At 27.2% G+C, this 144179-nt stretch overlaps 3 protein-coding genes across 5 annotated transcripts; 1 reads left to right on the top strand and 2 right to left on the bottom strand.

Moving 5' to 3' along the window:
* Positions 1–26638: 26638 nt before the first annotated feature.
* Positions 26639–35885, bottom strand: LOC135924583 (uncharacterized). The gene is made up of 3 exons (XM_065459660.1): positions 35856–35885; positions 32295–32365; positions 26639–28362 (listed from the first exon to the last, which is right to left on the bottom strand). Exons 1-3 carry the CDS (start codon positions 35883–35885, stop codon positions 26718–26720), a joined length of 1746 nt encoding a protein of 581 aa, XP_065315732.1. The 3' UTR covers positions 26639–26717.
* A 53662-nt stretch (positions 35886–89547) lies between these two features.
* LOC135924573 (sodium- and chloride-dependent glycine transporter 2-like) lies at positions 89548–121070 on the bottom strand. The gene is made up of 10 exons (XM_065459649.1): positions 120947–121070; positions 120639–120837; positions 118347–118478; positions 117848–118082; positions 112433–112565; positions 108605–108725; positions 90782–90888; positions 90356–90526; positions 89610–89702; positions 89548–89556 (listed from the first exon to the last, which is right to left on the bottom strand). The coding sequence occupies exons 2-10, from the start codon at positions 120835–120837 to the stop codon at positions 89548–89550; spliced, it is 1200 nt and encodes a 399-aa protein (XP_065315721.1). The 5' UTR covers positions 120947–121070.
* Positions 121071–121462: 392 nt separating this feature from the next.
* On the top strand, positions 121463–133570 carry LOC135931285 (uncharacterized). Of its 3 annotated transcripts, none has more exons than XR_010572998.1 (6): positions 121463–121566; positions 127826–127994; positions 128371–128491; positions 132940–133071; positions 133112–133400; positions 133444–133570. XR_010572998.1 is itself a non-coding variant. In XM_065468282.1 (4 exons), the coding sequence occupies exons 1-3, from the start codon at positions 132876–132878 to the stop codon at positions 133350–133352; spliced, it is 393 nt and encodes a 130-aa protein (XP_065324354.1). In that variant the 5' UTR covers positions 132715–132875; the 3' UTR covers positions 133353–133400; positions 133444–133570. The 3 variants fall into 3 exon arrangements, 1 of the variants encoding a protein (XP_065324354.1); XR_010572997.1 differs by lacking the exon at positions 121463–121566 and adding an exon at positions 121941–123034; XM_065468282.1 differs by lacking the exons at positions 121463–121566; positions 127826–127994; positions 128371–128491 and adding an exon at positions 132715–132895.
* The last annotated feature ends 10609 nt before the right edge of the window (positions 133571–144179 follow it).

Raw genomic sequence — 144179 nt, 5'->3', positions numbered from 1 at the left:
AATGGTTATAAATATATTAGCAACTCTTCCCATTAAAAAACTAATGTGAGAACATTCTCTTTTTAAGAAGAATAACAGAGCCCTGCAGAGGTACCAATTGCAGGGCACGGCCCGGATTTCATTTTCAAAATTTTTTTCGACCCTGTTCGGGTTTTTTTTTTAAATTTTCAGGCCCGGCCCGGGTTTTTGGCTTCAATCCCAGCCCGAATTTTCTAAAATATATTATATTTATTTTTGATTTTTATAGCTAATAATGGCGATTTCAAATATTCGGTTTTAAAATATATAGCCCAGCCTGGATATTTTTTAATAAAAAAAATTTCAGGCCCAGCTGGGTGTTTTTTTGAAAAAAATTTTGGGCTCGGCCCGGGTATACTTAAAAAAATTAAAATACGGTCAGTCCCGGGGGCCGGGCCAGCAAGTCTCTGAAAAACATACCTATGAAGTAAAACTTCTGAAATTAGATTGAATAGTTTTGATCTTTTGAATATTCATAGGCATTTAACGCCAAGCAAGGATGAGATGATTGAAAAATTAGCTCAAAACATACAAAATATAATTATTCCTAAGAAACATTTTGTGTATTAATTTATATTTCCAATAATTATTTTTTATACTTTATATATAAATTTTAAAGGCTCAAAAAATTCAAATTTCTTTTGGGTCATTTAAGTGATTCATATGGTGGTTATATACACTTTATATTTTATAATTCACATTTATTTTATAGTTTTTCAATGCCGCCATTTATATCTGTTTAATATTTTTTAATTCATATTTATTTTATAGTTTTTATATGCCGGTTTATATATATAATTTTTTTATAATTCACATTAATTTAAAATTGTGTATTAGAAAAGTTATTAGTCCTAATAAATTTATGCTCAATGATATTTCTTAAAAAATTTTATAATCCCCCCCCCCCCCCCCAGACCAAATTCCAGCTTACGCGCCTGCTCCAATCATATTTAATTATAAAAGAAAATATGTAAGTTATATTGATCAAAAAGTTTAAATTTAACTCTTGGTGTGAAAAAAAATTATGGACAGTGAGATATATTTAACTTCCATTTTAAAAACCTAAATGAAATTTTTAATATATCTTACTGCTCATTATATGAGTTAGATTATATTCATTATATTTTAAAAAGAGCTTTACCTCTTTTGAAATTAATTAGTCACACGTTTTTATCTTAGTTAAAATAGTTAAAAAATTCATAATGCTCAACAGTGTTGCTAAAGTAGAGCGCTACTTTTTTAATAACGCTACCTTAAAAAAATAGCATGTGCGGTTAGCTAATTTAGAAAGTAGCTACTTTTTTATATAAAATACATAAAATTGTTAAAAAAAATTTATAATTAAATCCAAAATCATAATCTTTTTATTTAATTAATTTATATTTAAAAATTTGTATTATAAATCTAATTTATAAAATAATTAAAATGTCAACAATAGAGATTGATGTTAAAGATAATTTTTGTACAAATTTGACAAAATAATTTCCCCGAAAAATAAGAAATAATAATTTTGAGAGACAGTATTTGATTATTTTTATATTTTTAAAATAAATTTTAAATATTTATTAGAAAAATATGTCTAGTTCTTTTATTTTATTTTTCCGCTCTAAAATATATTTTTTATAAAATTCTCCAATTCTCCATTCGACATTTTCAAAATTTTCGTGTTAGAAAGAATAGAAGTTAGAACAGTATGTATAATTATTATAAATATATTTTAAATTACTTAATATATTTTATATCGTTATCTAGAATTGCAGTGCTCCACTAGTTTCACATTTAGGAAATCTACTTCATGTAGTTAATATTCAGTTGCAATCAGAAGATTCTTTATTGATAAAGATTCACAAAATCATGCTACAGCTCTGTTCATCTCTACAGTTAAAAATAGATAATAAATTGGCGCTATTGCTAAAAATATCATATTAAAATGTTCAAATATTACTATAATTAACGTATTTTTAAATGAAGCAAATATTTTTATTAAGACAATTTTGGAATATTTACAATCAAGATTTGATTTTAATAACTCTATTTACAAGTGTATAAATATTATGACCTTGGAACAGAAACCATCATTTGATGGTTTTTGTAATTTAATAAATATATTAAAATTACCGATAGACATTGAAGCCTTGTTTGAAGAGATTGTAATTTTTTCCATTTTTTATGATTCGCCAGAATACTTAAAGAGATGGTCTAAAAGCAGAGGAGAAATGGGTGGAATTTTTTCGTAATAACGATAAATCCCCATGCTTGGAAAAAATTTGCTAGTATGTTTTCTCCTTACCTCATTCTAATGCCTCATCGGAGCGCATTTTTAGCCTGATGAGGACTGCCTGGAGAAAGGAGAGAAATCGAATTGCTTTAACAACATTAGAGGCCGAGTTAATGGTTAAACAAAATTATAAAATGTCATGCCAGGAATTTTATAAATATCTTAATAACAACGGTAAACGTTTAGTTCCATTATTTAAATCTCAAATAAAATATAATTAACTATAACTATTTGACTTTATATATTTTATAAAATCTTATTTATACATTTGCATAAAATCAAATAAATTTATTTTTTACATTGTAAAATTAATATTTTGAATATTTTGGCAAATCATAAAAATAAAGAAGCATTACAATCTCCTCAAACATGACATCATATTAAATCTTATTAATAATTATCCGATAATAGTAATAATATTCTTATTCTGGTATTTCTGCAGCATAATTTAGTGAACCTTTATTAAATTATATTCTTCTGATTGCAACTGCATATTAACAGCATATAGTAGATTTCCTATATATAAAATTCCTAAATATACTTCTGCCATTTATTTTTGAAAATTTTTTTCAAAATATTAGGACAGCTTTTATAATCTATTAATTTTTTAAAGGTTTGTAAAATTTTAAAATTCTACGATGGCGCGTATTAGGAGGAACCTGTCAACCAACATTATGCTGACTCAATTCTGGAAATACACTCTGGTTTTTGCCAAATTCACTGAGGAATTATCAGATCAGAAAGCTGCCATGCAATTCATTGGTAATGCCAATTGACCTTCTGGATTTATATCCTAAAACATTGATGATAGCCTTGCTCATTTGTGTTCTACAAAGTATACTTTTCATTTATATTAGTCGTTAAATATTATGGGGAAAGATTCTACCAACATTGTGATGTTAAGTAGCTCTCTCAGCGTCTACGTAAGCGGGGGGGGGGGGGGGTAGGAACAGTTTGCATCCTAATATCTATAAAGGGGTAGGGGATAGGTGGTAGGGGGTAGGCATTTTGGGGGGGGTAGGCTATAATAATCTAGAAAATTTTCCATTACATTTTTAAATTATCTGTGGATAACATTTTGGTATATTAGGGGGGTAGATATATATTTTTGAGGGGGGTTTGCATCCAGTGAATATATACTGTCATGTAGACGCTGAGCTCTCTGAATGTTGTACTGCATGATAGGTATTTACCATTTCCGCAACTGTAGTTGCATCTGTATTATTTCTTATTTTTGAAGAATATTTTTGTTTTGCAATAGATGTTGATAGACTGCTCTGTACTGATTTATGCTTTGAAGATTTTTGATGCCTCAAAATATCATATTCCCTTCCCCCATTGTATTAACTAAATACTGTATAACAACTTCCCCGCACTGATTATAATTATTTTTTACATTGTAAATTTAAAATTGTTTGTTTTTTTATAAAATCTTATTTATACATTAGCATAAAATATATTTTTTTACTTTGTAAAATTACAATTTTTTTATAAAATTTTATCTTGTTTACTTTCTTTTGTATTTAAAAAAGATCGTTGGTTATTATTTTTAAACAAAATTAATATATTATAATAAATCAATATGTTATTTTAATAATAAAGATAGTATTTAAGAAATTTTGTGCCGTACTATAATTACCTATTTTGAAAAATAGTTGCGTATTTTATTTTGGAAAATAGTTACCTATTTTATTTTGAAAAATAGTTGGCTATATTATAAATAGTTGGCTATTTTATTTTGAAAAATAATTACCTATTTTATTTTGGAAAATAGATTCGATTTTATATTTATAAAAAATAATAAGCGGATAACTAAGTCAATTCTAAATTCCGACAAAATTTTTTTTTTTAGCAATTTTCATATTTCTCCCACAATTTTTATATTACTCCCACAAAATACCGAATTTCTCCCACAATTTGAAAATTTTGACCTGGCAACCCTGCTCTCAACCCTTTCCTCTCAAAAATATAACTTAACAATCCAAAACGATGCTTTTAATAATATTAAATAAATATAATAAACATTACTACAAGTCCACTTTATTTGTCAAATATGCACATATATTTTTTCAACAGCTACAACAGTTATAATAATATATTCTTTATTTATTATTGCCTAAAGCGTTAATTTCAATTTGACTTTACATGTCTATTTATATGTTTTTTTTGAGGCGTCAATTTAAAATATTAACGATTAATGTAATTGACCAAGTATATATATGACTGTATTTATGTAAATATACATTATTGAAGAAAAAAGAAAATATTACCCTAAATTTTATATTATCGACGATACTTATTTTGATTAAAAAATGATACAAACAAATAAAATCTTTGTCTTAAAAACATTAATTTTAATTTATATAAAAGAACAATAAAATATATATTCTCAATCAATACTATTGCTTACCAAGTTCTTATATTAACAATCACTACTACCGACTACTAGACATCTCATCAGTAATATATCAAACAAATTTAATATCAAAGTGTAGAATCTTTATTCTTTAAAATAAAAATTGAATCCAAACTGTATCTTTAATAGTTTTTGAGCTAGATGAGTTGATGAGAAAGTTGATTTTCTGGCCTAATCTAAACATGGTAAGTTTGAACTGGGCATAAATTATTATTTAAGAATTATATAATAAATTAAAAATTACAATTTTCATTTTATCATCATCTATTTAATGATAATATTTTATAAATTATTATCTGGATGTTAAAAATGCTTAAAATTATCCACTCATCTATTTATATATTTATAAATTTTATTAAATAGTTTAATCCTTTATCATTTCAACCATTTTTTGAGAAAAATTGGTTAATTTAGTTCAATTTTTTGATAATAAAAATAATTTATAAAGAGTATTTCTTGAGCAACGAACAATGTGTAATTTTTTTAAATAACGAGTAACTAACAAAAAAAGGTAAGTATTTTTTTGTCAAAGTTCCTGCACTGAAGTTGCTAAATTATTATTTGGCATCAGGGTGTGTAATTTTCAAATAAATAATAAATTACCTTATAATAGATTATATTTAAAATTTTTTGAGTTTTATTAAAAAAAATTCAAAACAAAGAGATATAAAAACAATTAATGATTATAAAAATATAGCGCATGTATATATAAAAAAACAAGATATTTACTTTATATACATCTTTATTTTTTAAAATTTTATTTGTTTATTTTGTACATGTTAGCGGCTTTCCAATTTTAAATCATTTTATTAAGCGCGTTTTGAATTTAAAATTTTTATTTTATCGGAAATGTATTCCAGAACAGTGTTAGTGACAAGTGGGATAAAAATTATGTTAAATATGTCAGAATATTTTTTTATTTCCAAGATTTCGCCCTAACTAATTGCTGAGGCATTTTTATAGATAGTGCCTAAATATCTATATATGTATAATCACCAGCTACTCAGAATACGCCTTGTATAAAAAGGTCCTAATTTGCAGTTGGAAGATTTAAAATAGAGGATTAGGATAATAGAATTTGTGGGAGAAAATTCCGATTTTGACATGTCAAGAGATAAACCTTTAGTCTGCATAAGATTATTAAAAATGTCCGGAATGGTGCTCATTAAAGATATGTCATAGGCTATGAAATCATCATCTAAATACCAGGTATTTAAAACATAGTAATTTATAAAGTATATCATTTTTGGTACGAAAAATTTAGAATTATTTGAATTGATTTGAAAATATTTCTTATTTTTTAAAAAAAAATCGTATAAAAAGATGTAGCGGACAGGGTCAGACCAAATTCATTTCCCAGGCAAAACTAAATATAAAAATAATAGACCGATACCAAAGACTATTTATTTAATTTATTTGTTTTAAATCAGGCATCATAAAGTAAATTATGTTGATATAATATATATAAGCGAATTACTTGAAATAAATTTTTGAATATTATAAAGTATTCTAAAATAAATGAAGTAATGATAAGAGTTTTCTAAATATAAAAATGAAACCATAAAGTTTTCTAATATAAAGATTGTTTATTTTATTTTAAATTAATAATTTAATTTTTATACAATATATTTTAAAATTTTACATTTTTCTACTAAAAAAAATCTGCTTTATATAACAATTTTCATATTAATATATCAAAATTTATATAAAAAAATCAATCTATCAATTTATAAAAAAATCAATTTATATCAACATAAAAAAAAAACAATTTAAAGGTTAGTATTAATCGGTCATATTAACATTCCACCCTATAAAAAATAATCTCCACTCAGGTTTTTCTTGCATGTGAATCTTATCGTGCAGTCAACGTTTCTTAATAAATGATATTTATTTTGGTTGTTCATATGATTGTTCAAGTCGTTCATAAGTCATTGTAGTCGTTGGCTTGATTCTATCACGTTGGTTTGTAAATATCGTTCTGAGTACGCTGGCTCGTCGTTAAGCTCCGTCGTGAACATTGTCAATTTTACAAAATTGTTATTATTACCAATTGTAAAATTATCATTAATAAATAGGATTTCGGAATATATGAATAATTAGAGAATCGATCAAATTTGGATGTTAGAATAATAAAAGGATGATAAATCAACAAGATTGTTAAATAATATTTTTAGCGTTTTTTTTTTACTTTTTATATATGTTTTTTAATAAAAGATGATAAGATGATATGTACGTCTGTACATCCATCTCTCTCTTCAGAAATTTAAACTTTATGCCCTTATTTTTTAATTTAAAATGTATTTTGAAATAATAATTATTTATAAGATTGTTTTTATTAAAAAATAATTTTTTGAACCTTAAATTTATAGAAAAAGATCTCTTCATCACATCCTTGAGTATTATTTTAGAATGAAGACGTTTAGCTTTTATATGACTTCTCTTAGTGATACTTTTAATTGTCTTCAAATTTATAACTTTCAATTTTTTTTTATCGCATTTAGTTATAGTTTTTTTTATTTCATTATTTTCTTTAATGATTATTTCCTTATTTTCTTTAAAGTTTATTTCCTTATTTTCTTTAAAGTTTATTTTCTTATTTCTTATAATCACAAATGTTTTAAATTTTATTATATAATTTATTTCTTTTAGTATATAAGAAGGTTTTAATTTAATATTTTTTAATTTTTTTATACTAAAAGATTTACAATTATAATGATATTTTCTTTTATAATAATGTGTTTCTTTATCCAATTTTCTATTTTTATAATTCTCATTATTAGATTTACTAAAATTTTTATTAGAACAATTTTCTTTTATTTCTGTAGCCGATTTATAATTACATAAGCACTTTAATGTATATAATGTTTTATCATAACTCGAATTCATCTGGTAAATTACCTTTTAAGCTTAGAGTATTCTCACTATCATAAAATTTTAAATAATCTTCTAACTTGTCAATGGACTTTGTATTATTATAATTATCCCATATTGGTCTATTCATAATTTAGAGAAAATTTTTTTTTTAAAATTATTCTTCACTTTTTTAAATTAATCATATCTTACATGTTTTTAGAATAATATAAATATTACATTCCAGAACTTTATTTATCTAGTTGTCTATATTATAGTAGCTAAAATCATATTGTCTGTGGATTTCAGAATATTTTGTAAGTCATTATAGCCCAATTTTATTTAGTTCGTCTAATTTGATATATACCTCATCTGGTAGTCTTCTAGTAAAAGAACCTGCTTTTTCAATGTCCGAGATCTGAGTGTCCTTAAAGATGTCTTCAAATCTACTCAAAAAAAGATCGCCATTGCGATTTCCTCGAATATGTGGCGGAGCTGCCACCATAAAGTATTCTAAAATAAATGAAGTAATGATACGAGTTTTCTAAATATAAAAATGAAACCATAAAGTTTTCTAATATAAAGATTGTTTATTTTATTTTAAATTAATAATTTAATTTTTATACAATATATTTTAAAATTTTACATTTTTCTTTAAACTAAAAAAAATCTGCTTTATATAACAATTTTCATATTAATATATCAAAATTTATATAAAAAAATCAATCTATCAATTTATAAAAAAAACAATTTATATCAACATAAAAAAAACAATTTAAAGGTTAGTATTAATCGGTCATATTAACAATTAGAATATTAATTCATTAAATAATAGTATTTAACTGATTGGACATCCTCTCTACTAATGCCCTTTATTAACGATTAGAATTGCAAGATTTCAACGGTTGTCATTAATTGATCTAACGAGTCATCTTGTGAGCAATAACCCATAAATTGTCTCGCTGTCTCTCTTTCTTCTCTTATGCTCTTTCCGTGAACAAATATGTTTCCCTCAGTGATTGACGTTTCAGCGGTAACCATTTTAAATGTCGTCGTTTTTCTTAAAATATTATTTTTTCCATTCTTGGTTTTAGAGATAAAACAATACTATAATTAAATGAGTTTTAATTTAAAGTTCAGGTTCAGTGGGATTCCTTTATAAATTATCTATCTCCTTTAGCTCAATTAATAAACTTTCTGGTAGATACGGATAATAGGGTATATAAGATGAGAAAAGTGCATTAAATTGTAAATGATAATTTCGGAGGGGTAGTATAAAATACCAGTTTCCCATCCAGTGCTTGCGTATTTTATTCACTTTAATGCAGAAAAAAAGTAGTAAAATTTGGGACAAGGCTGTTATTATTCAACTATTGTCACTGTTAGAGGCGGTCCTAAAAGGAATAGATTCAACTTTTTTCATGTAGAAAGGCATTAACATGAAATATGGCATCCAACCTAATTTATTGCCAATCATTGATTTTAAAATATGAGAAATCTTAGTCCAGGAAAAATAAAATACCAAGAATGAGAAATATAATTCTAAATATTCATTGCTTCTCTATTAAATTAGTCTAATAGTAGATTTATACTCTACAATTAGTAGAATTTTAATTGACTAAAAATATGTTAATTAATACATATAATAATTTATTTAACAATCTCTGTTAACGCCCAACAACCCCAAACACTTCCCATTTTCAGCAACAAATGCCACCTTATGTATAGCCAAAACGTTGTTATCGTAAACTTTGGTTACATTTCGAATAATCAAGAGTGTTTTTAGGGAATCACATTTATCCACCTTTATCCTCTCCTGCGCTACCTTCTCCTCTTCTGTTTCATCGTTTGTTGTTATTCCCTTAGGAAATATTTTAATATTTTCTTTATTGTCAATAAGCTGAGACATTTTGTCTTTCGCATCAATATTGATCGGTATAGGAGTTGCTGATTGCAAATTGTTCAAAAATTTTCTCTCCTTCTTTGACTTGATGGGGATCCATAAGTACTTATTGAAAACACCATATTCCAGCAAAACGGTAAGACCGAAGTTTTCAAAGCCCAGAATAACAAAACTCACCAGGTTTCGTATAATATGATTCCACTCAAACTGGGATATCAGCTGAGGGGAACCTTTAGATCTTATGTAAAACATGTAGAAAAGGAAATTTAGTAAATAAGAAAATTTATAGTTAATAGAATTTAATAATTGAATTAAAATCGCCTTGATTTGGTTTCCAGTACCTGTTAATCTTTAACCGGACCAAACCATATAATTTTTTAAAAATTAATTTTTTATATTGAAAAATATTTGCTATATAATAAAACTATAAACCTATCAGCCATGTCTTTTATGATGTTATTAAGAGCTATGTTCAGCAGACCTCGGCATAAACTGTATTGAGGAAAGATCAAAAAAACGTTTTTCAGTATGTTGTTAACTCAATTCCATCAATTTCAGTCACTTCTAAGACTGACGTTCAGCGTCTACATGAGCGGGGAGAGGGGGGTAGGAACAGTTTGCATCTTAATATCTAAAAGGGGGTAGGGGGTAAGTATAAGTTGAGGGGTAGGATAAAATTATCTAGAATATTATCTATTACATTTTTAATTTATATATGGTTAAAATTTGCTATAATAATTTATAATACAATTATAGTCATATTATAATATTAATAGATTGTTAAATATCAACCAATACAATCTTAATATATTGTACTCAATTATTTTTGAATTTCCCGTCAAATTTTTTACAGTATTTTACAACATTTTTTATAACATTATATTTTATAATTTGTTTAACATCAAGTTTGAGACACAAACCACCTATCACTTGTCTGTCCACTCAAGTGAATTTGTTTTTTGCTAGTTTTAAATAAATACTTCAAATTTTAAATAAATGAATTTTTATTGGTTATCTCTAAAATAAAAAAACTCAACATTTACTCGAACAGTACTACATCATATCATTATTTGCCACAATATCACTCATACAAAAATCACCAAAATTATATACATACAAAATATTCCATACTTATATCTATTACACCCTCAAATATTATACCAAATAATGTCGACTGTCTATATATACAATTGCCAAAGAAACTTTTCACATAGATTCCTTTGACTCAATCAAGAAAATATTTCTTTCAATTAATAGTTATATAGTTTTAGAAAAGAACAATAGATACACTTATCACTATGATCAAAATTTAAAATTATTGCATGTTTTTAATGGAAGAAAGTGATAGTACTGTATTTGTACTGGTATTTATTTTATTTAATCATGTTTATTTCTAGGTTTGCTCACATTCTAATTAATGGTAAAATTAGTATAGCCAATATATCCCTCCCATAATCAAATTTTTTATTTAATCGGGCATGGGCTTTTTACCTCTCTTTTTATTTTCCCATGGGCGTTTAAGTAAGGGGCTTTGCCTCTTACGCGCACATGTAACTGCGGCCTGCCCAAAAAACGTGGATGGTCCTCTTATTTATTTAATTATTTCCCATTCTTTTATACCAGTTAGATGGGCTCTTATGAGAGAACCAAGCGTTGCTCTGTTATATATATATCTTTGATATATATGACATTTTAGGGCTAGTGCGGGGTGTAACTAAACTGAGAATTGAGAGGTAAACTGCGAATGGACAGGTATAAATTAATTAATGGCCTATTAATTATATTTTAAAAATATAAATAATGTATTTGTATTATGTAAATCAAATTTATTTTCATAATTAAAATTATCTAATTAAATTATATAGAATGGAAGAAAGAGTAGTTCATAAATTATAAATATGTATAGAACAGATACGTTACAAAAATATCCATAATAAATTTAAAAAATCATAAATATATTTCCGTAGATGGCGTAATAGACTATAAATTTAGTTTTTAATAAAATAAAATATGAATTATAGGAGTAAGTTTCCGTCATTATTATTTAAGTTATGATGTCAATTCTCAGTTTAGACAAAAATATTTAGATTTTTGGGATTTTAAAAATGTTTTATTTTTTTGACTCATTTTGTGTAAACTTACTCATATAAACATAAAATGAAATAAAATTTAAGTTTCCGTCATTATTTTTTGAGTTATGATGTCAATTCTCAGTTTAGTCAAAAATATTTACATTTTTGGGATTTTAAAAATGTTTTATTTTTTTGACTCATTTTGTGTAAACTTACTCATATAAACATAAATTGAAAAAAAATTTAAGTTTCCGTCATTGTTATTTGAGTTATGATGTCAATTCTCAATTTAGTCAAAATATTTAGATTTTTGGGATTTTAAAAATGTTTTATTTTTTTGACTCATGTTGTGTAAACTTACTCATATAAACATAAAATGGAAAAAAATTAAAGTTTCCATATGAGAAATATCTCGTTTTCGCCATTTACCCCTTATCAGGGTAAAATGGCTAAGCACCAGGGTTAAGGTACTAAAATAAAGAGCACACCTTTTTTTGTTATATTGAACAAAATGTAATAAATTGACATTTATAAATAACTTTGAAATATAAACTAATCAATAGAATAAAGGAATATAAATAAATTATCAAAAATAGCACATTTTGAGTGTGCGCATTTTAGGCAGATAGTATATTTCAATATATATATATAAAATCATTTTTATAACAAATTTAAGGTTATTTTGCTCAAAAATTAAAAGGTCATTCGCTTTAACATTGTTACCTCGACAATCGCTTCACTACATATATTGGAATACATTTATCAGACTTTTCAAATTTAAAAATTTACCCTAATGAATGAGAGAAAATTGAGAGATTTCGAACATATCCATAATTAAAAAAAATATATTTCTATTTTATTTCTGAAGACTTATATTCTAACATTTTTTTGTGAGATTTAATTTCCAGTTTTCTCTTATATACCTAAGTTTTTGTTCTTCAGATTTTTGGTCGAGTTTTTTCCTCAGATTTTTGGTCTTTTCCCACAGACTTTTTTTTAGGGATTTACAAAACATGGAAACTTTTACAATTAAAAATAGGATTTTTTTTTATTATGGAGTGTATTCGGTTGCGAGTGCTATAATTATATTGATTATAGCATCGTCGGATCTTATCCCAATTCATTCCATTTTTAAATTTTCAAAAGAAAAATAACAAAAATAGATTTTTTTTACTTTATATTTAACCATTGGCTTAAAGGCATACTGTTCTTTTTGAAAGTGAGAATTGAAATCAAAAATGTTTAAATTTTATATTACAACAAAACTCATACCTTGTACAAGATGGTAATGTGATTTTATCGGGTGATTTATAACTAGAATGCCATAGTCGTCAATGTTGTAATTTCCATTCATCAACATATTTATTAAATATTGTGATGAAACCAATTTTTATTATAAATTTAACATCTTTTTACCTTTTGTACCGCAGTATATATATATATTTTACAAAACAAACAATTAATCGTCGTACACAATTAATAATATATATATTTTAAATTCATCATATATTTAATTGCCTTTGAGGCTAATTGTTTCTATTACAAATATAACAAAATATATCATTTTATATAAATTCAAGGTAACAAAAAAACCCATACAGATATTTAAGACATCTTTCCATAACTGGTAAATGATTCATTAACTTATGGTTGAAATTTTGTTATATTTTTATGAAAATTTAAATTATATCAAATTCAAATTCTATGAAAACTTAAATTATAAGAAAACTCAAATTATATTAAAAAAAGAGTATATATACGGTTTTTATAAAAAATAATTAAATATAAAAATTAAAAATATTTATTATAATCCTAAATTTACTTTTACAACTCTGAAGAAAAGATATTAAATAATTGAATTTAATTGTGCATAATACTACATTTTTAGCTACGATTTTCCTTCCAGATAAATTGAGATAGAAATTTATTTGGACAATAATAAAACATGCTTTTATGAAAGTATCTTGTACCTTAATAATATAAATTTTCAGAGTATTTTGCTAAATAGAAATTAATTGGATTGTAAAGACCAAATCTAGTCATTGAAACGATTTTAAAGACCGAGGAAAAAACATAAGAAAAATTATGCGGAAAATCTCCATTATCTAAAAGAAAATATAATAAAAATGCATTAAAAATATAATCTTTTGATTAAAGTGGAATGGACATTATTATGACTGATAAAATAATATTTAAAAAATTTATTTAAACGATAGCATTTTTTGTTTCATGTTTAGTTATATTTTCGTTTTAACAATAGAAATTTTTTCCCAAAGTTTCTATTTATAAGATTATTTTCTACAAATTTTTATGTTGTTTTTGCCCTTAAGTTTAATTGATTTTTTTCTGAGGCTTTTATTTCTATGTTTTATTTTCCGTTAAGTTAATTTCTCTATTTTTTTATGTTGAGTTTTTATTCCACAAACTTTTTTCAGGGATTTAATATTACCCTCCAGGAACATACTTCTTCTAATTTTTATTACTAAATATAATTTTTTTTTACATTTTAGTTATTTTCTTACATAGTAGTTTGTTTTAATGTTTTTTAAAATATAATTATTCTCTATAGATATTTTAAACTTTTATAATTAAAAAATTATGTACCTAATAATGCTAAATAATAAGTTTGATTGTCTACTAAAAATATTGTAATCTAAATTAATATATTTCTGTTTTAACCTTTAAATCTAGTAATTAATTTTTGATTTATTTTTCCATAATTATTCTTGTCCTGTCCTATTCTCAATTATTAATGATTAGAATTTAATATGGATGTTACTTTATTAAGTACAATAACCTATAAATATATTTGGACACTAATAAAGTAAATACATAACTTATTAGGTTAAGATGGCAAATATACTCACCATAGGAGAAATAGGAGCTCTAGACTTTTTACTTTGGTTAATTTTTTCCGATATCCGAAATTTAAGATAGGCGTTATTAAATAGCGAGAGAAAGGATGGCATGCTAGGCATGACCCTGTTGTCATACCATATTTTCATATAGTCCCTAGGTTGTCCCTCTAAAAATGGAGCCAGTAACCTATATTTCTCGCTGTGCCTTGTTTTTAACCCATTTGGTAAGTTATTAAAGATAGCTTTGAGACTGTTGACCAAAAAACTGAGGAGAGGCCTTATACGTGTATAATTTGGATTAATAACATTTTAGTCGGTACCAGCATCATCTTTAGTTGCGTTGGTATAATTATCATTAGAAGCCAACATATCCTTATAAGTCACACGCTCAAACTCTCCTACGCGAAACAGGTTAAACCCGAAAGTCGTCTTGACCATGTAAGATGATATATTTTTTATTCCTGTATAATTGAGTAATGAGAAAGGTCCTTTAGTGAGGATGATGGGTAGAAGCTTTCCCGCTGCGCCTTGGGCACAGTGATAATTGGTTGGATTCTTACGTGTGGGCAGTGACATTCCTCATTTTCTACTTGACGTTTATTTCTCATCAGATAGAATTTGTCCACAATATTTGTCATTTAATACCAAAGATTTATCATTATTTATCCATCCCATTTGACTTGTCTCAAATCTCTCTTGGAAAACACTGCTTATTTTTTTAATTTTTTCTTTGTTAGCGTCTTTACTATAAGATCCTGAAATTTTTCCACGTTTTTTACTTGTCCATACTTTTATAACTCGTTCACTATTTATATTCTCAATTGACTTTTCCTCGTTTTTGTTTCGCACATTTCTCGCTTTCTTTGTATTAGTTAGATTTTTACCGAATAACTCTACATCCAAAGTATCTTTCAAATCAAGTTTTTTATTATTTCCTACTCCTATAACTAAACTAGCTAGTACAGTATCAACTATATTAATTCTTGATTAAGGTGCAAAGAGGTATAGCTCTTCTCAAATGAATATAGATGTTTACCCTACTTATTGGATTCTATTCTGGCTAAAAAAAATTCTTCTTTTTATTCTTTCAAATCTCTTTTTCCTTCTATTGTAGTAATCGCTGTGTAATTTTAACACCATATTAGAATAATATTTGGGACCCGCTTCGTAAAATATCCCCGGAGTGCACAATCTTTTCTCCATATCTGCCCCAAAGATTGTAAATCATATGAGATCCAGCTTCGTGGGGTATATATTTTGAAAATTCAAAAAGGGATTTATTAGAACCAGATAATACAGGAGAGTTGACGTAGGTTAAAGTTTTTGGACTTTTCGGGTCTACTAAAAATATGCAGATGGGTTGAGCACTCACATTTAACCGAATGTATTGCGTGGCGTTATCATGTTGAAGAGACGATAACGTTGAGTCGAAAATAAATTTGTTTTGGGTTAAAATAGGATGAGAACTTTTATTTGTAGATTCTCTTAACGCATATATTGTTTAATATAGTTTTATATTAAAATCTGCCTACTTGCATAAAATATTGGTGTTGTTAAACGGCTCGATTTGAGCCGATTTTTAATACGTCTAACTCAATAATTTTTCCAGAAAAATATTGCCTTCTTAAATTTTGCTAATTGATATTCAAACCTTTTTGTCATCTATGAGTTTGAACAAATCTTCAGGCTTGCGTAATATTTTTCTGGATAATATACTGAGTTCGCCGTTTAATATCGGCTAAAATCATACTGTTTAACAACACTAAAGCATAGCCTAGATATTAAAAGTAAAAATTTATGCAAATAAAAATGGTTTTTAATAGATACCCATAATTTTATACTAAGTGGGCACTATCATAATTTATTATATTCTCTAATTTTGCTAAAAGACTTTACCATGTGAGCTTCCTATATATTTGACTCTTCATTTTTTTATAATACCAGCAAAATAACAAAAGATGAAATTTAAATTAAAAAATATATCTTATGAGGATGCATTATAGAGCTTTAAGTATCATGGTTTAACAAGCTCCACCACTAACTAGCTCTACTTTATTGTAAAAATAATATCTAGACACCATAAATGTTTGTAAAACATTCTCTAATCAAAACAAGGTTGGAGCTTTCCTATAAAAGTTGAGAAATTATTTTAAATTTAATATAAATTTATTTCTGTCTTGTAAAAAATTTTCTAATATTTAATTTATTTCATAAAATTTTTGATAGTTCATTATTTGAAAAAAATTTAAAATTTTTTTGATCTGATCCTGAGAGATATGCGTAAAAATTACAAAGGATTTACTTTTAAGGATTTTTTTAAAGAGATTTTAGCATTATTAATAAAATTTGATCAAGAATCTGTTAAAAAAAATATTTAAATATATATTTGCTCAAAAATTATTTTGAATATTTTTTTTCAAACTCTGGCAAAATATTTTTTAGTGTTGTTAAACGGCCCGATTTTTAAAAAGCGATGATAAAGATTTTAGACAAAATAATATATCAAACATAGAGATTTTGCTCATAGATAGCAGAAAGGTTACCTTTATTTGCCAAATCTCGAGTCTTACATAAGATTATTTTGGCTAAAATTTTAAAACATTTTTGTATTTACGGATGTATGAAAAAATCATAAAATATATTGTTTCTTTAAAAAAAATGTAATATTGCTAGTATTAGGCAGGTATACGCAGTAATTCAATATGGGGAGGGGAGTGAGATAATTTAAAAAAAATTATTATTTTAAGAGTTATTTAAGAATATCTTAAGTTTCAGAAATTTATTAGGAATACCGATTATATAATTATGACAATTTCTAATACACAAATTTAAATATAAATTAATGATAAAATATTTAATGTATATGTCGTATTGGGATATGGAATCTCTTGGGATTCGGAATCCCAACGTGGGGATTCGAGATCTTGAATCCCCACGTTTTTTTAGAATCTTTTTTTAAATTAAAAAAAATATTTAAATATTCCGAATCCCCAGAATATTTTTTTTAAAAATTATTAAATTATATTTCATTTTAGCTTTATATAAAAATTTTAATATTTGGAGAATTTCTTAAGAATTTAATAAAATCTTTCCTTTCTTTCTTTCTTATTACTTTAAGTGATCTTTCTTTCTTTCTTTCATTACTTTCCTAAAATTTTTTATTTTAATATTTGGAGAATTTCTTATGAATTTAATAATAATCTGATACATTTTAATACAATATTTCAATTTAATGAATAAAATTGACTCGTTTATTACTATATTTCGATATTTTTATTTTGTATAAATTTCAATAATATATTTATTTCGAATTAACCCTTATCCCAACAAAGGTTAAAAAAATCTAAAGATGGGTATTTAAGAATTTAGAAAAAAAAGTATATTTAAGAATTTAGAAAAACAGAGTATATTTAAGAATTTAATAAAAATAGGTATACTAAATAATTAATCAATTTATTTGAATAAACATAACATATATACAATGTTAAATTTAAAAATTGGTTGAGGATTCTATTTTGGGTCTAAAAGCATTGGAGAAATAAAGAATAGGGTTTAATTGATTAGGCATTAGTCGAAAATAATCTTTTGTGACTATGTTATAGCTTTTCTTTATGATGTCGTATGGGGATTCGGAATCTCTTGAAAAAATTTAAAAATCGGATTTAACGGGAAATGTATTCCAGCATGTGTAGAGTTATTACTATAAATATCAGCCAAATATATATTGTAAACATGTTAAATTAAATTTTTAATGAAGATGACCCATAAAAAAATGACAATTGTCATAATTGTTATTTTTGAACTTTTTCGAATTTTTTTAAAGCAAATTTGTAAAAATATATGTTGTAAATCTGTTAAATTAAAATTTCAGTGAAGATGTACCATATAAAAATGACAATTGTCATAATCGTTATTTTTGAACCTCTTTGAATTTTTTCAAAGCAAATATGTAAAAATATATATTGTAAACATGTTAAATTATATTTTCAGTGAAGATGACCCATAGAAATGTGACAAATTGTCATAATCTTATACTTTTTGAATTTAATTATGCTAATAGGTAAAAATATATACTTTAAACATGTTATTTATAATATTTTATAATTTATATAGATGAAGTAGATTGAGAGTCAAGTGATGACTATTTATATGACAGCATTCACAATTCGGAAAAAGAGAAGGATAATATAGATAGTGATGAGTGTGAAGATAACTATAAATATTATTACAGTAAAATATGCTAGCTTTTAATAAGTTTTATAAAATGTTGCGTTATTCTAATTTCTTAATCTTATTATATATTTTTATAATCTAATTTTTTGTTATAATCTAATTTTATTTTATAAACGGCGTAACCTTACTTTTTTATATATTATTTTACTTTTTTGTATTTCGTTTTATATTCTAATTTATATTTTAGAAAATGTATATATACCTTTAGAAAAGAAAAAGAAAAGAGTTAATAAAATATATTTTTATTTAATAAAGTTAATATAACATATTTATTATTCACCGGCACATATTCATGTTATTCTACATGATGCCTCCAGTTTTGGCAAAAGAAACTCGCCTTATGGAAATTTTTTTTTAAAAATAAAATTTTTTTTTCCCTTTGTAAATATGGTTAATAAAAAAAATTATAAAATGGTACAAATAATTCTATATAAGATGGATAAAAAAAAGGGTAAGTCATTTCAAAATTATTTTCATCAATTATGTTCGCCTTCAAACTACTTAATGTACCCCATCAAATCTCCATATACGATATTTTATTTGATTTAACCTATAATTGCGATGTCAACTTTTCTAGGATAAACGGTACGGAGGATGTGCTGTTTGAATTTATGAATTTAAGAGACATGATAAATTGCTTTGAATTATTAAACGGGAAACACTATATTTACGGCGATAGTGATTTCATTGAATTAATTTGTATATTCGTTAAATCATAAATAGTTATACCAAAACTTGAATTAATAAAATAATAAATGTTATAATTGCTTATTTATGTGTCTTATTAATTAAATATGGAAATTAAACAAGAATTTACAAATAAGATCCCAAAGTTAGTGGGTCCTCTTACTGAAATTTATTTAGACAGAATATTAAATTACTTTTCGACCAGTACATTATCGGACTCTATTAAAATTAATACTTTGCTTAATAATTTATCAGACGAAGTTTTTGACGACATTAAGGCAATTTGTTCTGATACCGATATTTTAGATCTTAAAATTGTGATTAAAAAGTTAACCTATCTTTTACCAGCGCTAAATTTAAATACTTTAATTAATAAATTTAATCTTCTTCAACAAAACTCATCAGAGAGTTTTATGCTGTGGTACATTAGAGTATCGAAACTTCATAAGAAATGTAATTTTTTGGACGATAGTAGATTAAAAGAGAAATTACGGACATCTACTTTAAACGATAAAATTAAATACAAATTCTCCAAAAATTTTGACCTTACATTGAATCAGATGGTGGAATTAGGGGTGAAACTGGACTCTAGTAATATTAAGTCTGAGGATAATGATATAAGTTATATAAATAATGACAAAAAGTCCGATAAAGATAAAAATTTTTGCAGTAGAAATGATAATAATTTTAGAAATAATTTTAGAAATAATTATGATAATAGATATAGAAATGGGAATTACAATAATAATTTTAGATACAATTATGGTAATAATAATTCGCGATACCACGATAATTATAACAATTATAACTATAACAATTATCGCTATAATAATAATAATCAATCGAATAGAAATAATACATGGTATGATAATAATCAAAGAAAACAAATACAATACGGTGACGGAAATCGTAACAATTACCAATCTTATTACAACAACTCAAATAATTATAGAGGTAATGATAATAATCAGAGAAAGCATATACAATATAACAACAACTCAAATAATTATAGAGGTAATGATAATAATCAGAGAAAGCAAATACAATATAATAACAACTCAAATAATTATAGAAGTGGCGACGAAAATAATAGAAAGCAAACACAATACAATAATGATTACAACATGAATATTGAGGAAATTATTGAAGAGAAAGTTGATTCTACAAAGAACAAAGATGATAATGATTTTAATGTCAACAATTTATCTGGTGACGTGATTAATGACAAAGATAACGCATTTATAACTACTGTAAAAGTGAACGATGTTGTTACTTGTATGCAAGTGGACACTGGATCCAAATACACTATTATACCTCATGGTCTGGCTAAAAAAATTGGTATTAGAGATCTTAAGAAATCTGAGCTACAACTCACTGCTTATGACGGGAATTTAATCAAAATCATAGGAACTACTCAAGTTAAAGTGACTTATGATGGTATTTCCAAACATTTACAAGCGGTAGTGGTTGAATCAAGTAAAAATGCCTTGTTGGGACGTACGTGGATCAATGCTTTCAAAAATATTTTAAATAAATTTATAGCAAATATTGACACTAATTACGAAGATGAAATAAAAAAATTGATTAAAGAGTGTGAATCGAAATTAACTAATGGGCCAATCAAAAAAGCAAGTGTCAAGTTACATTTAAGAAGTGATGCCCAACCTAAAATTATACCGCCTAGACGTATTCCTTATTCAAAAATTAATCTTGTTAGTAATGAACTTAAAAAATGGATACATGATAAAATTATTGAGCCGGTGAATGAAGTCCGATGGGCAAGTCCTGTTACCGCTGTCTACAAAGATGATGGGAGCATTAGGCTTTGCGCTGATTTTAAGGATACTGTAAACCCAGCTCTAGAAGACTTTAGATACCCTCTACCACGAATTAATGATCTAATTGCTAAACTTTCGGAAGGAAAGAAATTTACGAAAATTGACTTTAAAAATGCTTTCTTACAGATTCCAATTGATAAAAGTTGCAGAAATATTTTAACCATATCTACGCATAAGGGATATTACCAATTTACTAGACTTCCTTTTGGGTTTAAGACCTCATCTGCAATTTTTCAACAGATCATGGATCAAATCTTCGGTGACATGGATGACGTTATATTTTATATTGATGATTTACTTATAACTGGAAAAAACGATGAAGCCCACCTAAACAACATAAAAAAAGTATTTGATAGGATATCATCGTATGGGCTAATACCTAACTTTAATAAAAGTGTGTTCTTTAAAAACAAAGTGAGGTTCCTGTGTCATGATATTGACGCTAAGGGGATTCATGCTAATCACGACAAAATTGAAGCAATAATTAATATGCCAGAACCAAAATCAGCTGCTGAATTATCAACATTTCTGGGAATGGCTGGCTACTATAGAAAATTTTTGAACAATTTTGCGGAAATTGCCGATCCTCTTTATAAGATTGTCAACAAAGAAAAATGGGCTTGGAACCTAGAACACTCTAAAAGTTTTAATGATCTAAAGAAGTTAATTAGTCTTCCACCTGCTTTGACATATTTTAACCCTGAATTACCTATAGGGATAGCCACTGACGCATCAAAATGTGGTTTAGGAGCTGTACTATTTCATATTGAAAAAGATGGTAAAGAAAAACCTATAGCTTTCGCGTCGAGAACTTTATTAAAATCTGAAATGAATTATACCAATATTGAGCGTGAGGCTCTCGCTATAATGTTTGCCATAAAGAGATTTCAGGAATATTTAATCGGCACAAAATTTACAATTATTACTGACCATAAGCCTCTAGTTCACATCTTCACCAAGGGTCTTAATAATAGCACCATGTCGTTAAGACTCCAGAAGTGGAATATTACATTAGGAGGATATGATTTTAATATAAAGTATAAAGCCGGTAAATATAATGTTGTTCCTGATTGCCTTTCAAGATTACCACAAGAATGTCGTGATGAAACTATTGAAAATGTAACCATTATAAATGAATATGAGGATTTACCTATTAACTTTGATCAAATTCGTGATGAAACTTTGAAAGATACGGAATTAAAACAAGTCATAAATGATATTAATAACAACAGACCTATAATGAATAATATTTATAAAAACATTGAATTGGAATTAAGTATAATTAAAGATTGTCTTTACAAAAGCAATAAAATCATAATTCCGTCTAATATGAGAAAAACTATACTACAGTCATTACATGAAGGTCACTTGGAAGCAGGAAAAATCAAATCCTTAGCCAAAGATTACATGTGGTGGCCTGGTATAAATAATGATATCATTATGGAAGTGAAAAGTTGTGACGATTGTAATATATATCACGATAATCCTATAAAGATACAAAAACCATGGGTTTCGGCAACCAAACCGTTTGAAAGGATACATATAGATTATGCGGGTCCGTTTTTTTACAAAAAATTGGTTGATAATAGTCGATGCCTACAGCAAATTTCCAATTATTATTCCTGTTAAAAATATTACGACTGATGTTACTTTAAAAGAAATCTTTAAAACTATTTCGCTATACGGAATACCTGAAACTATAGTTACTGATAACGGCACTAACTTTACGAGTAACGATTTTGAAAAATTTTGCAACAATTTTGGTATTAAACATGTGCTTACATCTGCTTATCACCAGCAATCCAATGGCCAGGTTGAACGCATGGTTAGAACGTTCAAAACACATATGAAAAGGAATATTAAAATAGACCCAGATATCGCACTTAGCAAATTTTTACTTAATTATAGAAATACGCGTAATGATACTACAGGAGTTACACCATCACAGAGAATGTTTAATCGAGATATTAGAATTAAATGGGACTTATTAAAACCGATGGAGGAGAAGGAGAATAAAATAAACGTTACTTTACCACGAAATAGAACTTTTTATGTAGGAGATTTTGTTTGGTATAAAATACAAGGGGATGATAAATGGTGCAAAGGTATTATCACACATAAAGAAAGTGATATGATGTTCCAAATTAAGACTGAGAAAGGTATTTTGAGGAGACATTTAGATCAAATAAGAATTAGAAACTGTTTTAACACAATTATTAACTATGACTCTAAGGATTCTTTTAAGGAGGGAAGTATGGATAAAAATATAAAAATTACTGATAATAACGATATAACACCTATCTCTAGACCTGTGCGAATAAAAAAAAAACCTGCTTATTTAAAAGACTATGTAACTTAAAATATAAAATAAATGTTTAATTGCATAAACTAAATTAAATATTAAAACGCTTACATTAAAACGCAAAAAATTAAAACGCTAAAAATATAACAATCTTATTGATTTATCATTCTTCATTTATTCTTATGATGAACTATTATTTCTTATTCGCAACTTATTTATGATAATAACAATTTCGGAAAAATGATAATTAACAATTGAGTACTATCAAACAAGCTATGATTAATGGAGACAATTTACGATATGGATATCAAGCTTGTGATTAAACAAACCAACGTGCAAAATCGAATTGATCAAACCAACGATTGGGACAAGCCAACGTTATGATGATTTATGATACAACTTGATTACCAAAATGGTTAACCACTTGGACAACAAACTCTCTGTGTCTTCTCTGATGAAATTATCAGAAGAGGGAGAATGTTGCGTTATTCTAATTTCTTAATCTTATTATATATTTTTATAATCTAATTTTTTGTTATTTGTTATAATCTAATTTTATTTTATAAACGGCGTAACCTTACTTTTTTATATATTATTTTACTTTTTTGTATTTCGTTTTATATTCTAATTTATATTTTAGAAAATGTATATATACCTTTAGAAAAGAAAAAGAAAAGAGTTAATAAAATATATTTTTATTTAATAAAGTTAATATAACATATTTATTATTCACCGGCACATATTCATGTTATTCTACATAAAAATATTAAGGTAAAGATGGCAAAAATAGTTTTTGAGATATAAGCAATTTAAAAATTTTACACATTCCAAAGTGGCTCACCAGATATTTTTTTTTAAAAAAATTTACCGGCCCGGCCCGAATTTATTTAAATATAGAAATTAATTTTTATAATTACCCAAAATAAAAGACATATGTTATATGTCGTTTAGTTTTAATAAATAAAATCATATTTTTATTTTACATAAAAAATTTAATATAAAATTGAGAAATTTAGATATATTTAGAAAAAATTCCAAGGTCCTGCCCCACCCGGCCCGAATTTTCTTAAAAAATATTAGGCCCGGCCCGGACTTAATTATTTTAAATAGAATTAAGCCCATTCTGGCCGGGCCGGGTACGGGGGGCCTGGCCTAACTTTGCAAATCTCTAGTTTGAATAATATTTCAAAAAAAAGGAATCATTCTTTTTTTCTTTTTAATTTTATCAAAATTAAATACATGCTAAGGCCTGGTCTAATCGGTTAGTTTATATTTGATATTAAATTAGATTGGCTCTAATAAATTATTATTTTGCTTAATTTTACTATGGGTTGGTTACTCATCGCATCAGTATAATTAATCAGATATGCTGCTTTTTGCGGTAATAATTCATGTGTTAATGTGCACTATAAATTTATCATTAAATAAAAATAATTATTCACATAGTCTCGAAGTTATCAAGGCATATTTTTAAATCGAACTGTTTATTTTTTAAATTAGTTTGGGATACAATATGAGGTTACTGAAAAAAGACAAAAATATCGGCCATATGCTAAGGATTTAAATTTTTGTTTTATTCAAATTAAAATTTTTTATATATGTCGTATTGGGATATGAAATCGATGTGGATTTCGAATCTCAACTTTATATCATTTATTGAGAGCAATTTTAAATTTGGAAAGTCTGATTTGGCCAGAAATATTCCAGCATATATGTAGAGTACATGTGAATTTTTGCCATTAAATTCAGTGTATTTTTCAATAGTTATTAAAAGATGCTTTTCAAATGGATGGTCTAAAAATGGATTCATAATCGTCTAAAAACTCATGCAGTTTTTATTATACTTATGTAAGATGTACATCATATTACATAATTTATGATTCTATTGTTAAGACTCAAATTTTGGAGTAAGCTAAAAAATTTATTAAGCTGATATCACATCCATATATATGCAATTAAAATAATGATTCTTATATTTTAATAATTATTAAACAAAATTTATAATTAAATGATTATAAACAATTGTTAGATTTTATTAATAAAATATTCTCAAATTTTTATCATTAAACATTATTAGATCATACTTAACTCTTTATAGTGGTACATGATGGCAGAGTGGTTGTTATATTTAATGGATAACAACTTTATACTGGTGTAATCATTTAATATATTAAAATTCCAACACTCATTTTTAAAAAATTAACCAAAATTTGTAGTTTCAAAACATTAATATTTATTTCATCTAAGGGGTGCCCCAAAAATCTAATATTAAATTTTGATTTCTTTTCAGAGATTGTCCAGAAATATTGATTTAAAAATTATGAAATATATTTTAAATTTATATAAATAAAATAAATTATAGGATAGAATTTACCACTGCCATCCATTGTGTAAAATAAAATTTGCTAGGTTTGTTTTTGTAATAAAATAAATTCGGAGATATTTTTATAAATTTAGCGTGTTCAAGAGTTAACGGTAAAATTGTCTGAAATTCAGAGTGTTGGACCCTATACGTGCTAGAAACATTTACGGTTGAATCAAATGTTTAAAATTTAAAAATTTCCTTCAGTAAATGATTTAAAATTGAAAGATTCTGAATCCCCAATAATTCCATACGACATATATTATATCAGCCCTGCTATCGGACATATTTTTTTCACATCTATCCCCAATAAAAAAATTAAGATTTTTTTGTCTCCAATAAAATCCGATTATAGACTATTAAAATAAATAATGTAAACGAAAGCAGAAAAATTATAAGTGCTGAACGAAAATGAAATTCTTAAAAAAATATTTATAAAAACATTCAAATTTAAAATTTTATTAAGGTCCCGACCTGAATTAAAAGGATAAAATTAGGGTTCAACGACAAGAGAATGTCTGCTCAAGTCCAACCTACCCGAGGTTTGGTTCGATATGACTCATCCATCCGTGAAAGGCTAAACAATATGCAAAATATAAGTCTTAGTGGTGTGAGCCTGGGGAGAAGTTCCGGTAACTGATAAATCCTTCTAGAATTTTTATTTTTTTTTAAAAAAAATAACCCCCCCCCCCTCTTCCTCCGATTAAAGGCTTAGCTATGCTATTGGTTTATATATTATAACATGACCTAAACAATTTCATAATTATGGTGTAAAATATATTTTAGAATTCTTCAAAATAAATTTAAGAAAACATGGCTACTAAAATCAACAATTTGGATCAATCAAACATGAATGAATGCAAATATTACAATAAATATGACATATGTTAAAGTGAAATATTAGCTTATCACAATTTTCCATTCTTTATCGTCATTTCCAGCAAATATTTCGTGAAATCTAAATAACATATTGGGCTCCTGACGTGGCAGCAGGAAAGCAATGAATGTTGGAATTTCTTTGAATATCACCCTATTTGTAAAATGGGTCGAAGAGTTTATCTTAAGGTTTTTTGACGATGTATTTTTGAGCAAGCCATTTATTACATTGTTAAAACTATTGAATGTGGACGATTTTAACTTCCAATTACCTTCAGTAAACTGTTTCCATATAAATGCGCTCCAATCTATAATGGACGGGTTCAATTTCCTTACTAAGGTACCTGTGATATGAACGTCGTCTATCCAAAAGTAAGAAAAATTTCTTGATATATTCAATAGTTTTTCAGCCAACGGTAAAGTATATATGATGAATGTTCCTAAACAGTAAGGCGGATAATAAGTGTCATTGTATTCACGTGAATTTACGAACCACTTACTTCTCACATCTCTCATGACTAATGAAGCTGGATATTTGTGGCATATTAACATGGATGGTAGCTGGGCTTTATCATTGAATAAGGACAACGCTTGCGGGTAATTTGTTACGTTTTTTAAGTTGTTTAAATAGTTCTGAGGAAAGGGGTAAGCAAATTTTGGAGAATTCAGGAGTAGGTATAAAAGATTTATCAAGTCTCCAGTGTTCACATATATATCATCATCAGTTTTGATAATGAAATCAACTTCCCTACAATACTCAGTAACCCACAATAAGCCCATAACGTGCTTGTAGGTCAAATTACGATATGAATCAAAAAAATTACCTATCAACAAATCTCCGTATTTATTGCTTTCGTGGCATATTTCTTGATTAAATTTTGATCTTTCCTTCATCTTCAAACGGGTCTCATCCGATGTCTTCCAATGATTAAAAATATATTGGAAATCAAATATACTGCTATTTTGATTGGCTCTACGTTCATTAAAGAGCTGAATTTCTGGTCGCGTACCCAACAGAAATAGAAGTTTTACTTTAGCCCACGAATGATTTGAATCGAATTTACCCCATGTTTGCCTTATAGCTTCTCGCCACGCTAAATTGTTGGGATCGGATGCAATTAATATGAGAATGTACACCTCTTCTTGTAAAAATAAGGGATCAGAATCCCAGGGAATTTTTTGGTTAGTTGCCCTGTATGCGCAAGGGATGGGCAAGGTTATAAATTTAAAATCTTTTATATCTATCAAGGTATATTTCTTGGTTGCTGCCTTATTGGATTCGCCAAATATTTTTCCCCTTTGGTTAACATTATAGTATAGATTCTCATGATATTCACAACGGTTTCTATTATAGCCATGATTCCGAAAATCAAGGGTTGAAAATATCGAGGACTTGAACCATCGGTGCCCCTTTATGGAGTAAACAATGACGCATACCTCGATGCATGACACAAGAAGTATGAAGAAGGTGAATTTGAGAAATGAATATTTCCTAAATGGATTATAGGCTATTTTATAGATTAGACTTTGCAAAAACCGCGTATGCTTAGGCGGAGTGTTTTTATTCTCATAATAGATCAATGAACGGGATTTTTTACGAGATTTCGTCAGTTTGATTAATCTTAAACCTCTTCCTCCGCTGATCAAGCAACCATGTTTATTTTTTAAATATTATTTTATTTTATATTTTTTTTAAGTTCGTGGATAATTCCATTTAAGAATTGATACTTTCACTGTATTTATGACTCCTTCTAAAGAAATAAATATTTGAATTTTAGCAAATAGACGACTCAACAATTATTTTAATTTGTGGTAATAATTAATATTTTATAGAATATCATGAGAAAGTAAGTTTATAAAATTTATTAATCGTTTTATATAATATTTAATTTTTTAAAATCCAAACTAGCAATTTTGTGAAATTAGGCAATAAATTTTTATAAAAAAATTTCGTTGAATGTCAGGTATAGCAAAAAATATATATCCATAAATGGTAATCATTTATAATATATTCTATAAGTGATATTTATTTATTTTTTTTATTTGTAATAAATATTAACTTAAAGTCAAAAAAATCGATAATCATTTCTCGTCTCAAAAAACCAATAATTATTTTATCAATCATTAAAAATTTCCAGGAAAATACAAATAACATATCTTAATCTTTTACCTTGCCTCCAGTCGAAAAGATTAAAATAGGAACTCTGTATTAAAAATATATGGGGGTGGGGGGTAACCTACTTAGTGTTTCGAAAATTTACGCCGAATAAAATTCCCTTAATCTTAAAAAAATGCTACTAATGCGATTACTAACTATTTATCAATCAGCTATGGATAGAGTTCGTAGCTGGTAACAAAAATATGACGAAATATTTTTAATAAACATTTTGTAATGTATTTATTATAGCCTTGTTGAATATCCAAATCCTATCTTTTTATTTTTTAGATGGGCACATTCATAAGACATGCAGCGAAGGCGGACCGTTATTAGGATTATTTTATAGGACGGATGAAACGTATCGGACTTCATTCCAAAGAAGGACGAGTGCTAAAACACATTTTAAATAATAAATGATAGGAAAAATAACAAATATTATTTAAATGTAATATAAACACAAACAAATAAAAATGTACGATATAAACACAAACAAATAAAAATGTACGATATAAAAAAAATGAAATATGTTATTATATATATTATAAAAAATAAAAATAAATCTTTGATTCAATCAATTGTGATCTATCAGCAAATTTAAGCCATATACTGGAAAGAACTTAGCTTTTGACCTTAAATTAAAAAGTTATTCTTTTGTTTGACTGTGACTATATATAAAATTAAAAAATTATATATTTAAAAAATATTTGCTACTTAATAGATGAAGTTTTTTTTGGAAATTTAAGCCTTCAATTTGGCGTATGGTTGATTTAAATATTTGCTACTTAATAGATGAATTTTTTTTTGGAAGTTTAAGCCTACACTTGCGTGTGGTTGATATGTCTTTTTTTATAACATATTTAAAATCGAATTTATTATTTTCTTCTAGTTTTTCTATCTGCCTTTTTATGTTCATTTTCTAATTCTACAATATCTCTCTCTTCTCAGTAGCGTAGCCAGGATTTTATCATGGGAGGGGGGGGGGGTTAAATTTTTTTTTGGGGGGGGGGGGCTTCGCCTCCCAAACCTCTTATTTTTTGAACACGCCCCCCAAACCTCTCATTTTTTTTGAACACTTAATTGCTTATATTTTTGGATTTGTTAAAATTGTTTTATATTTTCATATAACAGAAAGGGTATTTTATTATATATTTTACATTCCTTTATTTAATCATGTATATATTTTTATCAGAGACCTGCAGACCCGGCCCTAAACCCGGCCGTATTTTAAATTTTTTAAATATACCCGGGCCGGGCCTAAAAAAATTTTTTTAAAATATATCCGGGTCGGGCCGGGCCGGGCCTAAGATTGTTAAACCCGGGCCGGGCCTTAATATTTTTTATAAAAATTTTTACATTATGAGTTAATGGTTATAAGATTATATTATATTATAGTTATGATTAATATAATATTGGGTGATGGTTAACACTATCTAACACCTACAGATCGATCTAATTATTAATTTCCTGCAAATGTATTCAAAGTATTAATATATTTTTTTATAAATCATATCTAAATTTTTAGAATATATTTTACCAAAACAATCAAATAAAGGAATATCACTTCTTGAAGTTTGTAATACCTTTCAAAGCGAAAAAGGAGAAATAAAATTGATTTTACTTAATATAAAGCATTTTTTAATTGAAAAATTTGTTTTACACAAGTATCATTTTATATCTCTTTTTCTCTGTCCCAAATTCAAGCAATTACGTATGTAGTCAGGGACAGATCGCAAAATGACGGAAAACTATATAAAAGATTATATTAAATTACAAGAGGCTCAGGAAGTAAATGAAATACCATCGACCAGTCAAATTACGACTGTTGTTAAACAAACTGAATCGTTTTATGACAAATGGGGTGATGGTAATTCTGGTAATATGTCAATACCCGATGATTAATATTATAATTACATAAATAATAGATAAAACATTTAAGGTGGATAATTTGTTAGAGTTGTGGGCGGCTCATCAAAGCGAATTTCCAATTTTAGCAAAATTGGCAATTCCTGCTTTAAGTGCAAGCTGTGAGCGGAATTTTTCCACTACTGGGAGAATTCTTGAAGAAAGAAGAAGTAATCTTCAACCTGAAAAGGTAGATATGCTTCTCTTTCTTCATGATAATTTGTGAATTTTTAATATCTTTCTTGAGTATAGGGTTTCGTCAATCATGCTGGTTTTTTACTTTGCAAACTGTCAAATATTTATTGCATTTATTATATTTACCTTGAGTCACGAAAGTTTTTAATCCAACATTTTTCATTATTTTTTTTTACAATATTATATAATACAATTATCTTCTTTTGTTAAAAATTTATATTATAAAATAAATTATATTAATATTGTGCAATTAGATTATATTTTCAAAATACTATTTATTATACATGCATTTTTTTAAATAGCGATTTATTTTTATTTTATAAATTAAATAGTAAATTAAATACAATATATTATATTCTCAAAATATTTTCCATTTTTATAAGTTAAATATTAGTTTTATTATTTTTAAATGCAATATAAAATATAGTATATGCTCAAAATATCCATTTTTATAAATAACAGTTTTATAATTTTTATAAATTCAATATAATATTCTCAAAATATTAGCTTTTTACATGTATTTTTTAAATAATAAGCGATAATACTCGCTGAAAAATATGGTAAAATACCTCATAGGTGAATTTTTGTATATACCAGGTTGAATATAATTTTAAAAAATTCCGAGCCGGGCCTGAATTTTTTTTTTAAAAAATATCCGGGCCGGGCCTAAAAAATTTAAAACCGGGCCGGGCCGTGCAAATGGTACCTCTGCAGGTCTCTGATTTTTATTAATTAAAATATTTGCAAAATGTTGATATTTTATATAATACAGATTTTAATATTAAAAATTATAATGTATAAAGACTCTATTTAAAAAAAAGTAATTTTTTACAATTATATAAAATATGTGTAATTCTTATGCAATAATGGTATTTTAAAAAATATGATGATATTATCTTATAAATAATACTTTTTTTACAAAAAAAAATTGTTTATATATTAAAACTAATAAAATTTTATTGCTATTTTTTGATTTGAATTTAAAAAGAGAGATCTACTTTTCTCTGAGATTTTGCTAATTCATCTAGAATCAAATTTTTATCAAAAATAATCTCCTTATAAATATTCAATAGGGCTAATCCATTTAAACGTTTTTCACCGGTTGTGTTTCTTAAATAGGTTTTTAACCTTTTTAAAGTTGAAAAAGACCTTTCATTAGTGCAGGTACTAATTGGCAAGGTAGCTAAAATAATTAATAATGTTTTGATATTAGGCAGGGAATCTAAAATGCGATTACACATGGAAAGGGTCTGCAGAGCATTTTTTGGTCTCAAAGAATACCCTATTCTGTCAAGATTTTTATACCAAAATTCGACATCACAAAGTAACTTATCATATGAACCTACTAAATCATCAGCATAAAATCCGAGATTTTTTTAATATCCTCTCGTGTTTCAAGTGTAATCAACAGTTTAGACTCAACCGGCAAAAGAAAATAAAAGCTTTTTAAAATATAATTATGAAGGGGAATAAAAATGTTTATTTTATAAAAATCCTCAATCGTAGATGCATCAATATTTGATCGATTGGATTGTCTAGAGATTACTCTAGGTTTAAAAATTTCAATTCCAAACATATTAGCAATCTCCTTTACTTTTCCATATATTTCATGAAATTTTTCATCCTCATTCTCTCTGATATTTGTTAATATTTCAACAATATCCTTTGCTCTATTCTTTTTCATATATTTCATGAAATTTTTCATCCACATTCTCTCTGATATTTGTTAATATTTCAACAATATCCTTTGCTCTATTCATAATCTCCCTTAAATCCAAATCAATTTTTTGTAGCATTTTGCTAAAATCTTATGTATAATTAAATAAAAAATAAACACATTGAATCGAAATAAAAAACTGTGGCTTAATAATAGCCTGCAAAAGATTTTCGGCATCTGCTGAATCTTTTTCTTGATATATAAAACTAGTGCTGCAAAGACAACATCATATAGTTCAATAAAGAGTTTCACCGACTCTTGTCTTTCGATGAATCTGGTCGGAAAAAATCTTTTTAGTTTTTTTTTTTTGATTTTTTGAGTCAATATCATGATACGTTTGAATAAATAACTCCCTTTTTTTGGGTGGTGTGAAATTCATATTGAAAATGAGAAATATATATTTTTATAAAATGGAATATGATAAACTAGACAACTTTTATGAAATGCAAAATAATATAAAATTTATTTAATAAATATAAAAATAATCAAATGTGTATATCTATTATTATTTATAATAAATTTAAAACATAAAAATCAAGCGTTTATTAAGAATTTATTAAATTAAAATTAAAAAAAAATTTTTTTTTTCCATTTTTCACAACCCCCCCCCCCATGCCTACGCCACTGTCTCTTCTCGAAAATATCTTTAAAATATGAACAAGTTAAAAACCTGGGTCAAGAGAAGTTCTGGTACCAAAGGGTGTCGCAAATAGGGAAACCAAACATTTGCCGAAGCTTAAAATAATTTCTTTTTACTTATAATCCTATCATCAAACCAGTTTTTTATGCCCAATTTATTTTTATTTCAGCCTAGAATCATCCGAATATTTTTTTCCTGCAGCAATATCAAATTACAATTTACAAAATAAAATAAAACAAGCACCCCGGACTGAAGCCCAAAAGATATTTTTTTATATTTTTCATTCTCGCTAATTGAATATCAGGATTAAAAAAAATTAATTAGACAAAAACAGTTTTTAATAATCAGAAGATGGAGATGTATAGCAAGAGGGAGCCGAAAAATATTCGCCGCCATATACTTATTTGTTAGGTAAATAAAAACTCTGTTTATAAATATAAAAAAGATTTTAAATGTAAAACTTATAGTTTTTTTTCTATATGATATTGGTTAAATAATTTTAATTAAATATTTTACAATTAATTATTTATCTTAGCCACCAAAACAATGATTTGGCTAAGGGTTTCAAACCGAACCGAACCGTTATAAAGAAAATATAAAAAAAGCAAACCGAACCCTTGGTTTAAACCGATTCAAAACGGTTTTAGAAAATAATTAATTTAAATTGTTAACCTAAATCTGAAATTTTAATTATCCTTGGGGGAAATTTTTAAATTCATGATTTCTTTTTAAATTAAATTTTTTTTTTATATTATCTACATATCAATCAATACCAAGTTTATTGTTTTTTACTTTAAATACTCAATTTATCAGTTAATTAGATAAAATATAATCTTAACCACACAAACTATTCTTGGCTAAATTAACAAGTTTATTCTTATATGTATATATTAGTTGTTAATTAGCTTTTATAATAATACTTGCTAATAGTTTAGGGAAGATCATATAATTCTACCATTAATAACTAACATCTAATAAAAATCAAGTACCGATTTTTAACATTTGAAGAAAAAGCAATGGCCAAAAAACTTCTTTTTAAAACTTGGAACTTGATACAAAATTTAAATAATCAGAATATTTGAATTCTAGATACTATGATGACGTGTTCACATTCGAAAGATAATTAAGATGATGATTTTGAAGATTTATTAAAGTCGCTTGAAAGCCTTAACAAGAATAATTCTCAGGGAGAAAATTATAATAAATGTATAGAAATAGAATATATAATTCGGTCATTCGATAATATAGAGAGAGATTAGAAAAAGATAGTAATCTTTTAAATTATTGTAAAAATGTAAAGTCTAGTATGCCAGAACTTTTTGTTAGCTATATTTGCGCTAGGAGTTCCAGCTACACAGGTATCCGTAGAAAGAGCATTTTCTAACCTGTTTATACTCTCTTGGCAGAGAACTAAATTAAATAGTGAAATATTAGAAAAAAATTTTAGTTGTGCGTTCTAATTCTCTTTTTAAACTTAAATAGTAAATTCCATTATATTTATGCGTTATTTTATTCCTCGTTGTATTTGCGTATGTTTGTTTTTATTTTATTTATGAAATAAAAAAAAGTAATTTGTCTAATTTATATTTACTAAGTTTAATAAAAATATCTATTCGATTATCATGGTTAAATTAAATAAGAAATTATAAAAATATAAATTAAAAGGATTTTTCTCTAAGATTAATATGTATGGTTTATGATTAATTTTTTTTTAAAATCAAATTTATAAAAACCGGAACCAACCGAAAAGAACCGTTTTAAATTATAAACCGAAATGAACTGATATGAATATTTCCAAAAACTTCCTTCCTTCCTTCCTTGCGAAATGGAACAAAACATTTATAAAATTTTTAACTAAAAATAGAAACGAACCGAACCGCTATACTTAACGGTTCGAAACCCTGATTTGAATTCAAGACTCAAATTCAGACATATAGTTGTAAAAAATGAATCGACTAATAGACTAAAATCTCGACTTGAGTCTCAGTTAAAAGGACTCGGTTGAGTTGTCGCAACACTATCGATTCTAGCTTTGCAGATCTCTACCAAATATACATCTTTAAATTAGAAGAAATTTTTTTATAGAAAAAATAAATAAATTATATACATAAGATTTAAAAGATAGCTGAGTGGATTTATGTTTTATAAAAAAAATATATTAATTTTTAGTTAAGAATGATTAAATTTATATTTAATATTATTAGGTTTAAAAATATCCTATAAATATAGATTAATTAACTATGAAATATATTATTCATATAAAATTAATTTTAAAGTTTCAATAATTTGTTAAAAATAAAACAATAGTTATATCTTTTTTCACCAATCTTGATCAGGATAATTAGCTGTATTCTTTTCTTGAGGATACACACAATTTACGCCCAATCAACTAATAAAATTTCAAGCCGAAAATTATCTATTTCTGCATTATATGATTGGACAAGGATTAGCAGCTTACTTTTCTGAAGATTTGTCATTATCCATCTCTATTGATATAAATTTTAACAACGCTCTTTCCCCCCTACGAAATTTCTAGGAGAGCAGGTTTACCAGGTGAACTTCGAAATTCAGGATATCCATGTGGAAAAAAAACCTATAGCTTGGGTGGGACGCTCCATATGAGTCGATTTAACTGAATCGCTAAGCTGGCTTGTTGAGAGTAAACATATTGATTTTTTCAAAGAACATACCTATCCTTAGTTAGGTATATTTAATTCTAATCTTGATTATAAGGAGCTTAGAAATAAAAATTTACAATATTTTGCATGCCATTTTGCTCAGATAAATGATTTTTTTTAAAAAATTATTTCTTTTATGTAAGAGTCTGGCCTAATTCACTTTTCCCGCTTTGTTATGAGCTCAAATCAATGACATATAATAATACCTAGACTGACGATTCATTCATTAAAATGCATTTTTAAGCGTCGAATCAGCTGGACCCGCCATTTTGGTAACCTTTATAATAATTATTTTCATGTTAAAAACTAATATTAAATTGATAACTTACTTTCTTATTATCTCGATGATCAGGCAATTCTTTAATAAAGTTTGCATCAGATATAATATAAAATTAGGCTCTCGTTTAAAATTTTAATATTTATTACAGTAACCAAGATGGCGTCTCTAGCTGATTTGTATTGATGTACACTTTTAATGAATGAATCGTCAGTCTAGGTAATATTATATGTCATTGGCTCAAATATTTTATAGTTTCAGGTTCGATAAATTTTTTATATTCTATTTATAATTATTTTTTAATCATTAAAAGTAATTGAAATTTTTTTAAGGATTTTATGAGGTTTTAGATCGATCACAATGTTAGTGGTTAGAAAGGAAACATAAGAAGATCACTCAAGGAATGATTTTTTCAGTGGAAAGGCTAATATACATTTAAATATCTTTCCTATATATAACAATAGTTTTTGATCCCAAGATTTTATCTTATACCTCCAAATTTAATATTAAAATATTATAATAAGATAAATTTTTGATTATAAATATTAACATACCATATCTATATAGATGGATTAAATTATAATATAATATATATTATAATAATTGCATATTATATTTATATAATTGCAGATTTCACACCTTATATATACTTTATTAATACCTTTTATCATTGTTCTCGGTGTATCTCTCCCTGTAAAATTTATTCTTTTATAAAATATTATTAAAAAATATAAATACAAGCAAAATTTTACACAGCATTTATTTTTATTATAAGGAAAATGTTTTCAATTGTAGTTAATTTAGATATTTTTATTATTTTTATATATTCCGGCTTTGATTTTATAAAGGCGACATAATGATTTTAATAAACATAAGCCTATTTTGATAGAAATAAAGATTGATAATTTTTCCCCTATTTAATTTCGTGTATTTTGATACTCATTAATGAAAGCCCCGGTTTCTCAGTGGTGTGGCCCCGGCAGCGCCTGCAAATAATTGAATGATATCTAAGATTGAAAGCCATGGGTTACTCCTAGGTGTGGACCAGGCCATGCCATGAAAATAACCCCTGGTATCCCCCTCTAATTTTAGTTGGTATTCTTTGAATCTATCTAGACCATGGTTAAAGCACCACCATTAATACGGCTTCTAAGGCCTCATCCCTAAAAATTCCTATGGTTTGATCTTGATTGAACCCTCTCCCAACCCATCTTTTGGGGTCCTGTTATTCGTTCCGAACACTTCAGTAGCCCATTGTGAAAATCTTACAGGAGTTATAATGTCCTCCTTGTGCCATTGTTTGAGAATAGTGTCTAATTCTTCTTCCCATTTAAATGGTACTCTCCTGACCTTTAAAATTTAGGCCTATAATTATCCTTTAATAAAATGTTAATAATCAAATTTTTAACTCTTCCTATTTTATCAGTAAAAATAATACCAAAATTATTTAATTAAATTATTTTTATTTTCTTCATATTCAGTGAAATATTCCTTAGTATAAATTGAAACAATCAAATGTCTATATTTTGAGGGATTGGCTCATAAGCTAAGCTATAATATTTTATGTAGTGAAAATGTTTTTAGTATAAATGATCAAGAGCAAAATGTATATATAATCTATTAATATGGTAACCTGAAAATAGATTTTGTTTTGGAATCATATAATATCTTCAACTTGATTAATATTTAATGCATAAATCACATTCTTCGGATTCTTTAACTAATTAATGGTTAATGTATAAATCACATTCTTATTATTTTAAATCACATTCTTAATATTTTAAATGACATTTTTATATCAAATCCGGGCTGCAGCCAGGAATTTCCAGCTGGAGGGAGGGGGCAGCTGTTTACTTAAGGGGGCCACTATTTTTTTTAAAATAAAGCAAATAATTAAGCATTCATAGAAATTTTTGCTCTTTTTATTAAAAATTTGTAAATGTTATGAATACAAAATAATACTATAATATGAATATACAAAATATTACTATAGTATAATACGACGATTTTTATTTTTAAATTTTAACATAAGTGAATTAAAAATAAATTCTGTGTTATTCTTTTTTCATAAGCCATTAATACTAAATTTTGTTTACGTTGATCTTCCATCGATTCTCTAGTGCTCGATAGAACTCTCTTTAGTGTAGAGAATGAGGCCTCACAAGAAGCGTTGATCAATGATGATGGCTGCTGAATAGCATTTTTTTTATACATAATATTTAGGATATTTTCAAAATTATGTGTTTCTTTAACTTCTGCAGCTAATAACCCTTTTGCTTCTTTTCATGATGTATGTTTCCACATTTAAGTTTAATAATGATTCTAATGGAGTCATTTTATCTGATATAAAATAATCAGGTTCAAGAGGGGGAGAATATATTACATGATAGAAAATTATAATCATCTTGCGCAAATCTATCTAAAAAACGATCAATAAAGTAATCAATATTTCAAAATAATTCTTTTTTAAAGAACTCCAATTGGAGACTTTTTCACAATCAAATTGTAATTTGGTCTAGACTAAAAATCTTGAAAATTTATAAGTGTTTTACGTATCCTTGATAATTTTTGGGGGGTGAAATTAAATTTTGCTAAAGGATTTTCAGCCTAAATACTAATCAAATCAAAAGAATTATAGTTTTTTTATTTTAATATATTGATCGATGAATCAATACAATTTCAGCATCTATAAATACTTATTTAGTGAATCTATTATTATTATATCTCATAAATTATAATGGCTAATATAAGGTAATTTATATTAATTAAGATAGAAGACCAGAGACTTCAACTGAATCATGAGTGGAACCTCTGAATTAAGAGTTATATTAGAAAAATGGCCTCAAAATTCTCATAAATGATGCGAGATGTCAAATGACCAGTCCACCTCTTGACTAAAAGTCTCTTAAGAGTATGACCTGTATATTTACAAGATTAAAACGCCTAAAAATATCATACAATGCATTGGATAAATTAAAAAAATTAGAAATGATAACAATATTATTATACCAATTTTGAACCACAAGATGCAACTTGTGGTTTCAGCATTGTATAAAAGGAACTTTTTTATTAATTTTTTTTGAAGTAGGGTTTGCACTTCTCCATTTGGCCAGTCAGGACGTTTGCACCATCATATGCCTGGCTTATTATATTCGTTAAATTAATATTTAACTCATTAAAATGCTTTAAAATGGGATCAGTAATGCTTTCAGCAGGAAGACATTTTAAATTAATAATTCCTATTTCTTGGATTTCCAGAGTAAATATAGCGAATAATTATGCTCAGGTTTTCACAACCTGATGCATCTTTTGTCTCATTAGCCTTAAGACAAAAAAAAAGGCATCTCACTTTTATTATATTTATCTGAGATATATTCAAGCATCATATCTGCCATAATAGATATTACTTCGTTTTGAATCTGGGGTGATATATATTGGGCATTTTTGCATTAATATCATAATTTTATTTAATTCAGGATCTTTTTGGACGATGTATAAATACATTGCTATAAACAGGTCCAGAAGAATAAATTATGTCTTTTGCAGCATCCGTAATGTTTGTTAAACCAGCCCCACGGAAAGGTAGCTCCTGTATGCTAAGAAATAGCATCAAATTAAATAATTGATCAATATTAACTTAAAAACTTTAACAAACGTACTTCTTCCTCCAAGTCCAGTACTATCAGTCACTGACTTACCATATTCAAGACGAGGAATAAAAAATATACTTGCTTTTATTTCATGAAACGAGTGAATGGCTATTTTATAACCAATATTTTTAGTATGTTCTTGTTTATTTATTAAATTTTATAAATAAATAAATAATATTTTTCTAAAAAATGTGTGTATTTTCATTAAGATTTAATTGTTAATGGTAACTAAAATCAAATCACTAATAGTTTTTTTTTTAAATTTGAGGAGCCGTTGGAGCCATTTTGAGTTTACAAATTAAAATTAGAATATAATATTAAAAAGGTTAAGATATAAAATAAAATTATAACTAAAATAAAAATATAATTTGAATAAATTGAATTGTAATAACAGTACAAATTTGAATATATAACATTCTTCTTCTCCAAAAGCCTTCACATAGGTTTAATTATGTTATCGTAGTTAGTTTGTTCATCAAGTTGTTTCACAAATCATCATATCGTTGGCTTGTCCTAATCGTTGGTTTGTTTTAGGGATGTTATGTAACTAGTTACATTTTGGCTAAAAAATAACTAACTAGTTATATTTTTAAAATTGTAACTAGTAACTGTAACTAGTTATAATTTTTGAAATGTAACTGCCAAAAGTAACTAGTTACTTTTAAAGATATATTCAAATAATTAATTTTATTTTTAATATGTTGTGATAAATTAATTTTAAATTTAAAATTTTGTGAAAATGTCTGATTGTTATAATTTCCCGTTCAAATTGATTTTCTTTTCTTAAATTGTTATATTGCTGTTGGGCTTCATAATTTTGTAAGCAAATTCAAGTAATTTAATAAATTTAAATATTATATTTATTTACAAATGTAGCACAATATATTTTTTTCCGTCAAGTAACAAGCATTGGAACTTCATATCATACGTAATAAAAAAAATTTTAAATTTAGTATAAGGAAAAACAAAGACAGATTATTTTAGAATTTAATATTAAATTATTAATCATTACTTAGAAGAACCAAGTCTAACAAAAATATCATGTTATAGGTTTAATAATCTTTATGATAATGACAACATCATTGCTGCAATTCTTCACCCTTTATTTAAAACTGACTGGCCTTGGATTAGGCAAGAAAGGAATAAAGCAAAAAAGGAGGAAATTTTAAATTTAATAAATACCTTAATACCTCAAAGTGAATCCCAGACGAATGAATCATGCTCAAAAACAACATTGATATAGTTGGATTTTTTGACCTAAAGCGCCAAAATATTCTGGATAATGAACTTATAGAAAACTTTATCAAATCTAATAACAACACTTTTTCTTTATATAACGATTTTCCAAAGTTAAAATTACTCTTTATTAAATATAATGTTGTTCTAACATCAAGTTCTCCCGTAGAGCGCTTGTTCAGTCTAGGTAAGCTCATTTTTGGAGATAAACGAGCACGTCTCCTAGATAATAACTTTGAAATTAATTTGTTGTTAAAAGCAAATAAACATTTATTAGATTCTAATTTTTATGAAAAATAAATGTTTTTTTTTAATGCAAATATATATATTTATATTCGATGTAAATATTCAATTTTGCGATTTTTTTTTATATAAATAAATTGTATATTATTTTAAATAACTGATTATACTTTGTTTATCCTAATTTTTTTTATATTAAATAAATTCATTCAATAAATAAATAATGCGCATATTAATGATGTATAAAGTAAGTAACTAGTTACATTTGAAAATAACTGTAACTAATAACTAGTTACTTTTGTAAAAATGCAACTAGTAACTGTAACTAGTTATGTTTCAAAAGTAACTTTTAACATCACTAGTTTGTTTAAATCGATTTTGCATGTTGGTTTGTTTAAATCATAAGCTTGATATCCTAATCGTAAGTTTTCCTTATAAATCGTGACTTTGTAATGCTCAGTTGTTATTATTATCATTTTTCAAAATTATTATTATCAACAGTAAGTTGTGATTAATGAGAAATAATAGTTCATCCAATTGGATATAAGAATAAATGAAGAATGATAAATCAATAAGATTGTTATATATTTACAGCGTTTTGATTTTTTGCGTTTTAGTGTGAGTGTTTTAATATTTAATTTACTTTATGCATTTTAATATTGATTTTATATTTTAAGTTATGTAGTCTTTTAAGTAAACAGGATTTTGTTTAATTCGCACAGGTCTAGAAGGTGTTATATCGTTATTATCAGAAATTTTTATATTTTTTTCGACACTTTCCCCTTAAAAGAATCCTTAGAGTCATAATTAATAAGTGTGTTAAAACAGTTTCTAATTCTTATTTGGTCTAAATGTCTCCTCTAAATACCTTTCTCTGTCTTAATTTGGTACATCATGTCATTTTCTTTATGTGTGACCATGCCTTTGCACCATTTGTCATCAGCTTGTACTTTGTACCAAACAAAATCTCCTACGTTAAAGGTTCTATTTCGTGGTAAAGTAACGTTTATTTTATTCTCATTCTCCTCCAACGGTTTTAATAAGTCCCATTTAATACTAATATCTCGATTAAACACTCTCAAAGATTGTGTAACTCCTGTAGTATCATTACGCGTATTTCTGTAATTAAATAAAAACTTGTTAAGTGCGATGTCTAAATCAATTTTAATATTCCTTTTCATATGTGTTTTGAACGTTCTCACCATGCGTTCAACCTGGCCATTGGATTGCTGGTGATAAGCAAATGTGAGCACATGTTTGATACCATAATTGTTGCAAAATTTTTTAAAATCGTTACTCGTAAAGTTAGTGCCGTTATCAGTAACTATAGTTTCAGGTATTCCATATAGCGAAATAGTTTTAAAATTTTCTTTTAAAGTAACATCAGTCGTAATATTTTTAACAGGAATAATAATTGGAAATTTGCTGTAGGCATCGACTATTATCAACCATTTTTTTTGAAAAACGGACCCGCATAATCTATGTGTATCCTTTCAAACGGTTTGGTTGCCGAAACCTATGCTTTTTGTATCTTTATAGGATTATCATGATATATGTTACAATCGTCACAACTTTTCACTTCCATTACTATGTCATTGTTTATACCAGGCAAAAACATGTAATCTTTGGCTAAGGATTTGATTTTTCCTGCTCCCAAGTGACCTTCATGTAATGACTGTAGTATATTTTTTCTCATACAAGACGGAATTATGATTCTGTTGCTTTTGTAAAGACAATCCTTAATTATACTTAATTTCAAATCAATGTTTTTATAAATATTATTCATTATAGGCCTATTGTTCTTAATATCATTTATGACTTGTTTTAATTGAATATCTTTCAAAGTTTCATCACGAATTTGATTAAAATTAATAGGTAAATCCCCATATTCATTTATTATAGTGATATTTTCAACAGCTTCATCATGACATTCTTGTCATAATTTCGAGGGACAATCAGGAACAACATTATATTTAACGGCTTTATACTTTATATTAAAATCATATCTTCCTAATGTTATATTCCACTTCTGGAGTCTTAAGGACATAGTGCTATTATCCTTAAGACCCTTGGTAAAAATGTGAACTAGAGGTTTATGGTCAGTAATAATTGAATTTTGTGCCGATTAAGTATTCCTGGAACCTCCTTATAGCGAACATAATAGCGAGAGCCTCACGCTCAATATTGGTATAATTCATTTCGGATTTTAATAAAGTTCTTGACGCGAAAGCTATAGTTTTTTCTTTACCGTCTTTTTCAGTATGAAATCATACAGCTCCTAAACCACATTTCGATGCGTCAGTGGCTATCCCTATAAGTAATTCAGGGTTTAAATATGTCAAAGCAGGTGGAAGACTAATCATCTTCTTAAGATCATTAAAACCTTTAGAGTGTTCTAAGTTCCAAGCCCATTTTTCTTTGTTGTCGATTTTATGTAGAGGATCGGCTATTTCTGCAAAATTGTTCAAAAATTTTCTATAGTAGCCAGCCATTCCCAGAAGTGTTGATAATTCAGCAGCTGATTTTGTTTCTGGCATATTAATCATTGCTTCAATTTTGTCATGATTAGCATGAATCCCCTTGGCGTCAATATCATGACCCAGGAACCTCACTTTGTTTTTGAAGAACACACTTTTGTTGAACTATAGTATTAGCCCAAACGATGTTATTCTTTCAAACACTTTTTTTATGTTATTAAGGTGGGCTTCATCGTCATATAAAATATGACGTCATCCATGTCACCGAAGATTTGATCCAATGTTGGAAGATTGCAGATGAGGTCTTAAGCTCAAAAGGAAGTCTAGTAAATTGGTAATATCTCTTGTGCGTAGATATAGTTAAAATATTTCTGCAACATTTATCAATCGGGACCTGTAAGAAAGCATTTTTAAAGTCAATCTTCGTAAATTTCTTTCCTTCTGAAAGTTTAGCTATTAGATTATTGATTCGTGGTAGAGGGTATCTGAAATCTTCTAGAGCTGGGTTTACAGTGTCCTTAAAATCAGCACAAAGCCTAATGCTCCCATAATCTTTATAGACAGCGGTAACAGGACTTGCCCATCGGACATCATTCACCGGCTAAATAATTTTATCATGTATCCATTTTTTAAGTTCATTGCTCACAAGATCAATTTTTGAATAAGGAATACGTCTAGGCGGTATAATTTTAGGTTGGGAATCTCTTTTTAAATGTAACTTGACACTTGTTTTGTTGATTGGCCCATTAGTCAATTTGAATTCACACTTTTTGATCAATTTTTTTATTTCATCTTCATAATTAGTGTCAACATTTGCTATAAATATATTTAAAATATTTTTGAAAGCGTTGATCCATGTACGTCCCAATAAGGCATTTTTTCTTGATTCAACGACTACCGCTTGTAAATATTTTAGGATACCTTAATAAGTCACTTTAACTTGAGTAATGCCGATGATCTTGATTAAAATTTCGTCATAAGCGGTAAGTTGTAACTTGGATTTCTTAACATCTCTAATACCAAGTTTTTTAGCCAGACCATGAGGTATGATAGTATGTTTGGAGCCTGTGTCGACTTGCATACACGTAACAATATCGTTCACCTTTAAAGTAGTCATAAATGCATTATCTTTGTCATTAAGCATGTCCCCAGATAAGTTGTTAACATTGAAATCGTTATCATCTTTGTTCTTTGTAGTGTCGACTTTCTCTTCAATAATTTCTTCAATATTCATATTGTAATCGTTGTTGTTGTATTGTATTTGCTATCTATTATTGTTGTCGCTACCTCTATAATTATTTGAGTTGTTGTTATATTGTATTTGCTTTCTCTGATTATTGTCGCTACCTCTATAATTATTTGGATTGTTGTTATAAAATTATAAATGTTACGATTTCCGTCACCGTATTGGATCTGTTTTCTTTGATTAATATCATGCCATGTATTATTTCTACCATAATTAGAATGATTATTATTGTTGTAGCGATAGTTGTTGTAGTTATAGTTGTTATAATTATCTTGGTATCTCGAATTATTATTACCGTAATTCTTATCATAGTATCTAAAATTATTGTTGTAATTCCTATCTCTATCTCTATTATCATAATTATTTCTAAAATTATTATCAGGTCTAAAATAATTATTAATGTCATTTCTATTTCTATTGATAAAGTTTTTATCTTTATCAGACTTTTTATCGTTATTCATATAACTTATATTATCAATATCTTATTTATCATTAATACTATCTAATCTAATTCCTAACTGCACCATTTCATTTAAAGTTAAATTAATATTTTTACAAAATTTATATTTTATTTTGTCATTTAAGGTAGACGTACGTAATTTTTCTTTTAATCTATAGTCGTCTAAAAAGTTACATTTTTTATGCAGTTTTGATACTCTTATGTACCACTGCATTAAGTTCTCACTCGAATTCTGCTGTAATAAGTTGAATTTGTTTATTAAAATATTTTTATCTTGTACAGGTAAAAGGTAAGTTAATTTCTTAATCACTATCTTAAGATCTAATATATCGGTACCAGAGAGATTGATTTAATATTATCAAACACATCATCAGATAAATTATTAAGAAAAGTATTTATTTTAATGGAGTCCGGTAATGCGCTGGTCGAAAAATAACTTACTATTCTGTCTAAGTAGATCTCAGTGAGTGGTCCAACCAGTTTTGGAATTTTGTATATTAGTTCTGGTTTAGTGTCCATTATTTATTAAGGATTTTTATAATATTTCATATAAGTATTTGAAAATAATAATGACACTCTATATTTTTATAAATATACACCGGAGTTGAATAAACTCCGAATCGTTATAAACGTAAAATTATCCATTAAGTTGTTCAAAATATTTAATCATTTCCTTGAGACTAAAAAAATTTAAAAATAACATCATCACTATCGGGTTCTCTTGAATACTGTATGTCACAATCGTAAGTCAATTCATAAAGTATATCTTAAATTGATATATCCCAAGGTATATTAATAAGTTTGAAAGAAAACATAGTGAAAATAATTTTAAAATGATTTTTACCTTTTTATTCCTTCTTTTATAGAATTTATTTGTTTCGTTTTTTTTTTATTATTCATATATTTACATATATCTTACCATAAAAATATATGTAAGAGAAGAAAAAATTAAAAAAAAATTGCATGGTGGCGTCTTTTTTGCCAACCTCACACGGAGGCAACATGTAGAGAACACGAAAAATATATTTTTATTATCTATTTTACTATACTTTTTACAACGTATTTATATCATTTTTACAAAAGTAATATTTGAATATATAAATCTAAAATGAAAATATAATCTTAAAATAAACTAAAATATAAATTACGACTAAAATAAAGGTTACAATTTGTAAAACTAAAATAAAGGTTACAATTTGTAAAACTAAAATTATACTATTCAACAAACATATATTATCATATATTATCATATCTTCTATTATATTATATTAATTAATTAATAATATTTTTTAGGTTAGAAATGAAGAGAAAACAGGAGATCACGTCAAAATCTAAATCAAGCCAAGTAAGCCAAGTATTATTTTTTATTATTCAATTTTATTAAATAGAAGCAACGTAACAATCAGAATTCTCATCTTTAAAACCAAGTAAAATAATTAGTTTTTTTAGTTCCAGAGCTCCCATTAGTCATTGCTGTGCCTGCTTATTTATTTAAGATATTTTTTTAAATTAATTGCCTAATTATAACTATTTTACCTTTATTTAATGATAATGTTATATAACAGAGCTCGCATTAGTCAGCATTGCTGTGCCTGCTAATTATTTAAAAGCCTGTCCATGCTATAAACACTGGGTTGGTGAGTGAGAGGTTTAAAAATATTTTTAGAACAATGGGCAGATGAATATGAAATATATTTCAGGCAAAATGACCAACTGATTGCTAAGTAAAAAACATTAAAAATGATGGGGAATCAGAATTTTCATCTTTAAAACCAAGTAAAATAATTATTTTTTTTAGTTCCCGAGCTCCCATTAGTCAGCATTGCTGTGCCTGCTTATTTATTTAAGATATTTTTCTAAATTGCCTAATTATAACTATTTTACCTTTATTTAATGATAATGTTATATATCAGAGCTCGCATTAGTCAGAATTGCTGTGCCTGCTCATTTAAAATTTTTTGCCTATTTTAAACTTGCCCATTCTTTGATATACTGAAAGATACTGGGTTGGTGAGTTACAGGGTTAAAAATATTTTTAAAACAAGGGGCAGGTGAATTTGAAATATATTTCATGCAAAATGAGAAACTGATTTCTATTTAGTTTAAATTTATAGTTAAAATAAATCACATCTGATTCATTTTGATTTTAGCTAAATTATTTGAATTTTTTATAGGTATTAATTAAATTTTCCTAGGTTTTAAAATATTTATGACTTCAACTTATAATAATATTTATATTCATAAAAACAAACAAAATGAAAAATTTTAATTTATGTTAACAAATATTTTAATTTTTTTTTAAAATTAGATTCCACAACTGATACTATCAAAGCCTACCATTCCAACAAATCTTAATCTACCCAAATACTAAAAACTAACCAAGTTTAAGTTTTAATTTATGTTAACAAATATTTTATTTTTTTTAAATTAGATTCCACAACTGATACTATCAAAACCTACCATTCAGACAAATATTAATCTACCCAAATACTAAAAACAAACCAAGTTTAAATTTTAATTTATGTTAACAAATATTTTAATTTTTTTAAATTAGATTCCACAACTGATACTTCCAAAACCTACCATTCAGACAGATCTTAATCTACCCAAATCAATAAAAACATATCAGGTTAAAAATTTTAATTTATGTTAACATTTCTCATTTTGCCGGTCAAAATGATATATATAATTAGTAAGTGCTACATAATCGTAATTGCCAAGTAGGGATATTTAAAAAAATATATTATAATCTGGGCATATGTTTATACATAGTTGTGACTGTAGGTCTCTGAGCTGTTTTAATTACAAAAATATTATTTTAATATGTATAATTTTTAGCAGGCCTCAGATATTATTATAATTACAATTTATATTATATATTTTAGATAGATATTTCTGCACAACAATCATTAGTACAAGAACATTATTGTGGCTTGCTCAACACTAAGTACGAATATTGTGATTCTCTAATTTTATTTGGAAAAACCCTCAGATGGCAGATTCAAGAATTGCTGTCATAAGGTTAAAGTTAAGATACCATCAATTTGATATATTCCTTTTTTACAAGACCTTTTATCAAATCCTAACAATAAATTTTATTCAAACTTTATGAAACATATTCGTTCTTATAATAGTTCTCTTGCGTTTGCATCGATGGGTGCCGAGATTTCTAATAGTTTGAACCCGGGCCCATATTGTTTTAGAGTTCATGGGCAAATTTATCACAGGAAATCTTATTTATATCCTTTCACTGGGATGCCTCCAAAGTTTGCACAACTATATGTCCTTGAGACTACACAGGCTGTTAATAACAGATTACATATGAAAGAAAATTCAGGATGCAATTAATAAGGCAGAACAACCCATTTTCTATAGTTTTAAAACTTTGGGAGAAATTGAGAAAGAAGAAAAAAATAGAGCCTTTCGAGAAAATCGTCCTATTCAAAAAATCAATATGATATTTTGTGCAGATCGCTCAAGTGACAAGCGAAGATACAACTTCCCTAATATAGATGAAGTTGCGATGATGGTGAACCCCCATTTAAACGGGATATCAAAGTCTATTCTCGAGTTGATGGGAGTGATCTCATAAATATAAATATATTAAGTCCTAATCTTGATCCAATGGTATATCCTTTATTATTTCCTTTTGGTAACCCTGGTTGGAAACCAGATTTGAAAGGTGAAGGTACAGGGCGACAAGGGAAAATATCTCACTATTACAATTAAAATATTTAGATTAGCAATTCGTGAAAATGAATTCAACCCAATCTTTTTGCTGAGAAATTATCACAACAATATATTGTTGATTCTTATTTACAGGTCGATGCAAATAATTTAAATTTTATTAGACAGAATCAGCCAAAATTACGAGTAGATGAATATTCTGGATTAATGGACTACTTGGAGGTCAAATAATATAATTCCCGATATAGCAGTAATACTACTATCATATTTTCAAGGTTCTCAAAGAAATATGCGAGAACGCAATCACGATGCAATGGTCATTGTGCTCAAATTTGGTAAACCTGATTTGTTTATTACTTTAACATGCATCCTAATCGGCGCGAATTAAGGACAGTCATTCCATGGCTTTTATATATATAATCGAGTTCCAAAAAAGAGGTCTGCCTCATGTCCATATTCTTATTATTTTAAACGATGATAGTAAAATTGAAACATCTCAAGCTATAGATAAATTTGTTTGTGCCGAAATGCCAGACAAAATTCTCGAACTTAAACTTTTTCAGATTGTTACCCATTTTATGATACACGGTCCTTGCGGGATATTTAACCCCAAATCGCCTTGCATGGAAAATGGCATATGTACCAAAAAATTTCCTAAGGATTTTCAATTAGAAACAAGACCTAATATTGCTGGGCATCCATATTATAAAAGGCGAGATAATGGTATTACAATTCTTTCCGGTAAACCTACGGATAATCGTTGTGTTATTCCATATAATCGATATCTAATGTTAAAATATAATGCTCATATAAACGTATAAATTTGTACGTCTATTAAATCAGTAAAATATATCTTTAAGTATATTTATAAGGGCTATGACTCTACTATTGGTGATATTAATGTTACTTCAAATATAAATATTCATAACGAAATTAAGTCATATTTAAATGCGCGATATGTGAGTGCATGCGAATCAATGTGCAGATTATTAGAAAATAATATGCATGACCGCTCGCACGCTGTTATTCACTTAGGAATTCATTTACTTTACAACAGCCAGTATATTTCTCGGCTGGACATGAAAGAGATGCTTTAGTGAGATCACAAAATAAAAATACTACTTTAACGGTATGGTTTGAGTTAAATTAGACAGATCTAAATGCTAGACAATATCTTTACGGGGAAATTCCTTATCATTTTGTGTTTACAAATTACCAATGGAAACCAAGAAAAAACGGTTAAATATGATTTCGAGAATGTATTCAGTTTATCCTAATTCTGGTGAACGATTTTTTCTTCGATTATTATTACTTCATGTTTGCGGGGCTACGATTGATAATTTAAAAATTAATGGAATTTTAATGAGTACTTTTAAATAAGCAAATATTAAAAGAAATTTGTTATCAGATGATAAAGAGTGGGAATCATGCTTAGAAGAGGGATAAGTCCCGTTAGTAAATCTATCAAATGTTTAAATAGAAATCGGGGATTTTCAATTATAAGTTGGTAATTTTTAAGATTATACACTCTACTTTGAAAAAAATAAAAAACAAAAATATGCCTAACCTAGTAAGGTTATAAATACACAAATTAATAATTTCTCTAGAAAGCATAAACATCATACAGACCCGTTTAATGAATAGCCCTGAAAAAGAGGTTAAAATGCCTTAGATAAATGTTTATAAATATTTATTTTTAAAATATGAAAGATTCGGGGCCATATTGGCAGGCTCCCCGAGCTATGGAATGGGGAAATGTTTGATTACGCTCATACCACAGGAATTTTTAAGGGCTAGTACTTGGGAACCCGGCTTTAGTGATATCGCTTTAAACATAGTCTAGGATAATTATATTTCCACTATATAAGTTTGCATCAAATTTTGTGTTAAAAATAGAATATCAATATCACTCACTATATATTAATTTAGTATTAACAATTGAAACTTAATTGACTATTTATTTAAATTATTATATAACCCTAATTAAATAAATTTAATCATTTATTAATTGAAAACTAAAAAATTTAATATTGTAATTAGCCGAGTTCAAAATGACTTATCAACTGTATATTTATTTTTAAATTTTATTATCATACCTATTCCTAAAGATATTTTCAAGGTCCAAATAAGTATAAGAGATTTCTTTATAAAAAGTAAGTAATTAGGCATATAGTTTATAATCCTCTATTATATACAGTTGTTTATAAAATATTTGATAAAATGCCACTTTTATAGACTTATATGTCAGTTATATAATATATTACAGTTAATATTATAATGAATTTTACTAATATATGCTTTTAATAATAAATATAGTAACAATTTGCATTTAAGTATTTAACGCCATCTTTTTAGTTATAAATAATTTCAAAAATTTAACATTTTATTATTCATCTTACAATAGATGTAATAAATTTGATATATTTTCTTCTCTTTTTTTACGTGTTTTTAGGAAAGCTATTTTTTCTTTTATTTTTAATACAAGTATATTTTTGATATTATTACAAACTATTGTTATTTTATGATACAATATACCAACTATGGTGCGACAATATATAAAATCTTAATTGTTTCATCATATCATTCCTTATTTTATAGTTCGAAAATATTTCATTTCTAATATGGCATCCTTGCCGTGTAAATAACTCCAGGCTTCAATATATTTGCATAATTATTTCGATTTTTAATGTTTTTATTTTATCAATTTATCCAACATAATAAATAATGATATTAGTTTACATCGTAAGTGTCATGGCTATTACTGCAAATTAACCAGCATCTATTATTTGTGTTGCTATGTAATTCAAGATTATTACTACAGCTGCTGAGAGCATATGATAACATATTTTAGATAAACAATAATGGTCAATGTGTAGTAGTTTATATATCATTTAAAATGGAAGATAATCTTTTAGAAATTTAATATCTCACAATAATTATCTCGATTACTTATCTAGCTTCCATCATGTCATCTAAAAGAAAGCTCTAACCACCATACAGTTTTATGATTTGGATTGGTCATTTATACTCTCTTCTTCAAGAATTGTTGATTAGGCCTATGAATTTTTCCTTATTAGTCCATTCTATAAAACATTGTTTAAAATGGTAACAGAGAATTATATTAGTTTGATAACCTTTTGTCAATGTAAGTTGCTAAGAATTATATTATTGCATTATGTGGTTTTTGTTATATATTCAAATTTGTACTGTTATTTCATTTTTGCTTTTTGACTTACAATTCAACCTTTTACGATTTAACCTTTTACAATTCAACTTTTTACAATTCAATTTTATATAATTTAATTTTTATAACTTTACCTATTATTACTTTTGTTTTTCGTTTTGATTATATGTATTCTAATTTATATTTTTAGATAATATATATAGTATGAACATTTTTAATATAACAATAATAAATAAAATATATTTTTTGGCAAAAAAGACTAGCCACCATGCAATTTTTTAAATTTTTTTAAAAAATTGTAAAAATATGAATAATAAAAAATAAAACGAAACAAATAAATTTTATATAAGAAGGAAAAAAAAAAGGTAAAAATCATTTTAAAGTTATTCTTATTATGTTTTCATTTAAACTTATTAATATTCCTTGGAAAATATCTATTTACGATATACTTTTTGAGTTGACCTACAATTGTGACGTACATTATTTAAGAGTACCAGGCAGTGACGATGTCGTTTTTGAATTTGTTAGTCTTAAGGAAATGGTAAACTATTTTGAACAACTCAATGGAAAGTTTTATGTTTATGAAGACTCGGAGTTTATTCAACTCCGGTGTATTTTTGTAAAAATATAAAGTATTATTATGATTTCCAAATATGTCTATGAAATATTATTGTAATCATTAATAAAATATGGACACTAAACCAGAATTAATATACAAAATTCCAAAATTGGTTGGACCAACTCACTGAGATTTACTTAGAGAGAATATTAAGTTATTTTTCGACCAGCACATTACGGGACTCTATTAAAATAAATACTTTACTTAATAGTTTATCTGATGATGTGTTTGATAATATTAAATCAATTTGCTCTGATACCGACATATTAGATCTTAAAATAGTGATTAAAAGGTTAACTTATCTTTTACCTGTACAAAATAAAAACATTTTAATAAACAAATTTAACTTATTACAGCAGAACTCGAGTGAGAATTTCATGCAAAGATACCTAAGAGTATCAAAACTGTATAAAAATGTAATTTTTCGGACGACAGTAGATTAAAAGAAAAATTACGTACGTCTACCTTAAATGACAAAATAAAATATAAATTTTGTAAAAATATTAATTTATCCTTAAATAAAATGGTAGAGCTAGGAATTAGATAGTATTAATGATAAATCAGATATTGATAATATAAGTTATATGAATAACGATAAAAAGTCTGAGAAATAAAAACTTTAACAATAGAAATAGAATTCACAAATAATTATTTTAGACCTGATAATAATTTTAGAAATAAATATGATAATAGAGATAGAGATAGGAATTACAACAATAATTTTAGAAACTATGATAGGAATTACGGTAATAATAATTCAACCAAGATAATTATAACAACTATAACTACAACAACTATCGCTACAACAATAATAATCAATTAATTATGGTAGAAATAATACATGGCATGATATTAATCAAAGAAAACAGATCCAATACGGTGATGGAAATCACAATATTTACCAATATTATAACAACAATTCAAATAATTATAGAGGTAGTGACAACAATCAGAGAAAGCAAATACAATATAACAACAACTCAAATAATTATAGAGGTAGCGACATCAATAATAGAAAGCAAATACAATACAACAACAACGATTACAATATGAATATTGAAGAAATTATTGAAGAGAAAGTCGACTCTACAAAGAACAAAGATACGATTTCAATGTTAACAACTTATCTGAGGACATGCTTAAGACAAAGATAATGCATTTATGACTACTTTAAAAGTGAACGATACTGTTACGTGTATGCAAGTCGACACAGGCTCCAAACATACTATCATACCTCATCGTCTGGCTAAATGGTATTAGAGATGTTAAGAAATTCGAGTTACAACTTACCGTTTATGACGGAAATTTAATCAAGATCATCGGCATTACTCAAGTTAAAGTGACTTATTAAGGTATCCTAAAATATTTACAAGCGGTAGTCGTTGAATCAAGAAAAAATGCCTTGTTGGGACGTACATGGATCAACGCTTTCAAAAATATTTTAAATATATTTATAGCAAATGTTGACACTAATTATGAAGATGAAATAAAAAAATTGATCAAAAAGTGTGAATTCAAATTGACTAATGGGCCAATCAACAAAACAAGTGTCAAGTTACATTTAAAAAGAGATTCCCAACCTAAAATTATACCGCCTAGACGTATTCCTTATTCAAAAATTGATCTTGTGAGCAATGAACTTAAAAAATGGATACATGATAAAATTATTTAGCCGGTAAATGATGTCCGATGGGCAAGTCCTGTTACCGCTGTCTATAAAGATTATGGGAGCATTAGGCTTTGTGCTGATTTTAAGGACACTGTAAACCCAGCTCTAGAAGATTTCAGATACCCTCTACCACGAATCAATAATCTAATAGCTAAACTTTCAGAAGGAAAGAAATTTACGAAGATTGACTTTAAAAATGCTTTCTTACAGGTCCCGATTGATAAATGTTGCAGAAATATTTTAACTATATCTACGCACAAGAGATATTACCAATTTACTAGACTTCCTTTTGAGCTTAAGACCTCATCTGCAATCTTCCAACATTGGATCAAATCTTCGGTGACATGGATGACGTCATATTTTATATGACGATGAAGCCCACCTTAATAACATAAAAAAAGTGTTTGAAAGAATAACATCGTTTGGGCTAATACTATAGTTCAACAAAAGTGTGTTCTTCAAAAACAAAGTGAGGTTCCTGGGTCATGATATTGACGCCAAGGGGATTCATGCTAATCATGACAAAATTGAAGCAATGATTAATATGCCAGAAACAAAATCAGCTGCTGAATTATCAACACTTCTGGGAATGGCTGGCTACTATAGAAAATTTTTGAACAATTTTGCAGAAATAGCCGATCCTCTACATAAAATCGACAACAAAGAAAAATGGGCTTGGAACTTAGAACACTCTAAAGGTTTTAATGATCTTAAGAAGATGATTAGTCTTCCACCTGCTTTGACATATTTAAACCCTGAATTACTTATAGGGATAGCCACTGACGCATCGAAATGTGGTTTAGGAGCTGTATGATTTCATACTGAAAAAGACGGTAAAGAAAAAACTATAGCTTTCGCGTCAAGAACTTTATTAAAATCCGAAATGAATTATACCAATATTGAGCGTGAGGCTCTCGCTATTATGTTCGCTATAAAGAGGTTCCAGGAATATTTAATCGGCACAAAATTTACAATTATTACTGACCATAAATCTCTAGTTCACATCTTTAAAAAGGGTAAATAGTACCATGTCCTTAAGACTCCAGTAATGGAATATAACATTAGGAGAATATGATTTTAATATAAAGTATAAAGCCGGTAAATATAATGTTGTTCCTGTTTGTCTCTCGAGATTACCACAAGAATATCATGATGAAGCTGTTGAAAATATCACTATAATAAATGAATATGGGGATTTACCAATTTATTTTAATCAAATTCGTGATGAAAATTTGAAAGATATTGAATTAAAAAAGTTATAAATGGTATTAAGAACAACAGACCTATAATGAATAATAATTATAAAAACATTGATTTGGAATTAAGTATAATTAAGGATTGTCTTTACAAAAGCAACAGAATCATAATTCCGTCTTCTATGAGAAAAAATGTACTACAGTTATTACATGAATGTCACTTGGGAGGAAGAAAAATCAAATCCTTAGCCAAAGATTACATGTGGTGGTCTGGTATCAATAATGACATAGAAATGGAAGTGAAAAGTTGTGACGATTGTAACGTATTTCATGACAATCCTAAAAATATACAAAAACCATGGGTTTCGACAACCAAAACTTTTGAAAAGATACACATAGATTATTTAGGTCCGTTCTTCGCAAGAAATTGGTTGATAATAGTCGATGCCTACAGCAAATTTCCAATTATTATTCCTCTTAAAATATTACGACTGATTAATTTTTAAAATTATTTCGCTATATGGAATACCTGAAACTATAGTTACTGATAACGGCACCAACTTTACGAGTAACGATTTTGAAAAATTTTGAAAAAATTATGTTATCAAACATCTGCTCAGATCTGCCTATCACCAGCAATCCAATGACCAGGTAGAACGCATGGTTAGAACGTTCAAATCACATATGAAAAGGAATATAAAAATTGACTTAGACATTGCATTTGACAAATTTTTAATTACAGAAATACGCGTAATGATACTATAGGAGTTGCACCATCTCAGAGAATGTTCACTCAAAATATTAGAATTAAATGGGACTTATTAAAACCGTTAGAGGAGAAGGAGAACAAAATAAACGTTACTTTACCACGAAATAGAACATTTAACGTAGGATATTTTGTTTGGTACAAAGTACAAGGTGATGACAAATGGTGCAAAGGTCACACACAAAGAAAGTGACATGATGTTCCAAGTTAAGACAGATAAAGGTATTTTGAAGAGACATTTAGATCAATTAAGAATTATAAACTGTTTTAACACACTTATTAATTATGACTCTAAAAATTCTTTTAAGGAGGGGTGTGGACAAAAATATAAAAATTACTGATAAAAATGATATAACACCGATTTCTAGGCCTATGCGAATTAAACAAAAACCTGCTGATTTAAAAGACTGCATAACTTAAAAAATAAAATAAATATTAAAACTCACAAAGTAAATTAAATATTATAACGTTTATACTAAAATGCAAAATATGAAAACGCTGAAAATATTATATAACAATCTTATTGATTTATCATTCTTCATTTATTCTTATATCCAATTTGATGAACTATTATTTCTCATTATTGGCAACTTACTGATGATAATAACAATTTTGAAAATTGATAATAATAAAGACTGAATATGAAAAGCAAGCTATATGACATATTCAATATTTATAAGGACAACTTACGATAAAGATATCAAGCTTACGATTTAAACAAACCAACGTACAAACACAAACTATTTGGACAAGCCAACGATATGATGACTTATGAAACAACTTGATGGTCAAAACGATAAACCACTTGGACAACAAACTAATTACGATAATATAATTAAACTTATGTGAAGGTTTTAGACAGGAGGCTCGAGCCCCTGCGCCTCCCCCTAGTGACCTTACTGGAATGGGTACTTATTAACAAGGAGCATACTAAGCCGCACCACTAAGAAGCCCATGTCTTTCTATTGAAATAGAAGTGTAATCGCATGCGCGAAAATTAATTGGCTGTGGGGGCAAAGCATTTCTTTTTAATTAGCCAAGTAAATTACTTTTTATTAAGCTAATTTTTCTTTATTACATTTATTTAAAAAATTTCGTATTCTTAACACATAAATAAGATATGAATTAAGTAAAATAAAAAACATTGGCGGTAAAATAAAGAAAAGATAATGAAGCGCACATTATCCTTGTATATACACCCATTCTCTAAAGGTCACTTCTCGTGAGAAAAATAATATATAGTGTATTATAAAACCTTTTACATGATAATTGTTGTTAGAAAAAAATGTAACCATACAGACAGTGTATTTTATAAAGGTTATATATAAAAAAGATATCGGAAATACAACTCAAAAGAAGTGATGAATAAGATCTCAAAACATAACAAATAATGTAATAAAGAAATTATTCCTATTCTTAATATAAAAAGTTCGTTCTTATAATATATTTTTTTATATATATATTGTAACCCCCTCTCCCCCCCCCACATGTTGGTAAATATCATATACAATGAATTATTTTAGCACATATTATTTATTATTTTTAAAAAATTATAGCTGAATTATTACAATTAAATGTCAGAAAGCATCTATCAACTATTTTTTATTACAAATATACCAGCGATGGATCGCGATTTTATTATTATTAATCATCCATGTATTATAAATAATATAGAAAATTGTTTTAAGACATTAGGTGGTTTCGAAAAAATTGCCTTAGTAAATTTATTAAATATATTTGAAATTAATTTTAATTAAAGTCTGTGTCCAAAGCTCAACCCGAAAAATTAGCATTAAGACTAAGAGCTGAAGATAATTTCCATAATCCTATACTTAGTACTCCACAGGTTTGCTGTCAATATTTACTTCAAATCAAAAGACTTAAAAAAACTAACCAATTGACAGATCTCAAGGAATACAAATATACATTTAAAATAATAGGAAAGATTCAATTGATGTATGAGTTTACAAGTTTGATATAAAATGTAAATATATATTATATTTTTAATTAAGATTTATGTGATTTTCAATTTTTGCCAATTCAAAAAAATGAAAATAATATGCCTAAACTGATTATGAACAATGTTATTCCTAAAGAATTTTTAAATGATGACTCTTTAAATGAATATTTTACAAATCTATCAAATAATAGTTCACAGACAAATTTTTTAGAATCAAATTTTGAATTATTTAAACCAATATTTTTTGTTCCATCAAACTTTTCATATGTTAAAGAGCCAATTCAAAAATTATTTATTGAAAATATCGATGATGTTTATGAAACAAAAGCTAATTTAAATCAGTGCCCTATACCAAATAAATTAAATCAAAATAATATGAACCATAAAGATTGCATGAATTCTCTTCCATGGTGTTCAATAACCTTTGATGATTCAATTCCTATTTTAGGCACTGAATATTTATCAATAAAACCATATTTAAAGACTGATATTTTAAAAAAACTTGATGAAGTATATTAATTTTATTTATGCCTATTTATTTATCATTTTATATAGTAGGAAACTCATTTTAAAATTTAAAAAAAAAATCATTTATTTTTACTGGAAAAGATATAATATTTATTTAATCTACAAACTTAAAATAATTTAAAATATGGTCCTAGTTTAAATATTTAGTCAGACTAAACAGAAATAAAGTTCAAAAATAAGGCAAACTAGAACATGGTTTTAGGCTTCATTATAGTAAGCACACTGGATATAGTTTAAAAGCAATCCAATTATAGGTAAAATTTATGTGCTATGTGATTAGATGAATTGCATTATTAAATTATAAATTTTACATATAATTTGCCTTCCTTTGAAAAATATACAGCAATGCATGCTTACTATAAATTGTTATAATTCCGAACTTAACTCAGGGTGTTTAATCAGTAGTGGGAGAGCAATTAAGAATCCAAAGTTTGTTAAATCTTTCTTTATTAAAATAAAAGTTTAATTCTAATAATAATGATGTTTAATTACTTACCCTTGAGTACCTAAAATATATAATAATAATTCTAATTTATCAAATTGTATATTTACCTTTTCTTTATTAACTCTTTCCTTTTTTATTAATTTTATTTTCAAAATATCATCAATTAAAAAATAATAACATAATTTTCGAAGAATCAAAATTGTCCAAAAACTAAACTTCGAAGAATTAAAAATATATATATATATATAAAAAATTAAACAATTTTCGAAGAATCAACTATATCAAAATTAAAATCCTGGTTATTCAAATATGTAAATCTTAAATCTAGTACAAATATTACCAATTTTCGAAGAATAAACATATAAATATTAAACTATTATTATTCAAATATAAAAATCTTAAATTTCGTACAATGTTAAATATACATAATTACAAAATTATAAAAATGTTAAATTTCGTACCATCTTAAATTTACATAATACTACATCTCCCCCCTTTAATTCTCCCTTAACTCCATTGAGTTTGCCGCGGTTACCATGTTCCTCCCTGGTGCATTCGCATTACTATTCGTTGTCAACTTTATACTTGGGCAAAACCTAAGTTTGTGTTCACCCCCGCACGCCCAGCATTCCACTCTCCTTCTTGTGGTATACGGCGCTATTCTGCGACCCCCTCTCGTTGGCTTTTCTTGTATCCAATCTCCGTATCTTTGTTTCGCTTCGTTCCTAGCGGCTTCTACCCATCTGTTGGATTCTTCTGAACCATCAACCTCTCTTATCTCTATCTTCATTACCTTGTTACCCACTCTAACATAGGAGGCCATCTAAATAAAATACTTTATACACATATATATATATTCTTCGACTCTTATTTCTCTATACTAGGTTAGATTTTCTTCTCTAACTCTTTATAAAATATAACTCTCCTAATTAAGTCTAACATCCCTTTTATTTCCTACAACGTATGATTCTCCTACTATGTCTATCATCACGTTATTCCTTTCCAAATTATGATTCTCCTACTGTGTCTATCATCACGTTATTCCTTTCCAAATTATGATTCTCCTACTATGTCTATCATCAATTTATTCCTTTCTAAATTATGATTCTCCTACTATGTCTATCATCAATTTATTCTTTTCTAATTCTTCGTATAATTCTCATTTCTCTCTAAGGCCTTAAGCTTCTACACCTTACTTGCTTCAGGTGCCTTGTAAAGGTTCCTTCTTGTCCTTCAATCTTTACTTCTACTTTTTTCCTTCCTATATTTTTGCTTATTACACCCTTCCCCCATTTAATAGGCCCATCAAACAACAATACCCACACCAAACTTCCTACTGGAAATCTTTCACTATCTGCTTGTTCTCTCCTTATCACTTTTTCCTTTAAAAAATCTAATTCTGATCTCGTCTTTCTTCCTAAAAATATTTCAGCTGGTGACTTTCCTTTTGCTGTTTCCGTACTGTTGTATGCTAACAATGATAACCACCATTGACCTTCTCCATATTTTGCCTTTTTCAACCAACTCTTTACTAAAGCTACCATTCGTTCAGCTTGTCCATTGCTTCTTGGGTAATAAGGTGGTGATAATAAATGTCTAATATTCCACCTATCACAAAATTTATCAAATGCTCTACCTTTAAACGCTGGACCTCCATCTGATACTATCGTCTTCATCAAACCATATTTGCCTACAAAATCCTTTATCTTGTCTAAAGCTACTCTTGTTGATAAACCTGAAACTTGCTGACAATCTATCCATTTTGAACCTGCATCTACCATGATAAAAAATCTTTTCTTCTCATATTCTAAAAAATCTACATGTATTCTTTCGCATGGAATGTCTGTCTTTGGCCATTTATCTTCCTTATTCTTTGCTGGAACATTAGCCCACATGTTACAGGTTTCACAGCTCCTTGCTAACTCTTCTATTTCCTTATTCATCTTAGGCCACCACATATATTCTCTTGCTTTATTTTTCATTCTTTCTATGCCTTGATGACCTGAATGTATTACATTTAAGGTTTCCTTTCTTAATTCATTCGGTATCACTAATCTATATCCTCTCAATAAACAATTGTCTTCTATATTTAATTCACTCTTAACTTTTTTAAACGCTTTATCTTCATTTTTCCATTCTATATCTCCTTTTAAACATGCTTTAATTCTTATTAATTCTTCATCTTTTTGGGATATCTTATCTACTATATCAAATGTTATAGGTTTTTCTCTTGTATCTATTCTCACCGCTCTTATAATATTACCATTTACATTTTCTTCTTCTTCTATATATTCTAAATTATTGATTACTGGTTCTTTGTCTTCAATGTCTTTATTAAACAATCTTGATAAAATGTCCGGTAAGCAATTTTGTTTACCTTCTCTGAATTTTATTTCAAAATCGAAATTACCAACTAAAATTAGCCATTTTTGCAACCTGGGTGAAATCATAAGTTCCTTATTCTCTTTTTTAAATAAATCTACCAACGGCTTATGGTCCGTATACAATAAAAACCTTTTTCCTATCAGATATTCCTTACATTTCGTAAGCCCGAATTTCACTGCTAGAGCCTCTCTTTCTATCGTTGAGTAATTTTTCTCAGTGCTATTAAATCGTCTCGATAAAAATAAAACAGGTTTCTCCACATTATCTATCATCTGCAACAAAACTCCTCCTATACCTTCATTAGAAGCATCTACTGCTAAAATAATATTTAATTTCTCATTAAAACAACTTAAAATCGGCTTCTCTACCATCTTTATTTTCAACTTTTCGAAACTTTTCTCCTGTGCTTCTCCCCATTCAAACTTTTTATTTTTCTTTAATAAATCATACAACGGTGTAGCAATTTCTGCAAAATTTTGAACAAACCGATGATAATAATTTGTTGCTCCTAAAAACGCTTGTACCTCCGCTTTATTATTCGGGGCTCTCATATTCATGATCTTATCTATATTCTTTCCAATTGGCGTAATCTCATTTCCCTTTATAACATGTCCTAAATACTTTATTTCTTTTACTCCAAAAACGCTCTTCTTCAAATTAGCTTTTAAACCATTTTCTAATATAATATCTAACACTTTAACTAATCTCGAATTGTGTTCTTCTTCTGTTCTACCAGATATCAAAACATCATCTAAATAATACATTATTCCTTTTATTCCTTGAAATAACGCCGTCATCGTTCTTTGAAATATTGGCGCTGATATTTTCAACCCAAAAGGTAATCGGCAGAATGCAAACAAACCTCTATGAGTTGTAATCGTTAGTATCTTACTTGTCTTTTCACTCACCTTAATTTGCAAATAAGCATTCGAAAAATCAATCTTTGAAAACAGGGTGTCTCCTCTTAAATTCGCTAGCAATTGTTCTATTCTAGGTAGTGGATACTTTTCATTTATTACGCACTTATTAACTGTTACTCTATAGTCTATACACAATCTTGTTATCTGGTTTTCTTATGGGCACTAAAGGTGTTGCCCATTCACTATGCACTATTGGTTTTATTATTCCGTCTTTTAACCATTTATCTAATTCTTTATCTATCTCTTCTATCCAGGAAAACGGTAATCTTCTTATGCCGCAAAACTTAGGCCTATAATTTTCTTCTAATCGTATATCTACTTCAAAATTTTTCAGAGTACCTAATTCTTCTTTAAAGACTTCATTATACCTATTCAAAATAATCTTTATTTCTTTGTCAACAATATCTTCAACAACATTCTGGTCTACCATATTATTAATTTCTTGTTTAATTTCGACTGAATTTACCTCTATTGTCTTTGTATCTCTTGTTTTCTTATTTTCTTCTAAGTTGCTTCTATATTTAATCAAAAATTCTGATGTTCGATTTCTAAGTTTATCGAGAACTAATTCTTGTTTATCCTCTATAATAGGTAACTTAAATCTATCGAAATCTATCCTTTCACTATTTTCATCATTACTTACAGGGATAGTATCGAAAAATTTCCACCAATTATAAACTGGACCTAACGTTCTTATATCATCCCATCCTAAAATCGGTTCAATTTTCAACGTCGTTATCCACAAATTTATACTTTTATTAACTCTTGGTAACCTTACCCTATAATACCCTAAAATTTTCACCATGCTACCATCCAATTGTTTGGCTCTTATCTTTTTAGTAACAAACTCTTTCTCTGGCCAAAATCTCATAAAATCCTTTATACTTATTAAACTAATTTCTGCTCCTGTATCTAATAAAAAACAAATTTCTGCTTCCTCCATGTTTATCTTTACTCTAGGGCATCTATTTTTCATTAAAAAATTCTCTAATTCCATCTTTAGTACGTATACCCTAGTTGCCTTTTTAATTCTATATATTTCAAAATCTCTACTTTTTATCTTTATATCACTTCTATTAATATCGCTTGAATTATAATTATCAACGTTAAAGCACTTTTTATCATCGCAAAATTTCTCGTTCTTATTACCATAATTATTCTTACTTGCACTAGCATTATCAACATTATCCAAATTATCATTATTAAAATTAAAATCTTTATTCTTATTTTCTACTAAATTATCAACGTTAAACAAATTATTATCATTACCAAATTTATCATTATAATTAAAATATTTATTCTTACCTGAACTAGAATTATCAACCTTAGAAAAATTATTATCATTACAAAATTTATCATTAAAATTAAAATATTTATTCTTACCTGAATTAAAACTATTAACATTAGAAAAATTATTATCATTACAAAATTTATCATTAAAATTAAAATATTTATTCTTACCTGAATTAAAATTATCAACCTTAGAAAAATTATTATCATTACAAAATTTATCATTAAAATTAAAATATTTATTCTTACCTGAATTAAAATTATCATCCTTAGAAAAATTATTATCATTACAAAATTTATCATTAAAATTAAAATATTTCTCTCTTAGTCATTTATTGCAATTTTCTTGTGTGTGTCCTTCTTGGGCACAATTATCGTACCTTACCATTGAATTGTTTACTCTGCAACTTATAGCCACATGGCCATTCTTGCCACACTTCGCGCATATTAGATTCTTCGTTATCTCACACTGGCGCGACATGTGGCCCGGCTGACCACAACTATAGCAAATTATCTGTCTGTAATTATCCGTTCGTATGAAGTTGTTTATATTTCTTTTCTTATCTTCCTCTCTTAATATATTCTTAATATTTTCTAACTCTTTAATCTCTATCTTAACGTAAGTCGTATTTCTTCCTATAATTAAACCTAACGTGAAACTTAAAATTAGCACCAAAAATATAATTATACTTATATTTTCAAGTATTAAACTTAATAAATTTATTTGCGTAATATACATTAAAGTGTACTCAATAACCACTTGATTAAAATAATTTTAAATAATTTAAAAAAATTGTATAAATATAAAATTACTACTATAATAAATAAAAGTAATAATAATTTACATAACATAAAATAGATTTGTTTTTACCTTTGAATTCCTACGTGAATATCTAACAGGCCCTGATTTACTTCGGTCCAAATTGTTATAAATCCGAACTTAACTCAGGGTGTTTAATCAGTAGTGGGAGAGCAATTAAGAATCCAAAGTTTGTTAAATCTTTCCTTGAGTACCTTTTCTTTATTAACTCTTTCCTTTTTTATTAATTTTATTTCCAAAATATCATCAATCAACAAATAATAAAATAATTTTCGAAGAATCCAAATTATCCAAAAACTGAACTTCGAAGAATTAAAAATATATATATATATATAAAAAATTAAACAATTTTCGAAGAATCAACTATATCAAAATTAAAATCCTGGTTATTCAAATATGTAAATCTTAAATCTAGTACAAATATTACCAATTTTCGAAGAATAAACATATAAATATTAAACTATTATTATTCAAATATAAAAATCTTAAATTTCGTACAATGTTAAATATACATAATAACAAAATTATAAAAATGTTAAATTTCGTACCATCTTAAATTTACATAATACTACATAAATGAGGTCTAAATCAACAATGTTAATATTTATTCATTAGTGAACATATATAAAATAATAAAAAAAAATTAATTGATCAACACTTATGAAGATACAGAATCGTTCTTCAAAAAAAAACACTTTGTTGTAAATGTTAATAAAATCCAAATTTTAGAGTACCAGCTCAACCAGATCTAAAGATGTACATCTTCAAAGTCGAAAATTGCGTAATCTGTAAATTCATTAAATCTTATTTTTTTTAGAAAATACTTAAGATAGAGTTACAAATAATATATCATTTTATAACCCTTAAATTTTTACAGAAAATATCGAAAATTCCAAGTGTTTTTAAAATTATTGTTAGGAAGGATTTTTTTTGGGTGTTGATATTCTCTAAAAATGTTTATCACTTTTATATTAAACTATTTAATAAAAGCCATTTGTTTTTTTAAAATTTTATTAAAATGTTTAATAATAAAAAAAGATAATATATATGGTGGTATATTAAAAAAATTTTTATAATATAATATATTTAATAAAAATTTATATAATAATTTTATTGAAATTTAAAAAATTGATTGAGTATAAAAAATAAGATGTCCTGTGGCAATAAGTAAAGAAACACCATGCGGTTAAGGTTATTAGGATGCTATATTTTTTAAATAAACATATTTTAAAATTAGGGGTGTACCGATACCACTTTTTGGAGGCCGATCCGATCTAATATTCCCTAATTAAATTAATATCGGCCGATTACCGATCCGATATCATATCTAATTTTGTATTCTGTAAAGATAACAATGGTTTTAATTATAATATACTTTTTATTAGCATAACATTTATAATTTAACTATACCATAGCATATGTCATTTATATATGGTGGTATATTAAAAAATTTTTTATAATATAATATATTTAATAAAAATTTATATAATAATTTTATTGAAATTTAAAAAATTGATTGAGTATAAAAAATAAGATGTCCTGTGGCAATAAGTAAAGAAACACCATGCGGTTAAGGTTATTAGGATGCTATATTTTTTAAATAAACATATTTTAAAATTAGGGGTGTACCGATACCACTTTTTGGAGGCCGATCCGATCTAATATTCCCTAATTAAATTAATATCGGCCGATTACCGATCCGATATCATATCTAATTTTGTATTCTGTAAAGATAACAATGGTTTTAATTATAATATACTTTTTATTAGCATAACATTTATAATTTAACTATACCATAGCATATGTCATTTAAATATATTATAATGATTGTTATATTTTAATATCTTATATATTTTAAAGGTTACGTTATTTGAATATTATTATAACTTTCCTACTTTAATATTATATTATGGAGGTCAATGTAATTGCATAATATTAGAAGTTAAATTACATAATTATATAATACTGTATATAGAAAACAATTTAAAATAAAGTTACCGATTGTTTTGACTATAAAAAATGGCGACGAGGTAAAAAAAAAGTCTCGCGGTTTTCGGTCAAGTTAAATATTATATAGAATTATAAAAAAAAATTCTGTTTATAAAAAATAATAGATCTGTTTATAATAGATAAAATAATATTACAGGAATTTAAAAAAGATGAATGTTCCATTGACGATTATATTGACTATATAAAATACATACTGAATGCTAAAAATATTCCTCAAACTGATGCCACTTTGGAAAAATTATTTATAGCTTATGGAGGAATAAATATTATAACTGATATAAAAAAATGGTAGCTCACTGAATCACTGGGAAATTTTTAATATTATTTATTTTATTTTTTTAATATTTTTTTTTATTTATTTATATTATAAAAAATAATAAATATAAGATCGTTTGAATATTTTTTTGGGATGATTCTTCCAGGGATTTGAACCGAACCTGAACCCGGAGGAGTAAACCCGAGTTTTTGATAAAAAAAACTGAACCCGAACCGAACCTGAACCCCATTTAAAAAAAACCCCGAACCGAACCTGAACCCCATTTAAAAAAAACCCCGAACCGAACCCAGGAATTTTTATGAACCCGGGTTCAAGCGGGTTCAGTGTATTGTTTAAAATCATATATTAATATATTTGTATAATTGTAAATACAAATATTAATAATTTAATTGAGATTTTATAATATTATCATAATACCTTTTAAGTGAAGTGATAATAAATTTTAAACAACTTAATTCATTTACGCCATTTTTTTTAAAATTTATTTTCAAAGATACCTATTAGAGTGTTAAATAAATTTAAAGCAATTAAATACATTCACGCCATTTATTTTTAATTTTTAACTTAGTCTCAAAGATTACTAATTAAAGGAATGAACAAGTCAAAGTAAAAATTATTATATTGATTTATTTTTTGTTCAGATTAATTTTTAATATATATTAATGAAGTGTATATTATAATTGAAATTAAATTTATATATCTGTTTTTTAATTCTATGAAATCATTGCTATTTAAAATTTATCCTCTTTAACTCTTTTATTTCAAGGTTTAATAAAAGTTCCTCGTTATTATATAGATTTAAGATAAAAGATAAAGTCATATTTGAGAAGCATTTTACTCTTGATACAATAGAAAATAAATCAGTATGCTCATATTGCAAATTAAAAATGTCTGGTAATCATTTGTCTAATTTAGAAAGACATCTGGAAAGAAATCACAATAAAGAATATCTAAATTATATGAATGAAAAATCAAAATATCAAGAAATACTATCAACAAAAAAACCCAAAATTAATATAGAAACTAGATCATTTTCACATTTGAAATTCATTCTCTCACCACATAGATCGAGGATTAGTGAACAACTCCTGGAAGATATTATGCTAATCCGCCTTAATAAAATTTTTAAAATTGATATATGACTGTTTTGTATTTTTAAATGTATTTTGCCTATAAATAAAATAAAAAATTTATTTTTATACCAAATTTATGTCTAGTTTTTTAATATCAATTCAAAAATTCTTAAACCCGAGCTGAACCCGCCAAACCCGGGTTCAAAAATATTTCCATAAACAGAACCCACCTTTTATTTTTTACTTAAACCAAACCCGAACCGAACCCGGGGCTAAAATTCCGGGTTCGAATCCCTGGCTTACTACCAAATGAATGTATGGAAATATTCTAAATACCAACCTAATTTGCTAAATACCGACCAAAATTTATTAAAATGTAATAAGACCCTTATTATTTAATATATTATAACGGAATCACGTGGTCGAGTCCGGCCTCCTATATATCATCCCCCCAAGGATGGAACCACCAAGTTAGATTAAGAAAAAAAACATGACCATTCCCAGGATTCGAACCCGTGACCATGGGATCAGTAAGTGAAGCTCTTGCCTATTAGGCCATAGAGGCTTTCCAAAAATCGCGATTTTTCAAATATATATTATAAATATATTTGGTAGTGCCTATTAGTGATCTGCATCGGGCCTATTTTTTCAAGCCCGGCCCGGCCCGAAATTTTTTTAGAAGAGTTTTGCCGGCCCGAACCCGAAATTTTTTTAAAAAGTTATGCCGGCCCGAACCCGAAATTTTTTAAAAAAAAATTTACCGGCCCGAATTTAAATAAATATAAAAATTAATCTTTATAATTACTCAAAATAAAAGACATATGTTATATGTCGTTTAGTTTCAATAAATAAAATCAAATATTTTTATTTTACATAAAAAATTCAATATAAAATTGATAAATTTAGATATATTTAAAAAAGTTTGCAAGGTCCGACCCGGCCCGAATTTTTTTAAAATATTAGGCCCAGCCCGGTTTGTACCCGATTATTTTAAATAGAATTAGGCCCGTTTCGGGCCGGGTACCAGCCGAGCCTAACTTTGCAGATCTCTAGTGCCTATCCAAATGAAAAATAAACAAAATTCAAATTTGATAGGTAGTACCTATAGGTAGTAAGCTTCATTAACCTATTTTATTTGTGAAAATTTTCATAATTCTTACAATTTACTATTAAATCAAATACTAGTTAAATAAGCAATTTATTTGAATAAACAATATATATATATATAGATATATATTTTTAAGGAAAAACAATAATAGTTCTATATAAATTTATATCATTTAAAAATTTAATTTATTTATTTATATTAGACATATTTTTAATATTACGAAAATAGGAATATTCACATATATATAAATGAGAGGAAGATTTTCTTCCATTTCTGGGGATGCTTGCCTTAAGATCCCTCCATAAACGCTCAATACGTTGAGTGTGGGTTGATATATCATTAGGGAGGTTTTTGCTATGATTGACAGAGTAATGATCATTTCCATTTTCATTTAGATTGTTATAACTTGGAAAAATATTTAATTTTAAGATTTATCAATATTTAATTTACCCCTTTCATCAAAAAATTTCTACCAAAATCCAGACGATCATTTATTTATTATTTTTTAATAAAAAAAATAACCTAAAATTACGCCAATTGAACCAAAAAGGTATGCATAATTCTTAAGACTTTTGAGTAATGAAATTTATAATTATTATTACATCAAAAAATTTATACCAAAATCCAGAAGATCTTATTATATTTATTATTTTTTTATAAAAAAAAAATAAAAAAAATATATTAAAAATAAATAATATTAAAAATTTCCCCGTGATTCAGTGAGTTACCAAAAAAATTACTCTTTCCAAGAAAAATTGATGATGTAGGCAGATATATACAAAATTGCAAAACAACTTTATAAAGATGAAAGAACTGTTCTGGCATCTAGAGTTAATTTCATTAGATTAAGTCGCAGACCTACAGAAACCGTTTTGAGTTATTTAAAAACTATAAAGGAGCTAGCCCGCAGATGCTAATTTGAAGATAATTTAGAACTAAGAATTCGCGATCAATTAATCGCCGGACTAAAGATATCACAACTAGATCAAGAACTACTTTTAAGACCCAGATACTAAAGACGAAGACCAACCGTTAAGCTTAAACAAAGTTGTAGAAATGGCTTTAAAATAAATAATACTAATAAAAATGGTTTATAAAATCAAAGAGACGACCAAATATAATGATAATAAAATCAAAATGATAAAAATAATCGACAGTATAATGATAATGATAATCGACACTATCAAAATGAAAGTAAAACATACGTAAAAAGAGTAGTGTTAAACGGCTCGTTTTGAGCCGAATTTTAAAAACGGCTAACTCAATATTCCATCCAGAATACTATCACGCAAGCTAGAAGATTTTGTTTGCAGAAGAAACAAAGGTTTTGGACATCTATTAGAGAAATCTCGAGGCTTAGGCAATATTTTTCTGGCTAAAATATTGAGTTAGCCGTTTTTAAAAAACGGCTCAAAACAAGCCGTTTAACAACACTAAAAAAGAGAACCATTCTAAGGTCATAATAACTACTACACAAATAATAATAATACAAGAAAATCTTCCTATTTTTGTAGTGTTGTTAAATAGTCAAGTTCTACCGACTTCGACTCCCGATTCGAAGTTGCAATAACTCGACTCATTTTTACAACTCGAGTTCTGAACTTGAGTCGTGAGCTCAAGTCACGACTAGAGTTCTGAACTTGAGTCGTTAACTCAAGTCGCAATTCGAGTTATGAACTTAAGTTAAGTCGTTAACTCAAGTCCGACTCGACTAATGAATTTGAGTCGTGAACTCAGGTTAACTTAAATTTTATGAAACTCGATTACTTATATTAGTGTTGTTAATTGTTGGTTGTTTAATACCCAGACCTGGCACTTGGCTCTAAAATCGACTAAATCAGATATGGCATGTATCCCGAGCACAGACACATATATTTTAATATTTCCTATTGAATTTATTAAAGTATATAAATATATGGTTATTAGAGGTATCAATCGATAGATAATTTAAAAAACCTATTAAGTCGTTATACGAGTTATATACCTTAGTCGACTAGAAGACGAATAGTTGAGTTTTTTTTTCGACTCAGACTCAAACATCGGGTCGTTTTTTACAACTTCAACCCAAAGTTGTAGTCATTTTATTCTATCCGATCTAAAATATGGGTCGTTTTTGGGTTGCTTTTTTTCATCTGACCCAATATTCAGATCATTTTTTCGATCAAAAGGCTTTTAGGGTTGACTCATGTACCATTTTTCCGCGCTTTAAACGGCGATATCTTAGCGGTTAAACAGTGTTGGAAGGTAAAATTTCATTTTTTTCTTAGTTATAGTATATACTACCAGTATACAAAATTTAAGAAAAATTGAAGGGATATGGAATTCACCATATTTACATTTCATAAGTGCAGAAATTTTATTTTCTGTGCAATTTTAATAATTTTATCTGTAATTGATTTTATATATTGATATTGAGTATGTATTCTTTTATATTTAACAAAATTATATTGTACTTATAAAAAAAATTTTCTTTAAAAGAAATAATGGTAAAAAAAACAAAATTTTTTAAACTTTTTATAACTTTTTAAAATAGCATAGCCCAATATTTAAAAAAGATAGATTTATTTGGGAGAAAGAAATAAGGAGAGCATTGGCGTACGCAGCGGGGGGAGGCAGGGGGACAAATCCCCCCCCCCCCCCCCCCCCCCCCCCACCCAAAGCCAAAAAATGCAGATGCCGAATATATTTTTCAAAAATATTATTGTTTATTATTTATTCGTATCTCATATTAAATATATATTTAATTATATTTATTATCACATTTATCTACTAAGTTATTTTATCTATTAATTTCTATTTCAAGTTTTCCGGTGTAATATTTACTTATTATTTTCAAATTTTTAGTGGCGTAATATTTATCTACCATTTTCAAATTTTTAGTGGCGTAATATTTATCTACTATTTTCAAATTTATAGTCAAATAATAATTATTTCTGAAACTTCTTGTCCAATAGGGAAAAAGAAATTGCAACCCTGTCCAACGAGATAGAGTCTCTGCCATCAAGCAGTAACAGCTTTTAAGGAGTTAGAATAGCCAATTATTTGCTATTACTGAAATATCACAATGGCCTGAAAGAAATATTTCCTCAGAAGCAAGAAAATTATTGGATTCAATGCTTATTCCAAATTTTATTTCTCATTAGAATGTATTATTTAATTATACAATATTTTAAGTATTACTTTTCAAAAACATGGATTTGATTAAGAAGATGAGAATAGCGGAGAACATTTTATCAGAACTCAAGGAAATAAGGGCTGTTGATGAAGAATTTTATATTTTATTGTTGAGTCAAAGCAGAGCTATACGTGTTTAATATTTGTCTCCCTCGACTTGTAGCAAGGCAAGCTCATCGTTAAAACATTAATATAGGATCAGTAGAAGAGTATATCTTAAATACAGATACAATTATAACCCAAATAAATGAATTTTTAATTCATCATGCAGCACTTACTAATCTGCAAATATTACTTCCACAAAAGCCTTCCCAACCTTTTTCAGATGGTGATAGAAAAAAAAATATTTGTTAGATTTTTATTATGAAGATGTTAAAGTATCTTATGATACCTTACTAGCTGAAAAACTATGTTTATAAGATTAACTATGGTTGATATAGTCCCAAAAAATGCTATGAATGCTCTGCATTATTTCAAACACATTTTAGATTAAATTCCCAATGTATTAAAAGGGTTTATAATCTTTCCATTAGTAAATTAATGACAATGAGAGAACATTCTTTTTTTTAAGAAAAATAACAGAGGTCTGCAGAAGTACCATTTGCGGGGCACGGCCCGGATTTTTTTAAAAGATTTTTTACGGTCCTGGCCTAGGTTTTTTTAAAAAAAATTTCAGGTCCGGCCCGGCTTTTTTTAAAATAAAATTTTCAGGCCAGGCCCAGATTTTTTTAAAATAAATTATATTTATTTTTGATTTTTATAGCTAATAACGATTTCAAATATAGGCTGTTTTAAAAAATACAGTCCGGATTGGGTGTTTTTTTAAAAAATTTCGGGCCCGGCCCGGGTATATTTAAAAAGGATCTTTTGAATATTCATAGGCATTTGACGACAAGCAAGGGAGATAATTGATAAATTAGCTCAATCACAACGAAGATTGGATTTTACATTGTAAATATATAACATACAAATTAGTCCTAATAAATTTATTAAAAAATTTTATTAACCCCCCCCCCCCCCAGACCAAATTCCTGCGTAAGCGCCTGAAGGGGAGAGTTTCTGGTTAATGTTAGGAATCCTTTATTTCCAAACGAAGTATATTAATTTTTGGAATTTCGATTAAGTTCATGTTAACAAAATTTCCGTTAAATAGAGTTTAAAATTCCTGAACCCGAATTAAACCCTAATTTGGCAATCTAGCAGATATTTTTCTCTTAATAGTGTACAAAAGTTAAAAAAAAATGTTAAGATCTAAACATGCCCAGTAAGAGAAATACGATGGTCAAAAATTTTATACGAGTAACCATATTTATTTTTTACCCCCCTCCCAAGTCAAACTTATATACACCATATTTAGGTAGATTACTTGATACCAATCCATCATATCAATATTTGGTGCCGATAATAATCCTAACCTACGCAGTAATTGCCACAGAGAGGTGGCGCTTGGTTTGCTAATTATTCAATAGTTCTAATTAGCTATCGATTGATACCTCTAATAATCATATATTTATATACCTTAATAAGGTCAAGAAAAAACAACTTAAAATATATTGGTTGTGCTTTTGGTTTGTGCTTATCGCTAGTTTAGTCGATTTTTAGACTTAAGCCATGGATCTGGGTTTTACACTATTAACCAATTATAATCAATTGAGTTTCATAAAATTTAATAAACTATTTATTGAGTTCACGACTCAAGTTCATAACTCGAGTCGCGACTTGAGTTCACGCAAGTTCACAACTCGAGTCGCGACTTGAGTTCACGAATCAAGTTCATAACTCGAGTCGTAAAAGAGTCGACTTTTTGACTAAAAACTTAACTCGAGTCGTAAAAGAGTCGACTTTTTGACTAAAAACTTAACTTGAGTCGTAGTTAAGCCGACTCGGCTGAGTCCTTTAACAATACTATATTTTTGTAATCCTTTTCATGCTATTCGAAATTGTCCAGCATATGGAAAAACGTGCAACAAATGTAAGAAACCAAACCACTTTGCCGTGTGTTGTAAAACCAGAGCAAAAATTTACGGTACAAATTACAATAATAATGACGATCATTCAGATTTCTCAATAAGAAAAATCTACAAATATGGACACCACCCAACAATTACGGTATTAATAAACAATCACGAAATTAAAATGGAATATGATACAGGTTCGGCAGTAACCATCATTAATGCAATAATATGGAATAAAATTGGGAGGCCAAAACTTAGAATGGCTAGAGCTCCAACAACATATGGAAATATTAGAATAAAATTATGGGCGAAGCTTATGTAAAAGTGCAATTAGATGATAAAATAAAATGGTTTCCGTTATTAGTTATAAAAACAAATTATGCAGCACTATTTGGATTTCCATGGACTATAGAATTTGATCTATCGTTACCAACAAATATAAAAATCAATATGATCAACAATAAATATAATAATAATGATAACGTGAATATTGACAAATTATATAAAGAATTCGCTCCAGTGTTTTATAATGAATTAGGATTAATATAAAATGTCGAACCAGTAAAACTACAATTGGAAGAAAATACAAAACCAATTGCACTGCCAGCTAGAAGAATACAGTTGCCTTTAAAAGTAGAAATTGAAAATGAACTGAAACGTTTGGAAGAAAATAACATAATAAATAAAATAGATCCATCAACAACATGATTAACCCGCAGTACTCCAATGGTAGTGGTACGTAAAACTTCAGGTGAACTACGATTATGTAGTGATTTCAAAGTAACATTGAATAAATTTTTACTAAAAGACTATCATATTCTACCAACGTTTGAAGAATTAATCGCAAAGATCGCTAACGGAAATAAATATACAACATTAGATCTCAAAGACGCATATCTACAAATGACCATTGACGAAGAATCGCAAGAATTATTAACAATGGTAACATCAAATGTAATACTATCGCTATTTACGATTACCTTTTGGTATAGCTACAGCACCAATAGTATCTCATCGATATATGGACGATTTACTGGCTGACTGTAAAAATACAGCAGTTTATTTAGACGATGTTATAATCACAGTAAAAAATGATACAGAACATGTAGAGAATATAAAACAGGTCCTCAAAAAATTACAAAATACGGGATTAAAAGTCAAAACAAGCAAAATAAATTTTATGAAAGAAAAAATATCATATTTAGGATACATAATAGATCAAAATGGAATATACCCACATAAAAATAAAATAATAGCTATACAAAAATATCCAACTCCAACAAATAGACATGACATAAAATCATTTTTAAGTATATTAAACTATTATACACGGTTCATACCAAACTTACATGGAATCATCGCCGAATTACATAATAAAACTAGTAAAAATGTTAAATGGAATTGGACTAAAAAAGATGATACATTATTTGAAAAAGCAAAAGGTATAGTAACAGAACAAAATACTATACAATTTTATAAACTGGACCTCGAGTTAATATTAGAAACAGATGCATCTTTGGAGCTGTACTCATGCAAAAATATGATAATGGTAACAAATTTCCAATAGCTTATACCTCAAGAACTTTACAAAACGCTGAAAAGAATTATTCTACAATAGACAAAGAAGCAAAAGCAATAATAAATGGCGTAGAAAAATATCATAACTATTTGTATGGACGAAAATATAAAATACGAACGGACTACAAACCTTTAATAAAGATATATGGTAATAACAGAGATTTAAGCTCAATGACAAACCAAAGATTATTACGTTAGGCTTATAAATTATCTGCATATGATTATGATATAATGTACAAGAATGACGCTAATAATATAATTGCAGATGCTTTATCGCGAAGCCCAATAGAGAAAAATGATGATAAAATAACAAGCGAAAATAAAATATATAAGAAATCTTACTTATGACACATAAACTCTATCAAGATGAAACTGCGAAAGATCCAATTTTAAGAAAAGTAAAAATATTAATAAATGGTACAAATATACATAATCAAGCACCAGAATTACAAGCTTTTAGAACAAGAATAGGTGAAATAGAAAATGATGACGGTATTTTATTTTAAAATGGTAGATTAATCATTCCGTACTCACTATAAAAAAGGAGTTTTACACATATTGCATACGGGACATCCGGGTATTTCGTCAATGAAATCCATTACGAGACATTATATATAGTGGGAACAATTAGATAAAGATGTCGAAAGTTAACAGCTGTAGTGAATGTCAATCGCTGATATAGAGTTGCCGTATACCAGGGGAATCCGCCATCACAATCCTGGAAAAGGGAAGAAGAAAAAGAAAAAACACCATATTAAAACATCCCGACCAACTACGAATAAGGGAAGAACCAGTTGAAACCAAATCAATAAAAACAAATGACATTATAAAGTTAGGAGATGATAAAACAGTAGAAATTAATAGATGAACTTGAACTTGGTAAATAAAAAGATTGGTAGACGATCTTAACTTGGTGGGAAAGAAGATGTTATATTTTAATATCTTATATATTTTAAAGGTTACGTTATATATTTTAAAGGTTACGTTATTTGAATATTATATTATTATAACTTTCCTACATTTAATATTATATTATGGAGGTCAATGTAATTGCATAATATTAGAAGTTAAATTACATAATTATAAAATACTATATATAGAAAACAATTTAAAATAAAGTTACCGATTGTTTTGACTATAAAAATCATCAGTGATAGTTTATATTCAATTCAATTGCAATTCTAAAAGTATATAAAATATTTTTATTGATAAATCTATAATAAGTAATAACATTAATCTATTTACATATTATCGACAATTTGAAATAAATATTTAAAATTAATATATCGAAGATTTCTTTTTAGAAATACCAAAATTAAGAGATTATTGCATACTTTTATAAACAGAATGCGAAAAAGAATAAAAATATGGCAGAATGTTTATTAACTAATTATTACTATTAAAAAAATTAAACATAAAAATGAATTTCAATTTTATTTATAAAAATAGTTTTTTAGATATAACTTTTTTTTAAAATATTTTATTTTTGTTAAAAACGCCATTTTGTATCGGATCGGATCGGAAAATTTTATAATATTTATCGATAACCGATATTTTAAAATGGGTGAAATATCGGCACATCTCTATTTAAAATTTTATATACATAAAATTATAAAAAAAATACCTCTTAATTCAACCTTATCCCTTGCTCTTATTAATAGAATTTCCTGAGGTGATAATTTGTAGGTAAGTCGATCTACTAACGTTATTATTTGAGTAATGGGCAACCATATCTTTTCCTCAATTGTGGGGTAAAAGAAGGATGGTGGTCCCTGGGGATGTAAAAAGGAAATATATATTTCCTCAGTAATATCATTCTTTTTTAGTACTGTGGCTAACCACCAAAAATCGTCATAAACACATGTTACGAATCCTTTAATATAGGCAAAAGTCACATGATTGGCATTTGAAATATTGTTAATATGAAAGTCCTCTGCATATGAATATATTTTTGATTTAAGCTTACAACTCAAAGGAAATACAGCATGTATTTCCCGAGTTCCTAGAATGGGGCTAGCTAAATTGAATCTTTCTCGTTGTTTAATCTCTTCTAAATTGTACTATTCTTTTGACTTAATATTGGTACATGTATAGCTTTTAAGTGGCATGCAAGTTGTTAATCCAGGACGATTAGCGTGTTTTTGCAATCTATTTTGTTTATTATGCTAACCCCAGCTCCATTAATTCCATTCTGTTATCGTTGTCATTATTTTGATATCTACCCAAAATTCTGGATTATATTTATTTGTTTTATTATTTACTGATTCTTTTCTACAGACCTGAGAGATTTTGTTCATTTATAACAATTTTGAAGGGGCAATTTTCCCTTCTATGCTTTCCGCTATAGGAATGACAGGGATTTGGTACGTTACAGGATAAGCTCATATTTCGATAATTTTAGGTAAGGCTTTGAGGTCAATCTACCCGTCGTTAGACGTTTATATGGGCATTTTTTTAACCGAGAGTATTATGTTGTTCATAGCAACAATGAAATTACTGGAAATAGTTTAGTGGAAAAACGATTGTTCTTGACTTCAACTGTCTATGGGGCTAACTAAATGGTAGTCTGGTTCGAAGTCTTGTATATTTTGGCTGGTGATAATACCGATAAAAAATATTAGACGAGAACTTTATACTATAATGATATATAAAACCCCAAAATACTATATTTTAATATGGATAATACCTTCCATTTAAAAAAAGGAGAGTTTTATGTAACTTATATCTTACGTAGTGCCTAATATTCTATTCGCATGAAAATTATAATAATTTAATTTTGCTTACGGAAATTTTCAAAAATTGCGAATTTAATGGCTACACTATTATAATATAAAATATATTTCTCAGTTTTTTTAATGTTTTTGATTAGTGTTGTTAAATGGCTTGATTTATCCGATTTTAAATTAATATTTTAGCCAAAATAATATTACGCAAGCTTCATCTGCCATCTATGAGTAAAATCTTCAAATTTGCTAATATTTTTTGGCTAAAATTTTGGGTTAGCCATTTGTAAAAATGGGCCGTTTAACAATACTATTTTTGATTACTAATGTTACATTAAACGTTCTAAGATTTAATTTTTGTTATTTTTTTTTTGAAAACATTGTTTTATCATACGTATATTATATTCTATTAATAATATAAAAAATAAATACCATTTGATTTTTTTAGGATTTCAATTTTAATATCAACCATAATTGTATACTTAAATTTATGAATTTATTTTTTACTTTACAGATGTTCGAATTGACCCCGGTGTGGTCCAAAAAATTCCTATTGCTCCATACCAATATTAACATTCACATGTTCCGTGCCTATCTTTCCATGGTGGCCTACCATTTTATGAACGGACCCTGGAAAAACATGTGGGTTAAATTAGGGTATGACCCTAGAATCCATCCACAAAGCCGCAAATATCAGTACATTGTTTTGACCAATCTAATTTCTAATAGTAAATTTTATACCAATATTTTATATTTGTATCAAATTAAATTATTTTAAATTTAATTTATAAAAAAATGTAAGTGCAAATTTTAGAATTTCTATCGAATCCATTAATAATGAGCACATATATTCGTGGTGAATTTAGTAATTTAATTACCATTGTTGTAATGGAGCATCTTTAATATTTACTGGTATTTTAAGATTATGTTCATTTTAATCATAGATGGATGTAAATTTAAACCGTCATTTTCGTTATAAAACGATCTGATTTTGGGGTTTATAGGTATATTTTTAGTATAAATTTAATTTTTTAATACAATTTATTTGGTTGGCGTATTATAATTTCAACTATAAATAACCCTTTATAAATAATAAATTGAATACAATCTTTAAAAAAAACTTAAAACAGATATATCAAACAAAGACTTCAACCTTTCGACGTGCAAGGTAAGGGAAAATATTAAATTTGAATTCATTATATAAATATTACTAAAATGAATTATCACAATTGATACTCAGATTTTTATAGCTGTGGATTTTTCTTCAGAATGGAAATTTATTGATTTTTTGTCGTTTTCATCATTTTCTACTTAAATATATATACAGCATATCACTTGTATTCACCCCAGTTTGTCCACCGCCAAATTTTCAAATGTTTAAAATTGAAAGATTTTTTTTATCTTAAATATCATTTTTATTTTCAAAATTAATTAAAATAGAATATATTTAATATTAAATATAAGGTTGTTAAAAGGATCGTGATCCTAATTTGAGCAAATTCTCTGGATTGTCCACTCTTAAATATGATGGAGGATCGAGATCCTTTTATTACTGATCGATTTTTCTATCCTTTTAAAAATGTATTTTTTTTTACATAAGAGATTAAATAATAAATATTATTTTTAATTAAATATCAAATAAAGTTTGGAATCTGGATTAAAGTTCTGAATATTTTTAAAAATATGGTTTCGGTTTATAAAAGTTTAAATATATCGGTTCTCATTTAAGTTGATAGATTTGACGCGTTTCCTATGGTTTCAGAATCTTGTTCCTGTTTCAAATTCTGTTATTCAAGATTATCTTTAAAATCTGTTCGAACTTTTTCGTATATAAACATTTTAGAATTATATTTAGAGAAGCAAATTTTTTCTAATTTTATCTTTAAAACATAAACTTAAAGCGATTAACGTTTAATTTAATATTAATGCACAAACAAATATAATCATACAATTAAAATATTTTCAAGATTGTCTTCTATATATGTATAAGGAGAAAAATTTTTTTTATAGTTGAGAACAGATACGCTAACTTCTGTAGATTGCACTTTCATGGAGTGGAATAAAAAATATCGAAATACTGGCCAATCAAAATTATGACAATTTTAAAACAGTTGAAATATCAGTAGGTTCAACAGACCTTTTTAGAGATACAGGTGATAAAAAATTTGGCCGTTCAGGTTCGGTTTGGATCTTTGATTCAACCAGACCCTCGCATGCACTTGGGGCATCCATATTACAAATAGTCCTATCTAGGCTCAGCGTTATTTGCGTTATATACTTTCAATAAGATTTTGAACGTCCTGGATTATCAGCACGATGGTGGTACGAACCATCGCCAATCCAGGTAAAAGATGCTAATAAAGCAATAATCCCGATTGGAGCGCAATTTGTCAATAGTGACGGTCCAACAATTGGAAGACCCTAAGGCGGAAGGACTTGAGTAGTAGGTTTATAAACAGGAACGTTATTCTTAGATGTTGCTATACATGTGCGGCCCAGAATCATTTGCAGTTAGAATACCAAAAAGGATGAGAAGGGTCGGGGCTTAATCATAAAATACACAAGGGACGTGGGCGGCCAATTCTGCATGTGACAGAACTGTTGCGATAAATGGAGTCCAAAGTTCAATGGAATGGGGTGTAACTTGGTCATGGAATTAGATGACTTGTTTAATGAAATAAGGGTGAATATCACTCGAAAGTAATTTCAGATGATTGACATTCAGTTTTATCATTATGAATTATTATTGATTATTTATACGTATGCTATATTAAAAATCCATTTAAAAAAAATCATATTATATTTGAAAGTTTAACTAACAAAGTTAACATATCGTTGATCTCCTGCTTAATTGATTTTCTTAATACACTTACATCCGATTACAATTATTAAACGTATTAAACTTTTTTTGCTGGGCACATTTAGATCAGGATTCATTAATTATAGCATTAGCTCATTAGTTAAAATTGGGACCTGAGTTAAGAAACAATAAAATAAAACAAATATAGGACAAGGAAAAGAAAATTAATGTAAGCAAGTGTTGTTCAATATTATTTTTATAAATATAATACGAAACAATGACCATACAATATAATAGTAAATTCATAATAACACAAACACATATTATAATTTATATACTGGAAGGTAATATAACAATCTTTTTTCGGGCCACGGCTTTACAGGACTCGAATTAAAATAATTTATTTTATAGCTGGCCTCACACATTCTGAGTAAATTTTTATTTTAAAAAATTGCCATTCTTTACGGGCAATCTTAAATTATATTTCTATATTCGACAGAACATTGGTTTGGAAATTTGCCCTTATTAAATCACGTTTCTATGTAGCATATTATCCATCGTTTATAATATTTTGAGTCTTTTATTTTAGTCTTTTTTAAAATATATTTTTTTTTCTGTTTTAATTAATGCTTATATATTGTTATGTTCATATAAATTTTGGGTAATTATATATAGCGTATTAAAATCCACTTATTTTTAATATTACATTAACGGAATCACGCGATCGCTTCCGAAATCCTTTATACCATATAGGATAAGTGATACACCAATTCAACCGACTAGACCATAGGTGCTATTCAAAAGCGATAATTTTTTTATATATAAGGATATAATTACGACAATATCTAATATTTTAATAAAACACATAATAAAATCAATAATTCAACGCTATACATCATTACCAAAAATGAAATCATAAATTTAAAATGGGTTTCTTTTCTGACTCCTATAAACTTTCAAAGGATCCTGTTATATGGATTTATACCTCTTCCGTTTTTGAGGGTTCCAAAGTTCTATTTCCCGTTACGCACACTGATAAATTTTATATTATAATTAATTTTTTGATAAAAATGATATTTAAATAATATATTTTTTAAATTACAATTTTAAACATTTTCAATCTTAAAATATGGATGTATCTACAACTTAGGCGCACGGGGTGCAGTATATCACGATACATCGAAATGATATATCTCTTAAATCGTATAAATAATTAACCCCTATTTCTCAGCCTGAAAACCTGGAGTTCCCATGCCGAAATTTTCCTTCGGCTAAACCACCATTCTCCACCATGAACTACCGCTTTTGCGACATAGTAGACGAAGAGATTCAATCACTCATCGACGCTCAACCAATTCCGGCCTACCCCACTTTAAAAAATGGCTGGTTCCAGGTGGAGGATATAAGGGCCAATATAACCCGTGCCCTCCATTCTAAGTATCCGAAATGCTTCACATACCTCAGCACTACTTTCTACAACAAAGAAATGAATCGTATAAATTTTTACGGCGAGCAGGCTTGATAAAATAAAAGGTTGCTGGGATTTTCCTTAAAGTTTATTTATTTTTGATTTTCCCGAAAATTAAATTCAAAAAATTTTTCCACAAAATAAATCTCCATTTTCTTAAATGCTAAAAAACTATATAAATTGATAAAAATTTCAAAATTTTGAATAATCAAAAAATTAATTTTACTTAAGTAAATTTTATAGTGATAATGATGTAATACGAAAATATTTCTTAGAAAGATCAGCACAATATTCAATATATTATAATTGACGGGCTAGAATAAATATGGTTTAGAAATAATTTATAATAATAGGCCTGCCTGATTTTACCGAAACTGGGAATGAGATAAGACTTGACAGTTAACTTAGGGAGTATTATTTGAGAAATATAGTTTGGGGCTCGTTTATAATAATCGTTTTATTCATTCCATCGAAATTAGGGAGGAGAAAGCTTGGCAGGTAATTTAGAGTTAATGTTACACAGATATCGGTTTTTCTAAAAAAATTTCCTATCTAATGGTTTTCAATTTTTTTAAAGATCTAAAAAAAATTGGAAATTTTTTATCTGGTTTTAAATGTTTGCTTGGAAAGCTTTTTCGAAAAATTATTTTCCTGTTTATGAGGGAAAAATATTCAATGAACATAATTTTTTTTCCCGCTATTTTGCTAGAATCCTATTTTATTTAGAGTCTTTTAAAATATTTCTTTATATTGATCTTCATATTTTTCTTATCAAACTTTTTATGTAGTTGCAACTCTTAATGTCTTATATTTAAATGGTAAAAAAGTCTTTTTTAAAAAAAATATGGAAAGCCCGAGGTAAAAGATTAGTGGGCCGGAAAACTTGTGAAAAATGCTTTATGAGTCGGGTCTGCGAACACTTATAAAAGCTTAAAATTAAATAAATATATGTCGTTTTCCTTCATAAGAAATTAACAGTTTGGCCGGACAACTTGTACAAAATTATTTTTCGATACTAGTCGAGCCAAAAAATCTTTTCTAAAATTTCTGCCACGGGCCACGTTGATTTCTAATAAGCACTTTAAAAAAATCCATCTTGCGGATTTTTTTAAGAAATATCTAACCTTGATTTAATGTTTTAAATACCCCCCCCCCCCCCCCATTCTCAATACCACTATCAAATGATTCAAATACTCATAATATTTTTGCTATATTTTTACCTTTAAAATGTTTAATTAAGGGAGAGAAGACATTTTAATCTTTGTTCCCAGGCCAAATATTGATGTTCCATTCCACCATCGTGATGTGTTAAAAAGAGGCAGAATATCAACAAAATTTTTACGTGTTTATATTGTTATTATTTTTAATTGTTAAATTTCCAGAAAGAATTTATTTTAATTTTTCTTGTCTAAAAGTTGTATTTTTTTTTAAAATATCAATCTTTTCATAAAATTCTTTTATTAAATAAGTATCAACAGTATTGCGAGGATTATTTCATCCAAATATAAAATATGTTTAGGCAATTGATTTGTGAATTATTTGATTACCAATCATGGTATAACAAAATTAATTTAAAAAAAACCCAAAAATGCCATTTAAATATTCATTTATCATTTTTAGGAATTTGCTATACATTTTGATTTTGAAGGGTTTCACTGTCGAAAAATAAACAGTTGATATTCTTTTTAAATTGGATGATGAAAATCTTGAAATAGAAATTTCTATTGGGGCACATTTTTGCATCTTGTAATTATAGAATACCATTATATTATTTATATGAATAAAAACCATAAAGCAATCAGAATGTCTTTGAAGTTATTACAAATTTTATAAAGAGCCAAATCCAAATAAGCTTAGGCTAGAGGACCTTAAGCTAATTTATTATCTTTCGAAACAATTATTAACCTTTCTATTTTTTAAAATATTTATTGAATTTCATTGATGGAGTGTAAATTACTCTTCATAAATAAATAGCCGACCTGAGTTTTGCAATTTGCCCTAATAAAATCCTTGAATCATTTAATGAGATACGAAGTGATGCACTTTTCCTAATTATAAGACCAAGTTGTTATATTTTCATCTCAATTTAATAGCCTAATATGTTCAAATAATTGTAAAAAAATATCTTTGAAACATATTTATTTTTTTGATTTAAATGATATTTATAATTCCAATATCGTTATAAAACGAAGGCATTTTATGATAATAGAAATTTTGTAAGGTGATATATACAAGCATTAGACGGATTTAATCCCATATCACATATTTTTATGCTTGATAAAAATATGTTTCCATTAATAGACCATTATAAATTTTTTCCTCTTAAACTGAATTATTAATGGCAAAAATATTTGTATTAAATTAGGGAAAAATTCTCAAAAACAATGTATTTCTATGTATTCTCTTCTTGAAACTCTAAAATTAATGTTTTTTAATTTACATAACATGCAATATAATTATCTATTCCTAATACATTTTGATGAACTATCATTTTCATTGCTCCTAAACGTATTAGAATGAATGTTCTATCGATAATGGGATAAAAATGGTTAAGTTTACTGGTCATGAGCAACGAGAATTCTTATAATATTTCAATTTTTATATATATTTAGACATGTGGGCCGTCAAAACTCTCGGTGGCCGGCGCATAGTTTTGAAAATCTAATCGGCAGCTTGCGGCTCGCATTTTTTATATGTCAACATAGGCTGCGTAAATCGGCGCATGACATAAATTTTTTATAATATATAATTTTTAAATTGACAATTGAGTTTTTTTAAGAAAAGCTAAATTAAATTTAAACAAAAAAGTAAACTAAAGAATATCGGTATATTTAACATCTTTATTAAAAAGAACACTAATTATTATAAATTCAAACTCAATTTTGTAATTTTATAGCATTTATAAAGATAATTTAAATTTGCCGAAGATTATCTTTATATTTTCTTAAATTCAAAGTCAATCCAGCAGTAGAGAAAACTCGTGCCAGTGCCGGAACACAAAGATTTTCTCTAAAAATTTAGAACATCACTTGTGTATGGCATCCTTGTTCTAAATCACTTAAAGTGGAATCACATTTTGTGCTTGTAGAATGTTTATTTATGACTTATAACTAACAACTAAGTTGAGTTTGTTTGTAACTCATTTTTAAAAACGGTTAACCCAATTTTATATCCAAAAATATAACGCAAGCCTCGGTATTACGTTAATAGATGTTGCAAACCTTTCTGCCTTTGCCTTATATGAGCGAAATCTTTAGGCCTGCTTAATATTTTTTTTGCTTAAATATTGGGTTAGCCGTTTTTAAAAATTGAGCCGTTCAAACACTATTTATCACCTTGTCAAATAATTTTATTTGATAATTTATTTTAATTTTCAATCTCTATATTTAGTAATTTAATATAATTATATTTCTTAAGTTTAAGATGTTTAATAATAAATTTTGACGATGTGTAATATTGCTCAATTATAATTATAATTTCTAATTTTGAGGTCTTGCTTAGAAGAGAAGCCAGCACCTAGTTTTAAAATAAAAAGTAAATTAAAATATTGCAATAGAAAATTGTAAAGTAAGTTTTTTTTAACATATTTTCTTTAAGTGAAATAATCCGAGTTATTCCGATAATATCATATTAAATGCGCTTCTCTTTCACTTCTAAAAAGTAATGCCAAATTCAATACTGGTCCTTTTTCTAAAAAAAAATTCAACTTTTTCTTTATACTCGGAAAGAAAAATTAATAGTTTCTATGATATCCGATTCATAGTTTCAAAGTTTGCTACAATGTTTCCCAATTCTTTTCAAAAAATTATTAATTCAGATATTTATTAGTTTCAGATATGATTTAGAGCACAATAATATGCTATGCGTTCTGGTTAGGACATTTAATTTTAATGTTTTCATTTGAATGGCATTATTCATATTTATCATTATTGGGATCACCAATTTTTTCTAAAATAAATAACCATTTGCGTCATATGAAAACATTAAAAAGAAATAGGTTCATTGATATAAAAAAATGTAAATCACATGTGCATAATTAGTTGGAACTACTCAAATACAAAGATAAACAATAATAATTTAACATTAAATGAAGTTATTGATTAATATTTTTTCCCTCTTTAAAATCTATGGATATATCAGTTCAAGATTGCGAAGGAAATTTTATCTCATGTAAAGCAATATATAAATCCTTGCTTACCACCATTAATTTTTTTTTATATGAGTATATATTAATTGTTAAGCTATAAGTTAATTATTTAAGACTATTTCTTAAATTATTTTATATTATAATTTTGTGCATGTTATATGATTCGGTACTAAAAATTCATTATATTAATAAAACGTATTTTCTATTATATTATCTAACTAATAAAAAAACTAACTAACAATGAGGTATATATATATTACAAAAGCAATTTAAACAAAAACAAGGTTACAGGCTAAAATAATCGAAATAGGTTATTGTCAAATAATACCAATTAAAGTTATATAAAATATCAATACAAATTTAAATATATATAAAAAAATCAATCTCAATTAAAAGTGCAATACCATTGATTCACAAAATTATTTTAAGCAATAAATTTATTTAGAATTTTTTAATATTTGTTGTTGAACCAAAATAAACAACTATTTATAATCTTGGGGAGTAGTTAAATTAAAAACACTATATATTATGGATTACTTCTATGAAATATTAGAATTCAATAAATTTATATACAAAAAAAAAATTGCAGACCATTTATGTGAATATACCTTTTCAATATATCGATTTCATAATATCTGAAAATATATTTATGTGCACAATTTAAAAATATTATTAAATGCATTTTTATATATTTGTAATTTATGACCTATAAGTTTAATTTTGCTAGACGAGGGTTTTGTAAGGCCATACATATGTTTTTTAATCAAAAAAATTTTTTTAAATATAATTTGGCATCGTCACTACTATTCCTTATTTCAATTTTATATAAATTAATATTTTCAAGGCTTTTTCCCAAAATAAATATTTCTTCAAAATGGACAATAAGGTATGCATAACTCTCATCTAGCAATAATAAATTTTTTAGATCATAAATTCAAATAAAAGGTAAAAAAAATGAAGGCGAATCGGACATAAAGATAAATTTTTTTTTAGATATTATGAAATTGCTACATCAACATGAGCTAGGTCACCTGTTTCATTCCCCTTAACATTGTTGGAAAAAAGGAATATATGAAATACTATAAAAAAATTCCTGACAATTTATAAATACTGATTATACATTTAGAGATGAGAAATTCAGATCTAGGGGATTTGGCAATAAAAAATTTATATGGAGATATGCCAATGTAGCTACAAATGGGTTGAAAATTTATAACCAAGTCTGCTTATTATATAATTTTTAGAATTCTTCCTTCATATCTTTGCTTTTCTATTTTTTATTTCTTCCTTCTTTTTCCCTTTCTTTGCTCTCCTAAAATCCATCTCCCACTTTCACGCTATGATGAGCGAACAGCGATGCTGACTAATGGGAGCTCTGGTTTCAGGATGATGTGAGTGGTAATAATGAGTCATTATGCATAATATAAAAATGTCTCAAGCGGAATGTCACGACTAAATTTTTGCATAGTATGGCCTAATATTATAGTTTTTAGACATAAAAATAGTAATTTATATTCTATTATAGTAATATGCAGGTTTTGAAGAACATTAATAAATAGTCAGTAAAGTATGCAATAAAAAATAAAGTAGGCAAAATCAATATTAAATTTTTTCGGAAAGAGGTAAAAAATTGTAGATAAAAGTTAAATTTCTGATTTATCTATCATCATATGAAGGAAAATGTCTGATTCACCGGTCATTCTTGACGGGTTAGCAGCTATTATAATTCAATAGAATTAAATAAACTTTATTCTTCGTGTCAGTTTTTTTTGAAATAATTATGAATACTTTTATCATTCCCTATTTCTTTCTAACATGATAAATAGCTACCAGAAAAAGACAAGTTACGCCACTGGCAAATTAAATACAAATTATACAATATTTGTATGAAACAGCTGATTAATAAAATAAATTGAACACCATCTATTGATTTAATTTTTATTCCCCTTTGTGATGACATATAAGAATTATAAACAACGTCATAATAACTTTTATAAATATATATAATTTGAAAGCATCGGTAAAACAAACAATAAAAAAGGTTAACACTATAAAATTATTGACAATGTATATATCGCAATCTTCGAAGAGTATAAAATTTAAATAAAACCTTCAAAATTTTGGTTAAAGTTTATAGAATGGAAGTTATATAAGTTTAAAACATTAAGGTAATCATTTTAGAAATTTAAAGTATGATTATTGAATCTAAATATAAGTTCATTAAAGTATAAAAGTATTTTATTTATGTCACGATACACCTCTTTCGGCAGCAATTCGAATCTTATAACAGGTCTGGCTTTTGCGCTACGAATCGAATCCCATTCTGATGGCCGAAGAGACATTTTAAGACGCTTTAATGTGTTATAATAGCAAATGTAAAAATATATAACTTATCAAATTATGTAAAAATTATTAAATCGTTGCAATACATATAATGTTGCTTAATATGGTACCCAATTTATCAAGAGATCAACTTACTTACATAAGAATTTATATTTGTAAGCCCTTCTGAGATAAAATTTTGATTATAAATTTTTAATATTGTGTCATTTTACAAAAGGAAATTGAAAGTATGAGAAACTAATGAATGTTAAATATTCCATTATATGATTCCCCCGTCTTGTGTAAATTTTTTATTCTTAGACCCTGGACTGAATTCTAGATCTAGTCCTATGGTTCTCTGATGGACAGTAAATTTTCTTTGTTTCTCATTCAATTTTTGAATTCTAACCATTCTCTATGCTTGATAAAATCCACTTTCTGATATCAATAAATTATCCGATTCGTATGAATACGACAAACAGAATAATAGCTATTTATGTAAAATAATTCGAATATTTAATCTTAAATTTGTTTTGTCTATATTATCACAAGATAGCCGTTAATATTTAATAATTATTTTGCTCTGAAGAGCATACTTAAGTAATTCTTATAATTCATTTCGTTTTTTAATGCATGCAAATAATAATGGCAAAAAATATAAACAGAAAATATGTTTTAATACTTTTATAAAAGTTTCGCCAGGAAAGCAATATAGGTAACAAATAGCGTAAATTGGAATGGGGATCAGGCTAAAACAACTGATGGCCCAGCCCATTCTAATAGACCATTGAGGATATATGTAATTTCCATATTTAATAGGTACATGATACAGTATATTCGAAACTATAATAGTCTAATATATTTTTAAATAAAAAAAAATTTAGGTTAAAATATTTGGTTTAAATTATGATACAAAGGAATGATGAATAATTATATAATCGGTTTTTCTATTTAGGGAGTAATTTAGTTTTAAAAAGATATATATTAACATACACATTATGTTAATCTTTCCAATTTTTTACCAAAGGTATGGCATGCAAACAGAATAAGAGAATATTTTTTATAAATTATGTAGAATTTAATATATTATTATAAATATCAGACATACGCATAAAATTATAGGGTTGACAACGGACCATAATATTTTCCAAACAAGGGCACCTTTTAAATTTCCTTCTAACATGCATTGTATGTCGTCCACAAATCGCTGACTTCCTATTTTTTTGCAATTTAACTATAAAAAAATGTATATTTCAAATAAAAAACAGTTTTAAGATATTTTATCTAGTGGTAAATAATACCAAGACCCAACTTATAAGTGGCTATTTATGTTATAAATCATTTTAATAATTATCCCACATAAAATATTTAAAAAAATGCATCGATGGGAGCGGGAGTTAAAGGAATAAGCAAAATTATATTTGAACTGTCTCAGTACTTAAGTGACAGGGTTTTATGTGCTTACGAAGGTTTATTCAGTTTTTACTAATTGCTGTCAAAAATTATGAACGGAATTTATGAAATTTAAAGTCCTCGCTCTTCTATATATATTTCTGACTATATCATCTGAAGTAAATAGGGACACATATTAAAAAAGGTGGTTCCACTCCAAAAATTCAAACACTATTTTATTAGATATATTTTAATCATGTTACAATACCAGGCGCGTACGCAGGAATTTGGTCTGGGGGGGGGGGAATTTTTTAAGAAATATTATTGTTTTCTAAAAATATCAAGCATAAATTAATTAGGACTAATAACTATTTCTAATACACAATTTTAAATTAATGTGAATTATAAAAAAATTATATGTAAAGAATCACTTAAATGACCCAAAATAGAAATTTGAATTTTTTGAGCCTTTACACAAAATGTTTCTTAGGAATAATTGTATTTTGTATGTTATATATTTACAATGTAAAATCCAATCTTCGTTGTGATTGAGCTAATTTTTCAATTATCTCATCCTTGCTTGTCGTCAAATGCCTATGAATATTCAAAAGATCCTTTTTAAATATACCCGGGCCGGGGTAGAAATTTTTTAAAAAAAACACCCAAGCCGGGCCTGAATTATTTTAAAAAAACACCCAATCCGGGCTGTATTTTTTAAAACAGCCTATATTTGAAATCGTTATTAGCTATAAAAATCAAAAATAAATATAATTTATTTTTAAAAAATCCGGGTCTGGCCTGAAAATTTTACTTTAAAAAAAGCCGGGCCGGACCTGAATTTTTTTTAAAAAAAACCTAGGCCAGGGCCGTAAAAAATGTTTTAAAAAAATCCGGGCCGTGCCCCGCAAATCGTACTTCTGCAGTCTGTTATTCTTCTTAAAAAAGAGAATGTTCTCTCATTGTCATTAGTTTACTAATGGAAAGAATATAAACCTCTTTAATACATTGGGAATTTAATCTAAAATGTGTTTGAAATAATGCAGAGCATTAATAGCATTTTTTGGGACTATATCAACCATAGTTAATCTTATAAACATAGTTTTTCAGCTAGTAAGGTATCATAAGATACTTTAACATCTTCATAATAAAAATCTAACAAATTTTTTTTTTCTATCACCATCAGAAAAAGGTTGGGAAGGCTTTTGTGGAATTAATATTTGCAGATTAGTAGGTGCTGCATGATGAATTAAAAATTCATTTATTTGGGTTACAAATGTATCTGTATTTAAGATATACTCTTCTACTGATCCTATATTAATGTTTTAACGATGAGCTTGCCTTGCTACAAGTCGAGAGAGACAAATATTAAACACGTATAGCTCTGCTTTGACTCAACAATAAAATATAAAATTCTTCATCAACATTAGCCCTTATTTCCTTGAGTTCTGATAAAATGCTCTCCGCTATTCTCATCTTCTTAATCAAGTCAATGTCATGTTTTTGAAAAGTAATACTTAAAATAGTTGTATAATTAAATAATACATTCTAATGAGAAATAAAATTTGGAATAGGCATTGAATCCAATAATTTTCTTGCTTCTGAGGAAATATTTCTTTCAGGCCATTGTGATATTTCAGTTATAGCAAATAATTGGCTCTTCTAACTACTTAAAAGCTGTTACTGCTTGATGGCAGAGACTCTATCTCGTTGGACCAGGTTGCAATTTCTTTTTTCCTGTTGGACAAGAAGTTTCAGAAATAATTATTATTTGACTATAAATTTGAAAATGGTAGATAAATATTACGCCACTAAAAAATTTGAAAATAATAAGTAAATATTACGCCGGAAAACTTGAAATAGAAATTAATTGATAAAATAACTTAGTAGATAAATGTGATAATAAATATAATTAAATATATATTTAATATGAGATACGAATAAATATTAACAAATATAAATTAATATAAACAATAATATTTTTGAAAAATATATCCTGCATCTGCATTTTTTGGTTTTGGGGGGGGGGGGGGGCCCTCCGCTGCGTATGCCAATGTTCAAAATATTTCAAGTTAAATGAATTTCTTAAAATTGTGTTTAATATATGACAAAAACAATTTAATCGTTCATTTAACTCCAATGCTTTTATAATATTTCTACCTTGATCTGTAACAAATATTATATTAATAAAATCTTTAGTGTTAAAATTAAAATTGTGAAGATTTTTTAATAGTTCATCCTTAACTACCTTGCTAGTCTTTGACACTTCTTTAAATTTAGCAGTAAATAGGTTTCTCTTACTAACTTCCAGTCATCTGATATATAGTGCATGTTAACCGTTATAAACGAGTTCTTTTTATGGTCATCGCACCATATATCAGTGGAAGCAGCCATAAATCGATTTTTTATTACTGGTGTAATAGTGTCAACAAAAATGTTTCTTATTTTCTCACATTTTTCCTTAATGTGGCGTGATAGAGTGGTGGCAGAGTTGGGCAGGTCCTCTTGAAAAAGAATCTAGATACAGATACAGATTCTTTGTGAAAAAATGAATCTTAGATACAGATACTAGTATCTTTTTCAAAATATCAAAAAGATACAAGATAAAAGATTCTTGTATCTTTTACTTAATTAGAGTATCTTAAATACAAGATACTTTTAAATTATCATTACCAATTAAATTAGAATAGCTTATAAAATACAATTTTTACTATTTATTTGTGAAGAACATAACATACACATATAACAAGAATGAATATTTACAATAATTTATAAAACATTTAATGACGAGTTAATTATAAAAATCAGGCATTTTACCAATTGGAGTTGAATTGAAATATTAATTTGCAGAGTATTTAAGATACATTCATTATAAGACAATCAAATTTTTCAAATAATTTATCATCAGACCTTTGCCGTTTCGGCGTACTTAACATTGTACCAAAACTAAATAACCCTAAATGGAGCTGTTGAAGGTATTACAGTATTACATATTTCCTTAATGGAAGGATAATAATTAAGCATTTATAATATATTCTCGACTTAATATAATTTAAAACCTCCAGCTCAATATTATTTGTATCATTGAACTCAGCATCATTTGTTTCACTAAAAGAAAAATAAACATCGTTTGATCTTGATTATTCAAGATTGGGATATAATTCAGGGGAACTTTTTCTATAAATAAATTTCACACCATGAGTGGTAATCATCCTACAATATAAAAATATTGCATAAAATTGGTAATGATATTCTATCGAGGTACATTTATATATAAAATATAATCTATACTTATTTCGTTTTGGTGTTATTTTTATTCAGGGCTTCTCTTATTAAGAAATTTTGAAATTATCTTTTTTATAATCCGACTCAATCGATAAGTTCTTAAAATATGGATGTGATTTTGATATCAAAAAAGCCACATTATATTCGAATCATAGGAAAATATTTTCTTAAAATCTTTTGCCCATACCATCTAGGCAGCTTTTAATAAAGGTAGACAATATTGTAAACTTGAATTTAAGATAACCTATGATGCCCCCTTTTAATTACACATAAATAATATACTTTATTATGTTTAACAAAATTGTGCTTAATTTATCATTTTTTTGTTTATACAGGTTTTACATCTAGCCTGTAAATTGTCTTTTTTAACTTTTTTTTTAAAAAAATTTCCAAATTTCAAGATTGGGATATAATTCAGGGGAACTTTTTCTATAAATAAATTTCACACCATGAGTGGTAATCATCCTACAATATAAAAATATTGCATAAAATTGGTAATGATATTCTATCGAGGTACATTTATATATAAAATATAATCTATACTTATTTCGTTTTGGTGTTATTTTTTATCTTTCTACCTTAATATGAGTTGTTTATTTTACAGAAAAATTTAGCTGTCAATATATTAAAATATAGCAGAAATATGGAAATTAATACAAAATTTTCGAAGAAAATAAAATATATACTGTGATATGTAAAATTTTAAACATGAATATTAAAAAGAATCTGTATCTGTATCTTTAGTCAAGAAAATGAAAAAGATACAAGATTCTTTTCAGAATAAAGGATCTTAGATACAGATACAAGTATCTTATTAGAAATGTCAAAAAGATACTGAGTACAAGATACAAAAGGATCTTGTATCTTAGATACAAGTATTCGCGGTACTGCCCAACTCTGAGTGGTGGGATGTGAAATCAATGATTTGACATCTATTTTACCATACTTTGCCCCTACATCGATTAGAGCCTGGCTGAATTCAAGAAACCCATTCCCAGCTATCATTTCGAAAGGTCTAATATCTTTTGCGCAAAGAGTTAAAGAATGATCTATAAATTTTTCTTTCAAATATATTAGAGTAGATTTATAGGTCCATTTTTCAGGTGTAAAAATTTTTTTATTAATTTTCATGGATTTACTATCACATTTATGTCTTCTTAAATGAGATGTATCATGATTATAATTATAAGATAATAAATTGGTACAATTCTTACATTGTACATATCCAATATTTTTTATTTTCATCTACAATGATATGAAATTTTGTCCAAATATCGCTTTTTAGATTATTAGTTCTAAAAGATTATACATTATTTTTAATTTTATTGATTATACCATTTGTATTTTTTAGTGCCATAATCTATGAAATAATATATAAGCCAAAGATTTAGATGTTGATTTAAATAAATAAATTACTTTGGATTTTGAGAAAATTTGATTGTTTAAAATGGAGTAATATGTAAGTTAAAGATTTAGATGTTGAATTAAATAAATTAATTAGTTACTTTGGATTTTGAGTAAATTTGATTGTTTAAAATGGAGTAATATGTAAGCTAAAGATTTAGATGTTGAATTAAATAAATTAATTAGTTACTTTGGATTTTGAGTAAATTTGATTGTTTAAAATGGAGTAATATGTAAGCTAAAGATTTAGATGTTGAATTAAATAAATTAATTAGTTACTTTGGATTTTGAGTAAATTTGATTGTTTAAAATGGAGTAATATGTAAGCTAAAGATTTAGATGTTGAATTAAATAAATTAATTACTTTGGATTTTGAGTAAATTTGATTGTTTAAAATGGAGTAATATGTAAGCTAAAGATTTAGATGTTGAATTAAATAAATGAATTAATTAGTTACTTTGGATTTTGAGTAAATTTGATTGTTTAAAATGGAGTAATATGTAAGATTTAGATGTTGAATTAAATAAATTAATTAATTAGTTAATTTGGATTTAGAGTAAATTTGATTGTTTAAAATGGAGTAATATGTAAGCTAAAGATTTAGATGTTGAATTAAATAAATTAATTAATTAGTTACTTTGGATTTTGAGTAAATTTGATTGTATAAAATGGAGTAATATGTAAGTTAAAGATTTAGATGTTGAATAAAATAAATTAATTAATTACTTTGGATTTTGAGCAAATTTGATAGTTTAAAATGGAGTAATATGTAAGCTAAAGATTTAGATGTGGAATTAAATAAATAAATTAATTAGTTACTTTGGATTTTGAGTAAATTTGATTGTTTAAAATGGAATGAAAGCTAAAGATTTAGATGTTGAATTAAATAAATTAATTAGTTACTTTGGATTTTGAGTTTATTTGATTGTTTAAATTGGAGTAATATGTAAGCTAAAGATTTAGATGTTGAATTAAATAAATAAATTAATTAGTTACTTTGGATTTTGAGTAAATTTGATTATTTAAAATGGAGTAATATGTAAGCTAAAGATTTAGATGTTGAATTAAATAAATTAATTAAATAGTTACTTTGGATTTTGAGCAACAATTCTTAATGCGTAATTTAATTGACAGGAAAACAATAATTTGATCGATCTGTGGGTGTAGTGTTAACCATCACCCAATATTATATTAATCATAACTATAATATAATATAATCTTATAACAATTAACTCATAATGTATAAATTTTTATAAAAAATATTAAGGCCCGGCCCGGGTTCAACAATCTTAGGCCCGGTCCGGCTCGGATATATTATAAAAAAAATTTTTAGGCCCGGCCCGTCCTAGATATATATAAAAAATTAAAATACGGCCAGGTCGGGCTTAGGACCGAGCCTGCAGGTCTCTGTTAAACATCGCAAAAAAATAATAATAAAAAAAGCATAAACAATAAAAATATTATCTAAAATAAATAAAACAACTAATATACACGAAACAATAAAATAATATTACAATCAATAAATTATCCAAACACATCACGTCGCCCCCACAAGTATTCATCACGCCGGCCCATCGGGATCTGGCCTCAATAACGACTCCAACTCACTAACGCCGCATTGAAGCCAGTCCAGAAATTCCGGCGTTAAATATTCCTCCAAAACTCCCAATTCTTCTGCGTTTGCATCCGCGGTATCGTTATCCTCTTCACTGACTTGTTCGTTGACTTCCCTCGTTCCTCGACCCCTGCATTGTTTCGCGTCTCCGCTCCTCCTTCATCCCATCCACCTTCGCTCTGCTCATCCTTCGGCAAGCTACTTCCCCCCAATGGATCTCCGACTCGCCAGTCACTGCCGTGTTGTTCCCTGCTTGTTTATTCTCCCACACCGACTGCTCCCACGTTGAACACTGGCAGCTAAATGGCGACACTGATTGGCTAAATGTCCTCTTCTCCGGCCTATGGCGTTCCATTTGAGTCGGCGTTATTTGTCCGAAGCTCATTCTTGCCCAGGAATCGGGACGTTGGTTTGGTCGCACAGTTATAAGCACTTTGAAATCCCGGAAAATCCAACTATATTGCATTCTTATTCATAATTATGGGTATGCTGATATATATATATACTATATTTGCCCCGGTCCCTCTATTCCCACTGCCCTGCAATGATGTCCCCAACGAAAAAAATAATTCCTTTTATACTTTATTAAAAGCGAACCCCTCCAATTTACCACCCCCTACCCCAAAACTAATACTAAACTCACTTACTGATAATAACTCCATTAATACATATGATCAACATATACTCAAATATTTCAACCAAACTTCTAACTTCCTTATTTCCGACTTATAATATATATAACACAATGCATTAAATTATTTCAATAACAATTCCCTTATTTCAATCCAAACTCAAATACTTCAAAAAAAAATATAAACTTACTCATTTCAACAAAAGTTCCCCTATTTCAACTTAAACTCAACTCTTTCCAAAAAGAAATTATTGGACTATAAAATAACATAACATTTTTTTTTACGAATTTATTAACTTGCTTGGATTTTTGCAATAAAAAACTTTTGTAATTCCAACTCTTCCTTTCCCCCTTTTTATACTTTTTCTCACTCAAAATCTCTAGTCATCTTTATTTAATTCCAATCTAATTTCAATTTAACTTTCTTCTTTTGCCACCAATTTACTTATTCAACTTGATTTATGACTCCTTTTAACTCTTCTTCTTTTTCCCAAAACCCAAAATTTTGGCATATCATTCCTTTTTTTTCAATTTTACTTTCGACTTTACTCTAACTTAACTTTTCCCAAAAAAATTTTTCAATCTTTTGATTTATTACTCCCCTAACCTTTTCCCTTGCAACTTTTATCTTGACACTTTTCTTAACTTAATCAACATTTTTTTTTATTAATTTTTTCTTTCCAACCTTTTTAATTTAATCCCCCCTCCCACCTGTCGCGAACATCTCACAACTTATTTAACTTAAAGTATCTTTGTCCTTCACCAAAAAAATATTTTTTATTTAAATTCATCTCCCAAACTAAGATTTTTTAATATTACAATTATTCAACAAAAATAACAACAAAAATAATGATTAACTCTTACTATTTAAACCGTCAATTTTATTAAGTAACTCATGCGAGTCGTCAATTAAGCCAAACTATTTTACTAAGAGGTATATTCATTAATGGCAATAATTATTTTATTTTTTTACAAAGTTTCCCCGCATTAATTGCAATAAAAAAAAATTTTTTTACGAAGTTTCCCAGGCACAACAGGGACAATCTATTCTTTGTTGTTATTTAAGATAACCTCCTTAAGATAGGCCAAATAATGAAGATGATTTTTTTTTGATTTTTTCCTATTTTTTTTTATTCAACCCCGACTCATATACTTTACATATTGACCCCTTGATCTCCTCTGGCGAACCCTCTCAATTTTTCCAGGTCAATCCGCCTGCGAAGCTGATTCCTGTGTCTCACTCCCTGTCTCCCGTCGGCAAACTCCACCCTATTTACCCTGCTTCCAAGATTTTTCAAAATCACCCTGGGCTCCCATTTTTTGTTGCTTCCATACTTTCTTGCCCATATAGCTTGTCCCACCACGAATTCTGATTCATTCTATACTTCGAACAGTTTCTCTTCCTGACCCGCCGGTTTTATTGATTCCAACCAAATTCGAGTTCTTCGCCCTAAAATATTCTCCGCTGGCGACGGCTACTCCCCCTTTCTCATGTTGTTATAATACGCCACTGCCACCCACATCTCTCTGCCTCCGTCCTTTGACTTTCTCAACCAGTTCTTGACCACCGCTACCATCCTCTCCGCTTGCCCATTTGAACTCGGATGATACGGCGGCGCTAAAATGTGTTTCGATCCGGTTTCTGCACAAAAGACTTTAAATTGTCTACTAATAAAAGCAGGGCCCCCATCCGACACTACTGTCATAGCGACCCCAAATTTAGCCCATAAATTTTTTTAATACTTTTATAACAACCACTTCCTTATACTCTACCCATTTTGAAAAAGCATCTACCACCAATATATATATATTATTCTCAAAGTCAAAGAAATCCAAGTGGATGCGCTCTCAAGGCTTCGTTGCCTTCGGCCACACACTTTCCTTATCTTTTCGTGGCATCGGAGCCCAAGCATTACATCTAACACAAGTTCGACTTATATTTTCAATGTCTCTGTTCATTCCTGGCCACCAAACATATTCCCATCCCCATTGTTTCATTCTTTCCATTCCTTGATGTCCAGCATGAATCATTGCCATTACCGCTTCCCTTAACATGACCGGTATAACACTCCGATTTCCTCCCACCAAACATTCATCTATTATAGCCAACTCCTTTTGTACAAATTTATAGGTTTTGTCTCCATCCCACCACGTTTTTCGTCCCTTCACGCACGCTTTGATCCGTCTCAGTTCCTTATCTTTCAAAGTCACCCTTTTAATCTCTTCCCATGTTACTGGCCCGCCTCTAGATACTCCCGCCATAGTCCGAATCAGTTCTTGTTCAATTTCTTCCCCCCGCTCCTCTTGTTCTTTCTCACCTAAATCTTCCCAAGTAAAAAAAAATGTTGTTATTTTATAGTCCGATAATTTCTTTTTGGAAAGAGTTGAGTTTAAGTTGAAATAGGGGAACTTTTGTTGAAATGAGTAAGTTTATATTTTTTTTGAAGTATTTGAGTTTGGGTTGAAATAAGGGAATTGTTATTGAAATAATTGAATGCATTGTGTTATGTATATTTGTTTAATAAGTCGGAAATAGGGAAGTTAGAAGTTTGGTTGAAATATTTGAGTATATGTTGATCATATGTATTAATGGAGTTATTAAATAAGTGAGTTTAGGATTAGTTTTGGGGTAGGGGGTGGTAAATTGGAGGGGTTCGCTTTAATACAGTATAAGAGGAATTATTTTTTTCGTTGGGGACATCATTACAGGGCACTGGGAATAGAGGGACCGGGGCAAATATACTATATATATATATCAGCATACCCATAATTATGAATAAGATTGCAATATAGTTGAATTTTCAGGGATTTCGAAGTGCAGAAACTGTGCGACCAAACCGAAGACCCGATTGCTGTGCAAGAATGGGCAGCTTCGGACAAATAACACCGACTCAGGTGGAACGCCATAGGTGCTATTGTTGCCGGAGAAGAGGACATTTAGCCAACCAGTGTCATTTAGTCGGTCAGTGTCCAACGGGGAGCAGTCGGTGTGGGAGAATGAACAAGCAGGGAACAACACGGCAGTGACTGGCAAGTCGGGGATCCATTGGGGGGAAGTAGCTTGGCCGAAGGATGAGCAGAACGAAGGTGGATGAGATGAAGGAGGAGCGGAGACGCGAAACAATGCAGGGGTCGAGGAACGAGCTCCGGAAGTCAACGAACAAGTCAGTGAAGAGGATAACGATACCGCGGAGGCGAACGCAGATGAATTGGAAGTGTTTGAGGAATATTTAACGCCGGAACTTCTGGACTGGCTTTAATGCGGGGTTAGTGAGTCGGAGTTGGAGTAGTTATTGGGTCCAGATCCGGATGGGATGGCATGATGAGGACTTGTGGGGATGACGTGATATGTTTGGATAATTTATTGATTGTAATATTATTTTAATGTTTCGTGTATATTAGTTGTTTTATTTATTTTAGATATATTTTTTTATCGTTTCATGTAGATTAGTTGTTTTATTTATTTTGGAAAATATTTTTATTGTTTATGTTTTTTTTCATTATTATTTTTCGCGATGTTTATATATAAAGTGAAAAGAATAAAAAATAAATTATTATTATTTTTGGTGTTAAAAAAATTATTAGTTTTCGTGTAAGAAAAAATAATACAAAGACAAAGAAAGGAAAAGCAAGTAGAAATATAGCAAGTAAAAAAAACAAGTGTGTTGAAAAAGCAAATTAAAATATATCAAGTAAAAAAAAAATACATTTATATTTAAAAAAAATTTTTTAAATTAATTTAATTAATTAGAGTTTATTAAGAGTTAAAAAACTTCAAACTTATGTATCTAAAATATAAATATGTATTGGTGGCCCCTACACTTTCTGAAAGACGGAAGCAAAATACCCCCCTGAAAAGTACCTCCCCCCCCCACCCAAAACCACCCCCCTTCCTTAGAAAAAATGTCTTGATACCCATGAATTACAAAAATAATTTTTATTGCATCAATTTTTAACATGATACAAATAAAATGTAAAAAAATATATATTCTAAAAATATTATTTTTAAATCAGAGACCTGCAGAGGTACCATTTTTTTCGACCCCCGGATTTTATATTTTCAGGCCCAGCCCGGTTTTTTAAAAAATATATTATATTTATTTTTGATTTTTATAAGTAATAATGGCGATTTCAAATATTTGGTTTTAAAATATACTGCCCAGCCCGGATTTTTTTTAAAAAAATTTTCAGACCCGTCCCAGCCCGGGTATTTATTTTAAAAAAAATTTCAGGCCCGGCCCGGGTATATTTAAAATAATTACACGGGTAGGACTTAGGGCCGTGCCTACAGGTTTCTGTTTTAAATTAATAATTTAAACAAATTAGGGGAAGAGAAAGCGAAAGAATTTATAATTTCATCAATATTTAAATGTTTAAATAAAATTTTTTTCATTGATAAAATGGTTAAATTATTAAGAAATGGATCTTTCATGGTATATTGTTTTAATTAATTTAATTTTACTCATGATCCTTTCGGCAGTATATGAGGTAGTAGGAATGGTTAATAAATATTTATATAAAATTGTTAAATTAGGTAGAGCAGAAAAATTTAAAAGGAGACGATAAGGTAAAATAAACCAATAGTTTTTCAAGTTTGAATCATAAGTCTCAGAATTATCATCATCAGAAGAAAAAGTAACTAAATAATGTATTAGTAAAAAATATTTAATTAAATAAATTTGCAATACTCAGAATCTGACAAATCCTTAGATTCTTTAACGTCTAGATCACGTGTAATAATTACATCCTCCGTTTTAGCCATCTTATAAATATTTGTAACTTACATCGACCAAAATTTATTAAAATATAATAATAAGAACCCCCACTTATTATTTAATTTAATATGTATTAACGCAATAACGAAGTCGAGTCCGATATCATGAACCAAAAATCACTTCGTTATGGATGGGTGTAGTAAAACAATAAAAGAATTAAATAAAAAAAGAATTTTTTTTTAAAAAAAGTACCCTTACTCAAATTTTTAGAAGCAGTTGCTTCGACCCCCTCCCTTCCCTTTTCCCGTTGTTGTGTATTTTAACAAAATATATTGATATAAATATAAAAATATATTATAATATTGCAATGTGCATATAATACATTTAAAATGACAAATTATGACATAATTCAAATAAATATTTATAAATTAGTTAAAAATATTTGAATATTCTTTTAATTCTATTGAAAAAAGTGAGATTAAAAAATTTACATATATTACAACTGTAATTATTTCAAAAATCATAATATTAAGGTACCATGATAAATAACGCCTTTAATCAGTAGCGTCACTAGCCTTTACCATCTCAATGGGCTCAACTAAATTTTATATGGGGGGAGACTTCAGCTCGTTTTTTCAGGGTCGACTCTCCTTTTAATATATTACATTTTTTTTATATTGTTGCAAACTGAGTATTGAAATACTTACATTTCTCCATTAACTGTCGTATTGTGACATAAAATTCTGAGAATTCAGAATTAAATCATTTACTGAGAGCCATTTTAACTGTCGTATTGTGACATAAAATTCTGAGGATTCGGAATTAAATCATTTACTGAGAGCCATTTTTCAATCTAAAAAATCGACTTTGATCGGATATGTATTCCAACATGTACATTGTGAATTTTAGACATTTTACCCTCTCTTTTTATATTTATATAAAAAATCTATATCAAACGAATATATTTATTATAATATCAAAGAGTAGAGTGTTAGATATTTGCGACTGCAGATTAAAAAATATTTCGAGTAAAGTTTTACAAAAGTAATAAAAAATGTTGATTTTATAATATAATGAATGTATTGAAATAGTAAAAAATATCTTATAAAAATGATTGCCAGATAAAATAAGTTTTCTACGCCTATAGTTAGAGCCAACGAATTTAATTGTTCTTGTTTCATTGTTGATAGAATTTTGTTTTAAAACAGTTTAATTCCCAAAACAATCTTTCATATGAGCATGATTTAAAGGGAATTTTAAAGTATTTATATATGAGAGGAAATATATCGTTTAGCAACAATTTTAGAAAATCTACTAACTATCTATATTCGGTTCGTGTGTCTGATTGTAAATTAAAATAAACATTAAAATTGCGTATTCTTCCATTGGATCAGTAGGTAATAATGTAAAATAAATGGTTTAGTAACATAATATTTTTAAAAAAAGGGGAAGGATGGATTTAAAATGCTTATAGCTAGTGTTGCGTAATCGGTTATAAATCTATGCTATGCCTACTAATTGTGCTTAGCCGAAAAATCGCGAAACTAAAATCAAAAATTAGGTATAGGCTAAGGAGCTAAGCTAGTCGTCCATCAGCGTTACGTAAGATAAGCTAGCCTCAATTATTATTTATTAAAATTATCTATATATAATTATTTTATTTATATTAACTATGCAACGCTGACGGGCCTCTAGCTGAGCTCCTTTGATGCTTAGGCTTAACCGATTTTTTCACCTAAAACTTGGTAAACCAATTTTAAAATTAAATACAGCTGAAGGTTAAAATATTATCCCAATAATAGCTTTTATTAGTTTACATATATAGGCAAAAAATCTTTTGAAATAATTAATTATTAGATAATTTTATTTAAGAAATAAAACTTTGATGAAAAATTTTTCATGATAGAATTTTAATTTTTAATAAAATATATAATCATTTACATATAAATTAAATTTTATAGCAAAGTTTTAACATTATTTTATAATTTGAGAAAGTTTTATGACTATTTATTATGTCTAGATATTATTTCAATCAAGATTAGTAAATTTAGAGCGATTGCTAAACCATAGACATCCATCCATTTGAATTTGTTTTTTTAGTAATTATTACATTATTCAATATGGTGCCAAAATACAAATCCAAAAAATTACAAAAGAATTTTATACATTCGTTAATTTTATATAAATTCGATAGTCTGCGAAATATACAAGATTAATATATAATATTAAGAAACTATTAATGATCAAATGCAATGATACACCACGCGAATCAGAATAACTAATTAAATTTTTCATAATCATTAATTAATTTTATTTCTAGATTTACTATCAAACATACTTGATTTTGTTACAATTATGGATTACATAATCATTTTAAAACCTATAAATAATGATCACCATCAAAAATTCACTAATCTATTGAAACAAATTCTCTTAAAAGATAAGCATACTATTTATTAATTATATATTTTCTTATTTCTCTATTCTTACCAATAATCTATGTAAATTACTGTCACTAAGTGGATCCTAGCTTATCCATAAGAGGTACCGTCAGTCCTCTTAAATTAAACGGGCCCTGACAGTAAGGTAGTCAATTAGTGGACCTGGCTTATCCACAAGAGGTACCATCATCCCTCTTAAATTAAATGGGCCCTGATAGTAGGGTAAATTTTTACTGCCAAACAGTGGATGCAAATTCACTGTGTGTTTCCCCAGTGAAAGACAAGACAAAAGTTTATTAATGATTATTTAAAATTACCAAAATTTATGGATTGAGATTATAATATAGTTAGGCTATTGAAATATATGAAGCTTGTAAACCAACAAGGATCACTAGCCAATTAACAGGTAAATTTATTTACTTATCTGTCTTTTTAAAGATATAATTACAATAATTTTATGTAATTTTTAACAATATAATCAAATTTTAGCAAATTTAATAACAGATTATTATGTAATAAAAATATAAATTATAATGGAAAAGATATTAAAATATTATTTAAATATTATTTTTAAATGTTATTTATAAATTTTATGTTCTTATATTTTAACATATAATGGATTAAAATGATGATAAAGTATAATATTATTGTATTAGCATTTAAGTTATTATTAATATAATCTAATATTTTGACATGTTTATTTTAGGTATTCTTATATCAAACTTTATGAGATATTACAAGAGAAAGAAAATGAAATATTTGCAAGAAAAATATAGTAAAAAAAAAATTATTCACAAAGATATTTGTCTTTATTATAAGCTGGATTACAGGGTTGCAGGTGCCTTAATTGGTAATACCTTAAAAACAAAGACCATTTAGTTATAAATTAAATAGGTATGAAGTGCTTAAAAAATATGAATACCTAATTTATGTAATAGAAGAAAAATAGTTTAAATGAATATTTATTTCAAAATATATATAAACCAGAGACCTGCAGAGGTACCATTTGCACGGCCCGGTCCGGATTTTTTTTTAAGAAAATTTTCGGGCTCGGATTTTTTTTCAAAAATTTTATACGGCCCTGCCCGGCATTTTTTTTTAAAAAAAATTTCAGGCCCGGCCCATATTTTTTTAAAATGTATTATACTTATTTTTGATTTTTATAGCTAATAATGGCGATTTAAAATATTTGGTTTTCAATATATAGCCCCGTCCGGATTTTTTTTAAAAAAAATTTCAAGCCCGACCCGGGTATATTTAAAAAAAATTAAAATTAGGCCCGACCCTAAACCAGGTCTCTGATATAAACCTTATTTTAATTTAAAAAATAAAATCAGAAGAAATTTAGAAAAATAAAATTAAAATTAGAAAAAAATGTAAATGCCATTCTTTTCCATTTGCGATTCTATTCTTTTCTTTATAGAAAGTTGTGGGGAAACAAAATATAAAAATTATTTATTTGAAGAGGCATAACCTATCCTTTATAAAAAATTTTAGTTTAAAAATATTAATTTATTAAAATTTAGAAAATATAAATTTCAAATTTTTTTTCTTCAAATAGTTTGAATATTTATTTAGAATATGTCAATAATCTATAATTACAATTACAACTACAATAAATTTAGTTTTGTGAGAAAATATTATATTATAAAATTGTATTCTCGATTTAGTGTTGAATTTGAGTGTTCCAAAATTAGCATTTTTTTATATAAATAGAGAAAAGAAAATATATTTTAAAATATTAATAGGTTTAAATTTATATTACCTTAATTGATTGGTTGTCCTCAATAACCACGTTCCAAAAAATTATACATGATTATAAAAGTTTGAAAAATCATACGGTATGTACTAATATCCAAGTAACATATCTCTATTGTTTTGCCTTGGATTTATATCTATATTTGTTTTTCATGACCCCAAAGAAGTTTCCAATAGGATTTAGTTGAGGTGAATATGGCGGAAGATATTAAATTCAATTTTTATAGCCATCGATAAGATGTGCCGTAATTTGTTTACCGAAGCTATTGAAATACCGATATGTTTGGCTATATCATATATCTTCATTTCTTCCATTTCAGGTTGGGATAACAATTTTTACTATTTCGATTTTCTCTTTATTCCAACAATTATATTTTCTTTTTGGGTTTTCAATTAGCGGTGGGTTTAAAAGGTTTATTATTGTGGAATTAGCACTTATGGCAGATTGCGAAAGTGCTGGAATGGAAAATGAATAATTAGATAAAAAGGAACTATCAAATATTGATGATGAATTTGTGATAATATTTTGATAATTAAAGAGGAATTTCTAAACTACCATTGGTATTATTGGATATAAAATATTATTTATTAAACATTTTTAATTTAAAAAATTATTTTTGAGAAATATTTTATTTAAGTAATAAATTTTTCGTCTTTTACATGAGGCATTTGTTTTAGGCACTTTAAACCTATTTAATATACCACTTAATGGTTTTTGTTTTTAAAATATTACCAAATAAGACACCTTCAACCCTGTATATAAAACATCATAATGGCGAAGAGTGGTACCAATGCAGAATGTGCCAAGGTTGAGTATATGGTACATGTTCAACTTTGATAAATTTTTATGTGAAAATGTTTATTAGATTAACCAAAATTTCAATTTTTATTTATAATTACCTTCAATTTATAAGTATTATAATATTTTCAACAATAAAATTATTCTATACGTATCATGATTAATAAATAAAAATGCATTTCAATTCACTATTGCCTAAAAAAATCAATGGTTTAAGAAGCCCCTTGAAGTGGTTTATCTAACCCCGCTATTGGAGCTTGTTGGACAAAATTTCTACTTTTATAAAAAAATTCAAACAAAAATATGATAATATTATTAAAATTTTTTATAAAGCATCTCTATAAGAGTATAGTTGCAGGTATCTATTCATATATTGTTTTTTATAATATCTTAAAAAACACGGGAGTTATTAACCGATTTAACAAAACAGTCTTCCTATAATTTAAAAAAACTTACTATATTTTAAATGTATACTTCGTTAATCATTTAGTGGTTTACTATTATTATTAAGTGGTTAAAAATTTTCACATGCAGCTTTGATTCTTTGAATTTCGTTTTGGAAGAGGCATTGATAAATTTGTTAATAGTGATAGGTATTTGAAAGATGTATAATACAGGTAACACAAATCAAAATATTAAATTGGATTTTCTTCTTTATATTTTTAATTAATAAATGATCATAAAATTTCTAAAGAAATATTAAATCAATATAATTTTCTAAAAAAATATCAAATCTATAAAAAAATATATAATAAAAATTTTAAAAAAATTCATTCAGGGTGCTAATCAAATTTTCCATAAATTCAAAGCCCCTGCGCGCCCCTTCCTAGTGACATTACTTAATTAATCTTAAAACTTTATAAATATACCGTATTTTATTTAGAGGGGCATAACCTAATTTCCAATTGGGTCTGATAAAGTATAAGATTCCGTTGAAGGCCCCTGGCAGGAGAAGACTTCTTATAAGCAAAATGGTCAGCATAACGTATGGAAATGTAGCAGTAAAATACACTATCTTTTGAGAATATTTTTAAAAAAAGTATAAAGTGAAAATCTGGGTTGTTTTATGGGATTTTTATTTTTCGGTACTCATTATTTTGATTTCGTTTTTTTGTATATTTGATTTTGTTTCATTTGTTTAAAAAAAAGGCTGCTTAGTCGATTAGCGAGATGTTTGGTAATAAGTCCAACTAGGACACACCCTTATTGCTTAATAGAAGTTATAATTTAATGAACAGAGCTAGGAATTTTTAATAACTGAGTTAAAATGTCTATGATCAGAGATTTAGCTATATTATTAGGATAACCAGGAAATCTAATTATTGATCGTATTGTATACTTTTAGATATGTGTTGAAGTCTATGAATTATATTATCTAGATGCATAAATAAGGTGTTTAATTCAATGCTAAAGTATAATTTAGATATCTAATTACCATTACTATAATGGGATTTAAATTATGATATGATATTGTCTAATATTTTCTAAAGGAATAATTCCTTTTAGAGTATAAGATTTTGGAAAATTTTTACTTGGCGCAGCCTATGAAATTGAAAGGGAATTATTTTCATCCTTCCCTTACTATCAGGACAAAATCGAATAGACTATTTGATAAATTTTACAGTTTGTTGAAAAGGATCTGACATTATGAGAAAATATAATGAATCTATTTAACAGCTACCACGAAGGATTTAAGATAATTTTCTTAATATTAGGTGTACCATCACTATAACATAATAAATAACCTCCTTTCTTACACCAGATTTAAGTTAAAAAAATTTAATATATATTCACTGACCACAATAACAAAAATTTTGTTCGTGAATTATAATATGGCAAAATCTATAAAATTTCTGTGGACAATTTGAACCAAGAACAAATGAAATTAAACCCCAAAAAGATTTATAGTGAAAACTTATTTTCAGATGCTGCAAGAAATTCTATTGGAGAATAGATATCATCTTCCAAGTAACATTTGGAAATCCATATTTTCCAATATTCAAAATATTAAAAGAATGTCAAGAGTGTTATATATATGTTATAAAGGTTATCTTATTTGTAATATAAGATTATTATTTGAGTATATGATTAGAGGTGGGCGCGGGCCATGTAACACATGTGACACGATGGGTCAGGTGGGTCACGGCGTGAGTGTGAATAAATTATCAGGTGTGACTGGGCGTGAAGAGCCATCTCAAAATTTTTGCCGAACTTGATTGGGCTTAAACGTAAATTTCTCGTGAATTACAGAAATTTTAATTTTTAAAATTGTTTTTTTATAAATATAAATTACCAATTTTATAATTATAATATATATTTTTTCTAATTTAATTTAATTCTTTTTGAAAATAGAATAATTTTTAAAAACAAACAAAATTACGCATTTTAATAACACATTTTTTCCCTGTCTTATAAAATTTCACTTGAATGAAAAAGAATTTAAAGTCTCAACTCTCGTTCAGCAATGGAAATTTGATAATAAATTTAATTTAAATAGGTTTTACTTTCATTTATCTCCTAAATCATAATTAATCAAAATTAAAAGGAAAATTAAACAACTTAAAAACTTATTGTTTAAATTTTTTCATATTTACCATAAAATCTAAAAGATAATTGAAGCAATTTCTCTATATATGCTGTTATGTGCATTCAAAGAGGAGGAAAGGATACCATGTTCATGCTATATATTAAATAACATAATCCATTTATTTTTGTTAATTGTTTACCTGAAAGAGCTCGAAATATAAATAGTGTAAAAATGATAGTACAATATCTTAAGCAATCTGCAGCAATCAGCAAGCTAAGTCATTCCATTAAGTAAGACATAAAAATGAGATGGAACTCTATATATCATGATACAAAGTTTCTTAAAATCATATGATGAAATACAAGTTTACCTGCTTAACATACAAGAATTAAATAGATTATCGACTATTATATAAATATTATATACCAGTTAGATATTCTTTTATCACTATTTAAAGAATGCTCAGATAATCTGAGTGCAGATTCTCATCCTACTATAAATAAAGTTTATTTATGGAAACAACTATGAATGAAATTTTGTCAACCTTCAAAATGTGATATAGTAAAAATCAAAACTCTAAGAAACAGAACAATATCTCTTTTAAAGGAGAGATTTTTTATGCTTAAATAAAATTTCAAAAGTCTTAATTATAACAGATGATGAAAAGGCAGATATATTTATATAAATTTAAAAATGCTAAATAATTAAAAATTCGACGACATGCATAAGGCAATGCCAACTATAAATTTTAATTTTTCTAACTCATCCTACATTTATTTCTAGATTATTCTAATTCTGATGAGGCGAAAACACCTATCAATTTAAGTTGTGAGGATGAACTTAAGAGATTCATCTTTCATAAAACAAATAATAATTAAAATATTTTGAAGTTTTGAAGAAGGAAAATTAGTTTCCTTTTTTGAGAAAATTTGCTATAAAAATTTTATTAACTACGCCAAGTTTGGCTTCCAGTGAAAGATTATTTTTCTATAGCCAATCGCTTATTAGAAAAAAACGAACACAATTAAAATAATGAACATTTTTTTTAAATAAAAATTTTGATTTATAAATGGTAATTATGTTGTTTGTTATTAATATGAATTTAAAGAAATAAAAAACCAAAAATAAATTCAAAAAAGCGTAAAAGTAGCTTGAGAAATTTGGAAAAAAAATTAAAAACCGTGAATTTTTAGGGCGATCAAAATTTTGTCTTTTGTGAGCGGGCAGCTCGGTTTAAAAATTTTTGGCAGCAAGAATTAAAGGACGTAAATTTTTCATTGCCACCGTGAGCGGGAGCGTCTTGAATAAATAATTAGGTCCGGTCTACCTCTAATTATAATATATCATTTTAGATTAATTATGGAGGTTGTTTTAAATTGAATAACTTATATATTAGAAAGTATATATAGATAAGAATTAATTATAAAGATTACCCTTTCCATAAAAAAAGGAGAGCTATTGAAAGATGCCAGCATTTTGAATTAATTTTAACAGATAAAAAGCAGTGGAGGAAATGATATACAAAAATCTTACGGATGAGTTAAATGATTTATCAAATATCATTGATTCAAATATGTTTCCCAATGTTTTATAAAAAGGTGATTTGTGTCTTAACGTTGTCATAGGATTAGTATTCTTGTTTCAGTGGCCATATATGAAATATTATAGAGCATTTTTCCATATTAAAACTGTTCAAAGGTTATTAAAGATAGTTTATACCAACAGCGATTGCCATTAGCAATAATTCTATTGAATGTAATTTTAAAAGATATAGAAATATTGTTTACCTCCAGCAAAAAAATTAAAATGAAATTTTTATTTTTATCAAACTAAAATTTAAAAAATAAATAAAAGAAGGATAGCATTTCTTGTTTTTTAAATTTATTAGTTTTAAGAAAATATTCGAAATATGTGATTTAATAAAAAAAAACCGATTTAAGGGAAATCAAAGTTTTCAAAACTTTCAGGTGCGACCTAATGCTCAAAATCTTTCTTGATTTGGCTTTTATAGCTGTTTCATCACGAAATGAGTATGTATATGGTCGTAAATATTTAGTAATAATATCAGGGATATCTAATGGATTTTATAGGATGTTTCGAATTATGTAACTATATTATATGTAATATTAGAATTCATAAAAAGCCTATATCTTACATCTTACTATGTTATACATAATAAAGAATCAAAGTCTAACTTTTCCGGTGGATTTAATACCCTTGATCAAGCATAGGTATGCTATGGTCCATGCTAGTATGAAATATCCAGCTAATTTCCAATTTATGCTTCCCATGTGATGAAGCCCTTCGGATATATTTAGTACCTTATAACTAATTGATTTAAACAAATATAAATGAAATAAATTATTTAAATAAAGGGATTAAATAGATTATATTTACCAACTATTTTATTTAAAAAAAAATTAGCAGGGGTCTGTGTCCACCCCTTTCTCACTCCGCACATAATGTAATTGAAATTGTATCAAGTCAATACGGCAAAACATTTCAGCTAATGAATTATCGCGAATGTATTACCATGAAAACAATACCGCGAATGCATCACGGATCTATAATAGATCATCAATTAATATATTTTTATTTTTATCATATTTCGGAAACTATAATTTTGTTATCTTTTGGGATTGCAAGTCCTATAATATTTTTCCACCTATTTCAATATTCTAACCTATCTAGAAAGGTTCATACCTTTTTCAAAGATGCGGAGATATGGATGGATTCATAAAGAGAGATCATCAAATAATACTTTTTTCTTATGGCACTTATTAACTTTAAAATCACTATCACTATTCTCAGTGCCCTAAAAAAATTAGTGAGATCCGCTAGATTAATAAAAATATAACTATGAAAATGAAATAATTTGCTTTAAAAATTCCCTTTAATAATTTTTAAATTTATACATATTTTTTTCAAATCATTAAACAACAAAAGGATTGAAATATCTAATATATATAATCTCCATAATCAAAACATGATCGTTTTCGTATCTTCCTAATGTATTTAAAATTTAAGGAGACTATATAGTGTAATGTTATTTTTTTGCTCACTATGAGAGTCGAACACAAGCCTCCCGTTTCAAAGTCGTATGTTTTAAGCATGCACCAACTTGAATATAATTAAATTTAAAATATTAATTATATATATATATTAATAAATATCTGATATTTTTAAAATTCTGCCGTTTATTACCATACTAGCTGACGGGGTTGAAGGATAAATTTAGTTTGTGTGTATGGTACTAAATATACTATATTAATAAATTTTATATAAATATTAAAATTTAGAAGAAAAAGGGGTAAAATTGTTGCAATATATACCGTGAGCATGTATTAGAAATCAAAATTAATTTGTGATGGAAATCATATTGGATAAAATTTAAAATGGAGATGCTTTAAGATTGTTGAATTTTAAATATGGGTTATACATTGGCCTGAAATTATTTTGCAGACATAGCCAGGCCTGATCAAAAAACTAAATCCCATGCAACTTTCATAAAATTTTGCCATTAATAATTTAATAAAAATGTCTTAAATTTAATTTTATATTTAGAATAAAATTTAGATTTGTGATAGAAATCATATTGTGTAAAATGTAAAATAGAAATGCTTGAAAATTTTTTAATTTTAAATATGGGCTAGACATTGGCCTGAAAATTTTTTTTTGCTGAAATCGCCAGGCCTGATTAAAAAACCAAGCTCATGCAACTTTCATATTCAGATTTTATTTTTAAATGAATTATGACTTTTATATATTTATTTCAGTTCTTAACTAACAAAATTATTATGATCTTTGGCGGGCTTGAGAAAATTTTCTCAACATTATGAGCATGAACCTGTTGGGAATTTTTTTATATTAAATATTAGACATAATATTTATATGGGTCTCAGGTAAAAGCTAAATTAAATATATTTTTACAAAATAATATTCACTATTAGTCCTAATGAGTTGGTCTTGGTCTGAAGTAGGATTGAGCGGGATTAAAACGAATAAAAAATGAATATGGTTTTTAGAGATTTACATATCTCCAGGCTTGAGAAAAATTTAAAAATTATTACGCATTGGCCAGGTTTGAGAAAATTTTTTAAAATTATTATGGGTGGGGCTAGGCTTGGAAAATATTTTTATGAATTATATTGGAGTGGACTTATGGAAAATTTTTCAAAATTATTATCAACTTGGACGCTTGGGAATTCTATTATCCACTATGGATTAGATATTGACTTAAAACAAATTTTTTTGCAGGCCTGGGGACCTGGACTAAAAGGGGGAGGGGGTTATAAAGAATATTTTCAAATAAAAGGTAGCAACTATCATAAAAGTAGGAAAAAAAACTAACTAATTACCTCTCAACCCCGTCATTCTTGACGGGCTATTAGCTAGTAATATTATAATAACAAATTATTAAGTAACGAGTAACGTAAAAACGTAAAGTGTTACAAAAACCTTCATGTGCTATAATTATTTGGGCCTCGTATTTGTAGTCAGGTTCAAAAGGTCTTATCAATAATTCAAAGTATATTTTGTTTGAAAATAGGAAATAAAAGAAATCAATCTAATTTAACGAATATTTCTGTTTTTTTTTAAAGTATGTAAAGTAATCGGTAATAGGGTTAAAAAAATGTGTATAAGAAATAGGGAATTATCGGGAAGAGGAAATATGAAATTTTATATGTTGTCCGGAATTACTTTCATCAGGAAAAAAAAGGGAATTTTATATATTACCAGGAAGTGTTTTATAAAGTGTGCATAAGAATAAATTTAAATTGAATGTATTAGTTATTTATCATTTAAAAGATGAACTAATCCCAATTAAAGGTATAGTTAATTTATCAATAAACAGAATTATACACATAAAATTGATAGTTGTTTATGTTCGGAATTACTTTCATCAGGTAAAAAAAAGTAATTTATATATTACCAGGAATTGTTTTATAGAGTGTGCACAAGAATAAATGTAAATTTAATGTAATAGTTATTTTTATCATTTAATGAACTAATCCCAATTAAATGTGTAGTTTAATTAATTAATAAAATAATACACATAAAATGGATAGAAATTATGTTATATATTTTAAGTTATATTTTTTTTTGCAGGGGAAAAATGAATGTGATAACAGCGAGTGTTATTAAAAATAATTTTAGGAATAGTAAAATATATGTTAATCATGAATAAAATAGATGTTTATATTAAATTGATAATTTTTGTAATGACTTAGAGGTGAGATAAATGTTAGTTAATTTGTTCTTCTTTAATATATAGTACAAGAGTGTAGGATTGGAAAGATCGTTAGCAAGAAGATAAGTGTAAAAATTTTCGTTTTTCAGATCAGGGAGCTAATGTTTTTATTGGCAAGGCTGTGTCCAAAATGCTTTGGGAAAAACTTCATAATTTATAAATTTTGGCAAATTAAAAACAAAACATTTTGCACACAGACAAGTTTTATAAGGCTGTGTCCTAAATGTTTTGAAAAAAACCTCAAAATTTATAAATTTTCACAAATTAATAAAATTATGAAATATGTCGGATATTTCCCATCATTTTTTTTACAAAAAAAACAAAAAAAAACAAAAAAAAACAAAAAAAAAACCAAAAAAAAACCAAAAAAAAACCAAAAAAAATAAAGGAAAAAATAACAACCAAAAAATAATAACCAAAAATAATAACCAAAAATAACAACCAAAAAAATGATGTATAACACTATTTTATTTTTACATTAAAAATAGCTAATGTTAATTTTTTTCTTCAAAATTTATTTATTTATATTTTTTAGATTTTGGACACAGCCTAAAGAATATTAAAATTTTTTGTTGAATGAAATTATTTTGAATGCCGATAATAACTAAGTGAAAAAAAAATATGTACCTAATAGATTATAAAATGTGTAGAAATGGAAGTATTTTTTTTATAAAAAGGTTAAAAAAAGTCAAGAGGAATATTTTTTTATGTGATCTTTACAAGGTAGATTTTTTATAAAAAGGTTAAAAAAAGTTAAGAGGAATATTTTTTTATGTGATCTTTACAAGGTAGATTTTTTTAAAGGAGAAGAAAAAAATATTTTTTGTGTTAGTCTGATATTTGGGTTACTAAATAAATATAATGAATTTATGGGTAGCAAATAGTAAGAGGTAATCAGAGGGAAGATTTTTATTATTTCTTTGTTGTAGGTACCCTATTATGGACATCAATAATTAACAATGATATAGAGTCACTTGTGAGCGAGTTAATATTTTTTAACAAGGCATGGATGCCCGGCTTTCCCGACCCGGAGCATAGAAACACCAGATCCAACAGGGAAGATGGAGTACAATGGTACTTCTGTAGGGGTGGTTTGGTTCCAGGGTGAGGGGAAGGACATTTAGGACGAGACTGTCTGCAGGCAGGAATACCAAAGAGACAACTGGGGTGGGTCGGAGGTCAAGGCTGCACCATGAAACGTCGTAGATACCTAAGTGACGTAACCACGGAGACTTTTTGGAGTCGATGAAGCCCCAACAAGACAATTCATCGGCCTAGGAATATTTGGACCTCTGGATCCCGCAGGAGTTGGAAGAGCTATCGGCAATATTGTCTGTAGTGACTCTTTCCCACTGGAGTATCTTGGTTATCGGTGCGAGAGGTATCATAAATGCATATATATTTTTGGATTTATATGTTATTTTGGTTTTTGTAGGATGTCTATCGAGGTGAATGAATTCATTATTTTGGTAATTGACTCGATTATGAGAATCATTGTGAATTGCGTTTCCCCTTGTGTAAGGATTTAATGTTATTCTTATTATTACTATTTATGTTAACTATTATTTGTGTTATTTTTATTATGGGATTTTATATTATTTGTGATTTTATTTATATTTTTACATATTCCCTCCTTCGACACAAATACTATTTAATGACCTAACTTTTTACTACAATTAATTTATCAAGTTCGAAATTTAAAAGTATCAAAAATCTACCATTTTATAGTCGATTCCGCTTAAATAAAAATAACGCAAATAAAATAGTTCACATAAATATACTACAAATAAGCAAAATAAAATATAATCCCAATATGTATGACATACATGATAAATATATGGCACTCATTTTCTGTAATCCTGTTTAAAAATTTATAATATTTATGTAAAAAAAAGAAAACCTTATCCTGGCTCTTTAAAAAGATTGTTTCCGCCCGATCCTTATTTTAGGTTCATTTTTAGAGTTCACTTGGTCTGTTAGGACAATAAATATAAAAATGAAATCCCCACCAAATTGCATACCCGATATTTGCGATTGCATTCGAACGAATTCGTGGCAATGTTTTAAAGGTACTACCGCGGAAATGCATTCGCGATTATGATTCCACGACAATACATTGGCTGTAATTTATTTACAGCAATGATTTTGCTGTAATGTATTCGCAGCAATGATTTTGCTGTAATATATTAGCGATGCATTTACGGTATTAATTTTGCGATATTATACTCACAGTAATGCATTAACGGTAGTATATTCGCGGAATTATCTTTTCGCGATAATCGACATTCACAATAATTGTATCTCCCTGTGTAGTTTAGATATGAAATAAAACTTTAATAGAAGATAAAAATATATTAACTGCCAAAATTCGAAGGTTGAAGTAGATTTACTCCTTAGATCTCCAATCATAGTTTCATTCCTGTGAACCTGATCTTTTAGCACGATACAAGAAGGAGAATTCCATTTGTGATTGCACTGACTCCAGGGAAGCATCGAGGTGAATGAAGAAAATAAGTAAAACAGAATAAAAGCGATAAGTAAATTGTAATACACATTGCAGATAGTTGTAATGACCAGGGTTCCTATCCCAACACCTTTAATTATTTTTAAAAATATCGATTATATGGATAAAATCTCTAAATTTTACAAAAAAAAGTGGTAGAGTACGGAGAAAACGAAAAGGCCAATAATAAGGATCAAGTTGAAGTTCTTAAATTTATTAGAATCTAATGAACCAAAGAAGAAAAAAGAAAAGGGATTGTTGATATTGTTAGAGGGGGTTTATTTAAAAAAATATATTCCAGAAAAGTAGGAAACGATAAATTAAAAGTTTAAAAAAAATTATTTACGAGGTATACCTCTAAATAGTGGACATATGTCCCACACTTTAATGGCTCCTTTATTAGAAAATTGACCCAGTGAAACCTCGAGAAAAAATAGCGGAATCCCACAGGCAAATAACATCAAACTGTAAGGAATCAAAAAAGCACCTTTAATAAGTTGTATTAAAATATTTAAAATGATGCAAAAAATTATCATTTTTTCTTTCTTTCTACCCGATTTCTTCATTGGTAATAAAATATAAGATTAAGTAATTTTATATATATTCCTGGAAATAGGCCTTTAAATAAGAGTTTATAAGATACAAAATATTTGTTGATTGTCAAATGCCCCCTCCCTCTCCCCGAAAAATGTGAATATGTCATTATAAATTATTATTTTTTAAATAAGTAGAAATTAATTATTTTTTGAAAAAATAACTATAAATTTTTAAGAATAATATAACAAAAAATATAACAAACCAAAGATCTTCAAAGCGGGCTTAAAATTCTTCAATAAAATTAATGTGGATTTAAGAAAATCCTGGATATTTCCGTGAATGCTTATGAAGTTAACATGTTACAGTTATATACTTCAAAAATATTTTTTAAATTGTATTTGTAACTTTCTTTACCACGAATTCGCGACGAAGTTATACAAAATATGCTGTATTTTTGTGTATTTTTATATACTTTACCGTATATTTGCGCTAACTCTGAATTCAGAGAAAGACAACTTAACATCAAGTCATTCAACTTCAACTTCAAATCCAAATTTATTTTTTCAAAAAATCGATTCATCCTTAAATTTTTGTTGATCAATTTTTTTTTCAAATCTCTTTACTTAATATTCAAGAATGAACTGCTTAATCAGATTCCGACATTTTAAAAAATAAGGAAGACAATAAATATAGAGAATGACAGGAATTTAAGTGAAAAAAAACAATTAAAGAAATAATTCTACTAAAAAATATCACAATTTATACCTAAAAAAATATAAATAACAAAATAATTAAAATTCATAAAAAATTGGACTTAATAATTTTCATTTGACTCTATCAACAAATTATTTTTAAATCGCTGTCTAAGAGGAATGCTAAGTTCTTCTTCTAATTTTTTACAGGGTTGCTTGGCGTAAATGAAACTTAATAATAAACAATTTAAAATTTGGAAATCATAATATAAAATAATGAATGAAATATATAGTAATGTTGTTAGAAGTTATTTAAAAAATAACTAGTTTCTTTTGTCGTTACTTTCCAAAAATATTAGTTATTTTAATTTAGTTACTTTAACGATACTATTTAGGTATAAAATGCAAAATTGATAATAATTATTAGTGCTGTAAAGTAATCGAAGAAAGTAACGTCGTTACTAACTGGGTTATTTTTTGGGGAAGAGGAACCCCATTTGTTGCTTGTTTCATATACGCAATAATGTTCAGCACCATGAGGGTATTTTTAAAAAAAATTTAGGCCAGGGGCACTTAAAAAAAATTAGGCCCAGCCAGGACATTCAAAAAAATTTTTTAGGCCCGGCCCGGGTTTATTTGATATTTATATATTTATTAATTACTACGTTTTGTATAATTACAATTACAAAAAAATAATTTAATCCATTACTCTAAACTGAAAGGAAGAATGTCTATTATTAAATTTACTTGTATTATAAAAAAAAAACTATTAAAATCATAATCCTAAATATATCATATTATTCTTTTTCATACACAAAATATATTATTATAAAGAAGATATAATAATTGAATAAGTCATGATATTTTATCCTTTATGCATAATGTAATAATAAGAATGTTTCGGATTTCCTAGTGCTATTACTAAAATTACAAATAAAGCTAACCATCATAGCTTTGAGTGATAACATTTTTACTTTAATATTGCTTTAATGATCAGTCTATTTATATTATAAGTAGTACTATGTTTTCTTGAAAGAGACATTTCTAGCTTTTATCATTTGTGGAAAAAGTTCTAATGTAGATTTGCAAATAGTAAATTTAGGCCAGGTAAATATATTATATGAAAATTTTAGGAAAAATTTACAATTTCTAGTCCGTGCAGTATTTGCTAAATTCCGCTTATTAAAAAATGTTAGTTCTATTTTATAACGTTTTTAATGAGAAATTGACCCTCCTCAAAAACTACCCTTACTCCCTTAAAAATTCCTTCTAGCCATTATACTATAGTACCGATTAATTGAGATATTATTTTAAAAATATTTTTTTAATTAGTTTGGCAGGTTTAAAAAAAACTTATTTGTAGGCATTGTCAGGGTTGCCATTTATTTTAAAAATATGCTCGGATTTCAAATGTTTACCTCCTCCATTCCTATAGCATAAATTAGGAAATCGCCATATGTTTCCTACCCCCACAGCATACCCTATGAGAGAGAATATAAAATCTAGTTGACGATTCCAAGCCGGTCGAGATCCTCTGTAATCATCATTGGTTTGAGCTGTTGAATCGAAAATAACACCCGAAGGAGTTACGTCTTCAGATTTTATAGAATTAGTCATCTATAATTAATTTACAATTGAAAAAGATTCTTTTAAAAATCCTGTGATATCATAATTTAGTTTCTATTTAATTTTTTAATATAATTATAGAAGTAATCATTTTATTTACCTGTTCATAAAAAATTGAGTCTTATTCTATATTTTCCATTTTTCAATTTTTCTATGTTGATAAACTGAGCACAAGTTGAATAATTAATAAGCAAATATTTTGCAGTATTTATCGATTGATTGAGGACGATTCGGTCAAATATAGGTAAAATGCATTGTATTTAAGGAAAAAAAAGATTAAAATTTTTATTGTTACTTATTGGGATAGTGGCTGAAATCAAAGGCATGCCATGAGCAGATTGTTTTTATTTTTTACCTGATTAATTTATCGAATAAAATACATTTTTTGCAAAATAAAAAATTTATTTTATTTTTTTTGAAAATTTTCTTGGTATTTTTATTTCTAAATTCAAATTTTCAAAGAAATTTCCTAAGGCAAAAGAATTTATGTTTATTTCAATTTTGTTTTTTTTTGCATTTTTTGGCTTTTAATATAATAATAAATTAACCTAAATGATAATTATATACCAAATGTATAAAAAGATTTAAAAATTAAACTATAGTTTGAGAATATTATTTTAAAAAAATTTTTGAAAAAGAAAAAAAGGAATAGAAATAAAAAAAAAACAAGCAAAATTAATATACAAAGTCAAGAAGTTAACAGCTGTTTTACAAATATAAGTAAATACATAATTATAAAAAAAGTTATTTTTATCCCTGAACTAGATAACAATTAGTGCTTTTTTTAGCATAATTTTTTTTTCAGTTTCCTTAAGTTTTTGAAAAGGAGATGGTGAAAGGGGGGATATTTTTTACCAGATGTTAAAACAAAATAAAATGATACTATTATATTTTTATTTTAATCATACTTAAACATTAATCTATGTTAAAAAAATTTTAAATAACTTTTTTTAAAAAAAAAACTTTTTAAAAAAAACATATTTTTTCACATATCATTTACATAATTTAATATTTTTGTATATTTAATTTAATATTATTTTCAATCTTATAATGTTTAATATAGACTACATTCTTTATAACTTTAATACATCTCCTTTACTCTCAAGTACTTCTGTAAATTATTCTTTGCCAATCTCAGATGGGAATGATATGGAAAATTATCAATCACATTCTAATATTTCTGCAAATAATAATTCTTTAGCAACTATTAATGAAAATATAAATCATTCTCAAATATCATCCATTCCTAAACCCAAAAGAACATACAATTGTTGGAACAAAGATAAAATTGAAATGAATTTGTTAATATGTCGAAGGCATCAATACATAAAATAAAACGGGATACATTCCCAGAAATTATTGGTGAGCCCTTAAAGGAATTCTCGCTTAAACAAAGGGGGAGAAAAATTAAAGACACAGCAAATATTGAAAGGCAAATTATGGATTTGCTAATCGACAATAATACCTTCACGGTGAAGGATATAATTGAGAATTTTCCCTCTGGTTCTCCAAAAAATATTGGAACTATAAGGAAATATATTAAAAACCCGATGGTCCAAAAAAAGAGCTGGGAAAGAACCAGATCGCAGGAATACACCAGGAGCTATCAATATTCGACAGGTGTATTGCCGCAAATTGCTGAACATCTCCAGAGAAAGACTCTATTTTCTCGACGAAACAGGCATCAATTTTCATGTTGTACCTGTCTATGCTTGGGCACCACTCAACGTTAGACCATCAATAAAGGTGCCACCCTCAAAAGGGAAAAATGTAAGTGTACTTTGCACTATAGGAATTTGTGGAGTTATACATTATAAAATCATCGAAGGATCATATAATGGTATGTTATTCAGAAATTCATTAATGGATATTATTAGTATATTACCACCAGATGACATATTAATTATGGACAATGCGTCAGTACATAAAAGTCATCTAATTGATGACTATAAAGAGAGAATTGAATATCTTCCCCCATACTCACCACAATTAAACCCAATTGAAAATTTTTTCGGGGTTTTCAAAAACAAGTACAGGTCATTAATTCCCAGACCAAGTACAAGGGAATATATAATAAATAATATTAATCAAATAATGAATCAATTTATTCCATATGATTTTACAAATTTCTATAATCATATGCAACATTATTTGGAGCTGGGCTATCGTGGACTACCTCTTGACTAAAGTAATCTAATTATATAATAAATAAAAGAAAATATGTGATGACAAAACTTTTTATATTTTTTTAAGTGTGACATTTAAAAAAGTTGTTTAATATTTTTTTAACATAGATTAATGTTTAAGTATGATTAAAATAAAAATATAATAGTATCATTTTATTTTGTTTTAACATCTGGTGAAAAATATCCCCCCTTTCACTGTAATATGAATACCCTAAAATGTCCAAATCGGATGAAATGAAAAAACTGATTAAATCTTTAAATAAATTTAGATTTATTAACCAAGAGTTCTTAATTAAGGATTTAGATTCGTCATAGAGGCTTGTTTTATCATTTGAATTTATATTAGGTGTAGGAAAGGGAGATTGGGATGAAGCCCTATATTTATAGATCCGGATCTTATGATTTTATACAATGTTTTTAATGATATATTTAGGTAAAAAAAAATGATAACATATTATTTAAGATAATCTGAGCAATTTAGGATTAAACCATTCTCCATCACAATTTATTGTATCATAATAGAATTTATAATAATAATTAGTTCTTATAATAAGTATAAGCATTAAGGGTAAGTTGAAACAGCACACTTGGAAACATTTGTGTCAATCATCCATATTTTCTAACAGCGCAATATTTGCTATAAAAAAATAATAATTGGGCAGATGCTGCTTATTAATATATTAGATAGAGGAGTTCAGGGACTTCTACTCCAGGTGGGATGATGAAAGATCGCCATTGATATTAGAGGGTAACGGAAAATCTATAGTCATTTGTATCAAATTGGAGATGGGGGGGGGGGTGATTTAGATCTTTTTGTTGTTAATTTTGATTTTGTAGGATGATAAAATTTAAGAGAAGGTAACGTTATCATTGGCTTAGGGGAGTGAATAAGTGAAGGTAGTTTCCGAGCCATTTTAGTAATTCAATGTCTGGGCATTATCCTCAATTTAAATTTCCCTTTCTGTATGATATCTAAAAATTGTAATGGTGGCTTGGAATTTTTAACAAAATATTTTGAATAATCTTTATAATTTGAAATCTTGGATTGAGTAGGCGGTTCAAAATATTTTTATTTATAAATGTATTAAATTACAAAATATCCATAGAATAAAATACTGAAAATTCTGCATTATCAGGGCTATCAGATCATTGATTGGTAAATTAGTTTCTAAATCATAATAGGTTTCTTTTGGGCGAAAAATGGTTCTACAGATTCTTTGAATGTATTTAGTAATATTATGTAGGTCCGGATATTTTGGTATATATGTCATAAAAGTTTAGACATCTATTTGCCAAATCTCAAGGCTTACATAATATTATTTTGGCTAAAATCTTAAAGGCCATTTTTAGAAATCGACTTAAATTGGGCCGTTTAACTATACTAATCGGGATTAATTTTTCACGAAATTTTTTTAGAAAATTTCCCGATCCCATACAAATTTTGTTTATCCCGAAAAGCCCTACCTGAACTAAAAAAAAATATTTGTCTGTTTAGCCTCGCCCGGATTTAAATAGAGAGGAATTTAGTATTTTTTTAAATGTATAAAATATATTCTACAATGCCTTGCTATTTACAAGAATTTTAAAATATCGCAAATTATTTCACAAAATTGAATGTCATATTTAAAATTTAAGCCTGATGTGCGTCCCGGCTCGAATTTGTTTAAAAATATGTTACAACTTAGCCCGAACCAAAATATTTTATAAAAATATACCAGGGCGGGGTATGGGCTGAGCCGGAATTTGCAGATCTCTAATATGAGTTTCATGAGTTTTTGTGCCCTTATTATTTTCCTTCAAAATTATTTTGCTGAAATACCTCCAGACATGCCAGTTTTTTGTTATTAAACATCGTTATTATTTCATAGAAGGGACCCGGAATAGTTAGGAATAAACCACCTAATCACTGAACCGATATAATAACTTTTTGAAGGTGTAAATAAAAGAACCTTAATAAATAGGGTGAAACCGGATTGAATCGCTTTCAGGCAAAATAGAATAAATATTTTATATTTTTTTCGTTTACATTCTTTTCCTTGCATATTTTACTATATTCGTATCGTTTTAAGGTTTCAAATTATATAATTATTAACAAAATATTTGTTTAATATCATAAGTATATATTAATTTTTTTCACTATTACTTAAATTGATCAACAATCTTTTAACTGCTTCTAATAGTATTAGAGTCTATTTCTATTTTCTCTATTTTAGTATGCAAAATATCTAAGTAACCAATTTGTAAATAACATCACTGCCTACCCATGAGTAGTTTGATATAAGGGCCATTCTTCCCACATAAATTTCAAAATGACCAAATTTATAAGGTTTTGATTTTATTATAGAATTTTGGCATCTGAGTATATTAGTATTGTTATAACCAGGGATGCGAACCCTGCAAAATTTTTGCCCTGGTTAGGTTCGGGTTCGGTTTAAGGTTAAAAAAAGGTGGATTTGGTTCGGGGGTTCAGGGAAATATTTTTAAACCCTGGTTTGGTTCCGGGTTAAGGCGGGTTTAAGAATTTTTGAATTGATAAATAAAAATTCTATATTTAAATCAATTAAAAAACTAGGCATAAATTTGGTATAAAAAATAAATTTTATATTTTATTCCTAGGCAAAATATAGTTAAAAATACCAAGCAGTCATGTATCAATTTTATATTTAGACATATTTCATTAAATTAACATATCCAATATAATAATTTTTACTTTGACTTGTTCACTTTCATTTTCCTCTAATTAATAATCATTGAGAATAAGTTAAAAATTAAAAATAAATAGGGTAAATGAATTTAATTGTTAAAAATTTATTAACACTCCAATAGGAATCTTTGAGAATTAATTTAAAAAAATTTAAAATGGCGTAAATGAATTAAGTTGTTTAAAATTTATTAACACTTCACTTAATTGGAAATTTGAAAATATTATAAAATCTCAATTAAATTATTAATATTTATATATAAAATTATACAAATATCTTAATATATGATTTTAAACAATACACTGAACCCGGTTGAACCAGGGTTTAAATAAAATTCCCAGGTTCGGTTCGGGGTTTTTAAAATTTTATAAACGTGGTTCAGGTTCGGTTCCGGTTCAGATTTTTTTCCTAAAAACCCGGGTTTTCTTCTTCAGGTTCGTTGGGTTCGGTTGGACTGGTTATAACTTTTATTATGAAAAATAGATTTTGTGTTGTCTTGAAATACAAGTATTTGCAAAGTTGTTCAAATCTATTTTTTATTTTGTTTACTTAATGTGATGAATTGTAAATCTACTAATAATATCCATATGATGTGGCTTTACAAATTGATGGTGAATTCTAATTAGTTTACCAATATCATAATCTTAGAATATTTCTTTGTTCTGACCTATATATTTTATTGTATTTATGTTGACAATTTTTAAAAATTTATTTTATTTTCCTCTAGAAAAAATTTAAACGGTCCTCACCAGAGTTAACCCAGTCCGTTCTTTTTTAAAATTAATATTCCATTAAATGAATCAGACTGCAACGTGTATAAGTGCAAAATCATACTTAAAGCTGGACATGGAGGTAATTTGGAAAGGTCATTCTAATGAACATGAATCCCTAATTATGAAAAAAATTAAAGCTTTCCAAATCTATCTTGTCATCAATATCGAAATCTAATCATGATATTTATATTGAGCAGTCATTAAATTTTGGGTTAAAATGGATAAAAACATATTAATAATTTTGTACAGTATTTTAATTCTTATATACATTTTATGTATTATTCATAGATACTTTAAAAATAAATTAATTTCATCTATTTTATAAATAAACAATATTTAACTTAAGTGTGGCAACAATTTTAACAAATAATATTCATAATTAATATCATATTTTCGATAAAAATAATTATAATTTTTTTTATATAACCGGAATAAACCTTTATAAACCTTTACAATTAGCTGAATCGAATCTTTATAATTTTTTTCTAAGAACAGTAAATGAACCGTAACCATTATAAATTTTTATATAATGAACCTTAACCAAACTGAACCGTTATAAATAAAGGTCCGGGTCCCTGTTTCATAGTGGCTAGTTCATTAAAATAAGAGGGATATTGATAAATGAATAATTGTAAATGAAAAATGCCATACATTATACAGTAAACCTTATCTTTAACTTTGATTTTAGTGCTTTTTATGCATATCCCACCCATGGTTTTTATTTAGCAATGTCGTATTGGTTGGGTTTGTATGATAAATACTCCCCATCATTGTGATATAGATAATGTATATTTTCTGTGTTTTTTATTACTAATAAACACATTTTTATTTATAGCAGAGTCACTGTTTTATTCATAACTTTGAGTTTGTTTTCTACTCTTAATACACACATTTTTATTTCCCCTCGTTGTTGTATAGTTTTTTTTGTGAGCATCCTCATCTATAATTTACACAAACAAAACATTTGGAAAAATAATGTTTAATCAAATGGGTTTTTGTGTTGGGTAAATAGCAGGGGAAACTTGATTATAAATTTTTCCTATTTTTTTAATATCTGATTTTTATATGAACTTTTAACTTTTAGGGCATAATTATTATAAGAAAATGAATAGTTTCCTTTTTATTTAAATGTTCAAATATTAGGATAATAGAAATTGGCTAAACTTACCATGTATGCAATAAGGTTCAATGGATAAAATATTACATTAACTAATAATTTTGAGATAAACATAGAACCTAACAGATCGCGAGACTTTCTAGGCGTCTCACAGCCCTAGGAAGATCGTCTTTGATATTTTTCTGTTTTTATTGTTTATAGATTTTAGATCATTAGCCTATGACTAAAGCCGCTCTGAAACTGGGCTAGCTTATCTTAGACCTTGATATACCAGAAATCCTGCGCGAAACCAAGGTGGAGGGGAGAGGTATTTCTCCCCCAAAAATGTATACAATATATAACTATAAAGAAGAATTGGAAAAATAAATTGGTAAAAGTTAATAACTTCTTTAAATAATCACTATTATTCAAAATCTTTAGAAAAAAAAGGGTTTTTATAAAAAAATAAGTGAAATCCCAAATTTATTTTTTATAAAGATATAATATAACCAAGGTCAAACAATAAGAAGACCTAATGACTCCAATAAAATATTTACGTTTAATAATGTCCTATCATGGGTATGTCTATGCCCGGAATAGACCTTAGTCGATCCCTACCATTCGTGTAGCCTGTACGTTTGACCAAGAACTTAACTAATTCACATTAAATATTCAAATTAAATATTCAAATTTAAAAAATTATTAATTTTTTATATATTTAATGAATGATACGAGAAACTTTTAAAATGAATAAATATATAAAAAAGCCACGCTGCCAGCATATTAAAAATTGGAGGATAGCCCAGCAACGTGGTTTAATTTTCGACATGGCAAAATACTGGAGATTACGGCGTAAGCTCGTGAAGTGCAGGAATATGTATGAGACAGGTATATTATTTATTTATAATATTGGCATTCACTCTCTTTGACTTCTAGTAACTTTTGTTTTTGAATTAGACACGGAGAATAAAGGAGTAAAGAACAAAAAAAGGCAAAATTTGAAGAAATAAGGAAAACAAATTACCAGATAAAGATTGAATATAAGTCAATATTCACCAGATTTATAATTATTAGGGTATAAACTTTATATAGAGATAAGATAATATGATTATTAATTTCGAAAGTTTTGCGAAAATTGTTTGAACTATCTAATTGAACAAAAACAGAATTTTTCTTTTGTATGAATGAAGACTTGGCTAAGCTAAATTTTTTATTTTGTGAAAAAAATCTTATTTGCAGAGAAGTTTCAATTTTGAACTCATAAAAATACAATTTTTATTAACTTTATAAAAATATTATACTTTAAAGTTAACATTTAGTATACTATCAAACTATGATTAAAATTATAAATGTAATAAAATTAAAAAAGGAAGTGACAGGAAAGTATCTGGTTATAAATTGATTGTAATGATATAAAAGAAAGAGGAGAAAGATTGATGGCTAATACATATCTCTAACAACATGTTCAAGCCGCCCTGATATTTCGAATATGAATAAATTGAAATTTTTCTACGAAACAATTTTAAAAAGAATTTTTCAAAAAAAAAGTTACTTTTAGGGTATAAATAATTAATATATATTTATTTTTATTACATATATGATTTATAAGATTTATTAATATTTTTAAAAATTATATTAAATTATTATATTAAAGAAAGAAACAATTTATAAAATATATAATCATTATAATAATAAGATATTAATACATTATTAGTAAAATAATTTAATAAAATAAAATAACATAGATTAATTTATACATTAATATAAATTTAGCTCTAACGTTATAATAATATGCAACAAAATGGCCAAAGTCTATACTATGCATAGGATGTTCAATTACGGCGTTTCGGATATTGAAAAAATAAAGCTGAGATAAATGTATTTTACTATGTTTATGGCTAATCGTTGGCGTAGGTAGAATCCCTCGTTGGGATCCTCGGTCCTAGCAGAGATCCGTTTTCCTAGCTCTTTAAAGAAGTCTAGGGCAAAGCCGAACGACGTTAAGGTAGTGGCGATTAATGGTAGGAATGTATAATTGGCGGGAAGAGATGGCGAATATTTAGCTAATTTATTCGCCTCGGCATCTAGTATGGCATCTCTATTTACATTGGAAGGGGCAAGAGGATCGATGCATGAGAAATCCCAAGTTAGGAATTCCCCCCTCTTCCAAGGGATCATAGTCTAACCATCGGGCCGCTTACCATCTGAATTGTAAAGGCCAGTAGGTTCGAGGGTTGATGGGATGCCGGCGGATTTTAAGGCCCTGGCAATGGTATCATTGCATTTTGAATGCCTAATGAATCTGCCTTTACAGCGCTTGCAGTGTAGAGAGTGACGGCCTTTGGAGTTGACCGACGTTTGACAGAGGATACAGTTATGAGGTATTACCATATCGCAATTCAGTCTAAGACGGATGGCGTGACGTATCTCATCATTGCTTAGGAGCTGGTCAAGGTTTCGGGATGGGAAGGCTTCAAGAAATTCTTATCCACCACCTTCGGAAATAGAGAAGAGTAGAGAATGATCCTCTGGTTGGCTCCTCGATTTAAGGAATGCAACGGAGTTGCCAACTAGAGGTTTATCCCAATCCTTCTGTAATGCCGGCGATGGAGGATCGACTAATGAGAGGGACTTCCATAGATCAATAGCCTGTTGGAGTAAGGGGTCAGGATGTTTTGTTAGCGTTTGAATGATGGGCTCGCAGGACAAGCGAGAGGATATGAACGCACTAACAGAAAGTAGGGAAGGTGACCTTATACCAATACCGCCGGATTTGGTTGGTAAGGTAGCCTGTAGCCATGATAACTCCCCAAATTTAAGATTGAGTATATCTTCTGTTAGGCGTTTAATCTCCAGTTCATGTGAAGCGAGGTTGACGTCATATTGAAAGATCCGAGACGCTCGAAGTGTTTATAAAATTCTTGGAATTAAAAGGTAGTTCTTTAATAAGAAGAAAGCTTAGTGAGCTGGGAGGCGAGATAGTGTATCTCGCATAAGGGATATCTCTCGTAGGATATCGGCAAAGAACTTGATTAAAAAATTTTTATATAAACTTAAAAATTTTTTTTTTTGCATCATTAAAAATAATGTATTAGGTTTAAAAAATAATAATTTTATTTATTTTTAGGAATAATATATAAAATTCTTACCAATCCTTCCTTTCTTTGCAAAGAATAGAGTGCGGTATCTACTTCCTACCAAACATTCAAAATTAAGGCTCTAGTTGAGGTGGGGTTCAATTGTAAAGATATAATAAAACAAATAAGAAAGGAGAGAAATCTTTGAAATTTATCAATCAGAGGTACTAATGATTTGCGCCATGGTAAAATAAAAGTCCCTAACCATAATTTAGGAAAACGTAAGGCTTTTGTATCTAAATTTGGCTTGAGTCCTCCCTAACCGTGGAGGAGTTTGTTACGCCACTTATTTATATAAAATCAAAAATTCTTAACTAAATCCTAAGATTCTCATTTTATAAACTTCAAAAAGAAACTTAATTAGAATTATTTGCAATATATTTAAATCAAAAATAACTTCAAAAATAGGATAAAAAGAGATATCAAGATATGAGATTAATAAAAAAAAATATTTAGGTAAAATGGTAGCGGAATTAAAAGAAGTGTTAGCTATTAATATTGGTCAGTAATGAATTTATCAAAAAGGTGTTGGCATCACATTTAACTTGTCGCTCTACTAGATAATCGCATCATCAATTACATTCATTTCTTCTATTATTAACGTTTTCACTATCATTTACAGCTCCGTGAAGCTGGCCGAACATTTGGAAGCACTAACGATGAATCATATGTCATTTTTTAGTGCTTCGATAGTGCTTGTTGGTGCTTCAATCCGTATAGTAGCCGAATTTAATGAAAAAATGTTATAGGCAAAAATAAAAATTTATGCCAACTTCACGCTTAAAAGTTGATTGAAAGCACTAACGATGAAACTTATATCATTCTTTAGTGCTTCGTTAGTAGAGGTTAGTGCTTCAATCACTTTTGTAGCCGAATTTAAGAATAAAAAGTTATTGGCCAAAAATAAACAAATATTGGCGACGTGAAAAACTAGAGTAGTATTAAACATCCTGTTTTCGCCATTATTTAGTGCTTAATTAATATATTTAAATTCCGTTATTAATTTGGTTAACCTCCATGTGGAAAAAAAGTTATAAGCTAAATAAAAATTATGACGTCACTATTTAAGCGTGAAGTTGGCCGAACTTTTGGATGAACTAACGATGAAACTTATATCATTCTTTAGTGCTTAGTTAGTAGGGGTTAGTGCTTCCATCACTTTTGTAGCCGAATTAAAGAATAAAAAGTTATTGGCGAAAAAAACAAAAATAAACAAATATTGGCGATGTGCCAAAATAAAAACTAGAGTAGTATTAAACATTCAGTTTTCGCCATTATTTAGTGCTTAATTAATGTATTTAAATTCCGTTATTAATTTGGTTAACCGCCATATGGAAAAAAGTTATAAGCTAAATAAAAATTATGACGTCACGATTTAAGCGTGAAGTTGGCCGAACTTTTGGAAGCACTAACGATGAAACTTATATCATTCTTTAGTGCTTCGTTAGTAGAGGTTAGTGCTTCAATCACTTTTGTAGCCGAATTTAAGAATAAAAATTTATTAACTAAAAAAACAAAAATAAACAAATATTGGCGACGTGCCAAAACAAAAACTAGAGTAGTAATAAACATCCGGTTTTCGCCATTATTTGGTGCTTAACTAATGTATTTAAATTCCGTTATTAATTTGGATAACCGTCGTATGAAATAAGCGTAATACGCTAAAGAAATATTTAGAGGTCAAATTTTGGCCAGAAAATTATGAAAGCACTAACGATGAAATTTATATCCTTCTTTAGGGCTTCCTTAGTAGAGGTTAGTGCTTCAGTTACTTTTGTAGCCGAATTTAAGAATAAAAAGATTTTTGCGAAAAAAACAAAAATAAACAAATAATGGCGACGTGCCAAAACAAAAACTATAGTAATAATAAACATCCAGTTTTTCCATTATTTAGTGCTCGATTAGTAAATTTGAATTCCATAATTAATTTGGTTACCTCTTTATAAAAAATTGTAATACGTTAAAGAAATGTTTATAGTGCGTACAAATTGTGCGTTGCAACGCTGCGTTTCAAAACGCAAGCAATGCATTTTAAATGTATTCGTTCAAATTGAACACATTTCCGTTTTTCATTTAAATTATTTTTTTCAAAACGTAAACCTGCTTGCGTTTTCAAATTTTTTTGAAGTGGAGAAATGAATTCACCAGCAAAAATGTAAGTATAATTATCTTTAAATCATCATATATTAATTATGTTAGATCATGGAATGACCAAATCACAATGAGGTTTGCAGAAATGTTGGAACCAGAAGAGATTATATGGAATCAGGCGCATCCTGATCACAAGAAGACATTCGTTGTGATGGAACATCTTTCCATCATAGGAATTAAGTTAAATAATATATTATATTATTAATAATTTTATTTTTAGATTATCAGAAGAATATCCTGATTATGACTGTAGTGTTAACTACTTAAAAAAGCGTTTAAGAAATTTCAAGTATCAACTGAGCAAAGAAAAATTAGACAGTCTATCCGGATCTAGAGGAGGGGTGCATGAATACAAGTATAAGAAATATATTAATTTCATGCAATCCACTGTTGCTGACAGACTTACTGTCAGTAACTTCCAGGAATCCCCTCCTCCAACAAGGAAACCTGCCAAAAAATGATTTGCAAATTCTGATGAATGTATTGGAAAAAAAGTCATCTAGCATCCAGTAATTCTTATTTTTATCTATAATTTATTTATCTTTTATATAGACTCTTTTTGGATAGCCTAGTTGATACAATGGATGGCTACAATTCCGATGAAGATTTTTTTTTAAAACAGGTTTTAAAACTAATGCAAATAATCAAGATCAATAGAACACAACCAACAGAAACTTTTAATACTATTATATAATTTTTATATTTATATTTGTTATATTGTTAATTTTTGATATATTGTTATTAATAAAATTTTTATATAATTAGTAGTGGATAATTATGTGTTAACTTCTTCCTAAAATGTAATTTAAAAATATAAATAAGATTGCATAAATATATAGCAAAACATGATTAATATTTTTAATTATTTATACTGGCTAAAGTTTTTCACTCTTATGATTGAGGGCAATTTAAAATATTTGCATTGTTAAGTTTAATATATATATATAAATCTAGTCTACAACCTTCATCCCCATTATTAATCCTCAACTTTGGATCCCACTTCATTTAATCTATTACAATTAACACTAAGCTTACAAATATATAACTAAACTTAAAATTATTTCATGATCAATACTTTATTCCATTTTATTTAATATTAATAAATTTATTATAATAGTAATATAAATAAATTTATTATAATAGTAATATAAATAAAATTATTATAATAGTAATATAAATAAATTTATTATAATAGTAATATAAATAAATTTATTATAATAGTAATATAAATAAATTTATTATAATAGTAATATAAATAAATTTATTATAATATAAAAATTTAAGAATTTATAAAATTTTTAAATTTATCCCTAATGATTTTAGATTCCTGTGAGCTTTAGTTGTTTCCCCTGCTTGCCAAAAATGGTCTTGTTGTAAGGTTAGCCAATGTAGGATATGTATTGATGATAATATAATTTTAAAAATATATATAAATATGATATTTATATATTTATTTAAATATTAGTATTACCTATATCATCAATGGAAGCTGATCCTTCTTTGTATGATGTTATGTAGGATGCAAATAGCCTTTATCACTATCTCTATGCTAGGTAGTCCTATTTCTATTGGCTTACTTAGAATGTCAAATTTTTTGACTATTCCACCTGTCCTCGTAAATGAGCTCCAGTATATAAGAAAATGTTGATCTTCTCATTCTTGTATAGTTATAAAATTGCGAATGTGTTAAATCGCCTTTAATATTAATATATTCTGAAAAAAGATTTCTTTTAACAAATATTTTGGATGTCTTGCTCTTCTTCCTTCCTTTATTTCTTTGTAGTAAATACAAAGCAAGTAATTTTTTTTGTTTTAAATTTAAATGTTTCATATTGAAAAAATAAAAGTTAACGCATCAATTTATACATGGCTGCGTTTACGTTTTTTTATATGCGTTTTAAAACGCTGCGTTGCAACGCACAATTTGTACGCACTATTAGAGGTCAAATTTTGGCCAGATAATTATGAAACCATAACAATGAAATTATATAATTCTTTAGAGCTTCCTTAGTAGAGGTTAGTGCTTTAATCAGTTTAATAGCCTAATTTAAAATAAAAAAGTTATTAACAAAATAAACAAAAATCTATCAGCGACAAACATTTTATTTTCACCATTATTTAGTACTTATTTTGTAAAATTTAAACCCTAATTAGTTTGATTAAAAACCCCAAGTAATTAAAAAATGCATATTGTCTTTTTACACTTAACCTATCAATTGTTTCCGTAGATCATCTGCCATATTTGAATAATATAATGTTTCAGAAGCTTATATATATTAAGGTTCCCAAAATACATGAATAGCTAAAACCAAGTCAAAAAATATTATTTCCACTACTGCCTAAATGGGTCCATTGAACCCCATTCTTGTGTAATAATTATATAATTTTTATTATTTTATTGTAACAACTACATTTTTTCTCCAGCATCTATTATTCTGAGGTGTCATTGAATGATATGGTTAAAAACATTCTCAGAAATTTTTTATTCTTAATTCAAATTGTTCTTTTTACATAGTTTTATTTTATTCGAAAAAATTACGCATATATTTATTTCTATCATAAATTTTATATATTAAGATTACAATATTTTAAAGTACCCGTCGAACCGTGCTCAGACCTAATTTTTTTAAAATAAATCGGGTTTGGGCCTAATATTTTTTAAAAAAGGGCCGGGTAGGGTTGGGCCTAGAAATTTTTTTAAATATTTCTAAATTTATCAATTATATATTAAACTTTTATGTAAAATAAAAATATTTGATTTTATTTATAGAAACTAGACAACATATAACATATGTCTTTTATTTTGAGTAATTTTAAAAATTATTTTCTATATTTAAATAAATTCGGGCATGACCGGGCCGGGTCGATAAATTTTTTTAAAAAAATTTCTGATTCGGGCTGGGCCGGCAAAACTTTTTTAAAAAAATTTTGGACCAGGCCGGGCTTGAAAAATTAGGCCAGATGCAGATCACTAATACTTATGCAGGAATTCTGAGTGTTCCTGATTCGATAAATTACTGCCATATTAATCCTTCAAATTTTCTGACACCTTTCTCGACGCCTAAGAAAATTTAAGACCAAATCATTAAAAAATTATATTCGATTCATAAATTTGACGTTCGTCTTTATTAAAGTTTTATTAAAAATTTTTTTTAAAAAATTATATTAAAATCAAAATGTTTTTTACAATAATTATGGAAAGTTATTTAACTATATAAGAATGTTTCACATTATGGAAATGTGTTACATACTATAAAAATTTACAAGTAATCAAAAATTTTTTGAGTAATATAAAAAATTAACCACAGAATTTCCCACATGTGATTAATAAATCAACACAGCTGTAAACCATATAATAAATAGAAGCCTAACAGCTGCACACATTACAAACAATCTTGAACAATCAAATTTATCTCAAGAAGATGGTTTAAGACCTGATGGTATGACAACCATACCCCTCAGCAAATCACGTGTCTCATCATTCCCTTCAAACATAAATTTCAATTTAATAACGCAGGCAGAAATTAAAAAGACAAACAAATATAAAAATTTTAAAAACTTCATATTCACTCCAGTAGTTACTTCTACTAACGGGCATTTTTCGCCTTCAACATTTATGTTTTTAAAAAATCTGCATAATAAAATACGACTTTTCACAAATGAACCCAGAGAATTTCTTTTTATTCGACAAAAAATTCAAATAGAAATTTTTAGACACAATTATGGTACCTTTTTGGGGACTCAATTATAAAATTTTATTTTTAATTATATAATTATAAATTTATAAATTATAATTTTTTAATTAGGTTTTATTACATATTTTATAATTTTATATATTTTCATAATCCTTAGTGTATTACAATTTTTTATAAAGATGGTTAACCAAATTAATTACGGAATTCAAATTTACTAATTGAGCACTAAATAATGGCGAAAACCGGATGTTTGGTATTAATATAGTTTTTGTTTTGGCACGTCGCCATTATTTGTTTTTTTCGCAAATAACTTTTTATTCTTAAATTCGGCTACAAAAATAATTGAACCACTAACCTCTACTAAGGAAGCTATAAAGAAGGATATAAATTTCATCGCTAGTGCTTTCATAATTTTCTGGCCATAATTTGACCTCTAAACATTTCTATAGCGTATTACAATTTTTTATAAAGACGGTTAACCAAATTAATTACGGAATTCATTAGTAATACTCTAGATTTTGTTTTGGAACGTCGCCAATATTTGTTTATTTTTGTTTTTTTCGCCAATAACTTTTTATTCTTAAATTCGGCAACAAATGTGATTGAAGCACTAACCTCTACTAACGAAGCACTAAAGAATGATATAAGTTTCATCGTTAGTGCTTCCAAAAGTTCGGCCAACTTCACGCTTAAATCGTGACGTCATAATTTTTATTTAGCTAATAACTTTTTTTCCATTTGGCGGTTAACTAAATTAATAACGGAATTTAAATACATTAATTAAGCACTAAATAATGGCGAAAACCGGATGTTTAGTACTACTCTAGTTTTTGTTTTGGCACGTCGCCAATATTTTTTTATTTTTGTTTTTTCGCCAATAACTTTTTATTCTTAAATTCGGCAACAAAAGTGATTGAAGCACTAACCTCTACTAATGAAGCACTAAAGGATGATATAAGTTTCATTGTTAGTGCTGTCAAACAACTTTTAAAGAAGTTGGCACAAATATTTATTTTTGCCTCTAACTTTTTTTCCTTAAATTCGGCTGCTATACGGATTGAAGCACTAATAAGCACTAACTAACCACTAAAAAATGACATATGATTCATCGTTATTGCTTCCAAATGTTCGGCCAACTTCACGGAGCTATCATTTATACACAATTTTATTTGGATGAATTAAAAATGAAAATAAAATTCCATAAAAAAGAATTTTTTAAAAAAATAAAAATGGTATGAGTTCTATAAAATATCAAGCAAAATAAAAACAGCGTTGTCTAAGATCAATTTTATTTTTAACGAAAGAAATAGAAAGTATGTGCAAATATTTGTTTTAATAATGATAATTTTTTTATAAAAGTTTTATTTATTAAATTATTTTGAAAAATTAAAAATATCTCAGAAAAAAAAGGTATTGGCTTTGTTTTGCATATATAGGAATTCATAATTATACCCCAGATATAAAAATAACCTAATTTTTCCAAAATTATAAGAAAATAACTCTTGAATGGTGATAAAAGGAATTAATTCCTATTGGTCTAGCTTCATATTAAAATTATTACCTCAGGACTAGTTTAATTTTTTTTAATTTCAAATATATTTGTACACAATTAATTTTATTGTTTCCTAAATAAGATTAATAGGGATTTTTGTAGTTTAAAATGAGAATATATTAAAGTAAAATGACTGCTAGACAATACATAGGCGTCCTATATCAATAAGAAGAACAATAATAGTTAGGAAATTTAAAAAACATGTGATTTTTTTTTGCATAAGAAATGTGGGAGATCGGGGACGATGATTACAGGAAGAGGTCAGTACTCCACTTATAATTTAAGCTAATAATTGATAAGACTGAAAATTTAAGCCTAAAGTCATACATGATTGGCTAAAAAATATTTAGTATTTTAAAATGTGTTCTAACATGCCAAAAGTAACAAAGAATAGTTTCAAACTTTATATTTAAGATTTATAAATAAAACTTTTAAAATCTTAATAAATTATTGTAAGATACTTTTTATTTATTTAAAAAAATGATAAACACTAAAATATTAAAACAAGAATATAAAAATATATAAAATTACTAAATAAAAATAAATATTTTCGAAGACTCTAAAAAGAGCTTAATTTAATAATGAATATGTACCTAAAAAACAAGTATAATTGTGTTTAAAAATTTCTAGTTGAAGTTTTTGTTTAAGAAATAAGGATTCGCGATTTTCGTTTGTTATGTTAAAAATTTTCGTGATAAAGTTTTTTAAGACTGTGAAAAATTGCCGTTAGTTGATATGACTATTGGCTGAAATATAAAGTTATTTAATTTTGAATATTTATTGGCAACGTAACCATCGGAATAATAAAATATTTTATCTTACAAAATTACAAAAATTTATTAATTAAAAAATTTACCAATGTTTATGGAAATAATGTACTGATATTGTGTTATGTTGCAAAGATTTGGATATTGGCAAAATTTTCTTTATAATAAATAACAAAAAATTCGAATATATTTTACTTCTAAATTGATGTATGTCGAAATCACAGTGTGAATTTTCGGTGTTCCAGGTATAGGTCTAGTTTTTGAAAATCGTTCTCTGAGTAATAGTTCTTCGCCATCATAATTTATTTGGGTCATCTATAAATTATATCAAATAGTTCAAGAAAAACCATTAAAAACTAAATAATATACAATTTTATACAATTCCCCTAGACTATAAATATAAATGAAGAGTTTGCTAATGTTAACTAAATTTTTTATAAAAATTGAAGATTATATTATTTCCAAAAAATCGTTTTCAGTTCTTATATATTAAATAAAATGACCGATATTGGAAAAATCAATTTTTTTTATCTAATAGTTTTTTATTTTCCCCACAAGTGAGAGGGTTTGAATTTATTGATGAAGGAAAGGAGGAGACGCAGGTTGCGTTCCAAATAAGGGATTTCTCATTGGACCAGGGGGCAGGTTAAACCGTCGGGTCTGAGGCTGTCCTGTAATGAGAGGTTGGTTGGTTCAAGAATGTTGGGTATTTTAGCCTTATTAAAAGCGTTATGGATGATTTTATTAATTGCTTTATGCCGGAGATGGCGACCCTGGCTGTGGGTGCAGTTTAAGCCCTGTCTGGCGTTATGTTGAACGGGTAAGTTGCATTGGCGACAAGTGTGTGACTGTGTAAGCGAGCATCCAAGTCTAAATCCTATAGTAACTCTCAGTTAGTCATTGGTTAAGAGATTATCTAAGGTTTAGCTTGGAAGTGCATCGAGCCTTTCATGCCCGCCGTATTTATCTTTGAATTGTAATAGTTGTATATCGGTTTTGTTTAATTCTAAACCTATTTTAGAGCATTCTCTTTCAGGTGGTCAAGGGCTTTGCTAATTTAATGTGGATTACCGCAGAGTATGCCATCATCAAGGTACCAGGTTAAGGTCTACGTATAAATCAAATTTAAGATCTTTCATCATATTGTGCATAGCTAAGCAGAAAAGAATAGGGCCGAGGGGCCGCCCTGTTGTACTCCCTCTTCGGAATACATAACTCTACCATTAAAAATGAGGGGAGTGCTATTGTTATATCAGATGTCTACGAAGCGCGACAATTGGGGGAAATTGTAAAAAGATTCGAGTGCCGAGGAACGTGAAATTATATTGAAGGCATTCTTAAAATCGATTTTGCATAAAACGGAGTTTATCGATGGATGTTATAGGTAGATCCGTAGGCAGTGAGAGGCTATATATAAGCCTCCTTTAATTCCGCATCCTAATTGGTATTTGCCAAGCAGGGAATGAGAATAGGATTTTATTTTTTTAGCAATAATTTTAGCTATCAGGCGTCTGAAAATGAACCGATTTCATTTGGGCGGATGCCTCCATTAGGTTTTTCAAAAGCAATCAAGATAGCTCCATTAGTAATTTTATATATTTTTATTTGTTTTATATTTTAGTACTTTATCATTTTTTAAAATCAAATCTTAATAAATGAAATTTAGAATGTTTTCCCCTATTTTTTAATTTGACAATTTTTCAGAATCACAAAACATGAATTAATATGATTCTGATATTTATAAAGGTGGGCTAGGTTAGGATTGTCAGGCCCGTAGTCAGCGCTTCCCTCCCCTAGCGCTTCCCTCCCCCTAGCGCTTCCCTCCCCCTTAGCTAATTTTTTTGAAAAAATTTAAAAGGGCTCAGGCTCGTTGCCATCGAGAGGGGGATGGGAGAGGTGAGAAATTCTTCGCCCCATAGCCAGAATCTTTGAAAAAAACAATGCTTCATGAATTGTAAATGGCAAAGTATTCTTATTCAAATGAGTTATATTCTATTCAAAATATTAGCAAAAGTTAAAATTATTTAAATATTTATTTCTTGTATATTAATAATTTATCTCAAGAATGTTTAAAGTTTATTTTCTTACATTTTTTCAATCTTAAACACTGATGGATATAAGAAAATTTTATCAACCAAAAGAATTCTATTTAATATATCTCTAATAATAGCTGTGATTTTAAAATTTTTAGAGTGTATAAAATGTTCAGATATTCAAATAGACAGAATTTACTGAATATAATTATTTCAAGATATCTTGTGTTACAGGAAAAAAGAAACTGCAAAAGTTCTGCACAACAAGATGAAGACTTCGATATCAAGCTGTTGCAGCATTTTTAGGATCTAAAAAAGTCTATTTTGCATGCTCTTGGAGAAATATCAGAATTATCTAAAACAGGTATTTCAATTAATACAAGCGCAAATATGAGGACCTTTTCTTCATTACAGAGAATAAAAACCTATGTCAAAAATATTACTTCTTAAAATTAATTGAATAGATTAGCTTTACGCATCGAGATCTAATCTCAAATGAAAAATAATATAAAAAAATTGGCGCAACAAGGAAGATTAAATTTTCTTTTATGAACGATATATTTGAATATATTTAGGTTTGAACGAATAAAGTCCCAAACCTTCCCTGATCACCCCTAAGATATATATATATATATATATAAAACAAATTTAAAACAGAGTATAAAAAACAATTAGCTATTATAAAAATATATCATATATATATAAATTCTTAAAAAAGAATTTAAAAAAATCAAATTAAAAAAAAACAATTAAGAGATCGGTTTAGCATTGCTTTATGGAACCATGTATAGCAATACAATTACTTTGAGGAATAGCCATCGTAATAAATTGTTTGAAATAAATAGGAAGCTTCATTACGATCGCCATTTATTTGGCGTAATGTGATAAATTTAAGGAATTTCTAACCAAAAACACCAAGAGTTTGGTGACAAGTAGGATAAAAATTACGTTGATGTCTGAATACTTATTAATTTTCAAGATTTCTGCCGAAGTAACTGCTAAGGTATTTCTGTTAGATCGTACCGAAAAATTGATGAATATGCAATCCAAAGCATGGGACGACCAGTTGACCAATTCTTAAAGTTTACGAGGAAAAAAATAATAAATCTTTCAAACTCGCCTATTAAATGTAATAAATAGCCACCACCTTTACTAGATGCATTTACCGCCAAAATTATTTCCTAATCATTGTTAAATTTTTTCTATAACAAATTAAAACCTATTTGTTGTTCACCTTGCCACTCAAAATGAACACACTTTTTTTGCAAAATTTCCCACAAATCTATGATAATATTTTATCCTACCTAGAAAACACTGCATTTCCGATTTATTTGTTGGCGAACGCATATTTTCTTAATTTTTATTTAGAGGACTTACCTCAATTCCAATAATTTTATGACCTAAATACACAATTTCTTTCTGTCACCCGTAAAACACTTTTATCTAGACTGGTTCTTTAAACCTTGTCATGAATCCTTTCAAATACTTCTTCAAGACGATGGCTATGTTGCTCCGGTATTACTCCCTAGTTAATACATAGTCCATATGATAAAAAAACACTCTCCAAAAAATAGGCGACACACTTAGCCCACAGGTAACCTACATAAAGCAAATAAACTCTCGAAGTTGTTATTTTAAAAATTTACTAATGCCCTCTAGCAGATGAAAAATCTACCTTGGAAAAATATTTCCCGCACCTTAAATTTGCCCAAACCTCCTCAATTCTGGGGAAGAGGGTACTTAATCTGTACAACCCATGGATTAAATGTTGCACGAAATTCAGCGTACAGTCTTAATCTTCCATTCAATTTTTTTTATCGAAACTAACGGAGTGACCCAATTATTATACCAGATAGGTACAATAATACCATCTTTAAACCAATTATTAAGTTCAATAAAGACTTGTTCTCCCAATTAGAGAGGTACTCGTCGACATGGTAAAAAAAATGAGTGAAAAATGTTCCCTAAGTTTAACATCTACTTAAAATTCATTTAGACATCCCAAAGCATCTTCAAAAGTTATGCCATATTTTTTCATCAAAATAGGTATAACGTCACCCATTATAATGAATTAATTGATCAATTTCAAAATCATTAACAATATATTGAGCTATCCGGCTCGGCAATTTAATCATTTTTTCTATGATCTTCACTATTGATATTTCCTTTGTGAAATTAATTTTTTCACTCCATAAATCAGCCATTTCTAATTCTCTAATCCTATTTCTCATGCTATCTGCTATGATTTTCCTTTCCGCATAATATAAATCACGATCTTTTGTAAAAATATCCCAATAATTATCTTAAGAGCCTAATTTAGTGATCCAATTTTAACCCCATAATAGTTTCAACATCTTATTTTTTACTATCCTATAGATATGTTGTCAAATTAATAAAATTACTCCCATTTTGGCCTTGCCAAAATCATAATTTTCGATCTATCAAATTGCTTAACACGCCTAAACACCTTTTCAAAGCTGCCCTCTGTCAATATTTTTTATATTATATATATAATATAATTGAAATACTTCCTCCCGTGTCAAACAACATTTCAAAATACTTATGGTCAATCTTTGAACTAACCCGAGTGTTGTAGCTGTTGAAAAAAAGGAAGAAATAAATGTAATTTAATACATCAAATGTCAGTTATTTTCTGACAGGGGAATTGAGTTTTCCTAGTGGAAGGAGGAAAGACGTTATCATCACATGGTTGATTGTCAGTAAAAAGTCCTTTGTTGGAGATTGGATTCGTTCACAAATTATTTTTAAAATAATAATGATTTTAAGATATGCATGATTTACCCCCTCTGTGGGTATCCATCCTCTGCCTTTAAATATTTCCTTGAGCTGCAGATTCCTTAAATTGGAATTGGGATTTTTTAAATTCAAAGTGGTGATGGAAAATTAATTCATTTGAAGTAATTAAAAAGAAGATTATAAACTACAAAAGAGTGAATTTTCCATATGTAAAAATGAAAGAGGTGCATACGTTCAAATATTTTAAATGGATTTGGAATTCGTTATGGATTTAAATTTGGACGAGATGAGATCTTAGATTATAGTGAACATGGATTTACAAAAAGCATATTGTTTCAATGCTTGATGAAAATAAAGATGCTTACGAGGAAAAATAATGATAATAATCGTTTTTCAAAATGGACAAACATAACCTTCTAAAAAGCTAAATTGTTTGAAACCTTTCCCTCATCTGATTTCAAAACCTATTTCAATTAGTAACTGG

Source organism: Gordionus sp. m RMFG-2023, chromosome 1 (genome assembly GCF_954871325.1).
Source record: "Gordionus sp. m RMFG-2023 chromosome 1, tfGorSpeb1-WG-v2, whole genome shotgun sequence".
In the NCBI taxonomy this organism is placed as follows: domain Eukaryota; kingdom Metazoa; phylum Nematomorpha; class Gordioida; order Chordodea; family Parachordodidae; genus Gordionus; species Gordionus sp. m RMFG-2023.
The sequence above is the reverse complement of the archived record's forward strand: the minus strand, read 5'-3'. Positions and strand labels throughout refer to the sequence as shown.

What these genes read in the sequence shown, in the direction of transcription:
- LOC135931285 (XM_065468282.1), top strand. Translation starts at nt 132,876, where the DNA reads ATGAATTCACCAGCAAAAAT. An exon ending in ATGAATTCACCAGCAAAAAT is followed by an intron (nt 132,896 to 132,939) that starts GTAAGTATAATT and finishes TAATTATGTTAG; the next exon opens with ATCATGGAATGACCAAATCA. An exon ending in CTTTCCATCATAGGAATTAA is followed by an intron (nt 133,072 to 133,111) that starts GTTAAATAATAT and finishes TTTTATTTTTAG; the next exon opens with ATTATCAGAAGAATATCCTG.
- LOC135924573 (XM_065459649.1), bottom strand. Translation starts at nt 120,837, where the DNA reads ATGACTAATTCTATAAAATCTGAAGACGTAACTCCTTCGGGTGTTATT. An exon ending in ATGCTATAGGAATGGAGGAG is followed by an intron (nt 118,479 to 120,638) that starts GTAAACATTTGA and finishes AACTTATTAAAG; the next exon opens with GTGCTTTTTTGATTCCTTAC. An exon ending in CAGACCCAATTGGAAATTAG is followed by an intron (nt 90,889 to 108,604) that starts GTTATGCCCCTC and finishes GCAAAAAAATAG; the next exon opens with GAAGTCAGCGATTTGTGGAC.
- LOC135924583 (XM_065459660.1), bottom strand. Translation starts at nt 35,885, where the DNA reads ATGGATATCCTGAATTTCGAAGTTCACCTG. An exon ending in TGAATTTCGAAGTTCACCTG is followed by an intron (nt 32,366 to 35,855) that starts GTAAACCTGCTC and finishes TTGCCGGTTGAG; the next exon opens with TCTAAACTGTTGATTACACT. An exon ending in GATTTTATGCTGATGATTTA is followed by an intron (nt 28,363 to 32,294) that starts GTAGGTTCATAT and finishes AATAAAATAATA; the next exon opens with TTTAAAAAATAAACATGGTT.